Genomic DNA, 134853 nt, shown 5'->3' on the forward strand with positions numbered 1-134853 from the left:
GTTATTTCAGAATGCCATTAAAATTCACCCAGTACTATCTGAACTATTGGTCCAGTATAGTCCAGCATAGTTAATATTCTCAGAGGCATGTTGCTAGATGCAACAAGCCTGTTGTAATAATGATCTCTGTTTTTGAAATGCATGCCTCTATTTGGACTCTAAAATTTAAGGTTTAATTCACCACCAATAACCTGCCCTCCCAGGGATCCCAATTTATTTGATGCATTTACAATTTCTTGTGAGTTATTACACAAACATAACCTAAGCCATTCTGTCATTCTATGAAATATATTCAGGCTATCTTAATATCTGCCTTGGAAGAGCAAGCCTGCAGCTCTACAATTACATTTCACAATATGGACTGCATATCAACTTAATGACAGAGGTTGCTGACTGGTGCAACAAAATACATGGGATGTGAACGGCTCCTGTATGTCTCATAGGTGCTAATCCTGAAGTTTGTTAATCACATCTGAAAGGGAAATATTAGTAATTACACTTGATTGGTTCCAGCAAAGAGGGGGAAAAAGTTGATATGGATGACATCTGGCCATCATTGCTCTGGATATTCCAACCTAGAACTAAAGTGGAAAAGCTCCTTGCAACCTGAAATTGCATGCATGGGAATGAAGCTGTTTGCTCCCTTTAGAATAATTTCACTTCCAACCTGGTATTTGTTATGTCCATTGCACTTGCCATATTTTCAGATATTTCACCAGTGAGAAAGTCAGATAGCTGCATGCGTTCTCCTTATATTGTTGATAAAAAGCTGACCTTTTCAGACACTGTTATCAACACCTGAAACTTCATCGGAAGCCTGTTTTTTTCTTCAGACTACCCTTGAGTTAGAATTTAAGTTAGATAAGTATTTAAGATCTGAACAGTACTGTCAGGGGAAGGCCACTATTGTTTCAAGGCTGAATAATAAAAGGACCCTGGAAAAGAAGACGACGAGTCCCACATTTAGCACAGGAACCGGAAGGAATCCTAGGATAATGTTCTTCATTGCTTATGGCTACTAAATATTGGGTAATTCTAGCAATGGAATTAGAATGGACTTAGAAAATCTAAAGCGTAAGGTAGGTACATTTGACATCTGGTTGACACCAACGTATTTGATCCTCCACTGAAATCTTCTCTGGATTATAAATATCCTCAAGTCAGAGAAGTCCTGAAGTTACAAAGGCCAAAGCTGTGATCGTCCCTGCTGTGTAACCCACAGCACCTACAGCTATGACTTCAGGCACCTATCCTTCACCATCAAACCCCTAGAATTCAGAACTGGTCGCACAAGCAGGAGCATGCAGGGAGAAATGCAAACCCAAGTGCATTTAGAATCTGGTGGTTTGAAGTCCATGCCTCTTCATCAGCATGCAGTTTAATTCTGTGTTTGCCTTGATGTCTCCGGAATCTCTACTCTCTCTAGAATACTAGAGTTGTGCCACAATCCGCTCTTTCTTTTTTAAAATAAGTATTTTTAGTCTGTGTTCCAGCTGGTGCTTAAAAACATAACTTGAATGTCCTTTAAATGTTTAAAATCCGAGAGGTAAATCAGAAGTACCACGATTAGGTTTGTTGGTCTTCAGGGAGAGGGATAAACTCAAGTTTTTTGTGGTTCAACATATGTTTTTAATATACCGGATTGGGCTGGGCTTGAGTTCACTAGCTCTTCCTTGTTGAAAAGACTCATAAACATCCTCAGGGAAACAGCTCTCTTATAAAACTTTACAGAATGCATTCTATTTGGAACAAAATACCGGACACAGTCTACACACAGCTCTATAAAAAATACATATTTTTTAAATCTAAATGATAGTATCATTTCTGTTTCACAATGCAGCATTGTCTTCCTATCATTCTGCTTGTATTCTCTCACAAACATTATAGTCATTAAACACTACTTAAAGAGTAGCAGATAGCTAACAGGATACAGACAATTTTATCTTTGAGTCAACTTTAACTACTTCTCCAGAAGTTGAAAAGAATGATGGATTTGTGTTTATGAAATGAATATAAACCAAAGCACAGATGAATTGCCTGATGCCATCATGAGGAAGTATACTGAAGTCAAGTAATTTTCGTGTTCCAGTACTATGCAAACCAATGTCTGTTTTCTAACTGTTACAATCTTAGTTCATATTTTCAGCAGAAGGGCCGAGCTCAGGAAGATTAAACACATCTTTTCAGTTCTACCAGCTCTAGTGTTTAAGTAATTAATGACTGTTGATGATCTTTTTCATAAAAACACATAAAATGACAAGCAAGTCAGAAAAACAAAACAAAACAAAACAACAACAACAAAATCCAAACTACTGTGATTATATATTGAAACGTAAGTATAAATCTATCTCAAAAGAGTAATTTTCCAGTTTTCCTGCTGGCATCAGTAGGCATTTCTATATTCCTATAGAATTCAAAGCCAGAGCCTTTCTGTTGAATTCTATCAGCTAGACTGTCTGTTGTAACAAAGATTCTTCATCTTTGTATATTTAATGCATTAATATCCAACAATTCGAGTATATGTCAGCAGAGGTCATAAACAAAATTAGAGAGCTTTTACTTGAAATCACATCTGAAAAAATACCTTTATCTGCTATTTTAGCATGTTTTTGTTTTACTATCAATAGTGCTGTTCATTACTGCTTGAAATTATTTTCTCTAGGCATAAGAAAATGATCATCGGTAAAAATTAAATGTAAATTTTATTAAACAAAAATGAAGAAATATTCTTTAAATAGAAGTCTTCGCTTGTCTTCCTATAGCTGTTACCTCCTAATAACTATACAGATTTCCACAGGAAAGCACATGCAAGGCAAGTGTTTTCAGATTTACCCTTCTCAAGAAAGCTCAATATGATTTATCATGGACATTCTGAATTTCTCATTAATGTTACGTTAAACACAATGGAAATTTAAGATTCAGCATATGTCGATGAAGTTATCCTTGGAGCAGTTAGTCTGTTCTTAGCTGTGCAACCAGAGCTTGATTGCAGGTCTGCTTCAAAGGGCTGATAATCCCATTTTAATTCAGATTGTGCTTGGAGAATCTTGTAAGAATGCAAAAGACCTAAATAGGTTAAAATTCTCTAGTTTGGACTGGAGTCTTCTAAAGTCATAACCACTGACTTCAGTAAGACTCATGCCTATTTCTAGAAAGCTGTGATTTTTGGTCCTTCTAGTTAGTAAAAATAAAACAAGAATCTAGAAAATTCAAATCTGGTCAAACTGAATGATCATATATTTTGTTTTTCTATTGTTCTAACTAGCTACATTGGGATCAGTTCCTGTACATGACTGCAGACACTCAGATTCCATTGCAATGAGGAGCCAAGACAGTTCTGCATCTTGTGATGTCACCCAGGCCACCAGAAATGCCAACAGTAGCTTTGGAGAGCTCTCATCATAAAGCTGTAGGCACTTCATTACTGGTCTAGCCCAGTGGTCTCCAAAATATCAGGGGCAGGGGTGCATGCAAGATAATCCACTGTGGTACAGGAATAATGTATTCTTTTGTACCATCAATAAATTAAATGCATTTAAGTTTAAATTCACTTCACCTTTACCTCTTCCCTTTTAAAAACTTTATTTTTGCATATTTTTATAATGTACATAACATTTCAGTACAGCAAGGCGTTTGTATAATTTATAAATTAATAGATACACACGTATCAGGGGTGTAACCTCAAAAATGTTTTCTTTCTAGGAGTGCATAATGCGAATTGCTTGGAGACCAGTGGTATATCCACAGTACAGTATTGGTATCAACAAATAAAAACATAGGGTGCACCATCATTAAACAGTTCAATCAGAATAAACCACCCTTTCAAGAGCATATGATGAAATATAGGATCTGGAAAAAAGTAAAGTCATTTCCCTTCATCTCCTTTTTTTGCAGCTTCTTGTATTTTCCTTCTACTTCTCTAACTGTATTTGGCATTTTTCTGTCCTATACTTTCTTTAGTCACGATTGAACCAGTTTAATTTTAAAAAATATTCTATTTTATACAAGCAAAAGCTCTTAGTTTTTGCCCTTCCCCCACTCCCTCTCCCTCTTTTTTTTTTTTTTCCATTTTGTGTGGCTCTGCCATAGTCTCGCCCTATTCCTGACATCTCCCTTTTTTTCCTTACTCATCCAACTCTTTTGCCCTCCTTTACATAACCGAGAGCCCCTTTCACTTTGTTTGCAGACTCATCTTTGGGCCTTCCCATTGCCTACTTCCTTTGTCTACTTCCTTCCACCCTGCAACCTCAACTGTTTTTCTTTTCCCCAGGTGGACCTTACATTTTCCACATCCTCTCTTTCCTGTTATTTTCTTTCCCCATGACAAGAGGGAAGAGAAACGCTCGAGAGTAGAGACGTGCCTTTGCGGTGTTCTGTTTCCTCTAGCCTTCCGGCTACCCTTTCTCTTGGCAGCAAACCACACATTGGAAAGCAGGAATAGCTGACCATGTGCTGCAACAAATCCCTTCCTGCCTCAGTTCTCCGCACCACCAACACGCAGCATGTGAGCCCTGGCACAGCCACAGCTGGCAACACATTGGGAGATTCCTGGGAGGATGCTAGTGGAGCACTGAGACCAGCATGGGGACAGCTGGACAGGGCACAACAGGTGAGAAAAGGGAGCAGATAACAACCTGCAGTGAGGAATGTCTGTGAGCTGCAGCTAAAGGAAAAGACAATATAAAGCTGAAGTACAGACTTTCTGTATTCAGCAGGTGACAATTACATGCCAGAGCACTTTGTTTCAGTTACAGCACTGTTATGGAGGGAACAGCTACTTCAAGTATGAGATTATTTCTTTAGGTGCTTCTCTGCTGCTGTCGTTTTGAAAAAGTCGTTCCCTCCTTTTTCAGCATGCACAATGGCACAAGAAATCATCTACAAGAAAGTGTAAGCCACAATATACTGATGTAGATACTAAGAGATTTATCTTTTCATTTTCTTTAAAACTCCTAGAACTAAAAGAAAGAGTCACTGTAGGAATCTACTTACATTTTTTGGTCAAAAAAAAAATCATATCAGAATGTTACAGTATGTGTATCAGATAACTTCACTAACAAGTTAAAGATGAATACTTAAATTCATCCCCAAAATATATGCTGACACTTGGTTTTACTGCTTTTCAGCAGCATGTTAAAAATCAGAGTGCTTTGAAGTTAAACCACTTCCTTTTCTGACATACTTCATCTCACACTATTTTTGTTCTGAATGATTGTATTGAAGAAACAGTATCAGCATAAATGTCATCTCCCTTCCCTAACAACTTCTAAAATAAATAAAGACATACCTATAAAAGTATTGAACTGTAGTGCACAGGAGCTAAACTCTATAGTTTATAAACATCCGCTCTTCTCTCTACAGTAATTTATTTGAAAGCATGTGTCTATATTTCCAGCAAAGCAGTTTCTCTGTGCAGTTCCACCTACTAATTCTCAAGCAGGATATAATGGAGGGTATCTACAATCATTTGGATGATAAAAGAAAAATGGAGAGAGAGCTGCTGGCATTAAGGTGGGCAAAATGATGACAGATTTGTTGTTTACCAAGTCCTGCAAACTAGAAATGTACAACACTCACTGCAACTTGTAGGAAATGGATTTAAACAGGAATTACTAATATTACAGCGAGTAATGAAATTCTTGGATTCATTGCCGCAGAAGAATAGCACCAAGAAATTTTACAATGGCAAAAACAAATTATCAAACAGAAGATAAGCAACTATTAAAAGCAAATAAGTTTGAATGAACCCTTAAACATTTCTTGATCAGTAACTTAAGAACGTCTGCATGATCTTCCTCAGTAGCATCTCTGACTACCACTGCTGGAGACAGAATTCTGGGACAGACAGACAACTGATTTGACTCCCTGTGGCATTTCTTATATTTGCAGCAAATTTACTGCAAGTAAGCATCTTCTGTGTATTAGCTGCTCTGCTTGCATGTTCTGACTCACATGTAAGCATGACAAAATTTAAGGAAAGAAGGGTAAGATTACAGAGCATTGCAGAATAACCAACAAAAATGAAATTCACACATTTGCTTAATGTAAAAGTTTAATCATGCATACATATGCTGGTGCTCTACCCGCAGTCTGTATACTGCATACAACTGCAATATGACAAAATAAAACAGACATCTGTGCTTTACAGAGGTACAGCAGGGTGGATCAGCTCCCATAATCATAACTGAAATTGCTTCTTTAATCAGATCTACATACCGTGTAACATGGAAAACAAAATCAAACCCCTATGAACTATAAAAAAGAAGCACAGAAGAGAAGTGCAGGCTGTTAAGTCATTTGCTATGAATAAGAATCAAATTCCTGGCTGTCATAAATGCTTATGACTGGCTCCCTTGAAACTATACATATATGACACACATTTCTAACTTAGATTCTTCTGTGAACTGACACCAATATACAGAAAGGTGTATATTTCCATATATAGTGGATGCTCCAAATTTAATACTCCCTATTTCATAACATTGTCCCATGACACCAGAGGTAGATGTTGGTGGTATGGCAGTAGAGGCTGAACATTCCCACCAGTGTCCCATTGCGTGTTGTTGCTGTGTGACAGATGGCAGCAGAGGGACACAGAATGGCATCCAACACAGAAGTGTGTATGAAGCAAAGATGTGTCATGGCATTCTTCCATGCAGAAAACACAGTACCCATTGAAATTCACTGACGCTTGCCAAACATTTATGGAGCCCAAACAGTGGATGTGAGCATACTGAGGCAGGGGGTGGTGCATTTCTACAGTGGTGACAGTGTGTCACCTCTACTGGTGCAGACTGTTACAAGTGCAGCATGCTGGCAAAAATGCATAGCTCATGGTGGTGACCATGTTGAAAAATAGTGTTTTGTAGCTGAGAATTTGCTCTAGCAAATAATGTTACCATGCTCTTTATATCTGTTGTAGTTTCCATGAAAATAAATAGGAGGCAGTGCTTCTGAAGCTAACTACATATTTCATCAAATACTTAAAAATAAATGCACTAGACCTCACAGTCTATACATGTGCTATACTTTGAAGTCATTCCTGGTTACTTATTATTCCAATTCTTTAGCAAAGTCCTACAGACAAGGTGCCACAGTTTAAATGGAAATTAATGATTAATGAGATTAATGACTAAGCAATAGTCAGAAACAAGTTAGTACTTCATTCACATATGAACACATTCATACAGCTACACACCACAGCAAAAAAAAAAAAAGAAAAGAAAAAAGAATTTACTTGTCCTTTTTTTTTTAGGCTGTATTCTTACCTATCCTTCTGCACAGTCTCCAAGCACATGCCCTGTGTTACATCACTACAGCAGCCACAAAGTCACTGACAAGTAATGGCTTTTTTCAACCATGCTGCTAACTATAAATGTTTCTACAGTACAAAAGTAATTAAACCACAATACCAAAGAGTTGGCCAAATACTAAAGGAGTAAGCTATATATTTAGTGCTACCCACATGCCATCTTGGCTAGAAGAACATTCTGAAAACAACAGTGTCTCTTGTCAGCACTTAGATTCTATTGCTCAATTTTTTGCTGCAAGTGCTTCTAATAAACTGAAGCGTGCCTATTAACATAACAAAATAGCAGCATCTTGGGAGGCCATTTCAAACCAGTGATATCACCAAATAGGAGCACCTCTCCTGATCTCAACAGTGTGGCAGTAGAATGTAGGAACTTATTTTAATCAAGAACTGAGGTAAAAGTGATATTTCATATCTTCTCTTCAGTGCTGAAGGTTAAAAAACAATTGCCTTAAATAAGCAAGAAACATTGGGAAATGAGGCACTGTAAAAATCACTATCATTTGTATGATGCCTAATACACCAACCACAAAACCTCTTCTTAGGCAGAAAAACCATTTTGAGGTTTCCTATTATTTTGAAATAGATTATTGTGTTAAGATACCTTGCTAACACCTCTAGGGAAAACCTGGTAAAGATACTTTTTGAGGTCAACTCCTTCTTCTCTGGTAAAGAAATCAGTTTTTATACTGATTTTTACACTACCTGGTTTTTAAAGCATTTCCTTTGGCAATCTATCAGAAATGAGCTAGGATTCTATTTCCTTTGGCAGAAAGAAAGAGTAAGAGATCTTACCTGAAAAATGAAAAATACAGTGGAAAACATATTGCCATCATCATACAATATGATTTCCTCAAAGGGAAACACTGTTTCTTTACAACTGATATTCTTTCAATACTGTGTCAGCTCAATAAGTCTGCACACTAACTTTTGAAGACCAGAGTGTCAAATGTTACCCAGACTATTTAAGAAAAGCAAGCCTGATTCAACTAGTAGCTCATAAAAAGCTTTTTTCACCCCTCCAATGAGAACACAAACTTCCTACCATTTGAATTTTAGAAACATTATTCAAGTGAATTAGACTAAACATTACTAACTAATTTGACTGAATAACTAATTTGATTTTAAAAACTCTATCCCTATTTGGGCTCATTAACTGCTTACCTAGCACGTAAGTCCTGAGATTACAGTTGTGACAGCAATATTGGATAGAAGATTCGAGGCAGCTTTCAAGCACTTCTCTCTTCTCAGGATTACATGTATATATGACATTTAGCTTTTCAATTTTCCTTTGGTAGTAAGGTAGTAATACAAGTTCTAACACTCCTTGGTATAATCTCAGGCTTTAGAGCAAGTTCCAATAATAACTAATCAACCACTAATGGTCTCAGGGTCTTGGTTTTTCTGTAGCAGTCTGTTGCCTTCCTGTTGCTGAAAATGGAAACAGCAGAAGTGGGAGGCAGTAAAGATAATTATTGTAATTCAAATCTCCATTTATGAGGTGGTGTATGATGATGAGGCACAAATGTATGTAGTGTCAACACGTGAAGAACTTGCAAACCATACTTCATAAAGCCACAGCACAAGTGATTTTGCAACAGATCTCTTGAGATTACCTAGTCTGACCCTCATGCTCAGAGCAGGATCAGCTACTGCAAGTTGCTCAGAGCTGGGTTCAGCCAAGTATCCCTAAAGATAGAAACTCCACAAGCTCTTTAGTTAATCAGTTCATAGAATCATAGAATGGCCTGGGTTGAAAAGGACCTCAAAGATCATCGAGTCTCAACCACTCTGCTGAGTGCAGGGTTGCCAACCACTAGGCCAGGCTGCCCAGAGCCACGTCCAGCCTGGCCTTGAACGCCTCCAGGGACGGGGCACCCACAGCCCCCCTGGGCAACCTGTTCCAGTGCGTCACCACCCTCTTGAGTGAAAAACTTCCTCCTAATATCTAACCTAAACCTCTCCTGTCTCAGTTTAAAACCATTCCCCCTTGTCCTATCACTATCTACCCTTGTGAACAATCGTTCCCCCTCCTTTTTATACGCTCCCTTCAAGTACTCGAAGTCCACAATGAAGTCTCCCTGGAACCTTCTCTTCTCCAAACTAAACAAGCCCAGTTCCCTCAACCTTTCTTCATAGGAGAGGTGCTCTAGCCCTCTGATCCTCGTGGTGGCCCTCCTCTGGACCCGTTCCAAGAGCTCCACGTTTTTCTTGTGCTGGGGGTCCCAGGCCTGGATGCAGTACTCCAGATGGGGCCTCACAAGAGCCGAGTAGAGGGGGACCACCACCTCCCTCTCCCTGCTGGCCACTCCTCTTTTAATGCAGTCCAGAAAACAGTTGGCCTTCCTGGCTGCCAGCGCACACTGCTGGCTCATATCCAGCTTCTCGTGCACCAGGACCCCCAAGTCCTTCTCTACAGGGCTACTCTCAAGGAGGTCTTCCCCCACTTTGTAGAAATACCTGGGATTGCCCTGGCCCAAGTACAGCACCTTGCATTTGGCCTTGTTGAACCTCATTAGATTCTCATGGGCCCACTTCTCCAGCCTGTCCTGGTCTCTCTGGATGGCTTCCCTTCCTTCCAGTGTATCGACAGTATCGCTCAGCTTGGTGTCATCTGCAAACTTGCTGAGGGTGCACTCGATGCCATCATCTATGTCATTGATAAAGTTGTTGAAGAGCACCAGTCCCAAGACTGACCCCTGAGGGACACCACTTGTGACCAGCCTCCACCCTGACATAGAACTATTGATCACAACCCTTTGGCTGTTGTATGGGAACTGCTGAGTCATGGCCTGAACCACTGATTGAGCACCTGGAGGAAAGACCCAGTCAGCCCTGGGAGCACAGGTGAAGGCAATTCACCTGTGCAACCAGAAGGGGTGGAGCCTGGCTCCACCCCTCTTAGGCCTCATTTAAGGGCTGACTGCCCCTGAGGAAGGATCTCTGCCTGGAGATCCCTCCTTGGTGGGAGCCTTTTCCTGCGAGCCCCAAATCTTCCGATCTGGGTGAGCGCTGTATTTTCCTTCCACCTTTTGTAACGCTGTTTCCATTGCGTTAGTCCTGCTTATCGCTACAGCTGTGACCAGCCAACTGGTTCTTAATCTATCAAACAGTCCATCTTTCAAATCCATACCTCTCCAATTTGGAGAGAAGGATGTGGTGAGGCATCATGTCAAAGGCTTTGCAGAAGTCCAGGTAGATGCCATCCGTCGCCCTTCCCCCATCCACCAATGCTGTCACTCCATCACAGAAGGCCACCAGATTGGTCAGACAAGATCTACCCTTGGTGAAGCCATGCTGGCTGTCTCGGATCACCTCCTTGTCACGTATGTGCCTTAACATGTCTTCTAGGAGGATCTGCTCCATGATCTTCCCAGGCACAGAGGTGAGGCTCACTGGCCTGTAGTTCCCCAAGTCTTCCTTTCTCCCTTTCTTAAAAATGGGAGTAATGTTTGCCTTTTTCCAGTCACTAGGGACTTCACCGGACAGCCACAATTTTTCAAATATGATGGAGGGTGGCTCTGCAACCACATCAGCCATCCCTCTCAGAACCCTGGGATGGATATCATCTGACCCCACAGACTTACAGGCATTCAGTTTCATGAGGAGGTCTCGGACTTGTTCCACTGTTACAGTGGGATGGAATCCACTCCCCACACCCTCACCTAGAGGCTCACGGTCCTGGCAGACGTGGGAAGCCTGACCACCAGTGAAGACTGAGGTAAAGCACTCATCGAGTACCTCAGCTTTTTCCACGTCTGAGGAAGCCACTTCTCCATCCTCATTTATCAGAGGGGGAACACTCTCCTTGACCTGTCTCCTCCTGCCTATGTACCTGTAGAACCCCTTGTTATTTTTCACATCCCTAGCCAAGTTCAGCTCCATCTGTGCCTTGGCTTTCCTAATCCTATCTCTACACATGTGGATAACAGCCCTGTATTCCTCCCAGGCTACACAACCCTGCTTCCACCTCCTGTATACTTCCCTCTTTTCCCTCAGTTTAAGATGCAAGTCCTTGCACAACCACATCATTCGCCTGCCTCCCCTGCTCAACTTCTGCTCGGGGATGGAGAGCCATTGCACTCTCAGAAGGGTGTCCTTAAAGAGCTGCCAGCTCTGTTCTGTACCCATGCCATTAAGGACAGTTTCCCAGGGGATCCCATCCAGCAATTCCTTGGGCAGATGGAATTTTGCTCTCCTGAAGCACAGGGTCCTGACTCTGCTTTTTGCCAGGCCTGCATTCCTCAAGATCACAAACTCCACCAGAGCATGATCACTACAGCCCAGGCTGCCTCCAATCTTAACCTCTGTAATGCTCTCCTCTGCATTGGTGAGCACCAGGTCCAGTAAGGCTTCACCTGGGGTTGGTCCCTCTAATACCTGGAAGTTATCCTCAACAGACTCCAGGGATCTCCTGGATTGTCTGCCGCCCGCCGTGCTGGTATCCCAGCAGATATCCGGGTGGTTGAAATCCCCCATCAGGACGAGAGCCTGTGAGTGCAGCCCTTCCTGCAGCTGAAGCAAGAAGGCCTTGTCAACAGGCTCCCCTTGATCAGGTGGCCTGTAACAGACCCCAACCACTAGATGCCCTTTACCAGACCAATCCTTGATTTTAACCCACAAGCTCTCAACCCGATCATGGCTGTTTCTCAGACACAGTTCTTTGCAATCTATCCACTTCCTAACATACAGGGCAATTCCCCCACCCCTCCTACCCCGTCTATCCCTTCTGAAAAGCTTGTAGCCCTAAGAGTATTCCAACTGTGAGATTCATCCCACCATGTTTCCGTGATAGCAATTAGGCCATACTTTCCCAGTTGTGCCACGGTTTCTAACTCCTCCTGTTTATTTCCCATGCTGCATGCATTGGTATAGAGGCACTTCAGCTGGGCTACTGGCCTCGTTGCCTTCTTGGAGGAGCCCTCCCTAATACCTCCAGGACAAGTCTGGGGTTTTCCCCTACCGCCTCCCAAGGTGAACTGCGCTCCCACACTCTTCTCTGTCACCCAGGACACCCCCTTCCCCTGTCATATCTAGTTCAAAGCCCTGCTAACCAGCTTGCTTCCTAGAATATTTGTGGCCCTTCTAGTCAGTCGTCTCCCATCTGCCATCAGCATTCCCCCTTTCTCAAGGCTGCATCCCAAGCCATAGTACCCAAAGCCCTGAGTGTGACACCATTTGCAAAGCCATTCATTCAGCATGACTGCCCTCCTCCTTTTGTGTGGATCCCAGTCACCAATTGAGAGGACAGAGGAGAACACTACTTGCACTCCCGATCCCTTCAGCAGTCTTCCCAGAGCTCTAAAGTCCCTTCTGATTGCTTGAGAACTTCTTTTGCCTACCTCTTCATTTCCATTGTGGAAAACTAGTAAAGGATAATAATCAGAGGGCTTGACCAGGCAAGTGATGCTCCTAGCAATATCTCTCATCTGGGCTCCAGGCAGGCAGCACACCTCCCTGTGGGATGGGTCCAAGTGGCATATCGAGCCTTCAGTTTCCCTCAGGAGGGAGTCCCCTGTGATGACAGCCCTTTTTCCCTAATTGACACTGTAGGGATATGGGGAGCAGTCTGCTTAGCCCCGGGCAACCTCTCCTGCGTGGATGGACTTAACCCATATCCACATCCCCCTGTCCCTCCAGCTCCAGAGCCTCATATCTGTTATGTAAAGACACCTGCCAAGGTGAGACAGGCTGAGAGGCAGTCCACTTGCTGCTCTGAACAGGGACTTGCTTCTATCCCTCATTGTCTCTGAGGCCACTCCCTCCCCTCTGATTGTGGGAGGGCAGATGATCCCCCGCTGCCTGAACAGCATCTTCCCCATGCCGTTCCTGTAAGGATGGCAGAGTGAGACTCCACCAATCAATCTCCCTCTCACAATCCCATACGCTCCTCAACCTTTCTAGTTCCTCTTTGAGCTCCACCACCAGGCTGAGCAGCTCATCCACCTGCTCGCACCTCACACAGGTGGAACTCCTGCCACCCTCCCCCAGCAGCAGCAGGCTCAGGCACTCTCTGCAGCCTGAGACCTGAAGAGCCACATTTCTGGGCAGGCCCTCCCTCTGGGTCGCCACAGTCTTCCTGGGGGAAGCCCGTTGTCTGGTGGAGACCATGTTTGAACCTGGCAGTCTCTGAGACCACAGCAGGAGAGCTGGTCTCCTGAGCAAAGAGGGACAGCACTGACATGTGCCGCTGCTCAACCCACCTCCCACACCTGCTGCTGCTGCTACACACCTTATGGGCAGTGTGGGCTGTGCTCACGCACTGATTTTTCCACCCTGTCCTCAGTGGGTAGTAACACTGTTTGCTTACCCTCTGTGTTCTGTGGCCAGAAGCTAGCTTCCACCCTCCCCCAGGCTACTTGTAGGCAGCCAAGGGTCAAGGTCGGGGTCAAGGGTGGGCAGTGCCAGCTGCACTCCTGCTAGCTCAGCAGCCCACCCACAAGCTGCCAGCCCCTGGCACAGGCAGAGTACTTTTGCTGGCTTCAAGAAAGCCCTAAAAAGAGCTTTTTCATTGGTCTTTTTCTCTTCAGATCCCAGTGTAGTCTTACCTGCCCTGAAGCTGGTCTCCACAGCAATGGAGTTCCAGTGTTCCACCAAAAATAGTTAAAAGTAAAAAAAAAACGTTCAGATTGATTTCCCTGTTTTGTGGTTTGCTGGTTGTCCTCTCAGTTGTCACTATTCCCATGCATCAGGTATCCATGTGTATAAATAAGAGCGTCCTGAGCTTCTTCCTCTCCAGGCTAAACAGCTCCAGCTCTCAGGCTCTCCTGTTGTGACGGATGCTCCACTTGTACCCTTGATACAAACATTCTCCAGTACATCCATATCTTCCTTGCACTGAGGAACTCAAAACTGAACCACGCACTCAAGTTGTCTCAGTGGCACTAAGTGGCAGGAAAAGGTCACCTGCCTGGAAATGCTGGCAAGTGTCTACCTAATGAAGCCCAGGGTCCAGGCTGCTCTTTGCTGTAAGGTCATTTACACTGCCAGGTCATGGTCAGCTTGTCCACCCCCCTCAGGTCCTTCTCTGCAGACCTACTTTCAAGACTGATCTTCTATTTACACAGGATTTTTTCCTCCTGTTGTCCTCAAATGCTTCTTCCTTTCTCCTTCCCCTATCCCCCACTAACTATCATACAGCAAGAAACTGTATCTACAGGACCTGAAACAGCCAATAGCGAGGTACTGAGGAGCTAGCCCTGTGGCACAATGGCATCCAATTAGAAGCACAAAAGTAAACATACACAATTTTCTACTGTTTTCTTCTGTTTGCAAGTAAAAGTAAAGCAAATCTGAAATTCACCAATAAGAATGAATGTGCACTAGATCAATTCTCTGCTACATGGAATGCTACATTAAACAGAGGGGACGTTACTGCTTTCTTTTTTTTAAATGTAATTGGGAACAAGAATGCACAGGCTTTCATGCCTATGCACATGCCCCCAGGAGACCACATCTTTAGAGTAATCACAGTTTACACGTATGAAGTTGTTTTTAAAAGTTGATTAGTCAACTTTCCAGAACTGAAGAGAATTTACTGTCAAATGTCTGGCTCAAAGACGAGCAAGACCATGTGAGACATAAAATGCGCTTTTCTTTTTCTGTAAAATATAGACATTGTCTTATAAATGAATGCTGAATCAACTCTTATGTATCATGAGACAACTGCATGCGTAATAAAACAACAGCCCATTGTCAATCACAAAGTGAGAATCTAAACAAGACAACTACCATGTCGAATGCTTTCTTTCAAGCTGCAATAGCTCAGAGAGTTGCCTTATACCAATCACATATTTCTTGCCACAACATAACTCTCCATACAATCTAGGCTGTGCATAAAAGCTATTTTAATGCCTTCAGTAAACAATTCATCTGAAAAACTTAGGTGTAAAATATAAATCAGAACAAACTGGCAATAATTAACTACGCGTAAGTGGTCCTGAAGACACCAGAACCTTTACTCACCAGTGTAATCTGGCACAGCTGCATCTACTGAAGACAAAACACTGTTAGTGTTTTGTTCTGCCTCAACAAAACACAGAAACATGAGCAGCAAAGTGGCTATGCCACCTATTTTGTCCTTTCAGTTACAGGGTGCTATAATACTTGCCAGCACAGTCAGATAGTTCTTGTGATAACACTTGATTATTTGCCTGCAATTAGCATTACTAGCAGCCAATCTGCATGACTATCTACAGTTTTACATTCTTTGCAGAATGTAGAACTTTCTGAAGAAGGCTCTGAAAACAGACTTAACTCCTTAAAAATGAAAGCACTCAAGGGAAATATTTCCATCAAAATCAGAGTGGCAGGAAGGCAGTAAGAAACTGAAATCGAAGTGTGTAAGAAGTACATAAATCAGCTGAATTGCATCATATCTACTTAAGCACATTTCTAACTCAATCTTGGACCAGGATGAAAACCCACAACTAAGTTTACTGTGTGTGACTACCAGTCTGAATTCCAGAATGAGCTTAAATTTCTTCAGCAACAACCAGAGAGCATAAGAGAAAGTCACCACTGATTTCAAAGCGAACCTTGAATTCCCCACAGAAGAACGTTTATAATGAAGTTCTGCAGCAGGAAAACTGTAGGTTGAATAGCTGACAGCAGTAAGAAGAAAGGAGATGTGAGGGTGGGAAGGTGATCAGAGCAGTAGTTGCTCATAAAAGAAATGTGCCAATAGTGTTAGCTGTAGATTACTGCTCTAATTTTCACATTCTTGAGAGTAAGCGAGGAGGGAATTTTTTTTTGCTTTACAAAAAAGAACAGAACAAGAAGTACGTGGAATATTGTTTACTGTTAAATCAACACATCTAAAAGTTTTCACAATACTTGATGCTACATTTAATTATACAATAGTCTGAGTCACAAAACAAGCAGAACAATTAAACTACATAAGGCCTTAAAATTAGAAGCACAGTGTGTATTTTTGGATTACCCAGTTTACAAATAGGCTACATATAGTGTTTTTTTTTTTTTAATATTTTTATTCAAGCAAAATGCATTCAAGGAAAGGCAACTTACAAAGTTAATTTTAGTATGAGTTAATAGGAAAATGTCAACATTCTCTTCTTGCCCCTCCTTCCACTCTTGTCTAGGAGCGAGCAGTAAGTAAAATTTCCATACAACACTAAAAACCAAGGAACATTTACACTAAACATCCAGAAGTAAGCCTGAACAGACAAACTGCAAACTTGCAAATTTTATTACAAAGTTACACAAACTTCCTGTTTTTTTCTACTGAAACACCGCATCTCTACACAATCAGTGTTTAAAACTACATTGTCCACAAAGCTTTCTAGGTTCTAAATGCCCTATTTGTTTAAAAGTAGTGCTTAGTGGCCTCAGTAGCAATCATGTAAATGATATTTAAGTTGTAACAATGACAATTTTGACATTATTTTGGCAAGATTAGGGCAGCTAAGAAGATGCATGAGTAAATTTGTCCCTTCCAAGTTATAAAACAGCACAAGAACAGAACAAAACAACTGAAGTAAAAGTAAGCATAAAAGATATAAAAAGATATGGAAAGACCTAATTTGATCCCCTCCCTCTATAACAGGGCACAGGTCATTTCCAGTGACTCTTCATTCTTATTACATACATGAATAATTGCTCAAATTGCATGGCTATTGCATTTTTACAGGACAACTGCTTAGAAGTCTGGTTTTAAATTTACATCTGAGAAACAGAGTAAGTCACAGTACATTTTGAGATGTTTAAAAAATATTTATAAATTTGTTCTCAATATGCTAGAGCATTTGGCAACACTTCTACAGCATCTGATTTTATATAATTAAAATTTCCTACAGTACTTGCGTTTTTTTTCAATATCTAAAAAGAAACACCTCACAAATAATGTGAACTGCCAACCTTGACTGATGATGTAATTCCAGTTAATACTGGCATTAAAACCTTCATTAATTATGTTGACAAATCATTACCTGTACATTTAATGAAGGCAACCAACATGACTTGAAAACACAACCTTCAGGTTTTATGTTATGTACTTATCGAGGTGTGCAGTTCTGCAGTGAAATGAAGAAGCATGTAAATGTACAAAGAAAATTACAAGTTCACCAATTCCTGCGACACAAACCGTTTTAATCTTTCAAGATATTGTCCATAGAGCTCCACATCATTATGGCCCGCTCCTTCTACCCACAGTGGCTCTACAGGTCTCTGGCAACGTTCAAATAAGGCTAGGCCATGTGAAAAGTCAATTACTTCATCTTCAGTCCCATGGATAATTAATACAGGAGAAGTTATTTTAGAAATTTTGTCAATGCTGTAAGAAAAAGATTATATCTATGAATGCAGTCAGTTTTATTAGATATTCTTTAAAGGACCAAAGACTCCAGAATACACTTTTTAATTACGCAGTGTAGTTTTAACTATTTAATTTTGGAACTGTTTAATTAAAAAATAGATCTTATCAGCAGCCTGGAAACCATTGAAGCAGCACATTTAAACTAAACAGAAAGGACAAACACTTCCAGAAGCTTGTAGAATTGAACAACTGAGCAATCCAAAAGTGATATTCATTACCATGATCGTGTTAAAAACATGAAGCTTAAAGCATATTTATAGAAATATATATTGACTCAGTTATTGAACAGATGAAATTAGTACTTCAGAGATTTTCAATAAAAAACATGCTTTTCAAAACTAAAGTAATTTTGGCTCTTAATGTTTAAGTTCTTGTGGGGGAAAAAGGTTAGAAATTCGCAAGTAGTTCTTTGAGCCAAGTGTACCAATTCATAATGGTAAACTAGTGGCACAGTTCTGAAATACATGACAGGAGTTTTCTGTAGCCCTTTTTCCCCCCATCTTTAATACTCTTTGAAATACATGCAAAAGACTTTCTTTGTAGTTACCCAGATTAACAACACACCAGAAGAGAACTGCTTGTTAGAGGTATTAAGGGCTACACGCAGGAAAACTAATCACTTTTTAGATATCCAGTGCAACAATTAGATACGTGAAAAACCTTAAAGATTTAAGAAATTCTACAGACTCCTCCAAATAAAATGTTTCTTATTGTTATCCACTCCAGTTATTCTCAGATTTTTTTTTTTAAGCCTTTGAATGAATGCTCTGAGAATTTATCAATTACCCATTTCCTTAACACAAAATTTCTGTAATAGCAAAAATACATGCAGAAAGAAATCCCACAACTTACTTTGGGAATGCATCAAAGCAATAGGTCTTCTTTGTATCAGGAAAAGCTACTCGCATTCCTGAGGTCAGTGGAGAATGTAGAATTACAGCAGCACTTTCATACCTAGCAGCAAGATCCACAGATGGTACTGTTCCGATACTTTGGCCATATATAATCACGTTTTCAGGGCGGATTCCGTACCTAGAAGATCAAATATATTAACAAAAAAGGTATATAAAGGGAAATAGACAAAAACAGTTTATAAACGCAAACAAACCATCTCTGTACATTAAAGTTTCCCGAGGAAGATAAAGCAGAAGCTAGAACAAGCAAGTATTTTTTAGAACATTCCCAAGGTAAAAGGAAGATTTATTTTGAATTTGCAGCACATTTCTTGCCTTATGAAAGAATGACATTTTAGATTTTTATAGATAAAGCTTGTGAATGCTGTTGCAACATGTATACTAGTTGATTATCTTTACTGGTAACTCCTTGGAACTACAACAGAAATTATTAGAGCCTCACTAGGTTTACAGTTACCATCAACTGGAGGATAGTCAAACATGCAAAAAGAAATGTTGGTTTTACTCTTCTGTTATCTGATGAAAACCCGTGAGCTGGTAACATTGCTCAATTTCATGAAACATAAGGCACGCCCACATAGAGAATGTCCAAAATACTACATACTCTTTGTAATAGCAAGATGCTTCTTTCTGATTGCTCTATTTGAAATACAGGTTAGCAAAAGGAATACTTCAGCTAACCCACCATTAACATATCTCAATAAGCACTACAAAGTTCAAGTCAATCTCTTCTCCTGCTAAGACAAAAAAATATATATCTTTTTTTCCTATAACCGGGGTAGACAAAAGTAGTGAAACATCTAGTTGCACCTATACAGGCCAAAATGTAATGTATTTTTCTGCAGGAATGTGGATACAAGGATGATCTGATTGCTAAGCAACACAACAGTACTAGAAAAATTTGAGCAAAATGTTATGCTGGCAAGAACAGCACCCACAGCAGAAAAGAAGTACTGATACTTCAGTAAGTACCAGAAAAGCATTTTTTTGTACAGATGAGAACTGCAAAAGTGTCCATCTGGAAACCTGTAGCTTATGTTGGAAAGGGAGTACTTTAAATAGGAAGAGATACTGGGCTGCATTTAAAAGCAAAATAAAAATCATTCTCATGTATTATCAGAAGTTTGTTCAGCTCTCTAATTTACACTAGACTAGCTTAACAATACTATGGAATAACACACTGTAAGTCTAATGTCTGGCAAAATTCCTAGGAGAATTGACAACCGTTTTCATTTCAAGTTAAAGAAGGTTCAACCACTACCTCTTCTACAATAACCGCATGCATCTTTTCTGCAAAAGCTAGCAGATCTGTACAAGCCAAGAACACCCATACTCCGAGTTCTCAAATTGGTTCATTAGCATAATTCCATAAAAGACAAGAATTGAGGTAACAAGAAATTGTTCAAGATTTTATAAAATATGGATGGTATCTGTATAACAAGTACTTCTCAAGAATTCAGAAAACATTCAGCACAGACATGCATAGACACCATCTATACCATGACTACTTAATGTTTCCTAGAAAGAGTTTCTAGAATATAACCAAATTAAGAGTTCTAAAATACTAAGACTCAATCATCAGTTTTACGTTACTGGCAAATGCCTTGCCTCAAAATAGTTCTCAGAGCACAAGAAAAAAAACAAACATCTAACATTCTTATTGTGAAGACTTTCTCAGAATTGCAACACACTATGAAATAATGAATTAACGCTTTGAAATCTAAAGAAGATGTAACGTCTTTGTTATTTCTTTATCCCTACTGAAACACTTAACAGTTACAATAAATCTCCTAATTCAGCACATTTTTGCATTCTGAAAATACAATGTACTTCTATCCCTTTCAAAAAATCAGAACAAAGTCACATGAAATAAATGACACACTGCATTACTAGTGTGACATTGAGTTTGTGCAGCACATTATCACAGAATAACACCTTGCAAACCCATCTCACATTTTCCCCAGTATCAAACTCTACAAGTTGAAGACTACTGCACAAAGTTTTAAAGCCGAAACTAAACGTATATTTTTCAGCGTATGTTCTCTACTGTCTTTATTCTTCCTCTTATTTTCAGCTATCCTTAGGCTGAAGGATTTGGATCCAAATATTAGCTACAAAAAGTAATCCAGGAATAGCACTTACTATATTTCGATTAAAGTAAACCTTTCTGCACCACAGCCAGACTACCTTCACAGCTCAAACAGTTTTTACAGCCTGGAAACAAAAATAGTTAAACCTATAACCAATAGTGGTGGTTCAAAGCAGTCAGACTTTCAAATATTCTGGTCTGGAAAATAAGCAAAAAGCCCCTTGGGATCCAAAGAACAGTATCAGTACTATCTGTTTCTCTTGCCTCCCCCTTCCCCCCTCCAACTCTTTCCTCACTTCCCATTCCTCAAAAAAAAAAAAAAAAAAAAAGTTGAGAGAAAAGGAGGAGTCCAAACATCCCTTGGTTCTTCTCTCAAAAGTATCACCTTCTAGCTTAAAACTGAAGAGTTCTCTGAGAAGAAAGCTGCTGGTAAATTCCTTATTCACAGAATTAACAGACTCTTCCTTTTGGCAGTCCTCTAGCAGTAAATTCCAAGAAATTTCATAGAAATTTATTAAATGTCCAGGTTCTAATTTGGAAGAAAAGGCAATTAAAAAGTCAAATTTCAGAATTCAATAATTCTTTTCTTTGGTTAATTAACTCATAGCAATAAATTAATTGCCTGCTTTTCCAGACTAAGAAGTTATCAAGTCAAGTGCAAATGTGACAGTAATATAGTCCTTTAAGAATGACAGGCCACCCTGAGGAAGGGGAAGTAATAGAGCTCTATGCTGAAAGCACCTATTCAGGAGCCAAGAGCTCAAGCACTTGCTGTGAAAACTGCTGGCATCTTTGAAAACTCATTACACTGATCATAGTAATGCACAGTACTGTCCATTAAAGTGATCTTATATAACCTCATTTAGACAGATGTTGTTTTTTGTTGGTGGTGGTAATTGTGAGGGCTTTATTGTCACAATCACCCTAATGGACTTCAGAACAAAAACCTGAAAGTAGCTGCACAGAGAGGCACATTCTCTGAGAAAGCAGCCTTCCTCAGGGACAAGTTATTCCAGACTGAATTTAGCATAAAATCTTGACATTTTCTGCAGCTCAAAAGCTGCCCGAAACATTTTTTTTCCCCCACAGCAACTGAGATTTCAATTCCTTTCAACATCTGATTTATCCTTTAAGTTTACACACTCAAGGGCTATCTTCACAGAAAACATGGATCTTGATGAGCAGTACTTTCACACGAGTAAAAACTCTTGCTAACAAGCTTGCCAACATTCACACACATCATGTTAAAGGTATAGGTTAATGTCACTACTAACCTAAGGTATTGCCAAAGAGAACAGTATCACTCTCCTATTTGTATCCTCAGCCATGTGTCTCATTGGGCTCCACCAACTAGTTTAGGAAACTGTACTAATCCCTTCTGGGAGTAGAGCAGCTACTTTTCTGCTCTTTTGTGCAGGCTGTCTTTATAGTCAGACCAGTAATGACTTGACAGAGGGACAGAGGAAAGAGCAAGCCAACATACTGCTAACTGTATCATTACACCACTTCCTAGTACTAGTAATCCAAACAAACAGATGGTTTTATTAGTTGCCCTTATCTACTCTTCTGTGAGCCTGCAAATGACGGTCTCTTGTAATAGAGGCAACCCTGATCACCCCTTCCTGATCTTCTCGCTTTCTGGTAAGAAAAGAACTAACATTCTTCTACTAAACAGTGCAAAACACTCTTTTCCCTCCTTTGTGACAACCTTCACAAAGCGCTGTAGCAGAAACAACTTTATTGCTTCCTTTATATTTGCCTCTGTAAATAAGACCTTTCCTATATGTATCTTTGTGATAGTCTCTTATTTTTCCACTCTTTTTATTTAACACACATATTACCATGACATGCAAACTGCAAGATTTCTAAGGTTAAAGTTAACTTTAACAACTAAAAGTTCAGCTAAAATTACAATGGGCTGCTATGTGGGCCCCTAGAGTATCTGCCATTTTACCCTTCATACACGCAAGGGAAACAGAAAGCAGTTTATCTTATTATCTCTGAAGTACTGCTGTTGGATCTAGAAGACTTGCTCCCTTTACAGCAACAAAGCATTGGCACAACCAACCTTAGAAGGGTTCATTTTCAGTAATATCTCTTAGGTTCCTACTAACAAAGAGGTGCAACAGATATTCTAGAGAGGCTACTGTTTGTTAAGTCAGTATAACACTGATTTAGCCAACTGACAGCAGTGCTTAGGGCAGATAAAACAAACAGAACATCCTGAGGGAGTTTTAAACACACATTTCAGAACCTTTTGTCATTATGTACATAACACACTAAATTACAGCTGCAAATTGAAGAACATGAAGGGCACAAACATCCTTAACTATCAACATTCCAAGCCATGAATGAAATTCACGAGATTTAAACTCTTCCTCAACTCAGACGCACCTTCCTTTTCTGTGTATACAACAGGTAACACTGCCAGAAAGGGAGAGAGAAGGAAGTTTTAAGAGAGGCAAGTGCATTGATCATGTATGTAGTAATCAGAAAGACATACCTCCTTTACCTCTTTTGTGATAGATAGGCCTTTTCTATACCTTACAATGCTACTATTACATTTATTCTACTGTTAAGAATATTTTTCACAGTAAATCGAGGACACTTTTCCTTATCAATTTAAATAAAAGCTCAATCTCTCAAAAAACATTGTAAGTTGAGGCACCAGAAAGCAATAGCCCTTCTCCTAACGTATCCCAAAAGAAGTATAAAAGAACGCTACTTTTGAATGAAAAATGTAATCAGTGAATTTTCAAAAGAATACTTTCAGCTATCATCAAAACAGATACAATTTATGTTTGAGTTGTGTATATTCTATCCATTTTGACACATCAGCCTGACAGTGAGATCCTTCAAATATTGTTCAATCCATGGTAAAGAACAATGGCAAGGTGGCTTAACTTCTTAAAGATAAACCTCATCATGAGTCAACCTTGGCATGTCTTCAGGTTTCTGAATGAGCACCACTTGCCCTGCATTTGCCTGGGGCTGGTTAAACCTTTCCACCCTTCCTAGTGTGTCATCAAAGGCCTTCAGAGACCAGGGCAGTAGAAAATAGGCGTATCCCACAATGACTACTTGCATTTCAACACTTTGTAGCTATGACAGTCAGGAAAATAATGTTCTCACTTGTGGCTTTTATATACTGTCATGAAGATGAATATGCAATACTGTGCATCTCTCCTAAACACCATGGCAGTGAATCACCCTGCCATCTTTCAGCCAGCATCCACAAGGACAGCTACTGAGTCTTGGTGAAATACACAAAGCAGGTAAAGAACAAGGACAATTAAGAATCTCCATCTGCTCTTTTCCTCTTCTGCTCTGCTGGCAAATAGTTCTCCATATTCATCTACATGAATGATAACATTCACATACCTTTGCAAGAACCACCCTTAAGAAAACAGTTTTGTACTAATCTTAATTTCACCCTGAATATTACTTCAAAGACTATTTCTAGTCCCTGCAGGAAAGTAGCGGCCATCAGGATAGCTATTCCAGTAAATAACTAACACATCTCTACCACAAGCAGCTGTCTTGACTGTAGAATGATGGTCACGTGAGAATTTCATTTACCCCAGAAAAGTCTTTTAATGCTGGATACTGTGATCCCATTTCTCAGAACAGCAAATGGAGGAAGCTATGAGTGACTGTGATCAGCCTTCAACAGATGTAACTTCTCTATTCCTTTCTTCGTCCATCACACAATCAGTGAGGCATGGTTTGTAAGCCTACATTTGTAAGATGTAGACTTTTCTCCTCCTATCAGAAGGAACTTCAGAGAAATTACATCTGTGTTTACATTTGCCCTACAAAGAATCCATAGAATTAATCTGTTTTTGCAGAACACTGACTTTATAAAGCATTAAAGACAATGCCAGTTTAAAACTGAAAGAACAGGCTACACTAGAAAAGTGAATCAATGCCGCAGCAAATGCTCAAAGACTGTGTTCTGGTCCTAATATTCATTAAGTATTGAAGACCAGATGAGCACTGTTTCAGGGCTCAAGAGAATACCGGTAACCATACTGTATGAACTACTACATCCAAAGTCATGTACTGAACTTCACGGAATTCCACTCAGCATTCAAACACAAAAGCAAAACCAGGACTACCAGTTGGAAAGTTGTTGAAAGTAGCATAGTGAAAGCTAGTAATAATAATCATTTTTTAGTCAATGAAAAAAAATTCAGTTCACGTCTGAGAAACCCACAAATTGAGCACTATATACCCAAATATAAAACCTAGCCCTACATACTTATTTCAACAGGAAGTTTTGACATAGAACATCCCATGGGCAGCAAATAGGCACAAGGCAGGATCATTCCTGAATAGAAGAGGGAAAGTAAGAAGGTGGAATATACATTTAGAGTCATATGCCCCGTTCTCCCCTACTGCTGTTCAGCAAAAGCATATATTCAGATGGGATATTGCTATGAGCTATAATCTTATTAGATAAGGAAAAATGTATTAGGAAAAACGTATTATTTAAGGATGGAGGGAAGAATTCAAATTGCCATCATATTTCCTTTTAGGTTTTCCATACAGAAATTATTCAAAGATGATGGGGTGAGAGCGGGGAAGGAGACAACTATTACCAACTAGTTTAAAAAACAGAGTCTGTAAACTGACACAAAAAGGAAATGACCAAGTCATTATTTACTTCTCCATTTTATAAGTATGTTTGAACAACTCAGACCATCTTCCACATCGCCCATAGCCCATGAGGTCTGAACGCTCATAAAGACCATTAAATATCTGAAAAATAAATTTATGTTTTCTCTTACTCCTATTACACCAGAAGTTCCGTGACTGGGGAATCTACTATAGGTTTTTCTTCTCTTCTAATACTGTCAAAGGGGATCCTGAACTATGACAATAAGGACTATCTTTGAATCATTCAAAAAACACTGAATGACACCTTACTAAACTTCATCCAATTTCAGTTTCTCAAGCATATCAGTGCTAACTACTGATGCTGCTCCATACTAACAATGCCTTCATCATAAGACGTCAGTAGTCTGCTTTGATATGAATACACTAATCATAAAAAACAGCATTTCTGTTTAATTTACCAATGCAGATTAAACATAACGACTTCGAAAGCATGCTATAACGTCTTACCTTGTCCTAAGAGCCACCCAAGCAGCATCAATGTCCGCATACAGATTCTTTTCTGTTGGCTTCCCAGAACTTGCACCATATCCAGAATAATCATATGAGAATATGTTGCAATTAATCCGTGAACCCAGTCCTATGTAAAAGCTGCTCATCTGACCTAGGTCAACAGCATTTCCGTGCGAGAAGAGCAGAGTATATTTGGCGTTAGGCGAGCAACGCACAAACATACAGGCAATCCTGTTACCTTTACTTGTTCTAGTCATGAAGCACTCAATGGCATCTTTTTCTCTTGATGAATACTGCCAGTCCGCTCTCTCTGAGAGATGTAAAGTCCAGCGACTGCCACTTTCATCACACATCAGAGTGTATGTGGGATCAGGAGGTAAGAATGCCAGTTTGGAGGCAATTTTCCCTGGGCATGGTGGACAACAGAACAGACAACACAGTTCACTGAAGGAAAGATTATTCATCTTCTAGCCTGAAACAGGAAGAGAGAATGGTATCAGTTTCTAGTTATAATGTGACATAAAAAGAGAAAACTTCACAGAAGTTGTATGTTCAACCTCTTAAGAAAATAACATTGAAATTTAGTGGAATTGTTTAAACAAAGCAAAAGTTTAAATATAAATGCAAATTTCTACACAATACCTTCTTTTGTTATTAGTAGCTGTTAATAGCTATTAGTAGAACGAGCATATTATTACAAAAGAGTGGTAATTCTTAAGCCCTGCCAAACACTGGAACTGAAATATGATTGCTTAGGCCGAGAACAAGCATGGAGTTTTAGTTTCTTTTCAGGTCTCTCACCTTCAGAGCAACAGAAGCACTCACTCCCTTGACAAATTGGCATTATGAAGAGCAATTAAAGTATGCTGCAGTGTTTGCAGGATATGAAGATCACACAGATATTTCTACAGCCAAGAACTGGTACTGTATTTCCCATACAATGACGATATATTCTCGGTTTGAGTCACACAGCCTTGCAAGCAGTATCAGCAGCATGAGAGGTGCACAAAGGTCAAGATTCTTCTACCTGCCTAGAAAGCACTTCAGACCTTCAGTCCTCTGAAATCCAGCTGTAAACTATTCCTAGCTCTGCACACTGTGACACCACTTCCAACACCCACAAAGTGATTATCAACTAAGTTTCCCATTTTGCACATCAGAATTGGGGTTATATTATCAGTCTTAATGAAATGACTTTTTATTCCACACCTTAACGAAAACACTCCAAACAAACTGCTGTAACACAAATACTTGGCAAATTAATATAATCTATACTACCAATTCAAAGCACTTTAATGAGGGGGAGAAGGAGCCTGAAAAAGAGCAAAACAGTAGCCACATAGACTTAAAGCAAGCTAGTTAAAGACATAGCTGCCCTGATAAACAGGCATTGAGTCCTCCTAATTTACAAGACGGAGAAGGAAGAGGAAAAGAAACATTTGTTCTGACAGTACTTTTCCCTCAAAGGTAGGAGGATGACAAAACCTGCCAAGAACTACACAGGACATCAGCACACCTAGCATAAGTATTTACTTTCCTCCTGTGAACACGTCTGGTGTTTTACCTCTAAGAACTTTTCCACCCAACTCTACTACAGGTCTCATGCTCAGTTCCTACTGGGTCACGCAAACAGGAACTCTCTTAGAGTTTCATGTACAAGGTTTGACTGCTAGAGTCAAGCTTAAAAACAGGAATAACAACAAGAAAGCCAACTTCTGATGTTCACATTCCCTTATGGTTTCAGAAACACCTGCATCAGTCAACAGTAAAGTCTTACTGCTAACTCTGATACCTAGCAACATTGAAATCACATTTCAAAGTTCGTTCTCTAATTTGTATATGTTCCTCTTCAGAAAAGTTTCATAGGGCATTGCTGCAAGAACTTCTGAATACAGATGGCTGAACAGTTAGCCTTATTTTGACTGTATGAACGGTCTCTTCCCTCTGATACAGGGTGTGGTGCTTATATAGCACTAGACAATCATAAAATGTACTTGTTGTTGTCGTGGTTTTGTGATTTTTCTGTTGTTGCTGGTATTCCACACCATAACATCATGTAAAGCACTGGGAGTTACAGAGTTAATGTTCTGGTTCTGTGGACTGCTGTTTCTGGGTGCTTGGTTCTCTGAGGGGGAGGTGAGGAGCTCCATTCTCCAGGGGTCTCTGTGCCCAGAGCAGGCAGGAGGAGCTGCTCCAGGTGGGCCTGGAATGACTCGCTGGCGTTGTTCACTGAGGAGAAGCACGTGGTTCCCCCGCAGTTCACAGAGTAACGCCTTGGTTTCGGACACTCTCCCTCTCTCATTCTGTTTGATTTGTTGGCCTCAATTCCAATATCATAATTAACACTCCTCCTCAGATCGTTGCTGCAGTTCTGTGTTAGACTCGTTATTATTCCTCTACCCTTCCCCCTTTTCCCCCCCCCTTTTTTTTTTTTTCCCAGGGTGTGGGTCCGTGGGTCCCCTGCCTCAGTAGTCATGGGACCGGGCCAGACCGGGCCGGGCCAGCCCATAAACTGCTGACACCTATTTTTTTCCTCTTTTTTTTCCCTTCCAGGCCAGTGGGCCTGCTGTCCCCCTGTCACAGACACAGATAGATCTAGAGATAACCCTGCGATAGTTAAGAAGTAAATAAGCATAGCAAGAAAGTCTAATAAACAAGATGAGCATTTTTGAAATACTACTGCTCTTTGGGGAACATAAAAAAAGGGTTGGTTGTTTTTTTTCTTTTCCCCAAAACTGGTCAAGTGTTTTCACCCCAAGTCTCTAGTTTTCTTCAAAACAGAGGGATGTCACAGATTCTTAGGCATGAAAGGTCAACACTACCATTCAGAGGAGATGGCCCCTTTCTGCCACCAACTCCCATAAGAAGGTAATTATCTCTTTAGTAAGAAATCTGGAGCAAATGACCTACCAGTTAAGGAAATAGCCTTATGTATTTATGCAATCAGCAAAAGTAGTCACTTAAACTTGTAACTGTTCAGCTGTTCCCTTTCAAGTGAGACTATTGGACATTACTTTCAACCAGCAGGTCAAGACAAGTGGAAAAGAACTACAGAAGAGGTCCAGGGATTCTCAAAAGGATTTGACTGTCTTATGCACAAGAACAGGCCAATATTTATTTCCTGCCTTATGTCTCTTACAGCTGTGAGCACCAAAGCAGCTACTTTTTTCATCTTAATCAGAAAGTTCATATTCACAGTCTAAAAATATTGCTGTAATACCTCAACAGGCTTTTTACTTCTGCAAGCATCACCCATGACTCAGTATTCAATCATACCACTGTTTCTACTAGAAACTATTGAGTATTTTTTCCCCACTTTTTCAGAAAATTTCATGGTGAAAGCTAGATAATACAATATGCTTTATGTGAGAGGGAAAAAAATCGTTTTCGTTTTATTTGAAAAAAATGCAGTTATACCTTCAGAACTGAGGTACACATAGCCTCACGTGTCCAGGATTAGCTGACTGCATTCTACTCCAACATAAAATAAAAGCTGTAAAACTTCTTACTTCCTTTGTAATCCACTTGTCAGAAAGAATTGAAACAGGAGTTTACATTTTTTATAACCATAAACAGCCTTGCAACACTAAAAATATGATTTCACTCAAAGTATTTGCTATCTGTCATAGTAATTTTAGAAGAACTGAAAGCTGGCCCGTGGAATTAACATTACTGTAATAATTGCAGTTAATCAGCTGAGGAGGTACTGGGCCCCAACACAGCTTACAAGTGCTAAATATGGGTTGCTGCCACATATGACAAATGACTTAAGTGGAAGAAAATGGATAAAGTATTATTTTTCTCCCATACTAGACTGTAACGTAGACTTTACATAATACCCATTTACCCTGTACTGAAACTACAGTTTCTTATTCCTGAGCCATTCTTCACTTTAATCATGGCCAGCAACAAGCTTTTCTTTAAAGCAAATACTTGCTGTTGTCTTTACTTGGAAAACCTGAAGAAAAAAAAAAACAAATCAGAGATCCCTAGCATCACTAACTGAACAAACGTGTCATAAAACACCTACTGGTCTTCCTCAGGAGGATACCTCCAACTAAACACAAACAGTGTTTTCATTGTACTGGATCTGATTTGTCATTCATTGTATTCACATGAGTGTGTTCTTTACCTCTGGGTCTGGAATGGAACAAGGATGTGAGAGTCCCCAGGGTGCACAGTGTAATTCTGATATCACTGTTTAAAAGTTCAACTGAATCAGCATTTCGGCCTGTAGTTATGCACATGATGTCATAACTTCACCTCAATTAAAACAGACATTAACAGACATTATCCTTCCTCAGAAGGTATACCGCTCACATACTTCAGTGAAGTGATTAAAGTTTATTTGCTTCCTTTAAACGTTAAGACATTTAACATGATTTCCTAATGACTTACCCACATAGGAATTAAGATAATTTTTTTTCTTAAGTCTTAAGTAAATCTTCATTTAGCATTGCCAAGTCTTCACAAAAGCAGTTCAAATTTCCCATCTGGGGATCAAGAGTATTATTGAAATTGTTGAGCTTTTAATAAGTCTAGAAGATAATTTATGGAACACTAAGTATCATAGGTGATACTGTCTAAAAAAAATAAAAATCAATCTAATAACAAAAAGGCTTGATGTACACTTCATGTGCACTCTACCACTAAAACTGGGACAAAAGCAACACCCACCAAAAATTTCATAGAATCATAGAACCATAGAATGGCCTGGGTTGAAAAGGACCTCAAAGATCGAGTCTCAACCCCCCTGCTAACTGCAGGGTCGCCAACCACTAGACCTGCACTAGGCTGCCCAAAGCCATGTCCAGTCTGGCCTTGAATGCCTCCAGGGACGGGGCATCCACAACCTCCCTGGCAACCTGTTCCAGTGCGTCACCACGTGAGTAATGGGACTAGCATATGTAGTGAACACCTAGGTCACAACCTAACACCTTTCGAGTATGCATGATGTAAATCTGTCCTCTTAACACCAGAATCTCCAGATAGAAAGATCAATACATCTCAGCAACATAACAATAAAGATGACAGTGCTGTCCTGCAAACAGTTCCTAATGCTGTTAAAATTACTAATAATAAAAAGAATGTAGTAAGAGAAATATAAATATCCTTATAAGTATGCAGAATATCGTGCACCCATACTATATATATAGTAGAAAAATTATGTGGAAGGAACTGTAATGCATAAATTTTACTAAGCTCAAAGAACAATGAAGAAACAAAACAGACCCAAGTGGCAAGACCACTCTTCGTGGGATAGCCTTTAAGAGAAAGAGGAGACCATTTTAACAAATTTCTCTCTCTAACTCTCTCATGAATAATAATAATAAAAAGTAGCACAAAAAGAAAAAAATTAAAACTGCCTACAGGCAGTAGTTAAGTTCAGCAATTAACCTTCTGATTAAGGCTGATGGAAGTAGGGTAAAAATCCATCTAATCTGAAAGCACACCTAAAATATTTATATTGCTATTCCTAGGATAATGCAAACATAATTCTTTCATATAAGCAATTATTCTTGTCCTCCTTCCTCTGTAAATCACAGAGTGGTTTCTATTATTCACATATTGAAGTGCTTTATTACATATTAGTATCTTAGCCTAAAAAGCCCAGCCCTTGCAAACACTTATCTAGAAATCTTATATTTACATTAAATATAAAGGATTCTAATTATGTATTTAAATTACTCACATCATAAGAACAACTCAAAAGCGTAAAGTCAAATTCATAAATACTACTGCCAGCTTGTAAGTCTTAGTGGCACTCTAACTTTTAACAGGCAAGATATTCACACTGAGGTGTGCTGTTTTTTATGAATAATTATTTTTCATTACACAGTCCTGAAATAATGCACTTGAATGTAGTTTCCCTCACCCTTCCACCAATGGCAATGCAAAGTTCAAACCGTTACTGAAACTCCAATATAAACGTTAACACCTTTGTACGGTGTTACAAAAAGAAGGGTTTGCATACAAGTTCAACAGCTAAAGGAACAAAACGTTGAGTAAATCAGGGTCCAAGTAAGTTATATTAGTTTAGTCGTTCTCTACAGTGCTATTAAGAATGAACACACAGATGGTCCAGAAAAAAAAAAAAAACACTGAGGAAGCTTATTCAGTAATGAAAAACAATCCAAGAAATGCTGTGAAGTAACATTAATCTTTCAAGCACTTCTCAAAGAGCAAAATACTAGTAATAAGGAAAACAATAAAAAAAACAACCAAAACGATTACACTCAAGAAAAACAAGCAACAGTAACAACCAAACCCTACAAAGGCATGATACGACCAGAACTTGAGTTCGGAATACACCGTTTACAAACAAACAAGCGGAACAACGAGCTCTCCTATCCTCACAATCTCCTGATCAGGACTGGAGCGTATCGATCGCAGAGGCTGTCTGCCACCGGGTAGTTACTTGGTGCACCCAAAGCCTAGCGGCAGGCCCGAAGAGAGAAGCGGGACGCAGGAAGCGCTGGGGGCGGCCGTCCCCGCTGAGCGCAGAGCAGCACGGGGCCGGGGCGTCACAAGCCCGCGCGCGGCTCTGCGCGGCCACCTGCACGGGGGCACCGGGGCCCGCTGTGTTCAACGCTGCGCTGGTTTCCGCACCCGTGTGTTTTTGTGTAGCCGCCTTCTGGCTGAAGGCGTTAAACTTTTAAGCGATTTCTGCTCAAGAGCAACGTTACGGCCAGCTTCACCCTCGCCGTCAGCGGCAGGAACCGAGGAAACACAGTAAGTCAGCCTCATAAGAACACCCGACCCCCCCAGACGGCTCCCAGCAGCCTGCGGCGTTGACAGAGGCGCTAAGAGCGCGGAGCCTGGGGACGCGCCGTGCGGGAGCTGCCGGGAGGCAGCTGCTCGATCCTCGAACAAAGGCGCCCCCAGCATGAGCGGGGCAGCGGCCGCCCCGCAGCACCCCGCGGGCGGAGCGAGGGGAGAAGCCGCCGCCCGCCCCGACCCCTCGCCACAGCCAGCCGGAGGGCTCGGCGCGGAGCGCCTCACCTGCCGGGCCGCTCCTCCTTCCCTGCCATCCCCCACCGCAGCCGCCCCCAGCCCTACCTGCGCAGGGCTGCCGGCTCCCCCTCGCGCTCCCAACCGCCGCCGTCCGAATGCCGGAGCGGCGGGCGCGGGGGCGGCGACGTCGGTTGTGCTGAGTAACGGCGCGGCGGCGGCTGCCGGCGCGGCGGCCCCTGCTGCCTCCCGCGCTGCGCTCGAAAGCGGACGCGCGGCCGGCGGAGGCCTCGCGGAACGGCTCAGGGGATCGGCGCCGACTTCGCCCCGCCGAACGGCTGCATCTGACCCAGCGGCTGCCGCGGCGGCCGAAGGGGCAGCGGGGCGGAGCCGGCCGCAGCCGCGCGGTGACCGGCAGCCGCCGAGCGCCAATCGGGGCGCAACCCGCAGCGCAGCCCCCAGCGCTGAGGCTCCGCCTGAGAGCGGGTGGGCGGGACGTGCTGGGCAGACGGCGAATCGGCGCGGGCAGGCGAGCTTAACGGACGGCGGCTTCCGCCAGTGGGAGATGGTAGGCCGGGGGAGGAGCGGTTCCGGTGTACGCGCGGCCGGCAGCCGAGGTTGTCGGGGGAATGAGCTCGGAGAAGGGGAACGTGGCGCGCAGGCGGCCCCAGCGCCACCAGAACGCGCGCGCCTTCAAGAACGACAAGTACGGCACCAGCGCGCGGCTGAAGGTAGGCGCAGTGCGGGGAGTCGGGGCTGGCGTTGCGCGCGCCGCCGGGGGGTGTGAGCGCGCCGTGAGCTGCTGGGCTGAGGCAGGCGCCTGAGGCCGGAGGCGGGGCGGGGTGGGGCGGAGTGGAGCGGCCCTGGCGGCGTGAGCCAAGGCCTCGTGCGGTGCTTGGAACTCAGAGTGAGAAGTGCTCATCGAATCATAGCGCTGTAAGAAAGATAAGCTGAAAGAAAGCATTCACCTCTGTCTAATGAGTGCAGCAAGGAAACATTATCTGCAGGGGTACCAGCGCGACTTCTGGAAAGCTGCTTGAATTAAAGATCTCAGCTGTATCGTTTTATTTCAGACGTCTCAACGTTTTCCAAATTGATTTTGAACAAGATCAGCTATCATCTCTACGCGCACAAGTCACACTTTGCGTGCTTTTTGAGACAGCCGAAAAGCAGCTTGTGTTTGCTTCAAGGCTTTAAAAAGCATAATTGCGCATCGAGGTGGCTCCGCACAGGTGTCTCCTGCTGTTTTATCAGTGCCTGTGCTGCACGCAGTGCCGTGGTTTGATACTTTCACACTATTGTTACAAAAGACCATTGTTGCCTTTTTTAAAAATAGTTTCTAAACAAGGAAAAGGAAATGGTTGACAGTATATTCCTGGAACATGCTCAGTCTGCTTGTAGCTATGGTCACATAACAGTGCTGTAGGAGAGGATGAAGAGCAAAGTGTGCTGAGCAGTAGCACCACCAGGGTGGGGTGCTTTGTCTTATGACAGAATGCCTTATGAAACTGAGAAACGTGAAGAAAGCAAAACACAGGATGTGCATTCTGGAAGAGGACTGTGTGATGCTATTGTTGTTATGTCAGTGTCCCTTTAAGTAACCTGGCTAGGTTGTCAAAAAGAATTGAGAGGAGGGGAATAAACTGGTAAGTCAAAACAGTGGCACTAAAGAGTTGTGGTTTCTTTTTTTTCAGGTGTTTGTAGGACTGGTTCTGCAGGTTGAATGGGTTGTTTTCCTGCTCCAAGCATCACCAGTATTATTCATTGTTTGAGTCACTTTATGATCTCAGATAGTATAGATAAGTGTGTTTTCCTGTATGTACCCTCACAAAATATCCTAGAGAGCAGGCCTATCAGAAAAGTCCTTGTAGAGAAATTAAGTTCTGACATCAGTTTTGTAACTGAAATGATAACTTTAGTGTGCACTTGGGTATTTTTTTCCTTTTTTTTCTTAAAATATTTGATATCTTAGAGAAGTGCTCCACAGTGCCATGCACTTAAATAAACATATTTTTTAAAAAAACATCTTTTCAGCACAGCCAAAATTCAGTGTAGTTATTAACTGTGATGTGGGACTGTGTCTTTTGTTCTCAAGGAAGTGCTTTCTTTCCTCGTTATACCTGCTAGCTCTTGGAGATTGCTAAATATAGGGAAGAAGCTGCTTCCTATTACAGGGTAATGGGAAAGAATGTTTATTTTCTTGTGGTGTTCTTTCACATACAAATTCAAATTTGTCTTCTTTATTAAAACAATACACAGACGCCATTATAATGATAACTAGGCCTGATTCTCCCATTAAAGAAATTTGAAAAGAAATTTAACAAGATTTAGGTGGTGATTAATGTCATACTATACATGCTGAATGTTGACAAGGAGCTTTGCTTTTCTTATTTTGTCACATTTATGTATTTATGTGGTCCTGAGTGATCACATGTACCGCAGACACCTAAGCTGCAAGGAGACAAAGGAAGAAGTAGTGGCAATTTGACCATGAGGGCTGACACAGAACTGAGACATTCCTCATTTCCATCTCTTACTGGCTCAAGAGGTCAGAATGCTGAGAGTTGCTGAGAGAGCGTGGATCTCCTGTAAATCACTGTTATTTGTTTTTAAGTTTGTGGCCTATTTTTGACTATTGTTGTTCACGGTGCAGCTCAATACCATCCTGAAAGTCTGTAGAATGATTTTTAGCTAATTTTAGATTTTTAGAAATTCGTATCTTTCTGCATGTGTGCACTGCGTTAGCGGTGCTGAATGTCAACTACAGTAGCTTCAGGTTGTACTGTGGTTGGAGCTGAGGTAGTTATTTTCATTGTTATTTCTAGTCTTCACTGTGAAAAAGTAGCTGTAGAGGAAATTAATAGTTATCTTTTTTTGTTTGTTTTGTTTTGAAAGGTTTTATGCTTTCTGTCTGACATTGACCTTGGCCTCCATTTTCTAATCTTAAAGACTATAGTTCTAATTACTTGTAGGATATGCAGAAAGAGTGCTTGTGTTTCCCCTAATGACCAGTCCTTACTAGCTCATGATGCTGGTATAGGCTAGTTGAGGTGAAACAATGCACACTGCCTCTAAACTGTGTTTGGGTAGCTGCCTACAACAGTGTTGGGAAAGCTTGCATGCTAGGATGAGCTGAAGAAGGAAGAGCCAGACGGAGTAAGACATACTGTGCTATTTATTATTGAAACTGGGAATTTGTTAATGGGTGATTGCTTTACATAGTACATTCTGGGACAGCTATTTGTGACACTGAGCCGAGGAATATACATTATGTTATATAAACATAAATTTTGTATGAAGTGTATTACTTAAATCAGTGTGGAAACTGGAAATAAAGGTAATTCTAGAGATGAAAGCAAGCAGTATTCAACAAGAACATTTAGAACTCCATTGTAATGAGATGGTAGGCCACAAAATAATTCATGTTTACACCCAAATGACCAGTCTGTTTCTCAGTTTCTTCCCCTCATTAACTTCACCCAGGTGATAATCCAGATTTTCCAAAATTTCAGAGGTTATTAACTCTGAACCTCAGCTTTACCATAATGCTGATGCCAGCTACTTCTTCGGCTGGCTGTATACATAGTTCATTTTAGTGGAGGCATTGGTCAAGACTGTGGGAAGGCACTGGGAAGAGGCTTAATTGCTGAGTCAATGAATAAGACTTAAAAGTTCAGAAAGGAAGACAGAGGTAAACTGGTAGCCAACTGGAAATGACAGATAACACTACTGGAGTTTGTCTTGCTGCATCATCGAGCAACTTGGCAGGATGAAATCTGCTTTCTAGCTATCCCTTTTGTTCTGAGTTTGAAAGTAAGTTCAGGCTTACCAAACAGTCTTTCATGTTGGTAGAAGAGAAGCAAACAGTAACCTAAGACTGCAGTGAAGACACGCAGACACACATGCGTACACATTGTCAGTTCTTCCAAAAATGCACAGTCTCATACATTGTGAGATCTGTGGTTGTTCTGGGAGAATGAAATTATTATGAACCTATTTGATGATGTGAAAAAAGGCTAAATGTCTTGGAGTTCAAGAAAGCCATTTGGAATTGGGCTTCAAGGAAGATTTTGATTTCATGTGTTTTAAAGTCAGTATAAATATTGTATGCCAGCAAGTGAAGTTCTCTGGGGAAACTGATTTCAGTCTATAAGGTGTGTAATATAGCCCTGAAATGCAAGGATTTTCTGCCACAGAGTTTCTGTCTGTTAGTTTGCGCTGTTCTATTCTAACTACTTTGTAGTCATACGCTAGAGTTTGTGTGGAGTTTTGTTTTTCTGAGAAATGTAGTCGCTCAGAAATGCTGCATTCAGCCTTGTCGATCCAATCAGTATCTCCTGTTTGTTATGACAAGAAAGTTTTTGGGTAGCATTGACATTGTATTGATTTATAGTAGAATAAGCCACTGATGTGTGGTAGAAGTCTGCTGTCAATACAGTGAATCAAAACACACGTGCATGCATGCACACATAATTAGAAACTTACAGACAGACAGTGAGGCATCTTTGAAACCCCATTATTACATCTTCCTTGTGACTGCTTTTTTAATGCTAGCCTAAGCTAGGAATTACTTTGTGAGCCAAGTTAGTAGGTGTAGGCACATGTTTACTTTAATACTTTCTGAACTGCTTTTGGCAGGTTGTTAAATGATTTTATGTTGGGTTACTTGAGCATACAGAGGATGCTGTTTTATTGATGCAGTTGACCTGACAGTGTATATGTATTATGCACATGGAATGTTTTGTGAAATGTTTTGTTTTACTTCAAAATTGTTTATATATGTCAGCATTGCATAATTGCTTTTTCTTTGGAGAATGTACAGAAATACTGCAAGCATTGAATGAGCTACCCTGCTATTGGAGGAAGTATGGCAAAGGGAAAAAGGAAAGAGCTAGTGAGTAAAATAGGGAAATGAAAGCAAAAAACAGAGAAACTGCTGTGACAGAAACAAAATCTAATCTGTCCAAGTAGTCTTCACACCTAGAAAAACATTTCAGACCATAAGCATTAAGCATTACCATTGTCTTTGTGCATGAGAAAGCTTGAGTGAAAGCTGGGTTAAAAAAAAGTTTGAATGGAATAAAAACATTGGAAATTTTGTTCAGGTCCTTGTGTATGTTGCTGGGTGTTTTATACTGTTAAATGAAAGTAAGCTATTAAATGGTTGAAAGAAAAGAAGTCTGAATATGTGAAATGTATCGAATACATAGAAGAGTGAATAGGAAAACTGAGCAAGAGAGAAATTTATTTAACTATTTTCCCTGATCTAACTGAGATAGCAGGGAAGTTTCTCTTCATGTTTGTGAGGGGAACTTACTCTTACGTGTTTCTTTGTGAATTAAAAAAAAAAAAAATCAGAATCACCTTATCCAAATATTTAATTATGCACAATTTTCTTTGCTTCATCAAGTCAGTTTTGCTTTTGAAAAGCAACTTGTAGTAGTAATAGTAAGATTTAAAAATCAGGTACTATTTCTGAGCAAGATAAACTTAGAAGGCAAACACAAATCAAGGTTTAACTGGGTAAATCAGCCAGCTTAATTTGCTTTGCAAAAGTCCATCCTTCTCTTTTGAATTTCTAAATTAGCTGGCTGGTAAAAGGATGTTGGAGTTGGTTTTTCCAATGATTAACTATCCCACCCCATGCCTGCAGTGCCAAAATTGAATAAAAAATAAAGGAAATTGCTGAAACGGAGGAAGGTATCGTGCTGTATGCGTGCCTGTTAGAAGAATGATATTAGAACTTAAAAGCTGTTGTCTTTATTGCTATCTTCTGAGCAGATTCTGTGTTATTTGTTTGAGTTCCTGTGCTAGACTTGTGGTCCCACAGATGACTGTTGATTAGTCCAGGTGCCTTGGATCTGGACCTAAGTTATATGTAAATGCGATCTTTATAGCAGAAGTCTAATTTGGTGTCCTTTTCTTTTACTGCTAATACCATAGCATTTAGCATGCTTCTTCTAAGAGTGTTGTGCTTCTATTACAATTGAGCATTTAAGATTTAATAACGTATTAAATCTCCAATTCAATAAGGTGTTAAATCTGCTTAGATTCTTGAGAACATTCTTTGCATTTGTTACTTATTTTAGAGGCCTCTTATTTTTTATCAGCTACATGTCTGTTGGAGAACTGACAATAATATGACTGAAAATAATTTCAAAAGTAATTTTGAAATTAATGCTGTAGGAAAGTTTGAGAACGGCTGTTCGTTTTGTTACTGATCTTAGGAATTGTCTGAATTTTGAGTTGCTTTTTTTCTATTTTATCTTTAGTCTCATTTTTGCACTTTCATTAAATGTCTTATTTGAGTCATGTACAAAGGCAGTACATTTGTACATTATTGTATATTCAGGAGCTGTATGAGATTCGGGGGGGGGGAGGCGGGGAGGAGAAGAAGCTCTGTTAACAGTAATTATACACGTTTTGCTGTACCATAAGAAAACATTCAGTAAAATTTGAAATAAGATGTCTGTTCTACAGACTTCGAATTTCCTTCAAATGAGAGGTGGAAGTAATGCCTCCCTTACTCTTCTGCACTGTTTATGCCACATGCCTTCAGTGTGGCCTCCTAAATTCCAGGTGTGGTCCACATCACTGAGCCAGTCCCTACATCATGTAGGGGCAGGGTTCTGTCCAAAGTGCTGATAGTATGACACATTGGAAACTGGGTGGTTATCAGCAAGGAATCTAACTCTTGTTTTGAAAGACAGTGTTTAGCAGCAACCCAGCTGTCTTCAATGTGAACTGCTGCAGTGTTTTGAAGTTTATTGGGTTCTGCCTTGATAATACCAAAAATAGTTGATTACAGTAAAACACACTTGTGAATACAAATTACAGTGTTTGTGTCTTTCTTCCCTCCTGCATTACTAATTAATGCAAATTAGGAGAGTGAGAGGGAGAACTGGGAAGTTCAGGCTTATTTGCAGATTTTTAGAAGCTTATTCAGACCATCCTGCTTGGAATCTTTGTGTGAGTTAAACTCTGAAAGGAAGGCTTATCTTCAAATTGCATGCATTTTGAAAGAATGAGCTGACCTGTTTGATTGGCAGCATTTCCACAGGTATCTACTGAGGACTTACCACTGATTTTCTTCTCTCAAAAAGTTTCTGTGTTGTCTGAATAACCGCGTTTCCTGACAAATTTCACTCCCAATACATAGCTGGCATCAGAGCTTTCCTTATTGAAGCATTTTACAAAACCTTTTTTTTTGAAGGGGGAGCAGAATGGTGTCTGTTGTTTCTTTTTAACATGCAAAGTCAGTGTTCAATTGTTTGAAAACAGTTCTGTCTGTTAACTTTCCAGACAAGAAGTGCCACAGCTGAACAGGTGAAGTTGAGTAAAAATGGAAAGAATGCAAAGCAAGTCCCTTAGTAGAGTCTCACTCATACAAATTTTTTTTTTCTACCACATACCTTTTTAGGCATGGAGTAAGATACTGTGTGTTTAAAGCTAGATTGTTCTTCTGTCTAATTGAAGTTGAATTTTTTGGGAGTAGTAAGAAACTCCACAAGGTCACAAAACTAAGAAATTATTTCAGTTGCTGCTGTATGCATAGGTGAACTTTTAAACTTGTTTCTGAAGGAATAATATAAAACCAGATACTGATTAATGCAGAATCTATCCCAAGGAACTTCTGGATATTTTAAGCAATAAATGTGGTTTTGGCCATATTAATCTTATAATTTTTGTATAGCTGTCATTTTAAATCTGTCTCAAAATACACTTAGTCCTTTTCTTTTTCTTCTTTATTTGCAGTGAAAATTGTTTTCACAGTTATGCATACATAATACTGTATAATGATTGTAATTACTGCTGACATTTTTGTTTAGAGAAGAAATGAAAGTATGTTGAATGTACCAGTATTCACTGCTTGATCTTTAAGGCAAGTGTGGTTTGTTACTGGTCCCTATCTCTGAGTAACTTGCCTTGTGCAAACCATACTTAGCAGCTGACAGTTCATATTGCCAATCAAAGACAAGAAGTTATAGAAGTAAATTAAAGTAATTTTTGTGTTATCTTGAAAATATATTGTAGTTTAAAAGACCATTTTGACTATTTTTATTTTATCTTAGATACTTGAGTGCAAAAAATGTACTGCATTTTCATAGGGGAAATTTATGGTGAAAGAAACATTGAATGGTTTGCCAGCAAATATGTCAATTTGATGTTACTGTGGTCTAAAAAAAATGCTGAGACTACTCACTTTAAGTATGTACACATGTTGCTCTGAAAGTAATGCCTCCTATCTATTTCCATGGAAACTATGACTGATACAAAGAGCACAAAAACACTATTTGATAGAGCAGATTCTCAGCTACAAAACCACTGTTCGGTCTCCATGAACATTCAGCAAATGTCTACGGATGCTAGGGGGTGCATTTTTTTTCCACATGGAGGAATTCAGTTCCACCCCTTTGCTTCATACGCACTTCCATGTAAGATGCCATTCTGTCAGACTGCCCCTTGACTGCCATCTGCCACGCAGCAACAATATGTAATGGAATATTGGTGGGAGGGTTCAGCCTCTCTGGCCATACCACCACCATCTGTCTCTGACATTGTGGGCTAACATCATAAAATAGGAGACATTGCTTTTGGAGCAGCCCTTGTAGTATAGCAGTATCTTGAACAATAGTAAGCTAAACGTTAAGTCTTGTGACGTATCTTTTCCAAGTAAAGACAGCATATTTCAGGGTTCATTTCTACTCAAGTTGGTTTTGTAATATCTCTAGAGATGTAGTAATAATGATAATAATAAAATAACAATATATCATAAATAACACAAGAACAGTTAATATTATACCTACTACTTATGTTAATGCTTTAACAATGTTAGTAATACTGAAGTCTACCTCAGAGTAGAAGATGACCTCACTACTCTTTCTGCTGAAGAAAATAACAGGTGGTAAATGTATAAAACACTTATATTAACATCAAATAATTCTCTAATTACAGTATGAATCACATGATGCGTAACAATGCTTTCTAAGCAAGATGATACTCATAAAAATAAGAAAGCTTCTCTGATACTAATTATTATTTGTTTATTTAGAAAATAAATGGTAAGCTTCACGATGGAGTGTGTCAGCATTGCAAAGGTATCTTGGAGTGGCGGGTAAAATTCAGCAAGTATAAACTACTATCAAAACCTAAAAAATGGTGAGTACAGATACTTTGTCTTAATCACTGGCAGTATTATTTGTGAATTTTTTGGAGAATATTCTGGTTTTGGAAGCTCATAAATGCTATTATATTATGTTTTTCAGTCTGGAGTCTGCAACAATAATCGAAACGCAATATTAATATTCAGTTTCTTTAATGTTTTTATCTTAAACATTAGAAAACATAGCAAAGCAACTGCTTCCTTCCCCGTTGTTAAAATGTTTGGATATTCTTAATGATCACTTTGAACCTGTAAGTTTCCAAAAACATGTCAGTATGTCCTCCTAAAGAAAGAGTTAAACCTGAATTGATTATAATATGATTTTCTCAGACCTTGTAGCAAGTCAGTATTGATATTATCTGCACAGTTTTAATTTTTTTTTTTTAAATGTTCACAGACTACCTGGCAGAGGAATGTTGAGAGAGGAAAGTTTTCTTAATTTTGTGTTGTATCAAAAGTCATTGTCAAGCTCAGCGTTACCTCAATTCATACAAAATGTTTGCAGTACTTGCTTTTCAGTACCTTGTAGCATGTTCTTTCTTTTCATTATTGTTCTTTATTTTCATTATTGAAAATTTAGCACTATTTGCAAACATAGCTATATTATTTTTGGATAAGAGCATAGTGAAGGTGATAAATAGGTCTAAATAATTTGTAGATTTGTGGTAGGTTAATCTTCTCATACATGTATCTGCCATGCGCATGAAGTTTTACTTTTTAATGAAACCATACACAAAAAATATTTTGGTTTTATTGAACAATTTCATCCTTTCATGTTGAAGAAAAAATTCTTCTACTTAGTATAGCAGTCTCTAGTTTTAAAAGTGAATGTTCTGGGTTATGTTTACCGTTGATTAAGTAGGGATTTTCTATTTTTTAAACTCTTTCACAAATGCCTAAATAGATCGTGCAAATGGGCATGCCATGGCAGTAATGATGTGGTGTGCGGTTCACACAGGTAGGAAGTGCAACAAGGGTACGGGGAGGTCTTCTTTCTTCTCATCTGGTTACAGTACAGAGCAGAACTCTGTTGACAAACATGATGATCATCCACCGCAACAGTTGGTCTGAAGTGGAAACCAAAATGGGGGAGGGACCACAACCTTTCCAGACTGGTGTGTACACTCAGATGGACCTCCCAAGGAGTGACAGAGCTGCCCAGAACTTTGAGCCTGAGGGCAGAGTGAGCTGTCATGGGTGCATGTGTGCCCAGCTTGATGAACTTTTTCAGCTGGTGGCCAGGTTTCATGAAATCATGAGGCTGAGATGTATCCAGCAGTTGGAGAATGTATGATGCTTGGTGTCATACAGTGACACAAGCAGACCAACAGCCCTGTCTTAAGTTTCAGCAAAGGGAAGAAGATGAGCAGACTGCTGTCCCTGAGGAGTCAGATGGCAAAAAAATTCAGGATGAGAGAGACTGGACCTTTGTCTCTGCTCGGGCCAGAGGGAGAAGGCTTCCCCTTGCCCCTGAAATACCCTCAAGCAACAGATGTGAAGCTTTGGTGATGGAAAGAGAAGAAGGATAGTGGTTGAGAACTGGAAAGGAACAACCATGTTAAGTGCAGTTAAAAAAAGGCAAAGCATCTTAGTAAGTAGGGGTTTTGCACAGAGAGGCACTGAGGCCTCCATTTGCTGCCTGGATAATCTCTTGAGAGGTTTGCTGTCCGCCAGGAGCCTGCATCCAGGACTTCTAGAAGGGGCTACCAGGTATGATAAAGCTGGAGGACTACTGTCCTCTTGTGGTCTTTCAAGCTGTCTCACAGGAGGCTGCAGCTAGGAAATTGCAAAAAGTTAAAAAAGACTTTTTGTCCCTTGGGAAGATGTTGAAGGGATTGGAAGCACAGGTAGTGTTCTTATCAGTCGTCCTGGTTGGATGGAGGAGGATGGACCAGTTTGATGAATGGATGCATGGATGGTGTCACACTAAGGGCTTTCAGTTCTGTGATTTAGGGTGCACCTTTGTATAAACTGGACATGTTTATGTTGTTTGGGATGCGACTGAACAGGAGGGAAAAGAATATACTGGGCAGCAAGCTGGCTGGGCTGATCACCAGAACTTTAAACTAGATTTGCTGGAGGAAGGAGATGTACTGCTGAGTGGCAGAGAACTGGGGCATACTGTCATTTTAGGAAGCAGCATGGGAAAACTTAAGATTTGTCCCAGAGAAATTTGGGAAGGCTCCTCCAGGACCGTAATGTGGCCAGTAGACCAGCTGAGGTGACTCCACATGAATACACACAGCTTGGTGTGTGCATAAGCAGGAGGAGTTGAAAACTGTGATGCAATTAGAAAACTGTGACCTAATCGCTTTCTTAGAAACATGATGGGACCAATCGCACAACTCGAATACTGTAATTGAGGGCTGCAATACTTTTAGAAGGGATAGACAAGGTAGGAGGGGCAATGGAGTTGCCCTCTCTGTTAAGAAGAGAGTAGACTGCAAACAGCTGCCTCTGAGAAACAGCCATGGCCAGGTTAAGAGCTTGTAGACTAAAATCAGGGACCAGGCCAAGAAAGGACATCTGATTGTCAGAGTTTACTACAGGCTGCCTTATTAAGAGGATCCTGTTGACAAGGTCTTCTTGCTTCAGCTACAGAAGGCATTGTGCTTGCAGCCTCTTACCCTTATAGGGGGATTTCAGCCACCGGGAAATCTGCTGGGAAAACAACATGGCACGATGCAAGTAATCCAGGAGACTCCTGGAGCCACTTGAGGATAAATTCCTGGTCCAGGTATTGGACAGACCAACCAGAGGTGAAGTGTTACTGGCTGATAAGCCTCACTTCTGTGCCAGGGAAGATCGTGAAACAGATCCTCCTGGAAGATATACTAAGGTACATGATGGATGAGCAGGCAGTCTGAGACAGCCAGCACAGCTTCACCAAGGGCAGATCATGCCTGACCAATCTGGTCACCTTCTGTGATGGAGTGACAGCATTTATGGATCAAGGGAGGGCAACTGATACTGTCTACCTGGACTTGTGACAGGCCTTTGACGTGGTCCAAACTCACCCTTACCTCAAAGTTGGAGAGAGATGGATTACAAGGGTGGACTATTTGGTGGATAAAGAATTGGCTGGAAGGTCACGGCCAGAGGGTTGTGGTCAATAGCTCTGTGTCCAGGTGGAGGCCGGTCGCGAATGGTGTTCTCCAGGTGTCTGCCTTGGGACTGGTACTCTTTAACATCTTTTCCAATGACATAGGTGGTGGGAGTGAGTGCACCTCCAGCAAGTTTGCTGATGACACCAAGCTGAGTGGTGTAGTTGATACAACAGAAGGAAGGGATGCCATCCAGACAGATCTTGACAGGCTTGATTGTTTTGTCTTCTCTCTACCCAACTCCAAAGGAAAAAAAAGAATCCAAAAAGGTTTGTAGATCAGGGAAGCATGAGAAATAGGAAAAAGTGGCATTGTAGGACTGCTGCTTCGGACTAAATATGTTGTCATAGTTTTGAATAAATAAATTAGACTTCATAGCATTCTTAACTCTACTTCTGCAGTGATTTCAGTCCGTGCCTACAACCATTGGATACTACACTGGCTGAATGGGCCAGTGTTCTGAAAGACCTAGACTATGAAGAATTTCAATGGGTTAAGCTTCTAAATGAAAGGTATTCATTACGTACTTTAAAAATTTGACTTTCAAGCTAAGAAATTGAAGTCTCTACATCACAGAGTATGGAAATTGAGGACTTATGTGCATATACATTTATTTCAATTCTTTAACCTCTTGTAAAATTATAATTTTTTTAGTATAACCATAACTTGGCCTTTAATTTTGTTTTGGGTATTTAAATATTAAAGATTAATCTAATGGAAGTCAGTTTGTTTTTAATAATGGTGTCCCTCTTCAGTGAGACACAACTAAGAAGAGCTGTAGACATGTTAGAGTCTTACAAGACATTCACATATACTTGGTGTTTGTCTTTAGCCTGTGTTAGTCTACAAATTCAATATTTAAAACTGTATGTTCAATGCTAAATCTTTCCTGACAGACTTTGAGCACTTGAAGAAACAAGCAAAGATGACTTTTAAGGCAGCTGTCTAACGTGGGTTATTTAATTCTGGATTCTGTTCACCAAAAATACATGACATGAGAAATGTCAGCTGAATGTTAAGTCATAGCATTTCAGAAATTATTTGATGTACAGAGTTTTACAATATTTGAAAACAGTAACCAAAAACCTCTAGAAAATTAGGATGGTTTTGTTTAGAATAGAGTTCCTTGCAGGCATGCATTTGCAGAAAGCAAAGTCCAGCACTGGTTTTGTTTATGTTCTGAGAAGTTTAAGAGAAAGACATTGTATTGTTTTGATTGAAACCCTTTAATTTGTAATAATTTATGCACCTTCTTATGCTGTATTCTTACTTTCTTTTATTTGTAAGCCAGATGAATAATTTGTGCAGCTTTTAAAGCAAAACAACTTATTCAAATGAATGGAAAGATTTATTTTGTCACTTTAAAGTAAGATTTTTTTTATTTAATTTTTCTTCTTCAGTTCTAGTTTAGTATGAATGTATAAAACTGGACTATGAAAGTGCTTATTTTGAAGGCTCTTTGTGTTGTATATGCTGTCTTTCAACACAGAATATTTAATAAATGTACACCAAAAAAAGAAGCAATTATGTTTTCTTTCTCTTCACAGTGTGAAGTGCCTCCAGAAAGCTGTGAAAGATCCTTACCATATTATTTGTCGACCGTGTGCTAGTAAATTAGAAGTTTGTGCCAAATGTGGAAAGGAAAAAGAAATTGTAATTCCGTAAGTAGCTCATAGATTATATAGTTTCAGTGCTGCACTTCTTTTTTCCCTTTTTAATAAAGCTTGTTTGGAAACTGTGCAAGATGCTGTTACATTTCATGCCGTATTCTGAATAATCCTGACAGGAATCAGTAGAAGCCATCACCTTCATTTTCTTTTGCCAAAACCAGGGTGGAATGCTTATTGATGTTAGTGAGGCTAGGCCGAATAAGTCTGACTTGGATAAGACGCTTAATTTTAACACCAAAGAGTAGATTGCATCTCTTCCTTAGGAACAAAGTACTTCAAAATAGATTTAAATATAGAGCATCATAAAATATGCATAAGTCAATTTACTGTTTGCATTTTGAGTGTCATTTGATGATTCAGTTAGCAGTGAACAGAAATAAAGATGGGCTGATACTGAGCACAGTTACTGCAGTGTTTTTAGCAGATTTTTTTTCTATACTTTTAGTAAAGAAGTCACCTTTATTGAGCATCCTGTATTAATTTACTAGTATGTGACTGCTCACCAGCAGTTGAATAGTTAGTCAGACTGTTTATATACAAACATACATACGTACATATATTTACGCCTCTGTGCCAGGGAAGATCGTGGAACAGATCCTCCTGGAAGATATGCTAAGGTACATGATGGATGAGCAGGCAGTCTGAGACAGCCAGCACAGCTTCACCAAGGGCAGATCATGCCTGACCAATCTGGTCACCTTCTGTGATGGAGTGACAGCATTTATGGATCAAGGGAGGGCAACTGATACTGTCTACCTGGACTTGTGACAGGCCTTTGACATGGTCCAAACTCACCCTTACCTCAAAGTTGGAGAGAGATGGATTACAAGGGTGGACTATTTGGTGGATAAAGAATTGGCTGGAAGGTCACGGCCAGAGGGTTGTGGTCAATAGCTCTGTGTCCAGGTGGAGGCCGGTCGCGAATGGTGTTCTCCAGGTGTCTGCCTTGGGACTGGTACTCTTTAACATCTTTTCCAATGACATAGGTGGTGGGAGTGAGTGCACCTCCAGCAAGTTTGCTGATGACACCAAGCTGAGTGGTGTAGTTGACACAACAGAAGGAAGGGATGCCATCCAGAGGGACTTTGATAAACTTGTAAGATGGGCCCACGTAAACCCAATGAAGTTCAACAAAGCAAAGTGTAAGGTTTTGCACTTGGATTGGGGCAATCCCTGGTGTGTATGCAGACTGGGAGAAGAACTCTTCAAGAGTAGCCCTGCTGAGAAGGACTTACGGGTCCTGGTAGGTGAAAAACTGAACATGAGCCAGCACTGTGTCCTTGCAGACTGGATGGCCAATGGTTTCCTGGGCTCCATCAGAAGAGGGATGGTCAGCAGGGCAGGAGAGGTGCTCTTCTCTCATGAGGTCTCACTGGAGTACTGCATCCAGGTCTGGCACCCCCAGCAAAGGAAAAATGTGGAGCTTTTGGAGAGGAGACCAGAGGAGGGCCACTAAGATGATCAGAGAGCCAGAGTACCTCACCTATAAAAACGGGCTGAAGGAGCTGGGCTTGTTTGTTCTGGATAAGAGAAGGCTGAGGGGAGACCTCATTATGACCTTCCAATATTTGAGGGGAAATTATAAACAGGAGGGAAATCAACTTTTTACACAGGTAGATAGAGATAGGACAAGGGGAAATGGTTTGAAACTAAAGGAGAGAAGATTTAGGTTAGATGTCAGGGGAAGTTTTTCACTGAGAGGGTGGTGAAATGCTGGAACAGGCTGCCCAGAGAGGTTGTGGATGCCCCATCCATGAAGATGTTCAAGGCCAGGCTGGGTGGGACCCTGGGCAACCTGACCAAGTACTTACATAAGGAACTGGTAACCCTGCATGTGGCAGGGGAGTTGTAACTTGATGATCCTTGAGGTACTTTCCAACCTAAGCCATTCTATGATTTTATCATACATAAATATGTATTCTTTTTATTTCTTAGTCTCTTTTCCCTTACTGTTTACTCAACATGAAAGTAATTTAGGTTATTGTCTCCCTTCTCCTCCCTTCCCTACCATCCCAGGTAGTATGTGGTATACTTCATCCCATTCTCATTTAAAATAATTATAAATTAAAGAAGTAATAGTTGCTAACTTAATACTGATTTCTGCAGGATTGATAAAAGACAAGATGGAACTGAGAATAAGACTACTACAAACAGCCAGGAGAGCGGACTGGAGGATGAACTGGATTTTGACACAAACTTCAGTAGTACAGACAATGAAGAAGATTCTGATAGGCTTGAAGAAAGATTTAAAAGTATGAATTTTGAAAGGACAGAGATACAAAAAGTTGAGTTTCTAGAAGAGACTATACACAATTAATTGTGATAGACTGGTGCTTTCGTCTGACTTCTACTCTGAAAACCTGTTTTGACATTTAAGATCTTCATGTATTGGCGCAGTGTGTTTTAATGTTTGCTGTGGGGTAAGAGTAGAATTTCTTGTAAAAAGACTCAGAGTTTGAATCTTTAAGTACAGTTATTTCTTGTGTAGATGTTACTCTCTGTGTAATTGTTATGAATCCAGCATTACACAACTGTTGTATTGCCATTTGGAAAACTACATGGACATCTGTAGTACAAATAAAAAGTACTGTCATAAAAATAGAAAAGTTAAACCAATTATAATGATTTTGAGGGAAGAACTTGCATCTTTTGTCAGTGAGCTTCCAGAGGTCATTTCTGGTATATCGAGTGATCATTGCTCTTACACCTGCTGTTTCTTTTCCATGGAAAAGAATTGATGCCACTAAGTGGCATCAATGTGCATTTCATATTTTTACCTTGTTATTACCAACATTTTGAAATGAAAAAAAAAAAAAAGCTTAAGACTTCAGAATTTTTCATACAGGTTCTACACTTTCTTTTCTTTCGAATGTAGACATAATGTAGTTTGCTTTGACACAAAAACACTTAGGTGTCATGTAGGGATGCTAGTATAGAACTGTGTTTACTGAGTTACAGTTCAAATGCTGTATCATTACATAGCAAGATATGTAGTTATAGTTTTCCTGATTTTCAGTTCTTCGTAGGGATTATTTCAGTGTAGACTAAGCTCTAGGAAGAACTTAACTGAAATGAACTTCTGCTGGATTCAGTATGGTTTGATTTCTTTTACATCATCTGCCACATCTATAAATAATGTGGGATAAGTGCTTCTTGTTTATTAAATGGTTTAGCCTAAGAACAGATGACAATATAGTTTTTACTGACCACTTAAAAATTACCCGGCTTATTTGGTGTTCTGTCTGAATTGCAGTACCAGGCATAGCAAAAAATTTTATTCCAAAACTGGCTTCTTCAAATGAATTGTGACAGACTTGGACTTGGATTTCTCTTTTTCCTTCAAAATATGGAAATATTGAAACTTTTGTTTCTTTGGGATAGGGATAGCCACCGTTGTCTCTGCTGTAGCTGACTTTAAAAGAAAATCTGGTTACCAAGATGCGGAGTGCTAAGACATACAGTGGTCAGTAACATAGAACCTCTTCAGATTGAAATGACAGTATTAGTATTTAGTCTTGATAATAATACACAGCAGCAAAATTCTTGTAATCATTCATCTGGCATTGAGCTCATACCTCTTAACTGCTTATGTGCTTGTCACTACACGTAAGGCCTTATGCATTAAGCTATTTATCATCTTTTATTTAGATTTGTCTTTCACTTTTATATATTTTCATGGGACATTAAAACATCACATTCACTTTTTCTGAACTTCTTGTAAGCTTGTATATTAACATCCAAAACATCCTTTTAAAATTATCTCTAAGGACTATTATCTGCATGATTGAATTCTTGTTCCTTTTCTGTGCTGCCCCTCTGCTTTTGAGGAAGGTAATTTTCTATTCTGTGTCCATTTTCTGCATATATAGATTTTTGCAAAGTGTTTTATGATAACCAAGAGCAGCAAACCATTGCAAATTGTGGTCTTCCCTGTTTTTGTTGACACATCATGACTTATGGCTCTTAACTGATACAAACTGTAAAGTTTACGAAATATTTGAGTAGTATTTTATGCCTGTTTGCAATCATAAAGCACTAGAGTTTATGATCAAAACAGCCCATCTCCTTCTTTCTCTGTTCTCTCTATAAATATGTGGTTTATAAGCTAAACAACTAGCTTTGTGATCAAACTCGGATTCTTTCACTCAATTTCAATAGATAAAAAATTCATCATTTTAAAATTTTAGAATGATGATGGCTTGGCTTGGCTTGGAAGAGTCAATTTGTTAAGCTGCAGGGCACCAAGAGATGCTTAGTGGCAGAAAAGAAGTAGTGTGGTGTTTAGAAGAGACTGGAAGCTGGTCAGAAAGTCACATGGCATTGACAGATATGTCCTCCCACCAAGGCAGCAGTGACGTCTGTCTTTGTGTGACCTTGCCTGTTGTTCTGCCAGTTGACGTTGGTAAAGACAGAGTAAACATGGAATATCCCCAAGAGACACTGCAAATTACTGGTGACTCTGGGGTGTTGTTAGTAAGTAATCTGGTATCAGCTGCAGAAAGGGCTCTATGAAGGGGAAACGTGAGTATTCGTGAAAATGATATATGTACAGGAAACATTCTTTCACTTGGAAAAATTTGATAATGACCTAGCCTTCTGTCCAAAGATGAAAGGAAATCCTGAAATGATAGGAAAACGTGTGCAATTGGCAATAAGAAAAGGGGAAGGGCTGTCTTGTCAAAAGTCGGTGTTATAATCCATCAGTATGAGGGAAGAGCAGTTCCTCTCAGAACAACAGAACAACAAAATAAAAGAAGTTAAAAAATAGTCTAAAATTAACATTTTTACATGTCATAACTAATTGTCTATTCAGAGTTTACTTGGGTAGTTGATGCTACTACTACTACAAGATATTAGCTCCTGGTACTACAAGACCATGATGGAACTGCTGGGATTGAGCCAAGCTACAGTGGTGGCTGGCAGGTTTTAGCCTAACTAAGACACTCTCTGGAGACAGCTCTTGATTCTGGCAAATGTTTGGTCATTGGTCTTAACTGTGGTTAAAAGATGCGCTACTGAAAATGACTGCTGCAACTAAAACTGCAAACAATGGTGGTGTGAGTCAGCTTGTAAAACTGTGTTCATGTACATTTGCAGGAATGCAAGAAAAAGGAGTTTTGTCTTTTACTGAAGATACCTTGAATGGGAATAAAAAGAACAGTCTTCATTTTCTTGTTTAGTTTTGACAGAGTTCAGAATATGTTTGAAATTAGAGTAAGATACTATTTTTATAAGACTTAAGTAATAGTTCGGAATTGTAAGTTCTTGGGTTTTTTTGTGAAGTGCTTGTTGAACAGAGGATTTTCTAAGGATAGAACATCTTTAAATATTGATCTTTGATAAAATATTTTGATCAGAAAATCAAATGAAAGATCAAATTTTAGAAGAAAATTATTTACTCAGAGGGTGGTGAGGTACAGGCACAGACTGCCCACAGAGGCTGTAAATGCTGCATCCCTGGAGGTGTTCAAGGCCAGGTGGGATGAGGCCACATGCAACCTGACCTGGTGGGTGGCAACCCTACCCATGGCAGAGGATTGGATCTTTCTGGTCCCTTCTGACACAAGCCATTCTGTGATCTATCTGAACAGGTTTTATGATTTCTGAGACAATCTTCAGGGTAGTTACACAGTAAGAATCATGTTCAGATTTTTTAAAATTTTTTTTTAACTTGAGATTTTGGAAGGTTTCTACATCTTTTAGAAAGAATATAATGAGTTTGTAAACTTAACAAGAGGGGAAATGCTATCACTGTGACTGCGGAATACTGAGATGCTGTTTAAGCAATCTGTCTAGGATGACTGAGGGGTTTCAGGAATTTTACTGAGCGTTGTGAGTAGATGTCTAATACATTACTGAAGAAGGGAATGATGGACGTTAATAATTAGTCATCTGAAGAATAAAGAAGATGCAGCGATGGTGCTCATACAGTTGGATTCCTGTTAACTAATTGTCCTTATGAGTGTTATCAGTTCTCATTTAGTGTGACTCATCATTGATAGTAATTAGATAATGGACTGTTGATGTGCGAGTAAGGCATGCAAGATGATTCTTACTTCACAAGGGGAAGTGCATATCATAGAACTTGTCATTGTTGACTTCATCAGATTTCTGGAAAACAAAATTCCCATATGTCTGGATGTATTCAGAGAATCTGGATCATTGCAGCACGAGGGGAGTCCTTTGTGGACACTGCTGCTTCCTAGCACTATTTCCTATCGATCTCCTTTGTCAAAGTTTGTAGGTATCTCTGAGACATATTCAAGTGTTTTAAAGCATAGAATCATAGAATGGCCTGGGTTGAAAAGGACCTCAAAGATCATCGAGTCTCAACCACTCTGCTGAGTGCAGGGTTGCCAACCACTAGACCAGGCTGCCCAGAGCCACGTCCAGCCTGGCCTTGAATGCCTCCAGGGACGGGGCACCCACAGCCCCCCTGGGCAACCTGTTCCAGTGCGTCACCACCCTCTTGAGTGAAAAACTTCCTCCTAATATCTAACCTAAACCTCCTCTGTCTCAGTTTAAAACCATTCCCCCTTGTCCTATCACTATCTACCCTTGTGAGCAATCGTTCCCCCTCCTGTTTATACGCTCCCTTCAAGTACTGGAAGTCCACAATGAAGTCTCCCTGGAACCTTCTCTTCTCCAAACTAAACAAGCCCAGTTCCCTCAACCTTTCCTCATAGGAGAGGTACTCCAGCCCTCTGATCCTCGTGGTGGCCCTCCTCTGGACCCGTTCCAAGAGCTCCACGTTTTTCTTGTGCTGGGGGCCCCAGGCCTGGACGCAGTACTCCAGATGGGGCCTCACAAGAGCCGAGTAGAGGGGGACCACCACCTCCCTCTCCCTGCTGGCCACTCCTCTTTTAATGCAGCCCAGAACATAGTTGGCCTTCCAGGCTGTCAGCACACGCTGCTGGCTCATGTCCAGCTTCTCGTCCACTAGGACTCCCAAGTCCCTCTCTGCAGGGCTACTCTCAAGGAGTTCTTCCCCCACTTTGTAGAAATACCTGGGATTGCCCTGGCCCAAGTACAGCACCTTGCATTTGGCCTTGTTGAACCTCATTAGATTCTCATGGGCCCACTTCTCCAGCCTGTCCTGGTCTCTCTGGATGGCTTCCCTTCCTTCCAGTGTATCGACTGTACCACTCAGCTTGGTGTCATCTGCAAACTTGCTGAGGGTGCACTCGATGCCATCATCTATGTCATTGATAAAGAAGAGAAAGCACATGAAATAAAAAGCACTGCCAGTGATTTACTTATAGTTTTGCATGGGGCTGGACTGTTCTTGGCTACTGATTAATCTGTATTCCTCTGAAGTATGTAATACCAGCCTCTGAAGGTTTATAGCACTACTGGTTAATTAAGAAGAGGGTAAGTAGTTTTCTCCCTATAATGGGCACGTACTTGGATGCTGAGATGCAAATCATAGCATTAGCAAGGAAAATAGAGGAAAAAAATAGCAGGTAGTCAAAAATGAGCTACCTAGTAACCCTCCAGCCCTACAATTACATGTGTTTTCTTTGTTCAGGAATTCTCACAAACAAATGGACTCTGGCAGAAAATGCAAAACTGCCTCTCCTCATAGGAAGCATCTCTCTAACTTAAGCTGCTGATGAGGAAAGGATTCTAAGTAGCATAAAGAGACCTTCTTAATAACAAGATGTTTAGGGAGCTGGTCATACGCACTGTCAGCATCTGTTTCATTTCATTTTTCTGTCTGCCTTTTATCTGAAAGCTTTTAAGAGGACAAATTATACATGAAAAGGAAAATACACGTTCTATATACATCCTCTCATCAGAAATCAGGAGAAAATTAATATTTCTGCCTTCACGAATTGAGCTCATAATTCAGTCATTGATAAAAAAGATTGAATTCTGAGATCTGAAAAAAGGGGTTGAAGACCGTACCCAATACATTAGGATTTGACTTGAATTTCAGTTATGTATCATCTGTATTTCCATTCACTCTTGACGGAGTTTTAGAAAACCAAGTTAAAGAGTTTGATGTAATTACATAACTAAAAGTGCTTTGAAAGCAGTAGCAAATTGATTATTTATTTGATTATGTATGTATTTTTACAACAGCAGCACAGACGACCATATTTTTCTACAAAAATATGAAATGGTTTTGTGTGTTCCTGAATGGTAGCATTCACTTTAAATGTCTCTTTTTAGGACAGCTTGCATTTCTGAGTCTCGTTTGTCATACTTCCGTTCCCAGCACTTCTCTTGCTGTTTCCTACATACTACGTGAGCAAGTGTGACATAGAGTGTGAAAATAGTCTGTGAAAGCTAGCCATAGTTTACGTGTTTGTAAATGTAGCAATAGTGAAACTTGAACATTGTTTAAATCAACAACTGCGGGGTAATTATGTGACAATTTGAATTGCTCTTTCCCACAGACTTCCTCATTATTTGTTCCTTTATCCCACAGTCTGGTTCTGCTCTGTGCAAATCACTACCTTGAATGAGAATTGATACAACCTTTGAGATGTAATTCCATTTCTCCAGGTTATTCTGTGTAGCAACAACAGAGTTGATGCCACAACCATAAAGTGAACTGCATGCTTCAGAATAGTGATGTTTGTGAGGTGTATGTAAAGTGAAATGAAGCTGAACTTCTTGGGAAACAAATAAAAGGACTCTATGGCACTTCTTGTTATAATAGAGGAGTGCAGAATAACCCTAACCCTTTCATTTCCAAGGAAAAAAAAGCCCCCAAGAGAAGATAAAATCTGTTCTTTCACCAACAGCAGATCTGCTATTGCTTACATGACAAAGATTTTCTAAAGAGGTTCACTGGCAATAAGTAATGTCTCATACTCAAAGGCAGTAACTCTTCAGTAGTGGCTGAGTCTTTCTTCAAAGAAGGTAGTGATTGAACCTCCCAGAATGGAACAGGCTTGTACCTGCATCATTTGGAGAAAAGGTATAATATATTCTTATATATTCTTTATATGCTATGAAAGAGTAATCCTGTGCTCTGGAAAGACCGAACTAATGAGGAATTTGGCATAAATGTCTAGGTTTCTAAGATCTGATGCCATTGTGCCGTAATATTCCTCTTTGGAAAAGTGTACCATGAAGGATTAAGACATCTCAGAGCTGTGCAATTTCTGGAACCTCAGAGTCTTTATGGTTTCAGCAGAAAGTCTTACACTGTAGTCTTTGTATTAGCTTGGGTTGCATTTGGGTATAGTCATGATCATTTATAATATTATGATCTCTTCTGCATCAGGACAGAATTACACATTGAATCACTGCATTCAACTAGCTGCTCCATTCACACCCCCACAGCTTAACTTTTCTCTAGGGTCTGTGGAAGCCAAATAACGGGATGGCTGTCTGTGCACATTATTTCAAAAAATTCCATTAGCAGCTGACCGGCTGTGGCACAAAAAGGGCTGCAGTGCTCACCCAGCACACTTCAGAAATGTGTTCCATTGGCCATTCTTGTCTCCTGCCACTCCAAGCATGTGGCAGCCCAGGCCTCTCTTTTATAGACATTAGAATTAGAAGTGTGCATTTTTCCCCCCACTGAGGAGGGAAGGTTGGCTTGCAGTTAATGAGAACGCGAAATAAAGGACAGTGTTTATGCCTCTAGCCTTTGAATGGAGAAGAGGGTCTCTGCCAAGTATCTGAGGGTGTCAGGCAAAGTTCCTGAGCCAGGTCTGTCCAAAATGCCCTGTGGAGGCAAAAAACAAAGAAAAAGCCACTGACTGAAATAAACACAGTGCCGAGCTTGTGAGTATGAAAATACAGAGGTTCACACAGCCCACAACTGCCTCTCTTCATCTTCACAGGCTCCATCTGTCATTGTAATGCATGTGGAAATTAATTCAAATAATAACCCGCTGCTTTAGCATAATTGATCTGACAACAAGTAAATGTTTATTGCCTCCTAGCATTCTTAATGAGATTTGCAAGCAGGCTCTGAGGAATGAAATACCTTGTTCTTGTATGAGATCTCTTAATTTTAGGTGGAAATGAAAGCAATTTTGTAATGGACAGAAACTATTCTGCAATGTAGTTGTTCTCCTGGGGCTCAAACTGAATTACCTAGAAAGAAGAATTACAAATCCAGTTCCCGAGGTTGAAGCTAGGCCATTACAGTGACAAAATACAGAGTTATCACTGTAATTTGATGGTGTTTCCACCCCTAACTCCCCCCATCCCTTTAAGCCATGTTTAGCATTATTAACCCTACTGAGCAAAGTTCTGCTGTGTACAAAACTGCTTCACAAACAAGACCACTAAGTCATGTTATTCTCCATCTGGGACTGCTTTGCCCCTTCTTAAAGATAAGTTGTGTGACAACGAAACTCAGTTTACTGATCTTGAGTATGTATTGGTGGTTAAATGTATGTTTTCTAATGGATTTAACATCAAGGTAGTCCACTAGACTTCATGTTTTATTTAGTTTGAGGTTTGTTTGACTTGCATGTTCTTCTTTACAGGGGTGCTTTGATACTCCATTGAAGATAAGGTCCCAAACCTGAGTGGCAGTTCCTGATCTGGGGTATAACCTGTGAGTTAAGACAGATACTTGAGGGGTCATGGGAGCTGCAAAGTTTTGCAGCAGGCAGCAGAGCAAGACAGCGTCAGTAGAACGCCCAAATCTTAAATCCTAACTCATTGCCTTACCAGAGCATTTTTTGGTGCCCGTGTAAAATGAAGTATAAGCTTTTGTAAACTATTTTTTTTTCTTAACAAATGCAGAGCGGGAAAAACAGTGCTGAAAAAAAAATTCTTACATCCAAAAGCCAGCAGATAAGCTTGCTAGTAGTATGTGGAGCATCACTGAGCAAAGAGGCAAGACTTTCTGATGTGCTGCTTTCAAGTTTCTCTCTAGAAGAAACTCCATTGCGACACCAGGTGTCACTGTAACAAAGTGAAAAGGCTGGCTTGGAATTTGGCTTCATACTAAGTGGAGATAGGGGCTTTTAAAACCACTGGTGATCTCAAAGCCCCGGGCTGTGTATCCTGAAAGTGCCTTGTTTTCGCTAGATTTTGTCTTGCAAGAATACGGCTCTCCCTGACTTGTGCAGAAAGGCGCACTTCTAGCGAGGGGTTACAGCTGCTCAGGAGAGGGCCTGGGATAGACTGTGGACAATTTGGAATCAGCTTTTAGAGAAGGCTTAAAAGGCCATGCCTCCTAGCTTGGGGTCCACACTGGTAGCTGTAGTGCTGCACACAGCCAACATGTGAATTTGTGTGAATTTTTACAATGAGTGTTAAGGTCCTCATTCAGAACTCTAGCCTTCTTTTGTGTGAATTGAAAAATAAAATTAATGCACAAATGACATATAAATCACACGTAGTTAAAGGAATACACATTGTTATCACAGAATCACAGAATGGCTTAGGTAGGCAGGGACCTCAAAGCCTACCCAGCCCCAGCCCCCTGCCGTGGGCAAGGCTGCCACCCACTAGGTCAGGCTGCCCAGGTCCCCAGACAACCTGGCCTTGAGCACCTCCAGGGATGGAGTGTCCGCAGCTTCTCTGGGCAGCCTGTGCCGCTGTCTCACCACCCACTATCACCAAGGTTATGTTAACCTCAGTTTGTGAATTTCCTCAGTGGTCATTTAAAACCAGCACAGAACTATTGGGACTGAAAGAAATTGAAAATGAAAAGTGCTGCCACCAAATGACATTTCCACTGAGGATGTAAGTTTTCAGCAGCTGCTTTGCAGGAGAACTTCTGAGCTCTTAGTACATAAAGCCAAAAAAAGCAGGTGTGTGTCAGGGCAAAAAAAAAATCTTCAGTTAGCCAAGAACAAGAGCAAGTGAAAAAGAGTAATATTGACTTCCCATGCTATCTTCTGTCTAAATAAGCACTTGCCTTCCCATGGTGGGTCAGCCTTGGCTAACTGCCAAATGCCCACACAGCCCCACACTCACTCCCCAGTCCTGCAGGATGGGGAGAAAGTAGAAGGAATGTGAGAAGAGTTATGGATTGAGAAAAGGACAGCTTAACAGAAAGGAAAAGCTGGGGAGCAAGCAAACAAAAGGCAAGGCATTCATTCACCACTTCTCATTGTCAGACTGGGCTCCATCAAGTGAACAGTCACTTCAGAAGACAAATGCCATCAAAAATAATTTCCCTTCTTTCTCATTTCCTTGAGCTTTTATTACTAGCAAGACAACATACAGAATGGAACATTCTTTTGGCCAGCTTGGGTCAGCTCTCCTGACTGTGTCCCCTCCCAGACTACTTCTTGCACGGTGACAGAGTAGGAAAGAGTGAAAGCCTCTTCTCTGTCCAAGCACTGTCCAGAAATAATCAAAACATCAGTGTCTTACTGACAGTTTCAGACATAAATTCAAAGTGCAGCTCCGTATGTGCTGCCATGAAGACAATTAATTCCATCCCAGCCAGACCCAGTTTGCCTTTTTCTGAGTGTGTTATCTGAATTGTCTCTACATTACAGCAATCCCAGTTCCAAGTACCAAAAATGTAAGTTACTGTAGCATTGTTAATACATACATTTCTAGGCACAGATTGAACAAATCTGTAAGAAAATTTGAGAGAATGCACATGGGGATCCGTATATATCAAACTGATGAAATGCCTGTATTTCACTGGAATTTAGATGATGTATTCACTATGGTGTAAAATTCAAGAAAAGCAAATCCTTTTTTGAAAGAAAGATGTTAACAATGACAGCAAAAGGAACAACAAAAAAGATGAGTAATGCCCTACTCCACATTAGTTAGGTATTTGAAGGCTCTAGAAAAAAATATCCACAATATTCTGCATGCTCATCATTTGAACATTTAGAATCAAAGAATAATATTTGAGCCTATGGAGGGGAGGTGGTTTGTATTTTCTGTTTTAGAAGTTCCTGAATCACTTGGGAGTGTGCCTTCTGGAGAAATGTGCATACAAGAGTAGTCATGAGCAGGACAAGTTACAGCGTAAGTGCTTGAGATTAGAAATCTGAAAACTATTTACTGTCCAGTTCTGAAAACTGAGCTCTTTTTTAATTCATCTGTAATTAATTTCATAGTCTGATCAGTAATCTCTGACAATAAGCCATTTGCATAAAAGCATGCAATTTCACACTGGTGTGTTGTTTTAATTCGTATGACAGGTCTGAATAGTGCTTCATAGAACAGTACAGCACAATATTTTTTGTTCTGGGAAGTACCACTGGTTTTTCTTGGGACAAGTCCAGAATGTATAAAAATCAGTGGGAGTTTGGTACTAAATCTATTGCTCTACGAAGCTTTCATTTTAAAATTTGTATTGTGCTAGTGATTGTTTTGACTATAGAGCCTTGTTCAATTGTACACATTTCGAACAACTTTTTTCTCCACAGAGAAGGCTTCATGGGCATGTGGAATATCAGCATAATGTTGCATAATGTTGTAATTCACAAAGGTACTTGCCCACAAATGGTAACAACCTTGTTTATCCAAACTAGTCATGTCTCTGGTATAAAGCTTTCACAGAGAAAAGGCCACTGCTTCAGAGGCCTCAGCTCTCAGACAAGGCAAGTTTTTGTTTAAAACTCCTTCCAACCTAACAAACTGATATAATAAATACTCCTGAAACAAATTCTCACTTCTGAGCCAAATCCCATGACAACTGAGACAAAGGATGCATCTTCTAATGGTGCAAAACCTGGGAGCAGAGTGGAGTGGGATGTTTCTGCTATTTTAGCCATGATTCTGTTTTTTTAGCACCTTTATCAGGTAGTGGCAGCTACAAAGATCTCCAAGGAAGAGGCTGTCTCTCCTGTTGCTCACCAGACTGCCCCACCACCCACATGTGCTATCCTCCTGTCATAGAATCATAGAATCATAGATTAATAGAATGGCTTGGGTTGGAAGGGACCCTAAAGATCAAGTTCCAACCCCCCTGCCACAGGCAGGGCCACCAATCTCCAGATCTGGTACTAGACCAGGTTGCCCAGGGTCCCATCTGGTTGGATGGTCTTAAACATCTCCAGGGATGGAGCACCCACAGCCTCTCTGGGCAGCCTGTGCCAGCACCTCACCATTCTCTCTGTAAAGAACTCCCCTCTGACATCCAATCTAAACCTTCCCTCCTTCAACTTAAAACCATTCCCCCTTGTCCTACCACTATCTAGCCTTGTAAAAAACTTGGTTCCCCTCCTGATTATAATCCCCTTTTAAATACTGGAAGGCTGCGATGAGGTCTCCTCGCAGCCTTCTCTTCTCCAGGCTGAACAAGCCCAGCTCCCCCAGTCTGCCTTCATAGAGGAGGTGCTCCAGCTCTCTGATCATCTTTGTGACCCTCCTCTGGACCCTCTCCAACAGCTCCACATCTTTCCTGTGCTGGGGGTGCCAGACTGGGACACAGTACTGCAGGTGGTGTCTCACAAGGGCAGAGTAGAGAGGGACAATCACCTCCCTCTCCCTGCTGGCCACCCCTCTTCTGATGGAGCCCAGGATATCATTTGCTTTCTGAGTTACAAGAGCACACTGCTGGCTCATGTTCAGTTTTTCATTTAACCAGGACCCCCAGGTCCCTCTCAGCAGGGCTACTCTCAGGGATTGCTCCTCCCAGTCTGTATACATATCTGGGGTTACTCTGGCCCAAATGCAAAGCCTTGTACTTTGCAATGTTGAACTTCATTATGTTCCTGTGGGCCCAACTTTTGAGTTTGTCAAGGTCCTTCTGGATGACAGGGACTCTGTCACAGTCTACACAACTTTTAATTGTCCTGACAGTCCTCACCATCCCCTTTAGATGTTTTAATGCAGAGAGGCTTGACTTATTCTTTCTGCTGAAAATATTTCATGCACTGAAATCAAAGCAGATTAATTTAACAGCATAAATCTTCTCTAAATTCCCCAATAATTTTTTGTTGTGATCCAAAATCATTTCTATGGCAACAGTAGAACAGTATTTCTAAATTTGTATCATCATACTGGGGGTGGGCATCAGTGTTCTTCGATGTTGGAAGGTGTTTTAAGTTGAACCATTATAGCTAAAGTCTAAGACTTGCTTAAAACAAAAGATAGTTTCTTACTGTTTTGCTTTTCAGAGGAGATGCAGCAGACAAAATGTTCATTTTTGTTCTCAATTTTGCTCATGAGTCACTTGCATTAACTGCACTTAATGGGGTGACTGGGTTTGTTACACCAGCAATATTCAGCTGTCAAGAACTCTTCCGTTGTATGTAGTGGAAAGCAGAAGAGTGTCAAAATTAGCATTAGATGTACAAATAAAATTGTTGATATTAAAATTAAGTAAAATTAATATTTGTTATCACAAAATAAATTTGATGCTATCTCATTAAACATTTTAAATATGTATATTTTTAATGCTTTTTGAAATGGACAGTTCTCTTGACTAGGTTCTTTATTTCTGAAAGATTTTTTTTGAGGGATAATTGAGTTTGTTTCACAGTGCTTCTTGTATTGCAGAAGGCATGCAGGTAGGAGGACAGGACATCACATAAACAAACTGTGGATGGAACACAATGCTGTCATCTCAAGTGCATGAGAATAGAGCAAGTCATATTTTGAAGAGAGGGATCATATGACAGTGGGAATGGGATTTAAGACAGCAAAATCCTTTCTGAAAATTCTTCCTGTTTTAAATATATTAATATGTAACAGGAGGACCAATTTTGATTATCAAATGGCATATCTATTGGTTGATTGCTGAATTTTTATCTAATAAAAGACAATATATCTCTCTACAGACCTAGACATATTTTAGCCTTGCATCATTTTGTGCAGCCATAACCTATGTATTGCCAGTGTGATCTAGCAGGAAATGGTTTATATGATATAGCTGTTTGCATAAGAAATAGTAAAAGGTATTTTGTTCTCCTCTGTAAATCGTTTCTTAACTAAGTAGGAAAATATATAGCAAGATGACAATGTTATTTACTTCTAAGTTTCAGACATTCATAATGGGAAGGTGCTCAAAAGGCATGCCAATAAGCTGATGGTGCAATTGCAATGTGAAGTTGTTGGTGCTTGCATGAATTGGTTGAAACTTTCAGCGAAGATTTAATTTTTGGATTTCCAGAAGCTACTGAAAACTGGACTCAAGGAATTTCTTAAATTCAAGAAGAATAAAGGTGGGAGGAAGCTCCTTTCGGAGAATAACCAGCTCTTTTTCTTCCTAAGTAGGAGTGACTTGATTAGAATTTGACCAAGTGACAGAAGAGGGAAAAAAAGTCTTTCTTTTGGCTGAAAGATATAAATTAATAAACAGAAATACTGTTTTCATGAACACTCTATTAATCATCATTTCCAGACTTTAACTTATTTACTAGCGATTTTTTCGTGGTATGAAAGGCAGCTACAAGAGTGAATGCAAATCACTGCAGGAGGCCTGGAAAATGTCGCATGCACCATAAGCTTTACAAGTTTCAGAAGTCCTTATTGTTCAATCACTGCCTTATTTACAATTAAGCTTTGATTAATCAGTATGTAGTATCCATAGTATATCAATAAATATATCCTAGCTTCTCTCTTTGGAGCGCTGTATAGTGTAGTTCTTTTCCACCCGCGACACTTGGTGTAGAAAATCTCTTGGACTCATATTTCACCACAAGAAAAAGAAATCAAATTATTCTTGTGCCAACTAAAAAAAAGCCTTAGCTGGTTGTGTTTGTTTTCTTTTGCTCTAGTTATCAGTTCTGAGTTCAGGAATGTTATGATTAATTTCTGTGGTGTTTTTTTTCCACAACTAAAGCAGGCTCATTCATTTGAATAGATTTACCCAGGTGAGGCTAACCTTAAACATAACATAGTTTCAATGGGATGGGCTGCTTCCAGGAAATAAACAGTATGTTCCCTTCCTGTTTCTGGCGTAGAATTAAGTAACCATGGTGATAACAAAAGCTCAACTTCTGCACAGACTCTGCAATTGTCATCATTCACAGTTTTGCTCTCTCTTTCACCCCGCAAAACAATTACCTTGCCGAAATAATCTTGCTGCTTTGCAACTCGACGCTCACAGAAAACTTGTTATAATTAATCCTCGGTTTAAACTGCAACTATGGTATCATGCAGCAGATTATCTCTAATCTCATATCTACACAGCAATTCTGATGGTAAACTGCAGAAAAGCTGACCAAACAAGTCCAAAGAACAAGATAAAAGTGCCCGCATGACCAGTGAGCCCATGCTCCTTTCCCAGCCAGTGCTGGCACCTCAACACATGGAGCTCACTGGTTCTCCCCTTCAAGCTGGACAATTCATTTTTGTCATGCGTCTGGGGTCAGCAGGCACTCAGTAGTTTTGTGACTGACAGGGGGAGCATCTCCAGAGTGCTGTTGTGCTGAGAGATCTTGCGAGTGAATGGCAGCAGGAGGATGAAGTCCTGAGAGCCGCCGGATGGGGGGAGCGGGCAGCTAAAGGAGCTGGTTTCCAAATTATCTCCCGCTTACTAAGTAAAGAGTTGGATATCTGATCTATAGATGATCTTTATAACAATTAATAAAAACATTTATAGAAAGTGCACCCAAATGTATCCGATTATGGGGCTCTGTCTAACAAAACTGGAGCAGCAAACATTCTTCCTGGCTAGCTGGTCTTGGATCAATACGATGGCCGAGATCAGACTATGGGAAAATACCTTCCTTCTTTTTCTTGCTACTGTGACATGCATAATTCTCAGAAAAGTGTAAAAAAAGGGCTTCTGTATAAAACTGCTTTTACCTCAACATCAAACATACACTTTTTTCTTCAGTTGCCATTATTTAATCTGAAAATCTCACTTATCTTAAATTACCTTGGTAGTAAGGAGAAATACAATGATCAAATTAACTGTGATACCACTTTCCAAAGTAATTTTTCAAAGAATACTCCAGGTCTTTAACTACCTTAGCTATAAAAATTCTGGAAGATAGGGGAAAAAAAATGCAACCGTTGAGAAAGGGGTTGGAATGAATGTCTCATGGTGATTTTGTTGAGTATATATATGCACAACACAATTTATTTTAGGCATTTCAGTACTGCCTTCTTTGAAAAGTACAGAAATTCACCTTGGACTAAACTTCACTGAACAAAGCAAAGCCTCAGACAAGGTGGGAGCTCGTATTTAAATATACACTGAACTGAAAAAAGGAAACCAAGGTTTCCTGTTGTTTTAATCCAAGTTGCATTTGAATGGTGAAATAGTTCATCTCCTTAGGGCTGTGACTGCATTAACACCAGAGTTAGGGAGAGCAACTATTACTGGGTTTTGGTGCAAGCTGAGCAATGAATTAAGGATTCTGCTAGCTATAAGATCTTCTCCTGAAGCAGTTATGAACTTCACACAATGCTTGCAATGTTACAGGGACTGTCAAGACCAATGGTAAAAATTGTTTTATTGTTTTAACAAACACGAACACAGCATGTTATCTTTCCTTCAGTGGAAAGGAAGAAAATTGGATTTTGTGTCTGTGACATGAAGGAGATCAGTGTGGTTTTGGGGGGGCTGTGGAGGCTTTTATGTTCCTGTCTGGATAAAGAGGAAGATTGTCCTTCCTTCCCCCCACACGTGTTTTGCACCGGCTGGCTGGAGTGGGCACAGCAGGGCAGGTGGTTGGGCAGGCAGCAGGAGCAGAGCTGGCTAGGTGATCCCTTCCCCTTGACTACGCCCAAAACCAGTCTGGAGTAAAACTGGAGATGCATGAGTGGTGTTTAAAATAACGGCTATAAATTGAGCTCTCATTCTTTTGGAAGCATGCCAAAGCCTACCAACCCCAAACTGAAGGCACTCTCCCCAGATGGTTGCTGCTTCGTGATGGTTCATTTCTTGACTTCAGCTAAGCCTTCCCATTGCAGTGCTTGTCACTTAGCCACAACACTATTTAAGTTAAGTATTTAAGTTAAGGTGAGAGAAGCCATCTGCCTGGAAGAGTTTCTTGTTTGGTTTGCAGTGCAAGGACTGCTTTGGAGATGACAATGTTGTTTTATTCTTCACATTTCAGAAATGTGAATAGAAAACATGCATGCCATTTAGCTTTTCCATTGTATGCCATCTGTCAAAAGATATCTAAACCAATCCCCTTAATTTCAATAGATGTTAAAATACTTAACGATTTAAATACCCTAGCCTGTAGCTGTTCTCATCATTCTGCTTAGAAAACAAATGTGTTTGATTCAAGTCTCCTCCCTCCATTTGAGCAAAGCTGAGGTAGTTTTTAGGAAGTATAATAATACCTTTTTCTAAGAAGTGGAATATTTTTAAAGTATATTTCCTGACCTTCTTTGATATCTTAAAAAATAAGAACCACATGAGTCTTTGAATTAATGAGAGTATTTTATTCTCCACCAAACATAAATGGCCAGTTGATGAGAAAACACTTAACAGGATGAGTCAGAGAAAAAAGATATAAGTACAGAAAATGTGCACTAGATTCTAAGCAAACTCCGCATGTTCCTGTTCCATTTAGTGTTTCATCAAACTCTTTTGAAGTTAGACTGTGGGAGATTTCTGGACAATGCGTCTTGGTGGAAAGGAGGGCTTTTATTCTTTCCTTTTCTACGGAATCTCTTGACCATCAAATAAATTTCAAATTAGACAAAGCTTTCCTTTTTCTCAGATTGGATCCGGACTGGTCTGAAATTCTTTTAAGTAAGTCACAGTCTTACTTCAGCAGAAACATTTGCAAGGCTCAAACGCACTTTGTTAATAAAGGAATACTCTCTCTTATAGCATCAAGGCCTGTTGGTAACTTAGTTCTGCTTGCCTTGAAGCAAGACATACTATGAGGCTGAGGAAGGCAGGGACATTCAGGATGTGACTGTTGAGGGAATATGGTAACACACTTCCGGCAAACCAATGAGATGTTTCTGGAAGGGCCACAGTGGACTATTTCTCATCTACAAAAAAAAAAGTACAATGTTTTTTGGACCAAACTAGCCAAATTTGTTTCTGTTTTCTTTCATCAAAGATGTGTTTAGTCAGGTAATCTTAACCTCAGAGACCTAAAGACTGTGAACATCAGTGCCAGAAAAGAAGCATGTGGAACAGTATACACAAGAATTAACCACTATATTTTATTAGTGTTTGATTTTTAGCAGATAATAGATTGCTTATTAGTTGAACATGAACAAAAGCATAGTAGAAGTTTTGTGGTTTGCCCAATCCCATCATGTCCATATACACTCACATAACAGTAACACCTGCTACACCACCAAAATTCACATAACACCACAGGTGATTAACCACTATATCAGCCCATTGCTTATGTTGTCAGGAATCAGAGGTAAATATTATATTTGGGAATATCTGAGGAACAAACCTTCCTCCGACAAATAATGTCTTTTACAGCTTGTTTTATCAGCATTTACACATTTATTTTCCACTGATATGCCCCGATATTCAAATCTTTCAGAGAATTATCAGAGTATGAACACTATGGTGACCACCATGGCTACATTATTATAGTTCAATCTTGCAGCTGGTTTCTGAAGATGTTGCTACCAGAAGTGCTGGTAATCAGCCCAGTTGGTCTAATTGTAACTTTTCCTGAATAATACAATTATACTTAGAATTCAGCCCTGTGCAATCATGCTGATTTATTGAGATGACATTTCTCTGACTGTGCTTCCAAACACTGAAAAAAATATCAAAAGTTACCTAATGGGGGCTGGAAGCTGATGATGTTTGATGACCTGCCAGCCCAGTTCATGCCAGCCCCATCCATGCACCACATCAGCACCGTCAGAGCACAGCTATGAACAGAGACCCCATTCCCCACTACACCCGTGCTGTGACCAGCATGATGACCCTGTGAGATGTGTCCATTCACTGTGCCCTTGCAACCAGTGGGACCTTATGCTCAAAGCTTTGTTTATGGCCAAAGAGGAACTATACCTTACGTACAACTAAAGCAAAAAAAAGTCTAACTAGGATGGTGGAAATCTTAACAGCCTAATGCAGAATCATTAGTCATGTAGATCTAATTATTACAGAAAATGAAAGAATAATGTTGCAGTTGGAAACTTCTGTATAGAATATTCTTGATAACAATACGATTGAAACTGTTATACACAGTTTGTAATCACTATACTTTTTTTTCTGGTGTTATGCTCACCTCTTCAATGCTCCTCTGCATCTTGAAGTCAACAGCTTTGAGCCCCTAGAAAGGGCAATACCAGATGATGTTAGCCTCCTGAGTCCTGTGGGAGAAAATTAATTTGGTTGATGCTGTTGGTTTCTAACTTCTCTCCCTGAGATCCACTTGAGGTAATTCATATGTATGTTTACTAACATGCTTTTACATCTGTATTCAGTGGTCCATAGCAGCATGCTACACCCAAATGTACTATGTACTTACTTATAAGTATATATGTACTATGTATTTACTTACGTTATTTTCTGCTTTTTTTTTTTGTGTTGTTGTTGTTCTCTTTATTATCCCTAAAGACACTTCAGGCCAGCTCTGGGTCTACACTTCTTTAGCTGAGTATGGGTGAGTTGTTCACAGCTGCAGGGTTCCCAGTGCCAAGCCCATGTCTGTACAACTTTGCACCACATATCATGTCTTACTTCTCAAGGCTTTTGCTATAAAACCAGGCCTGCATTTCTTTATGCTGTGTCTTTGTGTCAGAGGTAAAAATACCTAATTCTGCATGGAATAAGTGCTTGTTGCTACTATCTGTATAAAACTGTGGCTTCACTACACAAAAGTAAAACAAGTTAGTCATTAACACCTAAATAAATTTCTTTCATGATCAAGTAAAACTAAGCTACCTGTCACAAAAGGTTCAGACATTGCAAACCCAACAAGCATTGGCCCTGTGGCCAGCACAAGGTCAGCACAAAGCATGAAGTCTGTGACCAGCAACAGCAAGGCTGTAATGCAGGACTGCATGCTGTGACAACTGCCGTGACTATGTCAGCTGTGTCCATTTGTTCTCCCCTGGGCACTGTGCTCATGCTGCCCACTAAGACAACTCCTTGCCAGACAGCAACTGAAGAGATGCATGATGCTCCACAGTCAACAGCCAGGTATAGACAAAAATGGGACAAAATCATAGCTTTGAAGTTCTGCCCTTTTTGGTTATCCAAGTTAGTCATAATCTTGTGAGGGATCATCTCAGTTTCCAGAACCATAGCATAATCTGTGTTGGACAGGACTGCTGGGTGCCATCTGATCCAACTTCGTGCACAATGGAAAGTCCACTGAAAAGGCCTGTTAAACACTTCAGAGCCATGCTCATTTGATGCTTGCCTGTCTCCAGGGTGGAGACCATCCTTCCTGGGCGAGCTGTTACAGTGTTTGATCATCTTTCTTGAGAATTGTTTCCATATATCCAATTTAAATTTTGTTTGCTACAAGTGAAATTCCTTCCTGACCAGTAGATAGTCAAGGTCTTTCCAGATGGTATCACTAAGGTGCCTCTGTTTGTCTTGGAAAACATGTATCTTGCCATATTCAATACTCATTTGTAGCTTTTTCATGGTTGTTGCACTTGAATAGTTCACAAACATTCTACTTTTTATCATCTTCCCCTTCTCAAAGACCCCTAATCTATATTGAATTTATCTAAATTAATGTAGTCCACTTCCTCCTGAATTATAACTTCATATTATGTAACTTCTGTTTTTAAGAATCACATATCCTTCTAACAGTCAGCAAATATCAGCAGGCACAATTTCTGAGAAAAAGTGCTAAATGGAAATATTAAGCAATAAAAAGAAAAGAAATTGAACTTTAATTCCAGTGCTGACATTTCTCTAGCCTGAAAGAGGATCTATTAATTCAGTCCTTAATTATCTCTCCTGCAAATAATTCCTCATCACCTTACAGTTTTTATCAATAGCATTCATCTTCTTCAGCTCCCATGTGTCAGGAAACATCATGAAACATGTGCCTCATGTATTGTAACTAGAAAAAAGGCATCTTTGGTTTTACTGCACACAACTTTCTAACCTCATCTGCCATCTGGAAAGATCCCATAACACAAAATCACAGAATTACAGAGTGGGGTTGGAAGAGGCCTCTGGAGGTCATCTGCTCCAACACCTGTGCTCAGGCAGGTTCACCTACAGCAGGCTTCTCAGGCCCATGTCCACGCAGCTTTTGAGGGTCTCCAAAGAGGGATGCTCCATATTTCTGCCACTCTACCTTAAACAAGCCAAATGCTGAATAATGCAAGATCATGCTCTTTCATAAAGCTGTGAACACGGAGGAAGTTACAGTTCATAAACATATTCACTAGAATTGGACAAAAATGACTTTTTTCTTTGTCTCAAATAGTGGTATATAGCTATCTGGACACTCCTGGTCTGGATCAAGGAAGAGAAACAGAACCTGAGATAGTAGGACAGATCAGTCTTTGACACGAATGTCCTCATGACTGCGAGTATAAAACATGTGTTGTGAATGGCCATGCAGTGTAGACTCCTTGGAAAAAAATAAAAATAAAAGAAATATATTATGTTAATTCTCAGAGTCTTGCCGTGATTAAAATTGTCAGTGTGATTCCAAATTAAGCTTAGAAAAAGCTCATGAGGTAAGGGAGGCTTCCTGTTTTACCTTAAGTCATACTGGGTAAAGAAATGTCTTAGGAAAGTAAAACTTTTGAGATGACTGTCTCCTTCCACTCCTATAAATCTCATGAACTCCATATGACTGTGCAACTGCAGCCATGTACATACAAACAAACAAATGAAAGTAGCAAGTGGCTCAGTGGTTATGTTTTACATTTACGTGTTCAGATTAAAACAAAAAACATTGTCTTCTGTGTTAAAATAAAATGAGGGAGAACAATGTCAAGGTGACAAATTACACATGTTCAATGTGTGTTTTATTCAATTCTAGTAAATTAATATTAGCTAAACAATGGCTATATAACTTCAGATCCTCCAGAAAGCATAAAGCACAGTTCTGTTTCCTAGATAAACTTAGCAGAGATAGTAGTAGAAAATTAGCTGATTGGTTGTTTCACAGAGATTTCCTGTGAAGGACAAATAAATGCACTTACATTTACCTGTTTGGAAGTAATGACATGGCTTGATGTTCTGCATAGCTGTTCCTTTTTGTCACACATTTCACTGCAAATTGGAGTGATTTTATACCAAAAAAAAAAAAAAAAAAAAAAAAAAAAAAGAAGAAGAAGGAGAAGAACAAACAGAAAATGATTTTGAGAAGCAGAATATGATGTTCTTCTTTCCTTCCAGGAACAGAAAAGTGCAAAGCCAAGGCTTAAGAAGATGGCATTCTTTTGCAGAAACTATTACTGGTCCAGCCTTTAAAAAAGGACTCAAACATATGCCTGGCATTAGTAGCACTTTTTATCCCATATGCAGGAACACGATCACAGATATTGCACATTAGCCATGAAAGCTTCACCTTATCCAAAGAACTTGTGGAACTTGTGGAATTCCACAGGCAGGATCTATGAAGGGCAAAGGAGCCCAGAATATCTAGCTGGCCTTTGTGGACAGCATACTCCAAGTGCAAGAATACTCCGTCCTCAGGAAAACAAGATATCACAGGAGGCCATCTGTGGGACTTTCCAGCTTAGCTCAAGTGCAAAAAGGCAGCAGACAGGATGAGAACCAAGGTCAAGCTACAAAGGAGGAATCATGAAATGCTGCCAGGGCATGGAGGGACGGGGGCAGAAAAGCCAAATTTCAGTTATATCTGAGGTTTACAAGAGATGGTAAGGGCAACAAGAGATTCTACTGCTATGTTAGTCATGAAAGGCTGATCGAGCTAAATGTGGGTGCATTGTAGGATGGGGTGTGTGACTTAGAGAAGATGCAGATAAGGCCTTTGTCATCACCAGCAAGGTCTGCCAGGCTTCTGTGATTAGTGACAGGGCTCAAGGAGCAGAGAAGCTAGCAATCAGGGATAGTGGTTGAGCCAGGGATTTCTTAGGAGCACTGGAATCACACATGTCCCTGGGACCTGTTGGGCTACAGTGTGGATGTACGCCCTTGTATTGTGACTCTCCATGAGCTCTGGAAGGTTGTGGTGATCAAGGGAGGTCCCCAAAATTTGGAGAATGGCAAATGTCCCACCTGCCTTCAGAGATGGGGAAAAGCCAACCTGGAGAACTGCATGCCAGCCAGCCTCCCTTCAGTCCCAGGTAAGATCAAGGAGCCCGTGTCTGGGCACATGAGGGAGCAGACAGCGACTGGGAGCAGTCAGCACAAGTTTTCGAGAGTAAGTCATGCCTGTCCCACCTGACTGCCTTCTGCAGGAGAGTCCTGGGGACAAGAGGAGACCTGGGGATGCCATTTACCACTGCTCAGCCAGGCACCAGCCATGGCTCCCTGGTACTCATGTGTCAGGGCTAGGACACTGCAGCCTGGGGGGCAGGACACCCTCAAACTGGCAGGAGGGGAGGGGAGGTCCCGGGCCATTGGGGCTGGAGGCCATGCTGTGTGAAGTGAGGCTGCAGAGTGGGGCCTGTTCAGCTGGGAGATGGCTGCGAGTGCGGCCATGGGGGCACCCAGCGGCAGCCCCGGCGCTGTCAGGAGGGGGTAGGGGAGGGGCAGCAGGCTCTGCACGTGATGTGGGGTGGGGGGAGTGAGAGGCAGCAACAGGAGCTGATACACGAGACTCAGGCTAGAGACAAGGAGAAGGCCTTTCCCCATCAGGATGGCTTGCCCATGGAGCTGGAGCCCAGGCAGGTCACTGGCTACTGCCTGGGGGTTTTGAGCCCTAATAAAATTTGATATTGTTACAGTCCCCACTTTGTGTAGGAGGTTAGACACAGGAATTCTTGGTGCTCATTCCAACTTGAATCTCCTATGATCCTATCATCCTAACAGGTTGTCTTGTCCTCTCCCATGGTTAATAATATTTTAGCTGTTTGTTAGTACAAAAGCCTGAAACATGAGTCTGCAGTCCTTCCCACAGGAGTAAAATTACCCTATCCTTCAAGAAAGACTTGCCTGTTTTTTCACAGTTCTTTCATAAGCCTTCTCTCGCACAGTGCTTTCAGCTTGTTCAGTTTCAAATGACCAGTAAAGCAGTTACAAAATACCTCAGATGAAACCTGGATGTAGATGTTCAGGTAGGACCTTGCAAGTATCTGATTAACTCGTGGATGTGGAATAACTATTGGAGGGGACTTGTTGGGATGTCCCTCTCTTAAAAGAAAGTACACAGTTGAGGAAAATTCCAAGGCAGTGTACAGTGAATGTGCAAAAATCTGTTTTATGATGGTTCCCTAGGCAACACAACCTGCAGCCTTGGAGTTGGCAACACCAGAGGAGCTTGGTGCTGATTATAAGAGATACAGCATGGAGGGTGGAGCAGTGTACAGCTCTGCAGCCAGGCTCTGTGATAACTTTGAAGGGATGGGAACTAGGTGGTACCACAATAAACTGCGTAGTTTTACCCTAAGCCGACTATTTCCCCCCCACTTTTTTTTAATTATCGAAAACACATCCCTGGGTGAACTTTGCTCATTGTAACCTCATTATGATACCGAAATGCACCTCCATGCCAAAGGCTACCAACCTCCAATGTGCAACCATCCCACACTGAGCAAATGCTCTAAATTTTTTAACCTATGTCTTTGAAAGCAAAGCAAGAAGATTTTACGCCAAAGACAACAAAAATCATGTATGACTAGAGTCACTCAAGTTCCACCTGAAAGTAAGAAAATCGTATAAAAATGGCTTCCAAGAGGAGGCATTGTAGGGAAGATACCATTGCAGATGAGGGAAAACATCACTGGAATCAGCTGATGGGTTGAGCCTCTCTTCTCTGCTCCACAGGGACACTGGGTAAATTCTCACAGTTGGTTATAATGAGTGCTTCCTTGCGAGAGTTAGAAATCTCTACAGAGATAATTTAACATGGTTGTAATTGGCTGTATGTTCATATTCTTGGTACTTGCACATGCAGTGTATATATATATATATATCACCAGCAATTCAGAAGCATCATCTATCTATAGCTTCAATAAGCAACACTAGCTGTGAAATTTCTCATTGAACATGACCAAAGTCCTTAAGGAGGATGTGTGTTAGTTTAGTCAAATGCAACTAGGTTGAGGGTGCATTGCACTATTTGCAGGTCCGTAATTGGGACAGTTCAATATATGGAGTGCAACTCGACTTACAGCACCAAACTGGGTGTCACTCAGAATTCCAGCCCAGTTGCTGGGAGCAACTCTCTGATATCTGAAGACAAGCTGGAACACAGGGGGATTTATTTTCTGCCAAACTTTTTTGCCATTTGACACAACACTGGACCAAAATGAGCAGACATGGGTCATCCAAAGCAGATAGCAGTGCTAAAAGGCTTCATTCTGCGTCTGAGGGAGCTAGGAGAATAATAAGGGCAGTACTGCAGACTAGGCTGCATGCTGAGCATTTAAAAAACTAGGCTATCACTGGAGTGACAGCAGGGGCAGATTTTGACATTAGGCTGACACTGCAGATAGCTCACACTATGCATAATTGTTCTCCAGAAGGTATGAGACTTCAACTACTGTGGAAATCCTGGTAGCTGGAGCATGATGGAAGTTTCCCCAGCAGAAGAAGCATAGCAGAAAACTGTCTGCAGTCGTTAACATGAGCACAGCCATTTAGAAATATAGTTTCAGTTAAATTCTGTCCATCATCTCCTTTCTCAGCCCCTTTCCCAATTCTTCTCATTCAAGCAACCTATTAATACAATTAGTAAATAAGAAGGATAACCCATGAAAAAGTTTGTCATGAACTGATAAGCACTGTTATGTTTCATCAAAAGAGCATTGCTGTTATGAACCTGAACATTATGAAGTGCCCATTCAGACATCTGTGCAGCTCTTCTGACCTGTGTTTGAAATGCCTGAACTCAAAAAGTTGAATTTGTGTAATATAGATAATTGAAATCTTTTGGGAACATTGGTGTGTTTTCCTTAGGTGGTTATTTAAATACATCTTTATGAGACCAATTTATTTAAATCTGACTAGTTAACCTCAATTTTTGTTCTTTTTTTGTTGTTGTCATGGATACCCACACTGCTGACCAACAAAATGGCTCTATGTCCATTCAACTTCTTTATGTTTGTTATGTTAGCAGTTGCAACTATTTGTCCTTATGGCAGTGAAACAAATAAAAAAAAGGACCTGTTTTTGTGCCTTTGGCCTCTGCACAATGCAGAAGGATAAAACAGATGGAAATCCTGACGCACGTCTGTAGCCACAGCACTGCATCTCTGAGGGCAGCAGCATAAAACAGGCTTAGTGCAGTCTCTGAAGATATGGTCAGATAGTATGCTTTTTCGTGCTTGCGGGCCTTATCCATTTTCATCTAGCCTCTGAGTGCTTCAGTGTTAAGAAATTGGAAAAAACTGAAACATTTTTCTTCACCTTCTTTCCAGCAAATGGAAGTCATTTACTCCATAAAATTTTAAGGCCATGTATATGGCTTACCAAAAAGTCTAAAATGAAGCATACATCATAGATATACGCAATACCAAACTGTGACTATTCGTTCACAATTCACAAATCTACTGTTTCTTGAGCAGTAGCAACGAAAGCTTGTCTGCTCTGCCCTTTACTGTAGCCTCTTGAATGCTGGCAGCATATAGCATCTCTAATCATGGAGACTGAACACAAAAATTCCCATCCTGCCCTCCACCATGTTTCTTTCTGGAAGTATACATGCTGTTAGAAGCCTCGTACCGAGTTACAGAGGACCTGTATCCTGATACCATGTTTTGGGAACATCCAGATCTCTATTACTCTCCTTGTAGTAACTGAAGCAAATACAAATAGGTGAGTTTTGATATAAAAGTTTAAATTTGAAAGCCTGTAAAACAAACTGCAATACAGTAATAGTAGCTGGGACACTTAGCTACAGTTTTAGTGCTGCATGAATTGAAACAAACAAACAAAAAGATAAGCCAAATATTCCTGTTAGAATAAATAATTAACAGAAATCAGTGTGTGTTTTCAAATATACTAGTGCATGGAAAGAATTGTATCTGTACGTGAATAATTCTAATTCAGCTGTAAGCTAAGAGATCTCAATCATTTCATCTAGGAGATGTCTTTGAATACATTTAGGCTAGAAATTAGAAGAAAAACCTTTTCCTTAAAGAATCCTAGCTAGCTTGAAAATGGAAGTGGAAATCAACATTGCATGGACTTCATGAGGTGATATCAGGTGGCTGATATCAGTAGAATCATAGAATCATAGAATCCTTAGAATTGGAAGTCCTTCCTGCTACGTTACCATGAAAAAAAGTAAATCTTTAAATTATTATGGAATTAAATCTGAGATGATAACAATTTTAGACATATTATGAAGAAGCTTAGTGTTTTTAGATAAAAATAAGTACAAAACTACCCTAGGATTTAACAGACAACTGGAAGCATCTGTCTTTAAGCTCTTAACTGGGATTTGCCATTGACTATGCAATAGGACAATATTCCTAAATTTATGAGCAAACTCCTTCCTCTGTACCTTAATAATGACATGAATTATGCTACTTTCCCTTCAAGGTTATTTTTCTCTTTCTATTCAGCTCTGGTGGGGCCACTGCTTGGGTACAAGGTCATGTACTGAACTCACCAGTACAGGAGGGATGAGGAGTTGCTAAAGAATCCACAGAAGGCCAGCAGAGATAACTGATGGACAGGAGCATCTCTCCTGTGAGGAAAGACTGAGAGATCTGGACTGCTCAACCTGAAAGAGAAAAGGCTCAAGGAGTACCTTATCAAAGACTATAAACACTTGAAGTGAGGGTGTAGAGAAGACAGAGCCAGGCTCTTTCCAATAGCTCACAATGCCAGGACAAGAGGCAGTGGGTGCAAACTGCAAAACAGGAAGCTCTATTTGAACACCAGGAAACACTTTGGTACTGTGTGAGTCACGGAGCACTGGAACAGGCTGCTCAGAGAGGCTGTGGGGTCTACTTCCTTGGAGATTTTCAAAAGCTACCTGGACATGGGCCTGGTCACCCAGTTCTGGATGGCCCTGTTTGGGCTGGGAGATTGGATCAGATGACATCCAGAAGTCCCTTCCAATCTCGGTCATTCTGTGATTCTGTTTGTGACTCTGTGATTCTGTAAAAGGGTAATAATTTTCACATACTGAGTCCTTCTGGTTTGAATAGTTACTAAAATATGACTAAGCTAGCCATGCAAACACACAGTAGAGTCAACCTTAGCATTCAAAGGAGATCAGTAGTTGGACAGGTCAAAAAACAGTCATGTATAAACCTTGTGTAGAAATAAACAAGGTATTTTACTGAAGGGAACACATATCGAGCTATATAACATTTATTTCTGTTCTAAAATTTTTACTTTTTATAGAGACTGGATGGCTGGAAATCACAAGCAAAAGCCAGTTTCTTTTAACCCCCAAGACTAGATGGAAGACCAACTATTTATTTATTCAACAAAAAAGATTATTTTTAAATTTATTTTTGCTGCTTGTTCTTTTATATGGAGACAATAATATATGGATTACTGAAACACTTGCATAATGTATGAATACTTAGGGTTTATGTTATGCAAGATGTCTCTTTTGCTACTTCCTATTGAGTTTCTCTGTATACAATGAATGATCATGCAGTGCAATGGTCAATATGTACCATCCCAGCAGCATTAACCACTCTAATTTCCATCTAGTTACAGATAGAAAATGGCAAAGTGCTTTTCCTCCTTCTTTATATTGAATAAGAAAAGCAAGTTCATGATCCAATAAAATACATTGATTTGATAAGGAAGGCAAGGATCCAAACATATGTATGTATATATATACAGTGATGTTTTAGATTCTTGAATATACATCCAACATTCAGTATTTAATGAATCTTCAGGAGGACTGCCTGGATATATAAGGCCTTGGTTTCAGCTAGTGGCAGTCATCTTTGCCCCACTGAACACCAATCTATGAAGTGAGGCAGCCTGTGAGTGTCAATATTTAGTACATACGCAATGCTGAGGATCTTCTGAAGGGTAGTTCATCATAGCTTTTTTTATGATTTTATATAAGACGTAAGAAGACTAACTTTCCCCATTACCAAGAACAGAATTAAAATCTACTGATGCTTCTCAAATTGTTAGCTAAATAAAAACAAAAACAAAAACAATCACACTTAAAATGATGTTACTGTGAAATAGAAGAATGATGTGAAAACATACATTATACATTCAGTAATTAGAGGGTGATTTGTTATTGCAGAAAGCATTCCCTAACCTATAAAAGACTGTATTCCAAATATAAAATAAGCTACTTGCTCAAATATCTGTCTCTTCATATACAGATGTTAACTGGGGAAGAAAGAAGAAGCAGTTTCATCTAGAGTTCTGGGGGACAAAGAAAGTGCATTAACAAGGAAAACTTTCTTTCCATTTCCTCAAGGACTCAGGGTTGATTTTTTTCAGAAAAAAAATGCCAGCTTGTTTATTTGGTCCTTCTTCACTGTACTATTCATCATACCATCCATAAATCCTATCAATGCAGTCTTAATCAAACTTTTTCTGTGGTTGCTAAAGGTGCACAGCAGTTGAAAGAGTTGCATTACAAGAGCTGCATTCGTTTATGGAACTTCTAATAGGAAATAAAGAATTTATTTCCCATGTGAAAGACATGAATAGCTTTCTCTCTTCTTCCTTCCCCTCTTCTCCTCAAGTTTGTGAAAAAAATCTGAATCTTAATCTAAAGTTCATCTAACCAGTGATTGTTGCAATTAGGAGCTTGAAATGGCTCAGGGAACAAACGTGTGATTTGAAGCCAGATCTTGACATGACAGAAATTGCTGTAGCTTTTGAGTCCAAGGGAACATAGTGATTATGAAAGAACGACTTATTAAGTGAAAGAACTATCTGAAAGAACAACTAATTGTGGAGACCACTCCAATATACGGGGCAGGGTGACCTCAGTTTTGTCCTCCTACACAGTCCTTGAACCTTCTTGCTGATGCAAAACGAAAAGTTTCAAATTCTTAAGCAGTAACCTCAGAAATCACTTAAAGTGCTCTAGTGATAGAAGTCATAGGGCTAGTATAGCTGTTTTACATCCTCCTTATAGAAACCTTCTCCATGTAACTTCTACATGTTTACTAGCAATCTGATAAGAAAAATTTATTAAAACTTTTTTTCTTTTTCTGCAGGAATTGCTTCTAAGAGAAACATGTAATTTCTGGAGTTTAAATCAGAAAACAGGAAAAAGAACAGCTCAGAAAACACTTATTAAGCTATATGTGCAACCTGAGCTATGCTATTTGTGAAATTAGATATTTTGTTAGCAGGCAGACTTAAACTGTAGAAGTGTATAACCCATTATCACTCTTAAAAAAAATCTCAAGACTATTCAAGCTGGTGCATCTGAGCATGATTTAAAGAAATGAGTTCTGAACAGAGCAGGTGGCTGCATGTGGGAAGTGAATGAAAGTATTTGGGAGTTAGGAGTTACTTAGTGTATATTTGTGAGTGTTCTTATTTTTGTTTAAGGCATGGGAAATGAGATTGCTGTTAAGCATTAATACAATCTTCAGCTGGTCACTTGCTTAACCTTTAACCACTATTCGTATCTGCTCAGTCTCAAAACTATTTCAATTAAATTGCCTGGAATATGAAGTACAAGTTTGCTTTTCTGGCTATGTCCTTCACCGTACAAACTTATTTGACAGCATAAATATTCCTTACGAGTCTTCTCCCTGGAGAAATAAATTGGTCTCTATTAAAAATAAAATAACTAATGCACACAAAATCTTGCATCTCTCTTCTTCCATCATCCAGCATAAAGCACAGATGCCTGTAACCACCCCCGGTTTCATTTTGTGATTAAAAAATTCCTCAGTTGACCATTTCCACTACTGCTGGCAGGGCAAAGTGAGGAGCTGAAATGTCCTTGGCTCTGTGCAGCACTGCTCAGCCACAGCTAAAACACAGGTGTGTTATCAGCATTATTCTCATCTTAAATCCATAACACAGCACCATAGCAGCTACTAGGAAGAAAACTAACTCTACCTAGCTGAAACCAGGACAGCAGTGACTGATGCCAACCCTGTGAGGCCAGTCTTCATTATGAAGTACTATTTTTGTTAAACACACTTTTGCAGTTACACAGCTAAGGGAAAGTCAGAAGATATAATAACCACAATTATTTCAAAGTCACTATCAATTAATCAGTGCAGTCATCTTCTGCATGTGTCTGGATTCCCAAATGTACATAGTATTTCTATTTTGCAGCAACTGGGCATGCTTTTAGGTTGGAGTTTGGAGAGGACCACACCTCACCCTATATGATTAGTAGGAACAGCTTGGGAAGTTCATGAAACTCTCAATTCAGAAATTTTGCTTGGATATTTTTACTTGTCTGTACTGTTCCTTTGGTGTGATACACCAAGTCTGGCTTTACTAGAATGTGGCAAATCCCCTGTTTAAACCACTCTAGCGTTGGGTAGCACACATCTCTGGAACAGCCCAGATCCCAGACAACCAACCATTTGAGCAGTAGTCACTTGAGATGGTTGCTTTCAACTGGATATTGGGAATCCACTTCCACAAAATGAAGTGGATAAACCATTGCAGCAGTGTTGGAGTCCAGGCATATTACAGCTTCAAAATCTTTCCTAATATGCCCTAGAATCCATCTATCCAGAGACTCCCCAGAAGGCTGAGGAAAGTACATGAAGCTGGTCCTTTGGTGGCACAGAGCTGCTGTTAGAACAACTACAAACTACTTGTCTCACTTCCCAGCTTTTTAGCAAGTAAAAAACTTTTCTTAAATCTCTTGAAAATAAATCAGTTAAAAAGCAAAAGGTAAACCTGAGCATTTTCTCTAACATCCATGTTGAGGAGAAAACTAGAAATTAGTACTGATACAGTGAGAGATAAATAACTCCTCCTGGAAATGTAGGGGAGCTTCTTTTCTTCTCCCTCAACTCAGAAAGTGTTCTCTGCCTTGGAAACTGTAGGATGGAGACACGTTAAAAGTGATGTGGCTGTAGAGTCAGAGAGATGTCCTCCTCAAATAACACAGCCAGAGGAGATACAGTTCTTTTGGCTGGTACCTGCCTGTTACTCCAGTGATCCCCTTCTCTTGCTCTGACAAGGCAACTGATTAAATTCCTCCCCTGAGAAATGAAGCATTCACATATAATCCATGTAGGTGCCTATGTTGTTTCTCTTCAGTGCTGTGTGGAGAACTGAGGAAAGCAGCCCATTTGAAGTCTTAGAATTTTTTCTCAGTTGCATCTAATCCAAAACCTACAAAAATATAGCACCTGCTGTGCGTGAACAAGTGTTACTTGCCAGGAACCAAGATTCTCAAAGGAAACAAGCCACCCTGCCTGCTTTGCCTTTCTGTCACAGCTTGCTATTTCAGGAGCCACACTTACATCTCAAAAGGGCCTATGAGTCACAAAAATCATTCTGAATTACAAAAAACAATCTTGCTTGTGCCATGTGTGAAAAAAAAAAAAAAACTTAGCTGTGAATGCTGCCAGGCAGCATATAATCAGGTGGATATGAGCACGTGAGATTTCCAAAGCTGAATTTCTCCACTTCCAATCAGAAGCCTACTGCCTGCTAATGTAGGGGAGACAGTAGTAAATGTTGGTAACACCTGGCCTAAAACAAAAGAGGTACCTCCTGAATCCTCCCACTTCTAAAGGGACACGAGACAGAACAGATCATTAAGAGGTTGGTCGCATGTCCCTGCTCCTGCACACAGACCATTCAGCCCTGGAAAGGAGCAGCTGAGGATCCTGGGTGAAGGAAACATCCTGAAAGTGGGGAAGATCCTGGCGATCAGGAAGATGAGCAGAGACAAGCTCCAGGGACGCCCCACACCATTAGCCAGCAGCACCCAAGGCGGGCAGCTTCCAGCAGCAGTGCAGCAGGAGCTGGCAAGGGTCTCTGCCCAACCATCCCCGGGTCGACGGTGACCTCCCAGCTGGGGCTGGTTGGACTTTGGGAAAATAGCACTGGGAAGTGATGGGGTGAGTGTGTTACTTCCACTGGGTCTGAAACAGATCCTGGCACTCAGATTCACTATGAGCTGTTGTTTAACTTGCTTCATCTGTAACAGCTTGGCAGGTTACTACATAGATATTTTGGTGGATTCTGAAAGCATTTCTGAGCTGACACTTAATAGTATTTAATAGCCAGCTGATGCTCACAGATGCTTTGTAGTAGAGATCCTGCTGCTCTTCTGTACAAGTATCAAAAAGTGGTGAAACAAAACCAACAGCAACAGCATCAAACCCAACCAATAACCTCAGAGTTTTTCTTTTTTTGTGTGTGTGTTTTTGAATAAGAATTTCCTGCTGCAGTGAAATGATGAAATGCAGAAATAAAAAGCAAAATCTGCTTTCAAAATATCGAAAATTCAGAAAAAAATCTTCACGTTGAAAGCCTAGCAAATGCATTTTATCAGATAAAACACAATATGGCATACCATACACAGTTTGCTGTTGGCCACCAGCTCATATTACAAACCAGACATATATCTAAGCATACCATAAATGCAGAAGTACATTATGGTGTGTGTCTCCCGCAATTCTTCAGATCCTTGTGGTTTGCTCTATGCTATTATCACCACGCATTTGGAAGAAAATGCAAAATCACCATTGATACAGTTCGTAAAAGACAAGAAGGCTGGGAGTGTAGTCAATAACAAAGAGTACAGTTCTCTGATCTGAACAAGTGTAAATACCTTGTCTCAAAGAAATAGGCTGTACTTCAACATAAACAAACCTATAGCATTTGCTAAGAAATAAGGAACATAGAGTGTATTTATTCAGCTGCTAATCATACCATAGACTTGACTGTGATCAATATTTGAGTGAATTTGACTTCCCAGTGCAGTAGCAGGAGCAAAATCGCAAATATGCTAGTTTCAGATGTATAAATAGGAACATTACATAACCTCTGCATTTGGCATTAGCATGATTGCTTCTAGCGTGCTGTGTCCAGCTCTCAATGCCCACGAAGACAGCAAAATCAGAGATGATCCAGAAAAGAGCCATTAGAACATTGAAGGAAAGGAAAACAAGCTATAAAGACAAGAAGCACTGTCTATTTAGCATGTCAAGGGAAAGTGAATGGATCTGCTTGATCATAATCTAAAAGCAGAGCATTCATAGTGGATTCTTCTAATCAGTATAAAAATATTCCTTGTCTGGGAATCCAAGGTACAAAAATTCAGACTACAAATAACATGTTTTTATTTATTTTTGTCATGAAAGGCAATTAGCAGTAATAATAATCTGGCATATCTTATTAAGGGTCATAATGAATTCTCCACTACTGGCAAATTATATATCAAAATCGTCCTAGAGATATACTCAAACATGCACAAGCTCATGGTGCGTATTATGTAGGTTGCTCTGAAAGTAATGTCTCCTATTTACTTCTATGGAAATGACAACAGCAACAAAGAGCACAATAACACTTTTTGATAGATTAAATTCTGAGCTACAAAACTCTATTTTTCAACATAGTCACCACCATGAGCTATGCATTTTTGCCAGTGATGAACAAGAGCTCGCATGCTGTGCTTGTAAAAATTTGCACCAGCGGAGGTGACCCACTCTACCTGTTGCCACTGCTGAGACATACTGCCTCACTGTGCTCACATCCACTGTTGGGTCTCCATAAAAGTTCAGCAAGCATTGATGAATGTCAATGGGTGGCATTTTTTCTGCATGGAGGAACTCACTGACACCTCTTTGCTTCATATGCTCTTCCATGTCAGACAGCATTCTGTCAGACTGCCCCTCTGCTGCCATCTGTCACATGGCAACAAAATACAATGGAATACCCATGGGAAGGTTCAACCTCGACTGCCATACCACCAACATCTGCCTCTGGTGTTGTGGGCCAACATAATAAAATAGGAGGCATTGTTTTAAGAGCAGCCTTTATACACAGGTGGTCAGACAGTATTACAATTATACCTTCTTTACTCCTACACATTTAGCTGCGTGTATAGGTGAAGAGAACAGTGTGAAAGTATATTATAATGCATAATACCGTAAGAACCTTAAGTATAGTGTGTTTCAACTTAAAGTCTGAAATAAAAAGGGAATCTCTTAGTAATGCTAACATGAAAAGCTGAAAACCACTCTTTTAAGGAAAAATGTAATATCTTTTTTACTTAAAGTTTGCAGGAGGTCTAAAGATAATTGTGTATAAATCATAGAAATCCTTTAATGCTGCAGACCAGCAAGCAAATTTGAAAATAAATCCCTAAGCAATGGAAAGATTGTGTGGTAAACAGAAGCCATGTGAAGACAGTACTGCAAAGATGTTTTTACCATGCTGGTCTATAAAACATGATGAAAAAATACAGAAATGACAGGAGTAGCAAGACAATATTTTGCTAAAAAGGAGTACTGATCCAGTGAATCTTATCACAGAGACATGGCTGCCACAACAGGTCTCCACATCATGGCGTTCATGTTCATAATGCTGCAGTCAGTATGGCTCCTCCACAGCTTTTGCATTTCTAGCAGGACTGTTCCGCCTTGGCATTGGTTTCAGGAGAAACCTTCTGATACTTTTGTGAATTCTGTCAGAATTCTTTTCTGGAGTTGTCAACAAGAGCGTGGGGCATATGACTGTGCTTCCCAGATAACAACTTGAGATTCATGAGAAATGACACTATAAAATTTTGAACATCACTACTGACTTGGAAAAAAAAAAAAGTCCCTCCAGAAGTAGGCAGATTCTCAATGACTTAAGAATCCCACCTTACCAACATGCCTGAAAGGGACAGAAATTTGATTTGATGCTCTTTGCTGCAGCCCTAGGATTTCAAGACCACATTCTGATTGCCAGCAGCACAGTTTATGCTAGTTGCTGCCCCTAGCTACATGCAATGTGCCCACACCTAGCAGCTGATACCCAGTTGAGTATGTCTGTGCTGGATAAGTGAAATCAGATTTCTGCACTGCATATTGCCCAGTCATTACTAACAGAATCCTACTGGGCACATTTATAGGAAAAGTGTCCGGAGGACCCTGTAGACACATTGCAAGTGAGGATCTCCGTGTGCCTTTCTGCATACAATGTTGTCACTGGATTCCCTGACACCAGGAGGGAAATCACACAAGCGGTGCACAGAATGAATACTGCATGACTGTTAAGTACAAGACAGATCTGCATTGAAAAAAAAAAAAAAGTCTAAGAAATTTGCATCTTCAGCACAGTAAACAGCTAATGTGAACTGTCTGACTAAGTCCCAGCATGGCATACACTTGTAGTACTTCCGCTTTCTACCACTGAGTCAGTAAGCATGGTAAAATAGTAATCTTTCACACCAGTGAAAACCCAGAATAAAACAGAGACGAAATGCACACATGCATACACACATGAAAAAAAGGACTAGGAAAAATGGATACAGAAAAGATTAATGGCCAATTCATGTCTGTTCTTTTGCAGCCTTTGTAAACCATGCTTTCTAACACGTCTTGATCCCCATGATCTGTCATGATTCCTAACCACTGCTTGAGCTTATAGGGTTTCTTAGTACACAGCATCCTGTGGAAGCCTGCAAGGAAAGATGTGAGGTTGCAAAACACTTGGCAGACAGTAATAAATTTTGGCCAACATTTAAGTGATGGAAATTCCACCTTTTCCCACTCACTGAGTATAACTGCATTTTGGGAGGCAAAAGAGATCTTATCAACTTCTCAGACTGAATGTGGGTAAACAGCACAGACATAAACATCTATGTAATAGTTATCACCAGTAAGTTCCTTTCTTACTCCTCCCTTCCTCCTTCCCTCCCTTCCATCTCCCTCTGCTTCTCTTAGAAACTGCCAGGAAATTGGAAATGTTGTATACCTCAAATAAGAAAACGATGCTTTAGAAACCCCCTTCTCTGGATGGACAAAAAAAATACATTTTCAGACAATTGAGCACAGAAGTAAAATCTTTTTCATTTTCAAAGCTGATAATCCATGAAACTATGCACCTGTGAGAGAATACATTTGCTATTTCAGTTACCCACTTCACTATTACCAGTGGAATTCAGTGACTGAATTTTTAGCTTTTATTTTCATATTCTCACAGCATATATATATTTGTTTTAATTCTTGGAGGGGACAAAGAGATGAAATAACAACACAGTGGCATTATTTTTATATTTCTAGTAGAATTCCTCCAACCAAATCACAAAATCTTTTGGAATGATTTTACTACTTAACTAGTACACATGAAGAGGTCTTTCCTTAGAAAGCAACTACTGGTCAACGCATAGGAATAATTCAGCAATTTTACAGAAGTGTGTGTGAATGCATACATTATTATTATCATTTGTAAGTTAGATTACTCATTTTTGTTCACAGATCACAAAACACTTTAGAAAAAAAAGGTTTCCATCATTAACTGGAATTGGAGATCTGTGCTCCTCAGGATTATCTGTCACACTGCCAGGCAAGGTTAGAGATGGAAGAAGTCATTTGCTCTTTTCTCAAGCAGGAGAGATGTTCTTGTGTGGGCAGCATAAAGAGAATGCCAGTAAGAACTGCTCTTTTCAATTCCTTGTGACAATTTATTTTTGTCTATGTCTTAAGGGTTTTATCTTCTGCTAGTAATGTGAAGTTAAATAAAAGTCACATCACTGATATAACCTTGAAGTATATTATTTGGTTTTATGGGTTTTGAGCACGAAAATGAGCCTAGCAAGTAAAACAGTTCATTACAGTGGTTTATGATGATGTCTATAAATCGACTGATTCTGTTCTCTCTGTTATATTTGTTGCATTTACTAGGTAATGGTATTCCCCAGGCAGAATTTTCTAGGTGAAAGGGCACAGTCAACTACACCTAATCGTGGTCCAATTTGTTCCCAACAGGTCTCCATTACAATACCAGGTATCCAATTTCTGTTCAATTCCTTCTTAACACAGAAGTAGAGTCTAGCAAGGCTATTGATGCATGCTGTCCATCTTGTGCAAACTGAAAACATATTTGCCAACAAAATCTTTTGGCATGTTTCACTCACTGATGCTTGTAATTCTAATACATGTTGAGCTTTACTGATATACATGAATTTTACTGATAGTCATGCAGCATTTCTGGCTTTCTTACAAACACCTTTCAATTAATTACTGCAATTCTTAGGAACAAGCCTTGGTAACAAATCAGAAAATCTTTATCAGTGTTAAGACAAATATAGTCAATTTGAACTTCAAGAAAATAGACAAAGACCACTCCGAAAGTAATGCTTCCTATTTATTTCCACGGAAATTACAACAGACATAAAGAACACAATAAAAATATTTGATAGAGCATACTCTCAGCCACAATACACTATATTTTGTAGTCACCACCATTAGTTATGCATTCGATAGCCAGCAATGAACAAGAGCCTGCATGCTGTGTTCATAAAAATCAGCGTGGCCATATCACCACCATCTGCCTCTGATGTCATGGGCCAACATAGTAAAATAGGAGGCATTACTTTCAGAGCAGCCATTGTGCATCAAAAGACAAGGCAAGACAAGTACAATCTTTAAATTCTAATAATAGGATGCTTTATGAGAGTACTATGCCAGCACTGGACTCTTTTGGAGGTGTAAGACAGCTACAGCTTCCTTGCAGATGACTGAGCATGGCCTTCCCAATTCTGTGTAGACTTGAGGACCCAGGGCTGAGAGCTCTGCCCAGAACCCACAGGGAGCTCTATCTGTGGTGGTCAGTGGACAGGACCTTATCCATAAGATCACCTCTTCTTACTCTTCTTGAGTGGGGTAATTTTCAGTTTTAGGAAGGTTTGGAAAAGTAAGGTATTGTAAATGGATGCTGGTTATCTAAATGTTTCAGGGAACACAAAGTGTTTGAATGAGCCAGTACTAGGTTAGCCTCAGCTCCCAACTTTAATTTTGCACTTATCTGAGAGAAGATATTTGTCATGCTTCACTTCTTTGTTATTTCTGAACCGCTCTAAGTATTTGACGCACACTCTGTGCTTTAATTTTTGGACAAAAACCATTCAATAGCAGATAAATCAATTATATTTTGTTTTGCCATTGACTTAGTTGCTCCGTTACATAGAATATATGGGGTACATTTTAACAATCAAATGAAATAAGAACAAGCACTTTTGTATCAGAACAATAATTATTGTGCCCTTAATGCTCACGCTTTGCAAGCTCTTATCACAGTGGAGTCCTGAAGACAGAAGCTTTTGTTTGGTGACATGTACCCAATTAACTGTTTTCTGAAAGCAGAGGGAAAAACAAGTTCCGTTTGCTTACTTTCTCAGATATTTAGGATCACCTTATGTGCTCCAAAACTTTCAAACAAGGTGCCAAATTCTTGCCTTGCACAGTTCACTAAGTGAGAAAAAAGTTCAGAAAGTGTAAATGTTAACACGAATAAAGATTTTAATCCAGGTGAAATCTGTCTTTGTGCTCCTAGATGAACGTTGACTGAATATCCTACAGTTTCTCAGCTCCAGGACTCAGATGTATTTCAAAAGTTGGCTAAAAGACAATGACTCAAAAGACAAAGAGCATCTGAGAAGTTTCTGAATGGTGAGACAAACAATTTTAACAGCACTAGATCAAAGTACAGAGATTATGGACTTTAACATGAATATGTTAAACCAGGCGTGATGATTTCAAACAGCTTTTAAAGCTAAGGTTTATTTTAAAATGCTCTTTAAGCAAAGTATTTTGTAATTCTTAGAAAGTTAAGTGTTCTCACTCTAGATGCTTAACCATTTTGCAAAATAAATAAATAAAGATCTTGATTAGTAAGTAACAACCACGCCAGAACATTCAGCTTCTGTCCCAGGAGGTAGTGCCCAGCCTAGTGTAACCCACTGAAACCAAACACAATTCAGTGTAACCCTCTAACAGTATCTTGGAAGTATGGCTCATTGTTCCACGGCTGGCCAAGCCTTTACTCTTCCACCTGCCCTAGTAACAGTCTACTGGGCTTTCTCACACTGCAGCTGAAAAAATCAGAAGAGCCCACTACACCTTCTAACACCAAAATTATGTAAATTCATAGGGTTTAAAACTCACTTATGCCAATAAATTGGTCCTTAACAGCTTTTGTTATTGGTTTTTCTCCTTAAACGTATGAAGGGAATAAAATGTTTTTTGACTTTTTCTGCATAACTGTAGGCTAGATTAAATCTCACTGAAGCTGCTTTGTGTACCCTTTGTGTAGTGTACCTGGAGGTAACCCCTGAGATATTGAACAGGAAACCATGGCTGAAGCAGTCTCAAATGCCCAGGAGCAGCATGCATCCCCATCAGAGGCAAGTGAGGGCTTCCTAGGGGCACTGAATTAGTGTGTGCATTGAGTTCCACTGCGTATTGCTTTGAACAGCAGTGTGCCCATGTCTGCCAGCCTGAGAGCTCAGGATGTGGAGCCAAGAACCACATATAGCCCAATGCAAGTCAAGTAATGCACACAAGTACCAAGGGCAGCAAAACGGAGAGGAAAGTGTACGACTTGGCCTTGCTGAGCCTTGGAAAACAGGGCGAGCTGCTAAGACAAGGAAGAGGTAGGCTGTATCAAGCAGTGGCCACTGCTGGGAAAAGTTTTCATTCCATTCACAGGTGCAGCTGTGAGCTCAGCTCTGCAGGGCTCAATTTCTGATCATTCCATTTCTCAGCTCTTCTGCCTTTACCTTTCGGAATTCAGCAGCAAGAACAGTCTACTGCTCACTCCTTGTCCTTCATAAAACAAAAGGCAATTTTTTCCACTTGGGGCTTCAGCCTGGAATACAGATAGGTTCAGCTGCAGCCTAAATGAACGCAGGAGTATCACCCCGAGAAACACCTTCACAAGAGGGCTTTCGCAAGTTCTAATTTAAAAGAGTTCTTGCGCTTTTCCTTTTTTCTTTTTCTTTTCCATTTATTACTCTACTGTTGAAGGAAGCATGAGGCATTATGGTCTCGAAAGTAAACGGAATTGCATGAAAGATTATCACGCCAATTTCCTTTCCAAACTAGATTAATTAGTTTTGTTTTGTTTTGCAACCTTAGCAGGTCAAAGAGCTTAGAAATACAGTGAAAAACTGCCATGTGTCTTAAAAATCCACTTTCTCTCATTGGCATCTTCTTTAAATGCAAGACTTCTCACAAGAAGTTAACAACATCAGAATGTAAGTCCATTTTATTTAGGACCCTGCTTATGGCTTGCCGACAGCAAAGTCAAGGTACGATCTTCATCTGGCTTCAGTATGCTCACGTGGTTTTAAACTTGCTTCATGGTAGCCTAAAAGATTCTTGCTCAAAAAAAAAAAAAAAAAAAAAAGGCAAGATAAATGCTGATGACTGCCCATGGCAGATCAAAATTTAATTCATCCTGTGCTTTCCCACTGTGCCTTTTTCTCCTTCCACCATTGATCCAGAGTGCCTGCAGAAAAGATAACCTCTGCTGTGAGTTTGTACATTGTCAGCACAGAGGGAAGGGTAAAGGTCTTTAATGGCAAACTTAGCATTGCAGCTTTGACATGAATAGTGCCAGCGCCTGGGTGCCAAGTTCAGTCATCACCTGGATGCCTGATGGAGCAAGATGGCTTCTGACAGGAGTTCAGAGGACGCTCATGGCCTTAACCCTGCATGCAACACCCCGGCCCTGTGAAGCCTTATCCTTGTATTCTCACTAGTGATGCTCTTAGCATATAGCATAATAGAATCACAGAACTGAGTTGGAAGGGATCCTTAAAGGACATCTAGTCTAACTGCCCTGCAACAAACAGGGACACCTATGGCTTGATCAGTTTGCCCAGAGCCCCGCCGAGCCTGACCTTCAATGTCTGCAGGGATGGGGCATCCGCCACCTCTCAGGGCAACCTGTTCCATTGCTTCACCAGCCTCACTGTGAAAAACTTCTTCATATCCAGTCTAAATCTCCCCTCTTTTAGTTTGACATAGTTGGCTGCTTTCTTCTGGCAATTCAAGTGCCTGGGCTGGCATCTGTTTCCTGCTCCTGTACCTACCAACAAGCAGTGCAGGAGCTGAGGAGAGGGGATACAGTCTGTGAGAGATTTATCTTTGATAACTGCGTACAGAAAGAAGCAGTAAGCGACATTTAGTGATACATAAGATACACATCTAATGATTGTCACAGTTAAAATCAGGTCAGTTCCTTCGAAAACGTTCAACAGATTTGCCAGAGCCCCGGTCTCAGTGCAACAGGTGCCAGCTGGACCGGGAAGACCTGCCGGCGAAACTCCGGGATGTGACCGCCGCTTCCTCCGCACTCCACTGCCACGAGGCGGGGTCGGACCCGCGCTCAGCGCGGGGCGGGGGCCGCCGAAACCCCTCCCCGTGGGGTAAGTCACCAGGGGGTGGGGAGATGGTGACAGCTTCAGGAAGCCGCGCTCGGCAGCGGCAGACAGCGGGAAGCAGCTGGCCGCAGCAGCAGTCGCACCAACGCAGTCGTCGCCGCTATGGGCTCCCCGCAGTGCCTGCCGCTCGCCCATGTCTTCAGGGGCACCTTCGTGCACTCCCGCCTCGACGCGCCCATGGAGATCCTGCACGGCCGCCTGCTGGGGGTGGATGAAGGCGGCACGGTGAGCGGACGGGGCCGCAGGGCGATGCGGGCACCGCCGCCGTCCGGGGGCGGGCAGCAAACGGGAACCGGTCTGCTCGAGGCGGGGGGGGACCGCGGGGAAGGGATCGGTGGCTGGGGGGAGCCGGAAGGGACGGGGACGGAGCGGTGTGTCCGCGGGGAGCCCCAGCCTTCTGTGGGGCACCGTGCGTTCCCAGAGCACCCGGAGCGGGGCTGTGCTCGGGTGGTCTCCGTTTTCCTTCAGTCCTGCAGGTGAGTTTCTCATTCTCTGTGCCTAAACAGTAAGAACGGTTGTGGACAATTGCCCCGGCCCCTCTATACAGTGAGGTTTCTTTCTTCTTGTTACAAGAAAAAACATGGGGTATGCCTGTAAAAAGTTAGAGGAACTGTGCCGCTGGGCGTGTTAATGACACAAACCGAGTCTAAAACGAGCGTGACACTTAATGATAGCGCAGGGCCGGTCCTGGCAGGAAGCTGTACTACCCTCAGCCGTGTCACCGATGAAACTCAGCTTCACGTTCCCTAGGCAGAGCAGCAATTTTGTCTAGACTTAGTAATGGAAGTAGCAGCCCCATGTATAAGGAAAAAAGTCATTTTCTTTCCTTCTGATGACTGTACAATTGCATCAGGCTTCGATAACGTTTGACAATACACTGTTAGCTCCTGCAGTTTTCCTTCCTCATCAACACAGGTCCATGCATGCCTCTTTCAAGACAGTCCCCCTGCAGCTATTCCGAGTCTGGCACAGGGCGTAGCAAAGTCCCTGAGAAGCTGTATAGGGGGTGAATAAAAACTTTGAAAGGTAAGTATTGGGCACTGTCAACTAAAAACGGTAGACCTGAATGAATAAAGGTTTTGCTTTGTGTAACTTGGATGCAGGAAGCACCTCATCTTGCTCTCTTAGTGCTAATTCTTGGTAAAAGGTCACTGTGCCGTGTTCTTAGCAAATTAATGCTTTTAAGGGATTTTCTTGAAAAACACACACTATACCACTGTACCAGGCTCTATCCAATGATTTCTGCCTTAGGAGAGTCACTCTGTCCCCTTCTCTTGGTGAACAAGGGTGTACTGGATGTGTTTGCCATACATAAGTTGACGCATTCCCACACAGTTGTTTTAAAAAAATCTGTTAAAACACTACTGTCCAAAAGGAAAACTTCCACGAGAATAGAGTGATAAGGTTCATGGTCTTCTCTTTTTGAGAATTCTTGACATTTTACTATTCCAGGGTCTGACACAGTGCAGTTTGTTACCCTTCAGCCAATTATTCATAATTTTGCCACATGCAGAGCTCCCACTGTAATCACTGAAGATGTGCTTTATGAGAAGTACATAGTGGGTCAAAGATTTTTACCTCTGTTGTCCAGATATACTCAATACTATTTTGCTATTGCTCCCAAAGAATTAAGTTTAATTAGGTTTAAATAAGCTTAACTTTTGCCTCAACTTGCCGATTCCATCATGTAAAAACTTTGCATGATCTCAGGAGAGGTGAACAGATCAGCTTTTGTGAACAGCCAGGTGCTGTCCTCCCAGCAGCAGGAGCACACAACCGGTGCACAGAGTGCTGCCTGGTCCCCTGCTGCATGCAGGGACACTTGGCTGTAGAGTCACAGATGGAGTGTCAGCTCTCTTTGCTTTGCCTGCAGATGGAAAGGGAGCTTTAGCAAAGAAAGCCCTGTCTTCAGGGTTGAAGATCCAAGTTAGCATAAGTTAACAAAATAAGCCTATGTTTAGTTGAGTGGTTTGCAGAGCAGCACGATGCTCTTGAGGAGCTGCCAACAGAAACAGTAGCATTCTTCAGGGTAAAGAAAATAAAGCCAGCTGCAGACTGTGAGTTATTGAAATGTTGGTGTGAATAATATAGCTGAGTAAAACATTAAGAAAGTAGAACAAGTATCGAGATAAAAGCTCCTTTTATGTTGTGAAATAAGTGCTAATATTGTCAAGTATTGATGATTTCGCTTACACCAGCTGGGATAGCAAGTTTTGTGTGTTAGCTGCCAGGGAAGGAAGGTACTAAGTCAACAACAGCCACATGGGATTCATTGCTTTGTCCTTCTCAGCAGTTTGGGCTGTTGAGTTTTTGAGTAGCGGGGTCTGATAAGTGCTGCTGTCTCTCATCTATCCTTGTATTTCAGTTTTGAGAACTAGATAAGCAACTGGCATCACGTCTCTAATCATCAAAGCGCTGGATATGGTAGCCTCATTAAGCAGTGTTGGCTGCAACTCAGCGAGGTGAAGAATGGGACAACAGGATGGTCGGACGCAGGAAAGAGCTGTGTTAGTGCCAGCAGCTGACCACTGTGGGCACAGAGAGAGATGTGAAGGGTGCGAGGGAGAGAAGAAAGGACCTGTTGCCTGTTACTCATGTTCAACTCAGTGTCATAGGCAAAACAAAATAATACAGATACTGCTGGATCCAAAATATAGTGTGTTTCCTAGGTCAATGTAACTCATTTTCCACTCTTGTGATAGCAAACTTATTTACATTGTGATGCTTGGAGGCACTCGGGGTTTACTGTATCAGGGTTAATGCATAATTAACTGGTCCATCTATGTGCTGATGTTGTGTGGGGCTTTGAACATCTCCTGAAATTAGGAAAAGGGGCTGAACTGGTTGCCAGGATAAGGACCACTGAGCTCAACGTCTTCTGATCCTTTAGTCCCAAAACATGGGTGGCACATCACAATTGATTAGCAGCTGTTAGCAGGTGTTAGCAGCTGTTGATCTACCTAATTTTTGTGATAATACCTTTCCAAATTGCTGATTACTGTCCTTGTCTCCCTTCTTCACAAAAGGAAATTCGTTGTCTTACCATGCACTTCTTTGATCCTGTAGTGACTGGCACAAAATTTCTTGTCTTTACAATGATAGGGTGTAGAACTAGTTAAAAGGTTTGGTTCCCAGTGAACCATGGCAGCTATGTTGAATGTACAAGCAAATACTCAGGAGAATGTGAAAGTCTGGGACCTCACAGACTTTAAGGAACTTACTGTTAGAAAGATGGCCAAAACAAGGGCCTCATAAAGCAATGGAGAATGTCTCTTGCAAAACTGAGCAGTTCTATTGGGAACTTTGTTTGAAAAGAGTACAGATGTCCTGTTTATTCGTGCATAGCTGTATTTGGCAGTAATGGACTGAGTGCCAGGATTATGGCTGGTTTCACCTGTGCAGTCCCTTGAAAAATATATTTTTATTTCTTCCACAGTTGGTGTGTTTTATTTATCTGCACTTTAAGAGTACGTAATAGTCACTTTTCCATGGCAACACCCGTTTCCAGCATTTGCCATTTCTTTTTTTTTTTTTTTTTTGATTTAGCAGCTCTAACATTAGTCATTCTGAATCCATTTTTACTTCAGCATCTGAGTGACATTTTCTTTATTGCTCATCAGAAATTTTGGTAGGTCTGTATTCTAAGCCCTCAGCAGACAGACCAGTTGAACTGGCTGAAGGGTCTGAACGTCCTTCTTGAGGAGGAAGGAGGCACTGCTTCATGTGAACCTGTAATAGACTATAACCTTGCAATTATATTTGCTATGATATTTATTGTTATGGTATGATATTAATAACTTCTTTTCTGACTGAAAATGTAAAACCTGCTCTTTAGACAAGGTAACAAAAACCTATATGTGCATTGAAAGACCAGTCTTGAGCTTAGAGGAAAAAGCACTTACTTACACCATGGGATGTAGAAGACCATGTGTTATTTTTAGGAAGAAATTGTGGTTTGGCAAGAATTTATAGGCTCTGAAAGCACAGAATATACTGTCTTTGGTTGGGGGAGGCAGTGGGGTCCTCTGCTCATCCAGTGCCATGGAAACGTGGATCCTGCCTAGAGCTCGTTGCAGCCATCCCAGTGCCTGGGCTCCTGATCCTTGTTTCTTGCAAAGTTGTTGAGCCTAGCGTTGTCAGATGAGAGGACTGAAAAGCTGAGAATTCACCCTGCAAGAGTCATGTTTTAGATTAAAATACCACAAAATCTGAAAATAGAACTAAAGTGTGCTAAATCTCTTAGTTGGCAACAGAAATGCACCAGCAGTGGAGCTGATGTCCTCTGGGAGCAAAATCAGGATGAGTTACTTAAGACTGTAGAGTTGTTTTTTCTTCTTCTTCTTTTTTTTTTTTTTTAATAAAGACCTTGTTTTTAATCTGTTCTGTAAAATTAAAAGATTGTCTGCATTTTTTCCTTGATTTTCTTTCACTTTCCCTTGCATGTAAAATAAACAACATTGAAGATATGAGAAGAAAGTTAGGAAATACTTAGCTCAGTACTAGTCAGTCCTGGACAAAGTAATTAATTTTAACCCCTCCACTGTAATTACCTTCCAGTGGGGGTGTCACCTACTTTGATAAGTATTGACCATAATGCTGGCATCATGGTAGGTTTTGGGAGTAATACAAATTACAGGTACAGGAGCAGTTCTGCTCATGTATTACTTTAGAATGAATTCATTCTTCTCTTACACGTTACAAGCAAGTGGAGAGGGTTATTCACTAGGTTGTGAGTAGGTAGTTGAAAATCACAGTTGGTAGTCAGAACAAGTATTTCAATGAAAACTTATAACTTCGTAATAAGTGTGTAAAATCTGTTGTAAGATATGATTTCCTTTGCCATCATCTGAAGATAATGTGGGATTTCTATGTATATGACTGTCTTTTCCTTCCTTGCAGATTGTGTTTCTGGAGCAAGCTGATCAGCAGGAGCAACTGGCCAAGAAGTGGGGATTCAAAACATCTGACATAAGAGAACTAACTCATCAGTATGTGTTTTGTTCAGATGAACTGTACCAAATGCATTTCACTCTCTGAGCTAAGTAGTGTGGCTTCATGTGCATAACTTGAAGCAGGGAACATGTTAAATCCTGTCTCACGGGCAAAACTCCCTTTCAGTTCTGTTGTAGTCGAAGGGCTGCCTGCATCCTGCATGAGGCTTGGAGTGCGAGCCTCTGCTTGTGTGCTTTTTGCATTCCCTGGTTTGAGACTGCAGCTGTTACTGAATTCTGCTGGCAGACTTGTACTGCACAGACCAAAATGCCATATTTAGTTTTTATGCGTGACCTCTTTGGCTCATACAGCAGTATCAGACAATGATCTTCCCTGATCTTCCAATTGTTCAGATGGTTGTCTTTTTTTTTAACATCCATTTTTTGAGCAGGGGGCTGTGCCTAGGTAGCGTGAAACTCTAAACTTAATAAATGTAGATAGCTTTGATGTTGCAGATACAAAACTAAACTGCTTGAGATTTGACACACTTCCTTATAAAAACTAATAAAATTAGAGGATTAAAGCTTCTAAAAACAGGTCCTCATAGAATCATAGAATCATAGAATTAGCTAGGTTGAAAAAGACCTACAAGATCATCCAGTCCAACCATCCACCTACCACCAATAACCCCACTAAACCATGTCTCTCAATACTATATCTAAATATTCTCATTGTATTGCAGCATGAATTTTTTTGTTGCTGTTGTTCATCCAGTGGAATTCCTCACCTTCCTTGTGAGTTTTGGGTCGTAACCACCATGCTTTACAATAGCATAGCTGTAAAGAAGGCATGGCTTAGGGACTAGAACTGCGGAGTAGCTTTAGAATTCAGTTGAAAAATCTGTATGTCTTGTTGGAACACTAATCATACAGAATATATGAGTCATCAGATGTTTTCTTCACTTGAAATAGCCTGGGAAAAATGGAAGGTGCTGGGAATATGGATCAGACTGAGGAAGATCTTTCAGCATTTCTAGCATATAGGGAAACATAAGGGAAATTATAAAGAGACAAAATCACTGTTCATTCAGTAGCCAGGGGAGAAGGAGGGAAGGCTGAGAGAAATTTGGTCCTCTATGGAGTTCCAGCACAAAACAAAATAATTATAGCAATCTCCTAATGATATTGATATATTCATCCCTGTTATTGTGTGAGTATTGCATGGCAACAAACTGTATTACACTTACACTGTAAAGATGCCTTTCCTGTTGAGATACTGAAGAGAGATTTTTTCAAATGCATCTGCATCTGTGTTTGTAGACACACTGTCTATTCTTTCATTAAAGCTTGAAATTCCTTGATTGAGTACATGTATAGATGCATAGATGCATATAGTGGAGGAAAACTGGGATGCATGCAGTTATGTTTTAGTAAGTGAGGCTTTATAAATATATCTCTATTAGGAGGCAAGAGTGAATTTTATTAAAGTGGATTCTTCAGTGGAGTAGTGTTATTGTGAAGCCAGTTAGCCTTTACTTCTTAGTATTCAGTCTGGGTGGATATTACAGATGGATTTGTCTTGCTTTTTCATTAATATCTAACCCCAAATTGCTTTCCTGTCAGATAGCTGTCTGTTATTCTATATGAAGGTCAGCTGCTTCATATAGTAAAAGGAGTTTAGGTAAGGCTGTAGCAGGAGTGGATGTGCTGATGCTGAAAGAGTAAGGTTAATTTCTGCTTGCGTCTTGCTCTTGTGGCTTTTGTTTAAACATACTGCTTAAAGCAGGACTACTTACCTTGAAAAAAACTGTGGACATTTTTTACTATTACCGTTTTCTTTTCTATCCCCAGTGAATTCTTCATGCCGGGATTGGTTGATACCCACATTCATGCCCCTCAGTACTTATTTGCTGGTACAAGAGTAGATTTACCTCTTTTGCAGTGGTTAACTACTTACACATTCCCAACAGAAGCCAAGTACAAAGACAGTGTTTTTGCAGAAGAAGTGTACACCAGAGTTGTTGTAAGTATTGCAAATTGTTGTACATATTGACCACATCCATATTTTAAAATATATGTAATTGTTCAGAAGGTCAGCAGAGATAGGAGAGCACTTCTTAATGTCATGAAAACCAGATAAAACTGACAACACACCCACTATTGTAATGGCCAGCCAAGATTGTTTCCTACTACTTCCAGTCTTGTTCTGCTCTTGTCGATAAGACAGTTCATTTAATCACACGATGGATTAACAAACATCATTTCTCATATCTGAGCACAACAACCAATACTGAGGAGTACTTTCAGTGTATTGCCAGTAGGTGCTGTTGACTTCAATTCAGAGATTGTCAGACGTAGTAAAAAAAAACAAACATTCAGGCATTATTTATTTTTATACACAAAACCTCTGTATTATGAACATATCTTCTGCAAAGTTGTGGTGAAGGAGGAGGCACTTTTCACTGACAGCAAAACTGGGGTGTTTCAGAGCAACTGAGGAAGAAAGTTCCAGAGCTGAAATCCCTGAAGCAGGAATACCTTTTACTGCAGATGAAGTCTGTTGATGGTATTGTGGCACAAAGGAAGAGAGTGTGTTTGAGCTGTGCTGGTTCTGAGCAATATAAAAGCTTTAAGGTCAAATTCCACTCACTGAACAATAAGCAGAGATGTCATATTGTAGAGTATTCTATGATATTACTGGAAAGTATTCTTTAATATGTAGGCTGAAATATCTTTACAAGATAAAATGACTTGACCGGTGCAAGCTGCCTTGCATTTGTCTAACTCTATGAAAAGGTGCTGTCAAAATAATAACATAATGAATCTGAAATACACAAATCTCTAAAAAATGACTCTATGTCATCTTACCCTAATAAAAGCATTGAAGAGAAGCTTGGTCATAAAATCTAGCAACAAGCACACATGTCTTCAGCTACATAAAACGTAGAGATGATCTCACCTTTCAGCTGTGTACATCAGCATACCGTTACAGTCTCCATCAGTTCAGATGGAGTGATGTCAGCATAGATCAATTGCTCACTATGCGGCATGTTTAATAATACCACCTGGAAAAGAAATGCCAGTGAGAGCTCAAAGTTAGCAGGAGGAGATTCAAAACAATGGTTAGGCTTGTCTTGTTTGTATCAAGTAGGTAGGGCAATGTCAGGAAAGTGTTTTTATGCCCAAATGCTGCATAATGCTTGCAGGTCTGCAGAGCTTCATGGCCAAGTGTGTCAGAAAGGTATCCAGATATATATATAGCTCATATTTTCAGAATTATCTTCAGTTTACCTTTGTTGCTCAAACAATCTCAGTTATGGAACCAATAGTTTCCTGTCCAAACCAGAGAATATAACAGGGCTCAAGGTATAGAGGTATTCTCAGAGCCACCTGCTCAGTAATTCTCCATAGTCTTAATCAAATTGGAAGACAGAATGAATATACTACTTCGTAAGTAACTTTGACATAATTGCCATAGGTTAGTAAAACGCTCTCTGAATCTTCAGCTGTGGTGCTGGAAAAGACATCTGAATGAAGAAAGTTCTTTTATAATCAGTACCACAGCATTATTTTGAATTTTTTCATGCAGAGCTCAGAGCAGCAGGAGGAGTGCAGAATGCAGTCGAGGTGGAAAAGCATGAAGGTCAAAGATAGGGGAAAATAGGAAGAGAGGCTAAAAATAGTTGGTCTGTTTAGCTTATAAAGGCAGCAAATAAAGAATAAGATAAAAGTACTTAAAAAATAACTGGCCTGGATAAGATATACTAGAAGTTAGTGCTAAATTTAAAAGTGTAATTTTTTGTACAATTTGTAGTGTTAAGGAACTTGCTTGTGTGTTGAGACCAAAAGTTAATGAGAGTTAAGGGTGACTAAACTAATGAATAGATTTGAAAAATATTCCTGCTTGTTATAATGTAAATATTATGACATTTTTCTAAAGGACTCTAATCATGCTTTGGAGATTATAGTAATATTCCACTGTTAGAAATAGCACTAAGCATGCAGGAATCAGATATGTGTCTTTGTACTTTTTGGAGTTGTAAGATAGTGACAATTTAAAAAATAATATTCTGTTTACAATAATCACTATACTCTGCAAAGCACATTAATTAAGTGAAGTTTGTCGGATTGTAGCTGGAATCTCCTCTGATCCCTCAAATTTTGGAAAAGCCAATTCTTCCTGCTGAGACTTTCAGGAAAAAAAAATGGTTTTAGTCTTCACTTGACAATGATTTTAGGAATCCACAAATACACAATTTTGGATTTTAGAAGCTGAGAAAGACAAAGGTAGTTTATCTCAGCAATAGCATTATTATTTTTGAGACTCATTTCAGGCATACTTGAAAACATTTTTAATTACATGCTTTAATTTGTGTGTTATATGGAAAAGGCAGGGCTTGACTTCATGTTTATTGACTAATTATCTCTAACCATTCTCAAAATATGCATTGCATTGGGTGTCCCACCTTCTATCTTGTTAAAGAAAGAATTCTCAAATTGCATTCAAGCCAGAATCCAGTTTAAGCCTTTACCGTGGATAGGAAGTCAATATGCTATGCATTAGTCCCCAAATCAAATAAGGTTATAAATGACCTCATGACTTAATGTAACTTTAAATGAATCTTCATCTGGTGTTATGTCCTCCAAAAGTAATATGAACAGGAATCAGCTACCCTCTACTTTCAAACTGTGTAATTACATAAATAATTAAATTCCTCTCTGAGCGGTTCTCAGCTTACTTTTACACTGGAGTTTGTTACTTTGGGTTCAGGGATAATGAGGGATTTGTGTAACTGGCTATTTTTTCAAGCCACGCAAGGTGGCAAAATGAAAACCACTACTTTCTCCCCAAAACCTCGCTTTGCTAATGCTAGAAAAATTTTGCTTCACTGTAAGAAATTGAGCACCTTTCCAAATGAGGAAATGACTTAGATGACTGGCTGTTTGTGTTACTAAATACAGTTCGAGCTAGACATAAGTCAGAATTTGATTTTCAGTTTGAATGAAGAAAATACAGACTGGTTTCTATGGATTTAGCAATTGTTAAAGAACTACATCACTTTGGAAGAGGAAATTTCTTAACATTCAGACTCTAAAAAAGTGATTACGAAATTAAAAATCTATATTTTACCTTCCCACTTGACTGTAATTCCTGTGGAATTTTACAATAACCGAATGTTCTTGCAGTTTGAAATCAGACAGCCAGTTCTGCATTTTGACAGCTAGACTATTCTTTTCCAAATTGTTGAATCTAATTTCTTTTTATAGAGACGAACTCTGAAGAATGGCACCACTACAGCTTGTTACTTTGCAACAATTTACACAGATACTTCTCTTCTCCTGGCTGACATTATAGGTAAGACTACTGGAGTGAGTTTGGAAGGATGTCGTGCTGACTGTTCGTTGAAGGAAACAGAACTTGGCAGTTTTAAACTAGCTAGGGATGTGTCCTTCTACTAATTTGATTTTTATTCATTTTTTCTGTCATGCTATGTCTCCAAATCCAGCCCAGTTACCTTTCTCTTACTCATCTCTCTCCTACTGTTTACTCCCTCTCTCTCTGCTTTTCATTCTGTTCTTCATTCCTAAATCAGCTGCTGACTGAGCTTGAGTGATGTATGCTAGAATTTTTCTTCAGCTGCAGTCCTCTGCTGTTTCCAGCTTTTTTGCTGCTTGAGGATTAAAGGGCTGAATGACAACAGGTGCAGTCAGTGCTTTAATTTCCTGATGCTCTGAAGTTTCACTTGGAAATGAGTGTCAAAGATCCCCACAAACCCTTTGTCTCATCCCTCCTTTCTGTTCATGGTCACAGATGGCTGCTGTTTCTGTGGACGTTTTATGTTTCTTGCAGGATTTCTCAAAGGACAGCTCCTGAAGGAGAGTGATTTAGTCAGAATCTCACCAAATATTTTGCAGTCTTTCTGATTTAGTAGGAAGCCTAGAACTCTGAAGCCTATGTATTCTACATCTCAGACACTAAATATAGGCAAAAAAAATCCAATTTAGAAACATGTTAACAAGCTTATGCATTTTGGTTTACACATGAGTTCTCAATACTGGTATTGATAAATCCTAATAGAGAAGCTAGAAGTAGCTCCAGCCACAAGTGGGAGGTATGTTAGGACCATAATTTCTTTTTCTTATGGAGGGAAGGTTTGTTGAGTTCTTCATGGCTTTTTCCAGCTCAGAGTACTCATCTGCTAGAACTACTGCACTTTGCTGCTCATCCTCTGCTTTGCAGCAGTCATCTCTCACTGCCATTAGAAATTCTGGTTGTGGTCCTCAGTTGTAACTCAAAGTCGGATATTAATGTGGAAAGGGAGGACTCCTACTTACCTCATGTTGGGTTTAAAGTTTTCAAGTATAGCCCCACCTTGAAGATAAGAAAATACCACGGATTCTTTTCATTTTAAGTGAAGCTCTCGGGGTGAAATTTACTATTTTGATTGCAATGCAGACTTTGATAGTAGTTTTTGTAGAGAAGCAGTAGTTTTGAATTTTACTTTCTTATGCATCTCAACAGATAAATTTGGGCAAAGAGCATTTGTTGGCAAGGTCTGTATGGATATGAATGATGCTGTACCACATTACAAAGAGACTACAGCTGATTCTGTCCAAGAGACGGAAAGGTAAGATGATTAAATGGATGGCACAGCCTTTAGAAATAAGACTTTTTAATACATCTGAAAAGTGAGCATGGAGCTGGTCAAGGATTTACCGATGTAGGAACTGTTACTAGGAACTGATCTTTTCTTCCTGCAGTATTGTTTTCTGCAGTTCTGGTGATTCATGCTTACCCAGCTGCTGCACTGCACATGCAGTTTCGTTGTGGCTCTTCCAATGGGAGAAGCTGTAGCGGCATGGTTTGAAGAGGACGTATCTATACTGTGGATTGGCTTCTGCCTCCTCTTCACAGCTCTGTGTGTAGAAATTATGTGACCTGACAGGAATGGTGGGTTAGGGAATTGGTTCCTTTGCCCCCATTGACTTCTGATACATCTACTTCTCCCATTTAGAATGAGGTTTGACTCCCAGGGTGGTTGGAATCAGCTTTCATATACCAAATTTTAGATATTTGTGTTCCTCTTTTCTTACAGCATAACACCAATGAAACCACTCTTACTTGCAACTGAGTGAATGCTGGAGACTCAAGTCAAGACAATGTGCATGGTGTATTTACTGTAGCTCATAGGGGAATCCAGGACTGAAGCATGGGAGCCTGCTGACTCAGGCTTCCCCTGTGTTCTGTGTCCACCCTCTGAAGATGCTTAAATGTCTTTGCTGGACCTAGATTTACAACACTGAAATATGACTTTGCTCATGCCGCTATTTATGCATCTTTGTAAATGTTTCAATTACCAAGCTGAAAGAGAAAATAACGAACAGTATTTTAAATCTCTTACAGTGCTTCAGTAAAATTGCTGGCTTGTTTTTGCAAGTCATGCTAGAACAGGGCTATTAAAAGTTAGAAACAGTAATAGATTTCTAATGGTGTTTATATTTGAAGACATTTTAAAATGTATAATATTAGTCATTTGTAGTGCACTAATATTTGCTTTTGTTTACCTAAATCCTTCTTTTTTGTAATACACTGAGTACTGATGAATGGGTCCAAGAGCGGTAGAACTTTTAGTTGTGCCATTTTTAAAGCTTCCAAATGAGCTAAATAGCTTTCTTTTAAATACCTGTCTTCTGTCTCCATTCCATTCTCGTGTGGTTTTGTTAATAACTAATGTTCTTCAGCATTGGGCAAGAGTGTGCCACAGGTCCTCCACAGCTCTCTGGAGAAGAAGTCTGTGCTTGTTGGCATACAACAATACTCACCTCATCAGGCCTGAACCTCACCAGTACAAGTTTATAAGGATGAGAAAGCTCTTTCCTTAATAGGGAGAGTGGTTTTGTTTTTTAACCAAAAACAAAGAAATGTGATCTATCACGCTGTCAAAAAACTTTTTACAATGATTTCAGTTCTTTGCAGTTAACCTATGGAAATATTTGTGTTGTATGCATGGAGGTAATGTACAACTCCAGTTGTTTCATTTCAATCTGCCTTTCTGCTTTGAGTAGTATTGAATAAAAACTTCATGAAATGAAAGCTAGAATACTGCGTATGGCACTGGTAGTCATTTGGAAGAGGAAGAGCCATGTCCAAACCCATTCTACAGAAGATAGATGTTTGAACCTGAGGTTATTTCTTTATAGAGAAGTATAAATACCAACATAGTTTAGAGTGCTTATAGCTAGGTTTTTCAGTTTCCAAATAATACTGCAGATGTTTAATGGATGTCAAAAAGAATGAAAATACCCATCCTGAGGTTTTGGATGATACTTGTGTTGCAGTTTCTGATCCAGGGAATATTTAGTTAACATATCTGGTGAATCAATAAGAAGAAAGATAGGCAAACACCCAATTCGCACTGCAAAGTTTGGCAGTGGTGTGAAAGTTCATTGGCTCATTACAGAAATAGAGCATAGGTCTCTCACTTCCACCTGGTGATATGGCACCAGTATCGATGTTGTGCATCTAGCCTCCAGCATAATTTTCTTTTCCACCTGAAGAGAAATGTGATCCTATGTTCGTTGTGACTAAAACTATGGGGTTTTTGGACTAAAATCTCTGATGTAAAAATTCACAGAGACCCTGTCCAGTTTAGGGATTTTTTTCTCTTCAAAGCCAGAGAAAATTTCATTTGCCCCATGTTGCTCCATGAACAGCCTTAACTATCCATACTGGCAGCTTGCATCTTTCTGTAGATGTCCCTGACGTAGCTTCTTTTATGTAATGAAATAAGTCAATCTACAGTGTATTTTCTATGAGGTACAAGCATTTTCAGAAAATCAAGGGTCCTATAAGTTAATGAGGATGTTTGTAATTACTGTAAGCAACATATGAAATATTTCAGTGTCTTCTAAAAATGGGATTTAAAATCAAACCGTATTTAATTATGGGATTTAAATTTGTGGATAGATAAGTTTTCTTTGCGTTTGCAGCAGCACTGTACAGTTATGTTTTCAATGAATTTGTTGTAACGCATTTTGTTTCCAGTGAGAACTCAAAGTAATTACCACTTGTCTAATTTTAATGTGAATGAAGAAGATTTTGCATATTCAGGGTCAAATTCCCAACCAGAATAATGTCTTGTAACTGTCCTGACTTGGTTGTGGTACACCTTTTTATTTCATCTGAGATTCTGGCCCAAAAGTTGATCTATGTCTGAAGTGTTCAAAAGAACATTTAAGTAAATATTTTCTCTATTTTTCATAAATTATAATAAAGATTGCAGGTGACATTTATAACAGGTTTTTTTTCCAATCCTTTTTCAGGTTTGTTAGAGAACTACTGGAAAGGCAAGTAAGTAGAGTTCTCCTTATTCATTTCTGTATTCAGAAAATGTGTGAATACAGGAAACAGTTAATCCATTGACAAATTCTGCTGACTTCACGACAAATCAATAAATACAGACTTTTCTGTATAGCAGAGAGAAGCCATCACTCTGCGAAGTGTTCTGCTAGTCGTGATGCTATGAAATTGACTTATAGCAAGCACAAGTTCAGATTTGTGTGGTCATAGCACAAAAGAGTAATGTTCTGTGAATGTTCTTTAATGACTTTAATGTGTCTAGCATCTGGCAGAGGACAATTTTCCGTTAAAGAAGGGTGAAAGTCAGTCCATCAGTCTCTGGCACATGAATAGATGAGTAATAGAAGTTTTGAGTAACAGAAAGCAATATCTTTTCAGTTATTAATCCACTATCAAATTAGTATTTTGTGTCATCACAATGTGTTTCTAAAGATAGATACAGGCTCCAATATTACTCCAATATTACAAGCAGGAGTACTACTTTTCTTATCAGCCTTTTGGTTTTGATGGTTAAATTTGTTGTCATTTATATCTCAAAACTTTTGAGGATAGGTGCTTCAGGTTTAATGCCTGGATCATGTGTATTAATGAGTAGACCGATGTGGAGATGCATTGAGCTTCTTGCGTCTGAGATGGTGCAAGAAAATGCAAGCCATGTTATCATATGCTTTCCTCTGCTGGTTCCATGTGCACAAGAAGGGGAGGTATTGCCAGTTTCTGAAGGCAGAATTGTAAAGCCATTGTCTAACTTTCTGTGAAAATTTTAATCCAGGAGCACAAAGTATTCCAGGTACCCACTGTTTCCTAATGCACAGTGTATCTAGTGGTGCCACTAATCATCCTATCTGTTCAGTATAGGGATGGTAGGAACTGTTTGATCCACTCCAAGGTGAGGGGAGAGGACCAAACAGGAGAAGGTTTTGGCTGTACATAACTATGCAGTTTTGCTTTACTACTTCTTTGATGCTCACACATGAAGGACTCAAAAACAGGTCTGGTTGTTCATCTGGCTCATTTCTTATAATGAATGCTGGACTGTGGACTGTGAGCAAATATGAAGAAGCATCCAGTGATTCTGCTGAAGTCTGGTATAATCACTTGAGGAAAGAATTCTAATGACAAGAATTTGATTAAAACTGTTTTCTGAGAAACCTTGATTCTCTTCCTGTGGTGAAGTTTCTGATAAAAATAAGAACATGACTATAGCTTTATTCATACTGGTGAGGATGCAGTAAGGAATGAGCAATAGAGATCATCTTAATTATGGTTGCTGCTACGTATGTAGGATCACAAGCATGTCTTTTTAATATTTTCAGTATCCGAGGGTACTGCCCATAGTAACCCCCCGCTTTGGCCCTTCCTGCACAGAAGATTTGCTGTCTGCACTTGGCGATTTAGCACAAACTCATGATCTCCATGTACAGGTAAATTGTGAACGCTGATTACAGTGTAAATGTTGTGGGTAGAAATCATAAAGACCAGGCAGTTTTAAAATTTTCCACAAGGCAGTTAAATCACATCCTTAACTTGAAGTCCATCTTTTAAATTCCTCTTAAATTAAAATTGTGATGGTACTATTCAAGAGCACGGTGACCTTCACAGCGAGTTAGAATGCTCATAGCTTGAAGGATGAACAATTTATCCATCCTCACAGCGTACTTACTGGCAGACTGACGCAAAGTATTGTGAGTTAGAGCAACCCTTGCATTGCTAAAGGTCACTGTCTCTTGCCCAAGGTTGCAATGTCTGTTTCTCTGCCATCTGCTGTTTCTGGAGAGGGCAGATTTATAGAGAGAATTGCTCATCTTTCTGTCTCAATTACTCATCTTTTTAATCTTATTTTAAGTTGTTAGTATTCTAGGATTTCCTGTGTTACCCTGATCCCAAGATCCAGTCTGTGGAACACTGCTATTCTTCTTTAACTTCATGGTCATAACTATCATTTTATTTACTGCTTTAGCATTTGCCAAACACCTGATGGTTTGCTATGTCACGACATTACTGGGATGGACTAACCAAGCGTATGTTCTCAGCTGGGTTTTGAAGGAACAAATGGAACTACTCTTATGGGTCATGAAGATCTCTTCAGTGAAAATAAAAACCCAAGGGCTATATCTAACAATAGACTTTACGAAGACTATTTTCTATCATTACGGGCTTAGCAGCAACAGGTTGTTCAGAAGTTTGAAATGTCAGGTTTAATGGTGTTTAAAGAACTCACTGTTATTTATTTCTTATTGCAGAGTCACATAAGTGAAACTGAAGAAGAACTCAAAGTTGTGGAGAGCATGTTTCCTGCTTATCAAAATTACACTGATTTGTATGATAAAAACAAGCTGCTTACCAGCAAGGTAGCTGCATATAAGCTTTCACGGCATAGATTAGACTTATCCTTGTAGAATAAATGCAGGTCAATTGTAGTTACCTGGAAAGTTCGTGTTGTTTTGTCAAGCTCAGTGGCATCTGGGAGAAAGTAAATTGTTTGTATGTTCTGTGTTGCACAAGTGTTAATGAAGGTACTGAATCTTTAGACAAACACGTGCTTCACCTTAAATTAGGGGAGAGGAGCAATGAAGAATTTTATGCTCCTTAGGCCTGTTTTCAAGGATCTTAAGAGGACTGGAAGCAGTAGGATTGGAAGGAGACTAGGCATTACTGGTATTGTAGGACTGTAATTCTTTGGCAGTACTCCATTTTCCTCATATTTAAAATTTAAAATTTTCAAAGGCACAAAGGGAATCTGGAAACTTGATAGTAACAATGAGACATACATTAAGATTTCAACATATACAGGCTACCACTTCCATCATTATGCTTCTGGTCCCTGCACTTTATCTCTGTGGTATCTATGAATACCCATAATAAAGTTGCAACAGTGTTATGCCAAGTAGGGTGTTCGTGTTTTTGTTTCATGCAGCTACTGTGTGACAATCACAGCTACCACAAAACAACATAGCACCCCATCTTTTTGTATAAGTAAATGAATAAAAGCTGAGGGAGTGATATTTCAAGCTTACTGATTTTAGTGAAAGCTCCTCCCCTCTTGATTTCAAGGGCTTCATCCAAAATGTGCATTAATTTCCCCTGATTGTAACAGGTGGCCTTTTGTCTATTAAAAGCATTGCAGCAAAAATTCACAGGCACTGAAGTAATTGCTATTTTGAGTAAAATTGGTGATTCTCTTTTTCTTTAGACAGTGATGGCTCATGCTTGTCATCTTTCTGAAGAAGAGCTGGAACTTTTTAATCTTCGTGGAGCTGCAGTTGCACATTGCCCCAGTTCTAACTTTTCGTAAGTTAATAAAAGAAGATGATGTTGTACATTTGTATAGAGCTGTTTTTCACATAGTACCCTCAATCCAACAGTAAGACTCTGGACTGACTTTTGGTCTTTGAGTATAAACACATACATATGAATATTTGTTGTTCAAAACTTTATTTCTTATGACTGTTCTATTAATGGAAGATTCAGGCCAGCTCCCCTCTCCCCCAAAATATTTACGTATTTTTGCAAAATGGGAAGGCGCTACATAGTCTTACGTATTTTAACAGAAATTAGATGCTGTGCAGTATACAACTGGGGAAGTGTACTAAATGTTAGAATGCCATTTTACTTTTAATATTATCAGTATTATCTTGTTTGCCATGACTTACTGGCACTTGTGAAATGACCTCCCATCTTCTTGGAGTACATTTTACACCATATTTGTATTTTTTACACAGATGTGCTAAGAGCTCATTTTTCAGCAGATAACTCTAGAACTATTTTATTAAGGAACTAAAACTTTCCATTAGGAAAATTCGCTTTTACTTTTAATGATTAAAATCTGTCATCCAGATTTATGAATGTATGTTCTATCCCCATTTAGAAAACTTGATCTGTCACAGGCACTCCAATAACCCTTTTCACGAAATTGCCCTTAAGCTCATCCCTTGCCGAACTGCAGGAATCAACTTTCCACTGTATATATCACACAGAAAACATTTCTTGTTCCAATCCAGGTTGCACAGTGGCATCCTAAATGTACGAAAGGTTCTGAAGCACAACGTGAAGGTTGGCCTTGGCACAGGTTGGTAGTTGCCCTTAAGAAGGGTCTCTTCTAGAAATTGTAAGACACAAAAGCATACCCTCATGCTTTGAAAGTCAGCATGGCTCCAACTTGCGGACCTGCTTTTTTATCACTATCTGGTGGTGTTAAAAAAATTTTTGAGAAGTTTTGTTCCTCTCACAAGAGTGAGCAATGCCTTAATGACAGCTTTTCTAATTTTTGGCTTCTGTTCTGCATCATGCTTTATTTACCTGACCTTGTATGTAAGAACACGTGTTAGGAATCACACAGTTAAAGACAGTGTGTAGCGTTACACTTTTTGCATTTAACACCTCCTACACTTTATAACACTGAAGTAAAACTCGTAATAATTTACCAGAGTTATTCCCAAAGCTTGTTTCTAAGTTTCTGATTCCTTCTAGATGTTGCTGGTGGATATTCAGCTTCTATGCTTGATGCTATCAGGAAAACGGTGATAGCATCTAACACCCTTAAAATAAATAAAGTGAGTGAAGCAGGACTAACTCTTAAAGAAGCTTTTCGACTAGCAACTCTAGGAGGAAGCCAAGGTAAGAAGAAATTTCCTTGTAATATGCACAGAAAGCCGCCACTGTTTTTGATACGATGTCTCAGTGTCTGTAAAAGATGGTTGAAACTCACAGATTTCCAAATTCCAGAGTGATGTTCAAACCTATGTTTGCTGGGCAGAGATATTCGTCTGTCTCATAACAATACTCGATCATGACAGTAACGCATTTCTGTTTATATTGATAGTTTAATAAAAGCATCTTAACGATTTTTCTGGGCAGTACATTTTCTTTGAAAGATCCATAGCCCTTTATCATTGATGCTCTTGAGTTTGTCACATCAATTAGAAAGACTCAGGTTTGGTTTCTACTCCCAGCTGCTCTCATTCTGCTTTTGTCTGGGTTCTTAAGTTTACAAGAATATAGAAAACTCATTTTATGTATTGGTTTTGAAGTGTTCTATCACTTGCAAGGGTAGAATACAAATTATTTGTACAACGTTCCAGTAGCATGGATAAGTACACTTTGGGGAAATTTAAATGAGATTTTTTCTTGCCATAACTTGATTACTGAAACTCTAAATGTTTGTCACCCTCTTGTGTTTATTCTAAAAATTGCATTCTGCTCACAAACATAAAAAGAATACATCACTGTAGTTGAGACTACAGAACATTTCACTATTTTGAGGAGTTGAAACATTTTTAATGTATTGTGAAGTTCTTGGCATGCACTACTGATAACTGGATTTCCTCTGTCAGAGAGGAGCTATCTGAAAACAAGTGGACAAATTTTGTGCAAATATTACCCTTTTTCATAACTTAGTTTAACTTCTGAATACTGGAAAAGCGGATTGAATATGCAGATGATTTAACAACTTCAGGCTATCCTAAATTATTTCCAAGAAGCCTCAAAGGTCTATATTTAGGTATTCTGTACCCCCTTTCACTTTGGGTGAAACTGTAGATTTTCAGTGCTTGTGCACCTGAGAACCAGAGGCTGCAATGATGCCTGGATTAACAAAGCTGGATAACAGACTGTAAGAAAAGCCTGACAGCGGGGTATGGGACCAGCATATCTGGCTGTGACATTTCTCTCTCATATTGTTCTTGGTTGTTACTAATTACCCCTAGTCATCCTGTCAACTCAACTTATTATCTACTATTGTAATATGTCTGTACAACCTGCCAAAGATGCTTAAGCTGTTTTATAAATATAAACAATTCAATCTTAAGCTGCTTTAGCAAGGTGAATATTATTACATAGATTAATATTTCTCTGACTTCCTATCACTTCCTCTTGTTTATAAATTCAGTATTTCTGCACTGTTAGTAATTATTATTCCACTTTTAACAGCTAGTGGTCTATACATAGGATCTGAAATGACACAAAATCAGAGGAGAATATTCAAAAAACAAAAATTAAAATAAATGTTCAAGTTGTTTACCAGATTTCTTTTACTCTTTACGGATACTCTTCACAAGTTCACCAAAATACACATGATTTTAAGGAAAAGTTGCTTAAAAACTCAGATGCCGACCTACTTACTTTACTTGCTTCCATGTTTTTCCATGCATTCATCTAAATTCTTAGATGTTTTTCATCACAAACACCTCAAATAAGTTGCCAGATGCTTCCATATAACTGAAAGACTTTCACTGAGGATCTGTTCATAAGCTTGTTTTCCCTCTCAGCTCTAGGACTGGATGATGTGATTGGGAACTTTGAGGTTGGCAAAGAATTTGATGCACTGCTGATCAACACTAAGGCTTCAGACAGTCCTTTTGACTTGTTCTCTGCTGATACTTTCGAGGTAATCTGTACAGGATTAATGATCCAGAAAATAACTGGAAATAATGTGGGAAAGGTCTGTGATACAGCCAATATGAAAGTCTCTTCGTGGTTGTTCCAGTAACGAGAATTGTGCAAACTGCCCTGCTGCTGTTTGTAACTCAGCCCAAGAGGTGCAGAAGTGTTTTCAGAAGGTTATTGTCCTAAGTGGCAGGCATATATATGTCACCATGAACAGAAATGCACGTAGCATGTTAATGCATATATTACTAGTGCTGGTTGATCATTAGAGTTCACTATTTGCAGTGCCAAAGCACTGCCATCAGGAAAAAGGAACTTAGTTGGCAATCTGTTCCCAGATAAAGGCTGAATTACCATGGCTTCACTAGGACTGTAAACTGAAGGAAGAGCTAAAAATAGCTAATTTGAGCTCAAAGCACAGTTTTTATGCAACATATGAGAAGCTTTCACGATATACAGTGGGGACATTTTCTCAAACAAATTTTTTTTTTATGATTAAAAGAATTCAGTGAACAGCAATAACTTGAATTTACTGATGAGGACAGATGTATATGACTGTCTTACTTAGAAATGTGTACATAACTGGGTGAGGTAATTTTTTCCCTACTTTGTTTCAGCTACAAGAATCTGGATTAGATTGAATTCTTTTTTTAATTTGAAATCATGTTCCTAATTCAAACAATTCTGGAATTAGTGTTTTTTAATATCAGTCTAAATCTTTTTAGCTAAGTTAGCAGTTCCTAGGACTATAAAAATGCTTACAATTTTGTCTTATTTTTCAATAAATAAATGAATTTGCGAGCTCTAAAATATTGTTTCAGTTGTATTTTTGTTTATATTGTCAACTTGTGCAGTATTTTCTTCCTGACACATACAGCTTCTTTAATGAAAATTAACTATGAGAAAACATGTAGACTAAGTTTAAGTTTTAATTTCGTTAACATATTTACGAAAACTATTGTTATTAGTTGTTTCAAGTTTTAGATCATTTTGATCTGGGACTGTAAATACTACTTGCTGAATGTTTTTCTCTGGTTTCTCACAGGATTGTCTCCAGAAGTTCCTCTATCTCGGTATGTTCAAAATACTCCTATGTTATTGCATGTGTCTCAGATCTTCTGACATAATGTGGAGATTACTTTACATTCATTTATAACTGCTTAGTAAAAATTAAATAGAATCATTTTTATTCTTACGGGCACAGTAAAAATATACAGTTTGTCATGAGTGGATACACAAGCCTAGTTGCCAAATTTGTAGCCACAGCTGTCTTCATCTATGGCACGAGCTAAATCATGTTTCACAGTAAAGTAATGCTGACTTTTTTTTTATGCATTGCCAATCACCAATTCAGAACAAAGAACCTCTGCAGGCCATGTGCTCTTGTAGGACCTGACTGGTCCTGTTGCCTGGTACCTGTGTTAGTTCAGACAATCTGCAACAACTGTCTCTGTCCAGACATACATATTCAGGTTTTGAGTCTACTAAATTGAAGTACTCAGGCCTGAACAGTAGGCCTTGAACCAGAGTTGATCTCTAGATGAATCTCACCACTCAGCATTATGTATCATATGTATCCGATCATTAGCAAAATATGTATGGTCATTAGTGAAATATGTATCTTGAACAAAACATCTCATTAGCAAGAGATGTTGCTTAGATAACACGTTATGAGCATGTGTTGACTTTCCTTGTTTAGAAGCATAGTCAAGGCCTACTCGTACACGGACTTCCTTGGTTCCTCCTTGGGCCCTGGCCAGGCTTGAGGTGGAATCCAGAGGGAGAACGAAGCCAGATGTTTCCGCCTAATTGTCACATAAACTCATTTATTCAGCAGTATAAAAGCTGGACCGTCTTGCAGCGAGGTTGGAGACCTCACCTGCACATGGATGCACTGCGTAGGACCTCCGAGTTGCCAGGAAAGGCTCTCCAAATCCTCGCTGCAACTGGGGCTCCCCAGCAATCCAACTATGGATCTGGATGATGGTAAATTATTAGGGCAATTGGTGATGTATCTTTCTTAATCACCATTGTTATCCTCATGCAGTAATGATTAGGTGCGTTGCCTTGTTCTGTATTATTCTTGCTGTATCATTTCACTTATTATCTCACATCTTTACAATTAAGAAAAGAAAATGCACTGCCTTAGCTTGATGTCTGGGACCTTTGTGCTGACCCATCTACTGGCAAAACACAAATATATTGAAAATACATGACACCACTGCAGCAGCTGAATGCTGTGTTTATTTCTTAAGAGAAGCAATGGTAGTCCATTGATCTTTGTGGTATTTATGGTGAAATACTGTTAGGGAAATACACTTTCTCAGTCTTAAGAAATGAATTTAGGTAACTGAAAATTATATATTCCAAAATTAATTTTATGAATTACATCATTTTAATTAATTAAATCAGTGCAAATATTTATGTGCAGATCTCTCTTCTGACTGTTATTCTGTTATTTCAGGTGATGATCGGAATATTTCTGAAGTGTATGTGGCTGGAAAGCAAGTGGTTCCTTTTTCAAGTTCAGTATAAATCCATTTCCCTTTTGCAAAATATTCTGCTAATTACTCTGTATCTGATTTGGAAAATATTGGTTAAAAACAGTGCCTGATCATTTGGAATGACACCTCATTTCTGTTTTAAAATTAGCAAATGTGAGAAATTTTGTTAGATCTTTCAGGAATTATATGACCAACATTGTCACAATTCTAAGAGTAAACAAACTTTTAAATTTGTCTGTAAAAATAACGTGCATTAACAAGGAATTTGGTAAGTTTCTTACTTAAATAAACAATCACTTTTCCTTCCAGTAATATCATAGAAAGTACCAAGAAGAGCAAGGAAGCTCTCACTGCCTGTATGGCATTTTAGTTGAAAAAATGGCCAGCGTCAGTAAATCATTTTAGCAAATAAAGAATATCACAAAAGAATGTAATTTCCTTTATATTATCACCAAGTATGGAGAAATTTAGTGGCATTTGGGGGCATTTAGATTGTTTTTCATTTTTGTTTATGTGTGTGGTTAATTTTAAAATACTGATTTATTTTGAAACATAATAAATGTCTATCTATACATAATTAAGATTTCTGATTATCATCAAGCTCAGATTTGTCATTAGTAGTCAGATAGAAGAGAACTGGTGGAAGAAGCAAGTGAAAAATACACAACTGGTCCAACAACTGTGAGTGCAGAAAGACTGCACAGTTCTGAGATGCTGTAAGCTGAAGTAGCATTTCCTAAATGTTGCTCTGGCATCTGGAAGCAGTCAGCCCAATCTTCCACCACTTCTCTATCCACTCCACTGAATCTGCTTTAGCTGAGCATCCACTGAGTGAGACTTGTGCTAACCCAAAGGCAGGTACGGAGATGTCTGAGTGAGTTTCTCTGTGGCAGAAAATGAATGAGTTATTCTGGACTAGAGGGAGTGCTTCCTCTGGTTCAGCCTGTTGTAGAACCTTACCAAATTCATTTCCTCCTGACTGTTTAGATTATGGGTGATAACAATTTCCCTTCTCCTTTCTGTAGCAGAAGTGAGTAGGTTTAAAACAAAACCTGCAAGAAATGGGCCGTCTCTGGCTGTTACCGCCTTTGACTTGAGGTGTAATTCCTTACTGGAAGAAGCAACTCAGCTTTAATGTGCTCTTTTTCTTTCATCACTGGAACAGTAACTACAGCCCTGTACAATGCTAGGTAAAAAATGTGCCCTAATTTTAATTTTGGTAGCCTGTGTGAGTTCCTTTCTTAAAAAGTGTATTTTCCTACTTGTTATTACAGCCTTTTTTTATGCAAGATTAGTTTGAGAATGGGGATACTTCTTGTTTCTTTATTATGGTTGGGTTTTTTTTTTGTTTGTTTGTTTTTGCAATGCAAAGGATATAAGCTTTAATTTTAGTGTCAGTGGAGACAATATTGCACTAGCTGCTATACATACTTGTTGAATACGGTTTTAAGGCCTGCTTCAAACACCTTTGATTTCATTGAGCTTTGTTTCACACCTTTATCTCGCTGTCTGATGATAGAGAGGCACAGGACTTCCCTGTACTCATAAAACAAGAAAGCTAACTGCATGAAAGTCTAAATTTCTGTCTGTAGAAGGCAACATTCGGCCTGATATCACTAACAACTTGCTCTGACTTAAGGCTTTGTCAGAGCTTACGCACTGTTCAGGTTATGCTTACATGAGACAGTATAGTGGAACCATAACCTAGATTAGGCACCTAAAGTACATGGAATCTTTTTCAGTTTTTTGTGGTTTTTATTTGTTCGTTTTTGTTTTTTTTTTGCTGTCACGGAGTAGCCCTACTGAACAGCATGGTATTTTGGCTTGCATATGCCACCCTAAAGCTGCTGCACTGCTTTAGTTTTTTTTTTTTTTAGAGCTAGCTCAGGTAATTTCACACGGCACTGCTCTGTGCCACATGTTTGCTGAGTTACACTCTTTGTTTCCATTATGTTCAATCACTCCTAAGGCTTTAGGATTTGAGATTCAAGGATTGAGATTTCATATTCCATAAGGGTGTCATAAAAGTTTTGTTTTTCCTGTGTCCCAATAACCTACATAGTAGCACACTTTCTTTGCAAATACAGCCTGCAGTTCTTTAACTTGGATTCCTGATTCAGGGAGCGTTTTTCCTCATGAATTTTGACATGAATTTAATTGACCAAATTTCACATTCCAAAACCAAAGATCTGTGAGACATGTTTTAATCCTCCAGTTACTGTCTGAAACAACTCTTAAGAAGTTGCATGGATTGCAGCTTTGGCTTTCCTGCAGGAATGTATTCTGAGACAGATGACGCAGCCTTGTGTACTATGTATGTTCATGCTGTAGTACTTCGCTTCCAGAGCTATGGATTATATCAACACTTTTATTTTAGTGATAGTCTAAGCTGTGCGTGACTTTATGGCTATTTTGTGGTAGTGTTTAGAGTGAGATTCAGTGTTTCTTTTGAAAGATTTGGAGATGGGGAGGGGTTGATTATTTGCAAACTGGGAGTACAGAAAAAAAGCTTTAACAATCTCACCACTGATTCCTAGTGGCCCAGTTACAAAGGGACTCTCTAGAATATCTGCTGGGAATAACTTTTGGATTTGAATATTGGCATGTCATGAGAGTCTGAGTCTTGCTAAATTCCAGCACAAGGCAGGAATTCAGCTTTTTGATTATCGCTTTTCTGGTGTCTGGTAGCCAGACACTACGCAGACTTAGAAATAGAGAATCAATTTTCCAGAATTGCAGCTGAGGAAGGAGCTCTGCCCACAAGTAGTAGTGCCCGCAACAAGCCCAAATTTGGTGAGAGGGAGCCAGTGGAGGAACTGATACAGCCATGTAACAAACAAACTGGAAGGTAGTTCCAAAAGTAGCATCTAACTAGAACTGAATGTAAAAATACTGTAATGCCAGAAAGAAAGTTCCTTTGTGGTAGACCCAGACCTTTCCATGGGAGATAGCTTACACAGGGAAGGAGACTGGTTTTAGGAGATATGGAAGATGTAGTAGTCAGACTTCTCTGAAGTAATTTTGGGGAAGGATCCTGCTGGGAAGTATTTATTAGTCCTTGGGATTCTTTGGCTGTGTGCAGATTGCGGAGATGCTTGGTGCAGTAGGAGAGAATCAGTAGGGGAAAGCAGTTACTGCTGACACTTGTACCTCTCCACCAATGCCTGCATATAGTCTGATTCCTTGCACTCCACTGTGTATGTGGTTTGAAGCGAGGCAGGTAATTGGTTCAGACTCTTAAAGTCTCGGTTAGAGGCTGTATTTGGTGTGCGACTGCACCTCCAGCGTAGTTTCCTCCAAGAGAATCTTCCTTGTTGTATACCAAAACCACCCTGCAGGCGGAAGAAATGTTCATTTAGTGGTGTCTAAACACCACTGCTGCCTCAAAAAAAAAAGCTAATGCTAATGGAGGATATGACTTACACTATTCCCCCTTCATACTCAATGGCATAGAAGACAAATCAAAGCAACTCCTTTTCTTCTCCTTGTTCTTTCAAAAAAAAAAAAAAGTAAAAAAAAAAAGCTTAATAAAAATAAGGTAACTGTACACTGTGGGGACATGACAAAGTAGAAGAAAACATCAGGATAATTTTCAGTCAGCATACACTGAGATTGTACTATTGACATAAGATAGAGCCTCTGGAAAAATGTACATGCAACTGTTTCCAGATGTCAGTCCCCATTAGTTCTCTTGACAGATTGTGGATGGGATCTTTATTTTTGATGTGTCTTTGTGTTCAGTGTCAGTACACCATTCAGACTAAGAAAAATAACGGTAATTTGTGGCAAGCTTGCTTGTTGGGACAATATGCTTAATATGTTCAGTGTTCAGATGAGCACTTATTTATTATAAATGGAGTATATTTGAATTATATGTTGATCTCATTGTGTCACTTTAGGTTTTGATTATTAATGAAATGCGAGTAAGTATCGTTTATGCATTATGCAGCGTTATTTGAATTATTCATGTGTGGCAAGTGGAGTTCTGCACTTTATAATGTTGGCTTGACCTAGTGTTTATATTTATTCTGTGTTTTTATGCAATCAGAAAGCTTAATGGGGGAAAAAAGGTATATTTGTTCTTTGTACTGAGCATTTGCATTATTGTAAGTGGAATTGATTTCAAAAAGAAATGTTAAAATGGCCCTCTTTATAAGTCTGTGCCTGATTATACGCTCACGAGTGAAACAGCTTTAATGGTTTTATAAAATCTGACTTGAATAGCAATGATGTTTTAATTAAAAAATACTTACAGAGAAATAATTTTTTATTCTAAGTATGATTATGCTTTGCAGATTAGCAGAAGTTAATCAGTCATGCTATATATCTACAAGTCTACTGAGGAAGGAGTATAACTCTTCCTGTTTATACATTTAAGAAGAATGTGTATGCTTTGAAAAACAAAATGCTTAAATTCTTTCAGAGAACATCTCAGTTTTAATACGAAATTATATTATCAGTATTACTCAGGGAAATGTTTAAACAAATTTTTCAGCATTTCCATAAACAATCAGTAACAGATAACAAGGTGGATGGCTTTTAAAATAATACTGGATTGGTATAAATAAGTAGTCTTGCATTATGTGCAGTCCTGTGTTTAGCATTGAGCAACTCATCTCTAAGGAGTTGTTGCACAAGTGGAAGGGATTCAGGAAAACTTAAGGGACATGGGAAATCTGAGAAAGGACTGGTAAAAAAATATAATTTGAAAAGGCAGCAAAATGCAAAATAATGCAAAGTAGAAAGAAGCTAGATCAGAGGAAGTCGTACAAATGCAATGACATGTTAGTGAGGTTTTAGGTGGGAAATGATAAGGAAAGGAGAAAATTTTTCAGGCTCAGTGCTGTTAAATCACAGACTTGATTTCTTCAGAAAGTCATTGAGGCCCAAGAACAGAACAGATTTCCAAAGGGAACCTGTTATTTATACACTTAAATTAAGAACCCAAATTACCACAGCTAATTGTAACACTTTTCAACCTCTCAAACTCTACTTCAGGATTTAAACCAAAGCTGCCTGCAGCAACTCCAGAAGAAACTTAATACAATATCATGTTTTATCTTCATGTTTCCTATGAAACATCTGGCATTTGGCAGGTCAGATACTCTGACCTCAGGGGAGCACCACTGCTGCCCCATGCAACATCCTCTGTCACACACCTCATGGTGCAATGATGACAGAGTTCAACAACACAGGTATACAAGCTTCTGGTGTGACTGGACTTCCTGCGAATAAGCTGATTCCATTATCAGACTGTTTCGAAGTTCAGAAAACACAGAGAGTGTGGCACATTTTAACTTGCACAATCAGCTTGAAGTGTTAGTTCACAACCAAACAGCGATCTCATATGCACTAGGAACTTTGTCCTAAAGTTTATTTTTAAGCCCTGTTGTTGTGTGTAAAATAACAACTGCTTACTTCAACAGAGAAGCCAGCAGATGACATCTGCTAGTCTCTCTTTACAATATAAACAACAGCAACAAAAACAGTTCTTGGGAGACCAAAAGGATATCAGCAACAATCTGTTGTGTAAGGTTAATAAAACCGTTAGTTTTCCTCGAAAGGCTGAGCAGTTGTTTTGGAGGGCAATTTTTCCAGGAAATTTCAGTAGAAACTTTTTTTCTTGGAAAATGTCCTAAGCCGAGGTGTGCTTCAACCAGTGAGATCCCCAGTGACTTCTGCAGAGGCAGTGATATGTGAAGAAGTGAATACAACAGTCTTGCCTAGAGTCAACCTTTCTCCCTGCTCAGGACTTAGACTTGTGTATTTGGTTTGTGGTTTCTCACAGACTTCGTTTTAATTTGAAAATAACCGGAATGAATGAGTACAGTTGGGCTTGAAAGGTAATCTCACAGCCACCCACCTAATACTTAATTCAAAAGATCTGACCTATCAGAAAAGTATGATTACACTTACACAGCTTGTGGGCTCATTGTTTTGGCTTAATGATTTGAGTCAGCTGGGAAGAAACACAGCCAAGACCAAGATGTAGACTGTGAGCAGCTGACATAAACAGAAATATATTTCACCTTGGTCTGCACTTGAGCCACTGAAGGCCTTGCTTATCCACATGCCCCTAGACGCCTTTGGATACAAAACTGAGCCTTCAGTAGAAGGGACCAATGTTTCTGTTAACTAAGCTTTTCAACTCTGTGTCTGGCAGATCTTTGATCTCTGGCTTTGGAGCTGGGCTGTGTGTGCATTAAAAGCTTTTGCTGATGGAGGTTTTAAAAAGTTAAAAAAAGTAAGTAAAAGTGGTTACACATTCTCCTTAGCTGTTGAAGATAGCAGCAGGAAGACTGTCAGTCTTTCCTTCAATATGAGCCTTCTTTCCCCAAAGGAGAGATGACATCTCAATGGAGTAAGCTTTTCTGATTCTAGTCCTTGGTTTTGTCAGCTTGTCACCTGCTTGTAGGTTCTGGTTGGTTCTTTTCTGAAAAATGCCTATCTGGAGTTATGTTGTTGAATTCCTCCTATCTGTTGTGCTCACGTGTAGTTTCAAAAAAGAGCAGTGTATTTGGAAAAATTGTATATGTGATTTCCTTTGTTCTGCTTGTTTTTGATCATGCTAAATGGGAACTTATGTACTGTTGAAGCAAAATAAAGTGGCCTTGTGTTTACACCAGCGTTCATCTGTTTCTGTGTTTGACTTTGGAGGACAGAAGGGAAAGGTGGCAAGGTGAAAATTTACAATGAAGACAGTAAAACAAGGCAAAGTGAAGAGAAGCACAGAACTTACCTGCTCCCTGGGGAAGTCAGACACACCCATTGCAGGGGATTGTATACTCTGATTCATATGTATGACATAATTTTAAGGGACTCTTTCCACACTCAGAACTCTTCAAGCATTTTTTGTAGTTTTATCACTGGACTTTCTGGCTTGATAAATCAGAGCAAGTGCTTCAGTAACATTTTTATTATTTTGTGTACAAGCAGACTGTCCTGAAGTACTTTCTTCTTGTGCTTGGCAGCAAGCACATGGTTGCATCTCCTTTCGTGCATTTTTCTTTCCTACTTTTAAAGGCTTAGGCATAAAAATGTCTCCAATAGAAGCAGCTCTGAAACACACCAGGAGCATATTTCCTTAAAACAAAAACTCCCATAGGAAAACCACTCATTGCACACTGAGAAGTTGCATGCCACAGTTTTGAGAATTATGTGCAAGTTATTACCAACAAATGCAATGTCTTGTGCACAGGACATAAAGTTGTTCTCTGTTTTCTTCAACCAACTTATCAGCACAGGTCATGCAAACTATAGAGGAAAAGCAAAACTGCTTTATAAATTAACATTCTTAACTGAAGGGCCCATTTAGGCTTTCAGCCTAGGAATTCTGGTACTTACCATTTCAGTTTGGACAACAGCAGTTTTTTGTTAGAATACTCTGTTATGATTTTATCTGAAGCATCTATTTAAAGCAGTGTAAACTTCAGATGTGAGCGCAGCACATGTTTAAACCCACTTGAAAATGTGAGAGCTTTGGCATATGTTGTCAGTAAATCTCAGGCTACAATTACGTATTTCACTTCAGAGAGTTGTTGCAGACACTGTGTGTATATGTGAACGCAGAATTTGTGAGCTTAAAAAAATGGTCATTGAATAATCATGAACACATTACCAGTGTAATTTTCACATCTGCTCCCATGGCTATCCTGGTTTGGGATCTGGTGCTGAATCATTTATAACTGAGCTCAATAGGTTTATAGTTCATGAGCTAAGAGAATAGTTAAAATGTAAAAAGAAGGTTACTTTCCCTATGCTTATACCCTGTAATTAGCTGTCATCCTTCCAAACTAATCAGCTTGTGACTGTATTCTTATATTAATTCTGATTAAAACTATCCTTTAGGAATTAACCTAAAAACATGTCCAGAAATGTTAGAATTGAGCAATGCCTCCTCCTTTCATATTTTGTTTTAAAGGTACCATTTCAAAATAGAAATTTCTTAGAATTTTGAAGTACTACTACAATGCTCTAATCTCAGGCCAGAGTTAAATCACAACCTCCCACCACGCTGGTGAGGGCTGTAGCTGTATGGCTCCTCTGTTACTTCTTTAAGAATATCAATTCCAGATAGCTGCGGGCAGTATTAACACTCATTATATTTATGGTGCTGGATAAACTGTTCCCTGAGCTTCTGTTTTTTGAAAAGAAGAGATGAAAGTAACGCGGGACAAAGGGAGATTATAAAGACAGAACTTTGCCAAGTTTTGACTGTTAGACTTAACTGCTGCTTGTTTACTACACATTCTGCTTGGTAATACTGTTCTTCTGATCAGTAAGATTCAGCTGGCTGAAACAGCCAGCATAGCTTCACCGAGGGCAGATCATGCCTGACTAATCTGGTGGTGGCCTTCTGTGATGGAGGGGCAGCACCAGTGGACAAATGAAGGCTGACCAATGTCATCTGAAATTCTGCAAGGCCTTTGACAGTGTCACATACAACATCCCTATCTCTGAATTGGAGAGACAGGAATTTGAAAGATGGTCTATTAGGCAGATAAGGAATTGGTTGGATAGACATAGTCAGAGGGTTGTGGTCAAGAACTCTATGTCTAGGTGGGGGCCAGTGACAAGTGGTGTCTGTCATGACCCATTATATCAGAGTAACTGAGGTTTCAAAATTCCCTTGGACACAATTAAGGTGAAATAACACCAAACAATTGGCTAAGGGTTTATTTATATCCCAGTACAGTACTTAGCACAAGACATGGAGTATATGTATATTTATACATCTATACATTATTGGTGACAAGCTATGATGACATGGCTTGCATTACATTCTAAAATAACTTGGGAGAGAGAAAAAGAGAGAGCGAGATATAGGGAAAGAGGAAAGAGGGACTGGATAGTCAGAGAAGGAAAATCCAGATCATTACCTTTGGTTCCAGTATAGTCTCTGGTCTGGTAATGTTCAAGTGGCAGGTGCACACCTGACCACTGAGTTGTAGTGATCTTATTTATTGCAAAAAAGGGGGTGTTTCAGTAGCTTGCATGCAAGGTGGGAGTAGGCGAGATACAGCATTTGTGCATGTATGGAAGTGGGAATGGTAGTATCAACCCTTTCCTTCAGTTCAGTCGGAGGTTGCAGAGAGCCTGTCCCTTATCGTGTTGGTCATGTTGGCATCATCTTGCAAGAGTGGGACTTGCCCAGAGTGTACAGGGCATTAGGGCTGTCCATCCTCCCATGCACTATATAGCCTCTTCAGGAAATGCTTTTTCCTTGTTCTGACTGCAGACTAAGCACATGATTTCCATTCATTCTTAACACTATGCAATGCCTCAATGGTTAAGACGTTGAAACAGTTTGGGACATTTTTAACAGGACTTTACACCACATTGTAGCTCAAATATTGGGTACATTGTTCCTTCTCTTGGGTCTCTATGTCTTCTTCCACACTGGTGATCCAGGTATAGCAGACAAAACAAGAAAGAGAAAAAAGAATAAAAGACAACATACATTTTACAACCACAATACTGATCATCAGAAATACAAATCCACACAGTTTGGCTCCTGTGGAAACACGATAATAATCATAATATTAATAGCAACAGTAAGTATAAGGAGGTGCATTTCAGTGAGTATGAATCCAATGTTTTCTTCTATGGCCATCAGTTTCTACCTGCACATAGGGTAGAATCACAGAATTGTAGGAGCTGGAAGGAACCTCTAGAGATCATCGAGTCCAACCCTCCTGCCAAAACAGGCTCCCTAGACCAGGTTGCAGAGGTAGGTGTCCAGGCAGGTCTTGAATGTCTCCAGAGAAGAAGACTCCACAACCTCTCTGGGCAGCCTCTTCCAGTGCTCCGTCACCCTCACTGTGAAGAAGTTCTTATGCACATTTGTGCAGAACTTCCTATGCTTCAGTTTGTGGCCATTTCCCTTTGTCCTATCACCACACACTGCTGAAAAGAGTCTGGCCTCATGCCTTTGCCTTCCAGAACTTACATATTTATACACATTGATCAGATCCCCTCTGAGTCTTCCTTTCTCAAGTCTGAATAGACGCAGTTCGCTCAGAATTTCCTCATAAGAGAGGTGTTCCAGGCTGTTTATCATCTTTGTGGCCCTCTGCTGGACTCTCTCCAGGATATCCCTGTCCTCGTTGTACCAGGGAGCACAGATCTGGACACAATGCTCCAGGTGAGGCCTGACCAGGGCAGAGTAGAGGGGGAGGATCACCTCCTTTGACCTGCTGGCCACGGTCTTTTAAACACATCCCAGGATGCCATTGGCCTTCTTGGCCACCAGGGCACGCTGCTGGCTCATGGCCAACCTGTTGCCCACCAGGACCCTCAGGTCCCTCTCTGCAGAGCTCCTCTCCAGCAGATCATCCCCCAACCTGTACTGGTGCATGCGGTTATTCCTCCCTATGTGCAAGACTCTACACTTGCTCTTGTTAAACATCATCTGGTTCCTCTCTGCCGAACTCTCCAGCCTGTCCGGGCCTTGCTGGATGGCAGCACAGCCTTCCGGTGTGTCAGTCACTCCTCCCAGCTTCATATCATCAGCAAACTTGCTGAGGGTGGAAACTATCTTCTCATCGAGGTCATTGATGAAGGTCTTGAACAAGACTGGACCCAGAACCAACACCTGAGGAACACAGCTAAATAGAGGCCTCCAACTGGACTCTACACCATTTATCACAACCCTCTGAGTCAGCCAGTTCTCAACCCACTTCACCATCCACTCATCTATTCCACACTTCCTCAGCTTTGTTATAAGGATGTTGTGGGAGACAGTGTCAAACGCTTTCCTGAAATCAAGGTAGACTACATCCACTGCTCTCCCCCCATCCATCCAGCCAGTGATGACATCATAGCATGACCTCCCGCTGGTGAACCCATGCTGACTACTCCTGATAACCTTCTTCTCTTCCAATTGCCTGGAGATGGCATCCAGAACAAGCTGTTCCACCATCTTGCCAAGGATGGAGGTGAGGCTGACTGGCCTGTAGTTCTCCGGATCCTCTTTCTTGCCCTTTTTGAAGACCAGAATGACACTGGCTATCCTTCAGTCTTCAGGAATGGGTTTGTTGAGTCTTTACTTTCTTTTTTTTTCCCAGGAGTATTGACAGGAGGATTTGAGCAAAACAGTGAGTTGCAGACAACCACTGATTCCCCAATTGCTGTTCAACTCTTGTGATTGCGTCTGATACTCATTGTGCTCATCCTGGTTCATGGGGTTCAGAGCTCATTTCAAAAGCCCGTTAGCAAATTCCACAATATCATTCACTTGGGGGTGTGTGGAATACTAACTGAATCCATTTGCTTCAGGCCCACTCTTGAACCAATGTATCAGTAAAATGACTCCCATTATCTGATTTTATCATTTTGGATATGGGTAAACGGCTAAACTACATATCCAGACTTCTGCTGTTACCTCCTGTGGCCCATGAGACTGCTGTGGTGTGGGTCAACCTTGACACTGTCTTGACCCATACTTATAAATATTGCTTCCGTTCAGAAAGCTGAAATGGAGTGATACAATCTACTTGCCAAGTGTCCCACAGCCCTTTGTTATCTATCAAAGGCAGTGGTCAGTCCTAAAGAGGGTTATATTCTCCCAGTTGAGTGTGACATACAACACATGCAGAAATAATGATGTCACATAACTTTCTGAGAATCATAAAATTATAGAATCACAGAATCACCAACGTTGAAAAGACCTACAAGATCATCCAGTCCAACCATCCACCTATCACAAATAGTCCTCACTAAACCATGTCCCTCAATACAATGTCTAAACGTTTCTTGACCTCCAGGGTCAGCGACTCCACCACCTCTCTGGGCAGCCCATTCCAGTGCCTGAGCACTCTTTCGGAAAAGTAGTATTTCCTAACATCCAGCCTGAATCTCCCCTGGTACAACTTGAGGCCATTCCCTCTAGTCCTATCACTAGTTACACAAGAGAAGAGGCCGACCTCCAGCTCACTACAACCGCCCCTCAGGTAGTTATAGAGTGATAAGTTCTCCCCTGAGTCTCCTCTTCTACAGACTGAATAATGCCAGCTCCCTCAGCTGCTCCTCATAAGGCCTGTGCTCCAAACCCCTCACCAGCTTTGTAGCCCTTCTCTGGACATGCTCCAGGGCCTCAATGTCTTTCTTGTAGCGGGGGGCCCAAAACTGAACACGATACTTGTGGTGAGGCCTCACCAGGGCTGAGTACAGAGGGATGATCACTTCCCTGCTCCTGCTAGCAACTTTTAGATACAAGCCAGGATGCCGGTGATCTTCTTGGCCACCTGGGCACACTGCTGGCTCATGCTCAGCCGAGCATCAACCAATACCCCCAGGTCTGTTTCCTCTACACAGTCTTCCAGCCACTCTGCCCCAAGTCTGCAGCATTTCCTGGGGTTGTTGCAGCCAAAGTGTAGGACACAGCACTTGGTCTTGTTGAACCTCATCCCATTGGCTTCAGCCCAGCAATCCAGCCTGTCCAGAACCCTCTGTAGGGCCTTGCTACCCTGAGGCAGATCGACACTTCCTGCCAGCTTGGTGTAGTCTGCAAACTTACTAAAGGTGCTCTCAGTGCCCTCATCCAGGACATCAATAAAGATATTTAACAGGATGGGCCCCAGCACCGACCCCTGGGGAACACCACTCGTGACCGGCTGCCAGCTGGATTTAATTCCATTTACCACCACTCTCTGGGCCCGGCCTTCCAGCCAGTTCTTTACCCATCGAAGACTGCACCTGTCCAAGCCCTGGGCTGCCAGCTTCTCCATCAGAATACCGTGGGAGACTGTGTCGAAGGCTTTGCTGAAGCCTAGGTAGACGACATTAACAGCCTTTCCCTCATCCACCCAGTGGGTCACTCGATCATAGGAGGAGATCAGGTTGGTCAAACAGGACCTGCCCTTTACAAAACCCATGCTGGCTAGGCCTGATGCCCCAATTGTCCTGCATATGCCATGTGATCTCGATCAAGACAATCTGCTCCATAACCTTTCCTGGCACTGAGGTCAGGCTGACAGGGCTGTAGTTCCCCAGTTCCTTCTTATGACCCTTCTTGTAGATGGGAGTCACAGTTCTGGTTACAGACTGTCTGCATCTTTGAATAAATTCTTAGTTCTTGAGTTGCCTCATTTTACATGCAACTATGCCAGTGAATGCTTCCACTTTTCCTCTTCACTCTCCACTGATACCATTGTTAAGTGGGTTAGTGAGTCCACCTGATTATTCAGAAAATGTGCTGGGTGGTCTCCTGGCTGGTGTGCAGCAACTCATCTTACCAAGAGGGTATTTTCTTTCACAAAAGTGAAAATGTTTTCACACTTTTCCTTCTGTCATAAGGTACCCCATTAACTTCCCACTGATTTTATTCCCAGAAAAGTAGCCACTCAGAGCATTCCTTAAACACAGTATGCAAGTCAGTGTAAAGTTTAGTTTCTGCTTACCTAGTGACTACACTCCATATAGATATTAATTTTCTTACTTGGGCACTTCCTTCCTCTTCTGTTAATATCTTATCCCCTGTATCAATATGTAGGGTCACTACTAGATATTTCCATAATTTTCCTTCCCTTTTGGAGGATGCATCAGTAAACAACCAACATTTCAGGTGGACTTCGTAAGAAGGGGAAGTTTTCATAAAAGAGCGGGGGGAGTTGCTGTTCTGCTTGATCACTGGAAGTTCCTGTATTTTTAATATCTTGGCTGTTCTGTCTTCTATCTGGTGTGTGTGGCAGTAATAGTCTAATTGTGCATACCAGTTCCTCATGGTCTCAGACTGCACTACTCCCATGGGGGGTAGGGTTATGGCTAACACTTGCTTTAAGACCTTAAGAGTTGCATTAATGTGGTTGGCTGTTGCTGTATATTTTCAGCTTCCTGTATTGCTAGGTTCACCACAGGGAAGCCCTTCTCCCAGACTGAATAGCATTTCTCCACATCAATAGGATGGGTTGGACCTTTAGCTCCATGTTGCCACATATGTATTGATGGTCCATGGATTGCAAAACTTCATTCAGTGTGGGGTGGTCGAGTTGAATTTGTTGTTCACAGAGCCTGTTACACTCTGGCTTCAAAAATTAGCAACTTTAGCAGCTGGTTCCATTATGTGTTAAATCAGGCTATGATGGAGAAATTTGGGATGTATTTCCTCTGAAATACCAATAAGCCTAGAGCATGCTGTGACTCTTGTTTTCAGGCATTCTCATCTGTTCAAGTGGGGTTTTGGAAGGCATACACACTGTTTCTCCCCTTCACCAGATGCCTGGCATTTTTACTTCCAAGGATGGGAGCTGTACTTTCTCTGCTGGAGTGTGAAGCCCCAGCTTTTCATAATGTGTAATTATATCTTTTTGGATTTGTCACACCACTGTAATGTTAGGGCCTCCAAACAACACATCATTAATGCGCTAGTATGTGATGTTTCTTGTCAGTGACTATACAGTTTAGTTTGGCTTCATCTGCCAGTAAGGCTGACATCTGTGCTCCAGTGTCTACTAAAAAGATACTGACAATTTTAAAAGGACCCAGGGGAAAGGTAATTAACACATCTCTACTATTTTCTATGAGTCTTCTCAAGAATATCCATTGGCTGTCCCCCACTCACTTACTGGAGACAGTGAGAAGGGTTTCCTGACTCAAGTGCACCCAAATTAATCAGTTCTGCCTCCTGAGGAGCACATTTCCAAGCTTAAGAAATAGGGGAGGATTTGGGGGAAACTTAGTTTCTTTTGGTTTTCTTCTGACTTCTATCAACTTCTCCATAATCAACTGTCCATTATCTCCCTGGGAATCCCTTTTGAAATGCCCTTCATCCAAAATATGTATCTCTTATTATAAGAAGGAGGTATTGGTTTCATCAGTGGTCAGGAATTGCACAGGGGCTTAGTTCTTATGTCACTGCTCCCTTTCACTCTCCTAAGGTATGCTTCAGGCTTTGTCTCTCCCTGGCTAGTGAATCCCATTCTTCTCCTATAGTTAAACAGTCCCCCCCCGTGTAATATGAGGGGATCCTCCCCATCTCCATGGCTAGGCTGTCTTCATATGATCTTGTAATTGCACTGTGAATGACTTTAAGGTATTGAGTAATCCCCTTGTAAGAAGATGCATCATGTACTAGGTATTGCATGGGAGAGGGCTAGTGAGGAATCAGCAGACAATCACACATTAATTGGAGGCATGGGGTTTTATACGTACTCTCTAAAACATGACCAGCAGTAGGTGTTAGTTGTAAATGGATCCCCTCTTTCCATCAGGTCAAGGCCACCTCTGCTTATATGCTGCTCTTAGAATCAGAGATCAGGGCTGCCTACTATCATTAGTGGTTAGGAATAATCCCAGTTCCCAATACTCTCTAGCTTTGTCTTCACTCATCAGGATATAATCTCCCCTGCTAAGAAACTCTCCATAAAACTCAGTTTCTGTTTCCTGGGGCCACGCAGAGAATTTCTCCTGAAATTTATTCAACTCTTTGATGGAGTATGGGACAGTGACAGTACTAAGTTGCTGTGGTCCTCCCTGGCCTGCATCCACAGTTTCAGTTTTTACTAGAGGCTGCATGGTAGCCTCTTACCTCCCCGGGGAATGTATTTCCCTTAATTACTCTGCTTCCTTTAGAGGGTATGACAATTTTGCCTCTTTCCCCAGTCAGAATCAGTGTCTGTATTTTCTATTCTAAAGCAGATGTCATTCACTTTCTCTCTTAATATATTATTTAAGTCCAAAAACTCCACCAAGAGCAATGTGTAGCCTCTGGTTAACTACTTGCTCATCGGCAAGCTGCTCAGAAAGATCTCGTTTCTTTTCCTAGTTGTTCTTGCAAGACATTCACTAAGTCCTGAAGGGATTTCATCACCTCTTTCTCTGCTTGTTTCACTGTGTGTTTTTTCCTCTTGGGTTGCCAGTAAAGTGGCTCCCAATACTGTGCATATCACAGCTTTCCCTTTTCCACTTTTCACCTTCTGTTCTTGTGCCAGCCAAGAGATTCTTCCACCTCATCCTGTGGTTTGTGCCAATTAATATGAGCCCAACTCCTACCAGGGGGAAGGTTAGGCATTATAGCTCTCTAGTATTTTCAGGAGAGGAGTACAATCTACAGTTGGGTTTGCCTGGGAAGCCATAGTAATCCTACAAATACAGCAAGCAGTTCTCAGAGGGCTGTCACCTATATCTTCAATCTACAGTTGGGCCTCCCCTTGGGCATGACTCCCCTCAGAGAGGACTGCAGTAATGGCTTCAGCTCAGTGATTACTTTAGCACCAGTGAGGGAGCCCTGATTCCTGTGCCAACTTAAGATATCATGACCTGACTGAATCATGGTTGTTGACATTAAGAAATTCCCTTGGGCTAAATTAGGGTGAAACAATGCTGAACAGTCAGTTAAATGTTTATTTGTACCCCACCATGATACTTAGCATGAGACATGGAGTATATATATCTTCGTATATTTATACCTTGCTGGTAATAAGCTGTGATGATATGCCTTGTGTTATATTCTAAGATAACTTGAAAAGAGAGAGAGACAAAGAGAGACAGAGAAGAGGAAGGGGAGAGGAAAAGAGAGACTGGATAGACCGGGAAGAAAAATCTGGATCACCATTCTTGGTTCCAGAATAGTCTCTGGCCTGGTAATATTGGTGGCAGGTGCACACGTGACTGCTGAGTGCATTTTTTTTATTACGAAAGGGATGCATTTCACATTTCTGTAGTTTGAATGTGAAGTGTGAGTAGGTGGGATTCAGCATATGCACATGTGTGGAAAGGAAATGGGTAGCATGGACTCTTTCCTCCAGTTTAGTTGGGAGTTGTAGAGAGCCTCTCCCTTATCATGTTGGTCACACAGGCACCTCTAGCAACAGGGGAACTTCCCCAGATTTGCACAGCAGATTAGGGCAGTCCATTCTCAAATGAACCCCACATCCTTTTCAACAAGCACTTGCGGTTCCCTGTTCCGATTGCAATGGACAACATTTCTGTTCATTTTTCACTAAGCAAGGCCCCAGTGGTTGAGACAATGAAATAGTTTTGGACATTTTTCACTTTACAGGACTTTACAGCGTCCCTCAGGTGTCTGTCCTGGGACTGGTGTTGTTCAATGTTTCTATCAGTGACAGAAACAGTGAGATTAAGTGCACCCTCAGTGAGTTTGAAGATGACACCAAGCTGCTTGGAGCAGCTGGTAAGACAGGAAGAAGAGATGCCATCCACAGTGACCAGAATGGGCTTCAGAAGTGGGCCCACATAAACCTAATGAGGTTCAACAAGGCCAAGTGAAAGGAGCTGCACTTGGACTGGGGCAATCATAGACGTGTACAGACCGGGAAAGGAACACACTGAGAGCAGCCCTGCGAGAATGAGCTGGAGGTCCTGGTGGATTTAAAGTTGGACATGAGCCAGCAGTGTGTGTTTGCAGCCTGGAAGGCCACCTGTAATCAGAAGAGGGGTGTCCAGCAGGGAGAGGGAGGTTACTGTCCCCCTCTGCTTTGCCATTTTAAGGCCCCAGCTGGAGTACTGCGTCCAGGCCTGGGGACCCCAGCCCAGGAAAGATGCAAAACTGTTAGAGCAGGTCCAGAGAAGAGTCACACAGATGATCAGAGAGAGCGAGTACCTCTCCTATAAGCAAAGGCTGAGGGAGCTGGGATTGTTCAGCTTGGAGAAGAGAAGGCAGAAGAGAAGGCTCTAGGGAGACCTCACTGCAGCCTTCCAGTACTTGAGGGGAGCTTATAAGCAAGATGGAGACCAACATTTTACATAAACAGATAGTGATAGGACAAGAGATAATGATTTGACACTAGAAGAGGATAGATTGAGATTAGACATTAAAAAGAAAATTTTCACTCTGAGGGCTGTGATGCACTGGAGCAGGTTGCCCAGAAAGGCTGTGGATGCCCCATCCCTGCGGCTGGATAAGGCCCTGGGCAGCCTGATCTAGTGCGTGGCAACCCTGCCCATGGCAGGGAGTGGAACTGGGTGATTTTTGAAGTCCCTTCCAACCCAAGACATTCTATGATGCTATGTTAGAAGTGCACCTATTACATTCAACGGACATTCAATTCATGGGACTGGACCAAAGCTCAGTAATAATATGCTCAGAATGTATAGTGCAGAAGTCAGCTCCCCAGCAATATCTGCTCTGCTATACAGAGCTGCTGTTACTGCATAGTATTTCTTGCTAATGTCAGCATAGCTAATATTGACTTGAATCAGACTGTAAAATACATTTATCTTACAATATTTTAAGATAGTATAAATGCTTGTAATTGCTGAGTTATAAAGCTCATCCCTTGAATCATTTCTGTTGTTAGTTTATTGATGCATATCAATTTATGTTATTTTCTACCTTACTATTTATTCTTCTTTAACATTATCATAACCAGCATGTTTTTCATGACCTTAACAAGTGAGAAATTACTGGTAGAACATTATGAAAGACTGGAGTAAAATCACAACATAAATGGAAAGAAAAGGAATCTTAATGAGAATATATTTTCAGTCATCACAGACTAAATATCATAGCCCAGAATATATCATCACCCCCTGAAGAGAAAAGAAGCCAATGTTGTTTCCTAGATCGTTTACTCACTTTTATACATGCAAACAAGCATGTTCTGACCAATTCCTTAGCACCCCACATTGCTGCAAGACTCACAGACTTTTCACTTCAAATGCTAATTACACCAGATGTCCCAATAAATTTGAAATTAACTAATGTCAAAAATGTTTTAAAAGATAATTTGTTCTCTTAGAAAGACACTTCTGTGCCTGCTCTTATTTCAGAATTAGTTCATAGAGGAGATGGTGTTTTGCTTTCACATTCAGACTCATGCAACTATCATGCTGGTAATGAAGTTACATAGCAAAAGTCAAACTGTTCAAGTTTATTAAATTTACCTTAAAAGACATCTAGTTTGAATAGACTTTTTTTTTCTTTTTTTGTTGGCTGCTTTTCTGTCTCTTTCTAAACACATACTAGTTAGCGCAATTACAGAAATGTACAGGCCTTGGTCTTTCCAGTGAGCCTGCCCACTGTGTACAACCCTCTTGCTCCTCATTTTCCAGTCCTGTCACATAGACCTTTGGCACTCCCATCACCACATACCTAGGTCACTGCCTATAACTTTTTACCATCGAATATACTAAAGTTGTGAAAGCAATCTTACATTTGTATGGCTTTTCTTTGAAAGGGCCTTCTAAGTCCAGCCCTCCTGCTTCTGTCCAGCACGGTGGTCCACCAGGTGGCACGTCCTATGACTGGGATTTCCTGCATGACTCACAATGAGAGCTTTACTCTTGCTCCAGTTGAGTGTATATCAAAAACTAGTAAGCATAGGAAGTACACTATTTTCCCCCCTTATTGTTACTGCAGAGTCTACCATCTATATTCACACATGCTCAGATGTTCACCATTGCCTGTCCAAGACCATGGAGCTGAGCACAGTATCCTGCATTTCTGGGCTGGTACCCCAATCACTAGGGCTGCCTTACCTCAATGCTATCTCAAACAATCAAGAATACATTTATATTCAAATTATTGTAGTGGCACTGCTTGTAATACTAATGATGCCTCAAAGAGGTTTGTGTGCACAAACAGGTGGTCCTTGCTGCCTCATCTCACTGGTGCAGGGCATCCCTGCTGTATTTGCTGCCACCTGGCTGCAATTACATTTTCATAGAATCACAGAATCACAGAATGGTTTGAGTTGGAAGGAACCTCACAAGTCATCCTGTTCCAACCTCTTGCCACGGGCACGGCTGCCTCTCACCAGGTCAGGCTGCCCAGGGCCCCATCCAGCCTGGCCTTGAGCACCTCCAGGGATGGGACGTCCACAGTTTTTCTGGGCAGCCTGTGCCAGTGCCTCACCACTTTCTGTGTAAAGAATTTCCTCTTAACATCTAAACTAAATATCCCCTATTTTTGTTTAAAGCCATTCCTCCATTTAATGTCAGATCATGTAAAAAGGTGGTCCTTTTCCTGTATGTAAGCTCTGCTAAAGTACTGGAAGGTTGCAGTGAGGTCTCCCCAGAACCTTCTCCATGAAGTTATTTGCACAGAAAAATAAACATTTTTATTAAGAGGTGAGGAACAACGAACAACTTAATCTTTTTCTTTTATTTAGCTTAGACATATTGGCTGCTCTTAAGTCCTTTTCCTCTAGTGGTGCTAGCAGCTCCTGATTATAAGGAGGAAACAGAGAAGCAGGAGTACTTCCTTTCAGAAAAATTTCCTGATTAATTCATAATCTAAGGTAGAATAGAAAGCTTAGATGATGCTGACTTCTTGTGTTTCATTACTACAAAATGTGTAAGACATAGCTTGTAAGGGCACACGTGTCATGTGTATTTCATATGTTAAATATTTGTGTGTTACCAGAGATTTTTAGAGTTTCAAAAAAAATATACACTTTCTCATTAGCTTTAGCACGAAGTCCATAGTTTTGTAAGGTCAGCACTAAGTCCTTCTTCAGTGTTATCTGAGGTTGCAAATAGTTTTCCCATGTGAGCCAGGCACAGAGCTGCTGAGTAAATCTGAGTTTTGTGCTTTACAAAATACGAGAAAACTGATGAAAATTTAATTTCAGAATTTCATGTTCACTCTGAGATGATGCGTGTGTGCGCGCGCGATTGTGTGTGTGTGTGTGTGTGTGTGTGTGTGTGTGTGTGTGTGTGTGTGTGTGTGTGTGTGCAGAGAGCTAACAGCAAGAAGTCCCTTCCCTTTAAAGCGCCAGAAGGAAGGCGTTGGTGGAGCGAGATGCGCAGCAGGCGCCGCCGCCCGGCAGAGGGCGAGGCAGCTCCGAGCCGGCAGCAGCGGGGTGCGGGGGTCAACAGGCGGGAGGCGGGATGGGATGGGATGGGATGGGATGGGATGGGATGGGATGGGATGGATGGA

The 134853-nt window shown here is 40.3% G+C and overlaps 3 protein-coding genes and 2 long non-coding RNA genes across 7 annotated transcripts; 3 read left to right on the forward strand and 2 right to left on the reverse strand.

Moving 5' to 3' along the window:
• ABHD17B (abhydrolase domain containing 17B) lies at positions 16094–32972 on the reverse strand. Of its 2 annotated transcripts, none has more exons than XM_021380569.1 (4): positions 32838–32972; positions 25776–26250; positions 18498–18677; positions 16094–17603 (listed from the first exon to the last, which is right to left on the reverse strand). In XM_021380569.1, the coding sequence occupies exons 2-4, from the start codon at positions 26240–26242 to the stop codon at positions 17384–17386; spliced, it is 867 nt and encodes a 288-aa protein (XP_021236244.1). In that variant the 5' UTR covers positions 26243–26250; positions 32838–32972; the 3' UTR covers positions 16094–17383. The 2 variants fall into 2 exon arrangements, with proteins under 2 accessions (XP_021236244.1, XP_021236245.1); XM_021380570.1 differs by having other exon boundaries at positions 32781–32842.
• CZH9orf85 (chromosome Z C9orf85 homolog) lies at positions 33218–50377 on the forward strand. 2 transcript variants are annotated; one of them, XM_021380571.1, is made up of 5 exons: positions 33218–33460; positions 41782–41888; positions 45398–45508; positions 46544–46657; positions 48773–50377. In XM_021380571.1, the coding sequence occupies exons 1-5, from the start codon at positions 33359–33361 to the stop codon at positions 48981–48983; spliced, it is 645 nt and encodes a 214-aa protein (XP_021236246.1). In that variant the 5' UTR covers positions 33218–33358; the 3' UTR covers positions 48984–50377. The 2 variants fall into 2 exon arrangements, with proteins under 2 accessions (XP_021236246.1, XP_021236247.1); XM_021380572.1 differs by lacking the exon at positions 45398–45508 and having other exon boundaries at positions 33245–33460.
• On the forward strand, positions 53786–63132 carry LOC110390126. The gene is made up of 2 exons (XR_002433581.1): positions 53786–59584; positions 62545–63132. It is a non-coding gene; the product is annotated as an uncharacterized LOC110390126 (long non-coding RNA).
• LOC110390377 lies at positions 64623–70673 on the reverse strand. Its single transcript, XR_002433732.1, has 3 exons — positions 70592–70673; positions 67690–67774; positions 64623–66472 (listed from the first exon to the last, which is right to left on the reverse strand). It is a non-coding gene; the product is annotated as an uncharacterized LOC110390377 (long non-coding RNA).
• Positions 90828–120636, forward strand: GDA (guanine deaminase). Its single transcript, XM_021380800.1, has 14 exons — positions 90828–91059; positions 95734–95822; positions 97617–97788; positions 101034–101121; positions 102289–102394; positions 105090–105117; positions 106443–106550; positions 107370–107477; positions 108320–108417; positions 109128–109195; positions 109597–109743; positions 111393–111511; positions 112556–112583; positions 113975–120636. The coding sequence occupies exons 1-14, from the start codon at positions 90937–90939 to the stop codon at positions 114043–114045; spliced, it is 1353 nt and encodes a 450-aa protein (XP_021236475.1). The 5' UTR covers positions 90828–90936; the 3' UTR covers positions 114046–120636.

The sequence above is a fragment of the Numida meleagris genome, chromosome Z, assembly GCF_002078875.1.
Source record: "Numida meleagris isolate 19003 breed g44 Domestic line chromosome Z, NumMel1.0, whole genome shotgun sequence".
NCBI classification, from domain to species: domain Eukaryota; kingdom Metazoa; phylum Chordata; class Aves; order Galliformes; family Numididae; genus Numida; species Numida meleagris.

What these genes read in the sequence shown, in the direction of transcription:
- ABHD17B (XM_021380569.1), bottom strand. Translation starts at nt 26,242, where the DNA reads ATGAATAATCTTTCCTTCAGTGAACTGTGTTGTCTGTTCTGTTGTCCA. An exon ending in TGGGTGGCTCTTAGGACAAG is followed by an intron (nt 18,678 to 25,775) that starts GTAAGACGTTAT and finishes TTGATCTTCTAG; the next exon opens with GTACGGAATCCGCCCTGAAA. An exon ending in TGCTTTGATGCATTCCCAAA is followed by an intron (nt 17,604 to 18,497) that starts GTAAGTTGTGGG and finishes TTTTTCTTACAG; the next exon opens with CATTGACAAAATTTCTAAAA.
- GDA (XM_021380800.1), top strand. Translation starts at nt 90,937, where the DNA reads ATGGGCTCCCCGCAGTGCCTGCCGCTCGCCCATGTCTTCAGGGGCACC. An exon ending in GGGTGGATGAAGGCGGCACG is followed by an intron (nt 91,060 to 95,733) that starts GTGAGCGGACGG and finishes CCTTCCTTGCAG; the next exon opens with ATTGTGTTTCTGGAGCAAGC. An exon ending in AACTCTAGGAGGAAGCCAAG is followed by an intron (nt 109,744 to 111,392) that starts GTAAGAAGAAAT and finishes TTTCCCTCTCAG; the next exon opens with CTCTAGGACTGGATGATGTG.
- CZH9orf85 (XM_021380571.1), top strand. Translation starts at nt 33,359, where the DNA reads ATGAGCTCGGAGAAGGGGAACGTGGCGCGCAGGCGGCCCCAGCGCCAC. An exon ending in GCACCAGCGCGCGGCTGAAG is followed by an intron (nt 33,461 to 41,781) that starts GTAGGCGCAGTG and finishes TTGTTTATTTAG; the next exon opens with AAAATAAATGGTAAGCTTCA. An exon ending in CTATCAAAACCTAAAAAATG is followed by an intron (nt 41,889 to 45,397) that starts GTGAGTACAGAT and finishes CTACTTCTGCAG; the next exon opens with TGATTTCAGTCCGTGCCTAC.